Source organism: Coptis chinensis, chromosome 3, assembly GCF_015680905.1.
Source record: "Coptis chinensis isolate HL-2020 chromosome 3, ASM1568090v1, whole genome shotgun sequence".
NCBI lineage: Eukaryota > Viridiplantae > Streptophyta > Magnoliopsida > Ranunculales > Ranunculaceae > Coptis > Coptis chinensis.
The window spans coordinates 92401277-92512284 of record NC_141458.1 but is presented as its reverse complement, the minus strand read 5'-3'; the positions used below and the strand labels follow the sequence as shown (position 1 = coordinate 92512284).

General features: G+C 35.6%; 6 protein-coding genes across 36 annotated transcripts; 2 read left to right on the top strand and 4 right to left on the bottom strand.

Moving 5' to 3' along the window:
• The first annotated feature begins 8068 nt into the window (after positions 1–8068).
• LOC147511674 (uncharacterized) lies at positions 8069–8563 on the top strand. Its single transcript, XM_086598538.1, has one exon. The coding sequence runs from the start codon at positions 8069–8071 to the stop codon at positions 8561–8563; it is 495 nt and encodes a 164-aa protein (XP_086454664.1).
• A 14766-nt stretch (positions 8564–23329) lies between these two features.
• On the bottom strand, positions 23330–23710 carry LOC147511673 (putative ribose-5-phosphate isomerase 3, chloroplastic). Its single transcript, XM_086598537.1, has one exon. It carries the CDS (start codon positions 23708–23710, stop codon positions 23330–23332), a length of 381 nt encoding a protein of 126 aa, XP_086454663.1.
• Positions 23711–57831: 34121 nt separating this feature from the next.
• LOC147511672 (uncharacterized) lies at positions 57832–63581 on the bottom strand. The gene is made up of 4 exons (XM_086598536.1): positions 62171–63581; positions 60220–62063; positions 58176–58263; positions 57832–58064 (listed from the first exon to the last, which is right to left on the bottom strand). The coding sequence occupies exons 1-2, from the start codon at positions 63579–63581 to the stop codon at positions 60226–60228; spliced, it is 3249 nt and encodes a 1082-aa protein (XP_086454662.1). The 3' UTR covers positions 57832–58064; positions 58176–58263; positions 60220–60225.
• Positions 63582–74822: 11241 nt separating this feature from the next.
• LOC147511671 (small RNA-binding protein 11, chloroplastic-like) lies at positions 74823–84744 on the bottom strand. Of its 29 annotated transcripts, none has more exons than XM_086603336.1 (22): positions 84240–84649; positions 84086–84140; positions 83012–83166; positions 81907–82024; positions 81389–81550; positions 80037–80114; positions 79867–79925; positions 78962–79067; positions 78819–78877; positions 78683–78739; positions 77794–77909; positions 77663–77719; positions 77516–77583; positions 77250–77335; positions 77057–77155; positions 76472–76585; positions 76299–76362; positions 75989–76072; positions 75846–75874; positions 75674–75750; positions 75284–75303; positions 74823–75191 (listed from the first exon to the last, which is right to left on the bottom strand). In XM_086603336.1, the coding sequence occupies exons 4-8, from the start codon at positions 82015–82017 to the stop codon at positions 78992–78994; spliced, it is 486 nt and encodes a 161-aa protein (XP_086459462.1). In that variant the 5' UTR covers positions 82018–82024; positions 83012–83166; positions 84086–84140; positions 84240–84649; the 3' UTR covers positions 74823–75191; positions 75284–75303; positions 75674–75750; positions 75846–75874; positions 75989–76072; positions 76299–76362; positions 76472–76585; positions 77057–77155; positions 77250–77335; positions 77516–77583; positions 77663–77719; positions 77794–77909; positions 78683–78739; positions 78819–78877; positions 78962–78991. The 29 variants fall into 29 exon arrangements, with proteins under 29 accessions (XP_086459462.1, XP_086459486.1, XP_086459475.1 ...); XM_086603360.1 differs by having other exon boundaries at positions 75284–75548; positions 75680–75750; positions 76020–76072; positions 77516–77587; positions 77667–77719; XM_086603349.1 differs by lacking the exon at positions 78819–78877 and having other exon boundaries at positions 84240–84744.
• Positions 84745–84755: 11 nt separating this feature from the next.
• Positions 84756–91868, bottom strand: LOC147511670 (cyclin-T1-4-like). 2 transcript variants are annotated; one of them, XM_086603366.1, is made up of 9 exons: positions 91639–91868; positions 91016–91112; positions 90857–90942; positions 89685–89794; positions 89529–89611; positions 88715–88802; positions 88513–88620; positions 85296–85395; positions 84756–85071 (listed from the first exon to the last, which is right to left on the bottom strand). In XM_086603366.1, exons 1-7 carry the CDS (start codon positions 91639–91641, stop codon positions 88617–88619), a joined length of 471 nt encoding a protein of 156 aa, XP_086459492.1. In that variant the 5' UTR covers positions 91642–91868; the 3' UTR covers positions 84756–85071; positions 85296–85395; positions 88513–88616. The 2 variants fall into 2 exon arrangements, with proteins under 2 accessions (XP_086459492.1, XP_086459493.1); XM_086603367.1 differs by having other exon boundaries at positions 84756–85062.
• Positions 91869–98237: 6369 nt separating this feature from the next.
• On the top strand, positions 98238–102218 carry LOC147511669 (initiator tRNA phosphoribosyl transferase family protein). 2 transcript variants are annotated; one of them, XM_086603333.1, is made up of 7 exons: positions 98238–98574; positions 98667–98827; positions 99760–100429; positions 100974–101077; positions 101190–101298; positions 101428–101487; positions 101911–102218. In XM_086603333.1, exons 1-7 carry the CDS (start codon positions 98292–98294, stop codon positions 102078–102080), a joined length of 1557 nt encoding a protein of 518 aa, XP_086459459.1. In that variant the 5' UTR covers positions 98238–98291; the 3' UTR covers positions 102081–102218. The 2 variants fall into 2 exon arrangements, with proteins under 2 accessions (XP_086459459.1, XP_086459460.1); XM_086603334.1 differs by having other exon boundaries at positions 98369–98574; positions 98672–98827.
• The last annotated feature ends 8790 nt before the right edge of the window (positions 102219–111008 follow it).

The following is a 111008-nucleotide window of genomic DNA, read 5'->3' as shown; positions in this document are numbered from 1 at the left end:
CATTCTAATAAACCAACATTTTTTTTACTTTTCTTTGTCCTTACAAAATTATTATTTATCATTTATTTTGAGTCCAAAACCATTAAAAATGGACAAATGTGTCTTTGAATGTTTGGTGGGTTAATGAGACTAAAACAAATAGCCAAAGGACAAAAGCCCAATCAGTCAGTTTGTATAATTCTAATCACCCCTCCTTTATTTCACTCTTAATTCTTAAACAAGCGTCAGAACTCAACCCAAAAAAACAAAAAACAAATTCAGAAAGGAGTTTTCGCGAGATCGCACAATCCATGACATCGGGTTGCCGCGAGATCCCATTTCCCACTGAAGGTGGTTACTGTGGGTCCTTTTTTTTTTTATTTTTTTTTTAATAGCCACCATAAAAAAAGTTAGTTGTTGCGAGATAGTTGTGTTTACTAAAATAGAGTCTTTGCTTGTGTTAATTATCAAAATTCTTCTTCATTAAAATTTGATCACAAGTTTTTCTTATAGCATTTGAAAATATTTACCGCGATATAACAAAATTACGCTTCGATTGTACATTTTCTTTGTCATGGTTTTAGTGTTGTTCTTAGAGTGTATAAAGAAGCTTTAAAAAAGAAAATGAGGTATCCATATGTTGTATGTATCAATACGCAAAATTTGAAGTGAAAAAAAAACACAAAAAAAATATTCCGCGGCAATTGCTTGCCGTGGGATATGGGATCTCGCGACAACTGCCTGCCGTGGGATATGGGATCTCGCGGCAACTCCATGTCGAAGAACTATCAAGCATGTGGAATGTAAAAGAACATATAAAGAATAACCATTATTGTTTTACTTTTTGTCAAAAGGATGCCAATCGTATCAAGTAGGGTGCCAATACCGCGCCTCCTAATATTTGGTTGAAAGTGTTAAGTTTCCTTCTAAGTAGCGCAGCCACATTGGACTGACCTGGGCCACGTGCCACAGATGAAATGTGGACTTGGTCTCTTCTCTTCTATTCTAATACAAACGCAGATTCTAGTCCAACGCTCAAAATTATCTCTCATTCGTGGACAATCTTTCACTCTCCACAAAATTCCACATGAGATTATTAGAAAATAAAAACAAAATCCATGAAAAAGACTTGCGTATATCACATCTCTTTGATCCTGAAGCCTGAGCCTATTATTTTGGGAAATTCAAATTTATCAAATCATAGTCTTCGATGAAGTTCACCGAAAATAAGGCTGTGTTTGATAGCCCCATTTGCCATGGCAACTGCAAATAAATGGAATTATTTACTTGTTTGCTACTGTTTGATGTGTTTTTTTTGAGTCATACCAAATTTTTTTTGGATTTGCCACAAGTTGTTATTTGCCATGATTTTGGTGCCAAAATTTAGGTGAGTAAATTTTTCCATGACAATTTTGTACCCAAATTTGCCGTGATTTGCCACCAATCAAAAAAAAAAAAAGAAGCTCGATAACATTTCTCTCTCCCCCCCTTTCTGTTCGCAGTCTCTCTCTCTCCTTCCTCTCCCTTTAATCGATAATCTCTCATCCTCCCCCAACAAGAATAGTGTTGGGAAACATATTCGTTATTTGATTCATGATTTGAATGATTTCTAATTACGATTCACTCATTCACAACTTTTTTCAGGTATAACTTTCATTATTTCTAGGAAAAAATGGCCGTTTTGTACCATGAATTTTGCTAGTTTTATCAATTTGGGCCATGAACTTTTTTTTTGAGCAAATTGGGCCATGACCTTTATTTTTTGTATCAGTTTGGGCCATCGTTACCATTCCGTTACTTCACATGCTTATGTGGCGTGCCGGATGTATATGTGTCCGACCAAATGCTTATGTGTCACCGTGGAAGTGCACACCTAATCACCGGTGACGTGGCATCGAAATTTCAAAGTGTTTCGAATCCGAAATTTCAAAGCCCACATATTGATTTTGGCCCAAGCCCAACAAAACCAAAAAAACTTCATTGTTCATCTTCCTCACCAACGCTTCCACAACCACCACCAGATCAGCTCTCGTCCGGCCACCACTTCTCCCTTTCTCATCACGTCTATCTTTGTTTCTTTTGTTCACCTCATTTTGAATCTCGTAATCAAACATATTGTCAAATAGGCCGTCTGAACCAACAACTATTATATCTCCATTTTCAATTGGATCAACCTTTATTACCTGTTATAATGAACATTACAAAAGATTAATGGAAGTGTTGATTGTAGAAACATAATGAGGCATTTATGTTATAATGTTTGTTTGCTCAGGTTTATCATGGTTAAAATATCACCCATTTGTTGGGATGGATCATGCATGGGTTAGTAACTGATACACACAAACATTTATACGTCTAGTTTTTTCTTTTTCAATTTAAGCTCACTGGTGTTATCTTAATGCCGAAATAATCTGATTAGTCTAGCAATATAAATGATCAAAATTCCATATCTAGAGTTTGTCGTATAAACGTTCAAAATGGAGAGTGATTTGGACCCCTGGCACTACCAAAACAACCCGTTTATGGTGTTGTCCATTAAAGAGGACGTGCACACGGCATGTTGCACTTATACTATTGGAATATAGTAGAGCTAGTCTTGCTACGTACCTTGGTCTCAGCAGCAACATTATTAGTGAGAACGGACATGCACACAAAACAACCATTACTATTTCCACTAGCCTTACTATGGTGAAGTTGACTCAAGTTCAGCAACTTCTTCCCCATAAGTTCTCCATTAGAAAACTTCCCAAGCCTTCCATTTCTTCCAGCCAACCCAGTAGTGGTAGATAACGATATGCCACCGTCCATCGGTAATGCCATTTTAGCATTGTAAGAGTATAACATGGCCACCTGATTTCTTTCAAGGAGCTGTTTCGTCCTAGTATCGCTACTTATTAACTAAGAATGTAGAAATTAGAGTTATGTTTGATCTGTGCGTGCTCATATGAAGAAGATGAGATGATGCATGGTGACATCATCACTATTTAGTTTGGGCATGATGCATGATTTTTATGTAGCGGATTTGGGCTCATTGGGTCCATGGGTAAGTCCAGCACACATAACAGACGTTTGTACACATAGGCAGCCGTTTGTACACATAAGCAAATTTTCTAACGGAAATACACCGGTGGCCCAAACTGATACAAAAAAGAAAGGTCATGGCCCAATTTGCTAAAAAAAAAAGTTCATGGCCCAAATTGATAAAACCAGCAAAGTTCATGGTATAAAACGGCAATTTTATGTATTTCTAGTAAAAGCCCTACTATTTTTTTTTATCTTTTTTCTTACTAAGTAGTTTAGTTTTAGAAATCTAAACTGTATTTAAGTTTACGTTATTGTTTGTAGAAAGATTACATTTTTTTATTAGCTAGTTAGTTGATGTGATTGATGTCATCTTTACAAGTGAATGTTGCTGTTTTTGAGATAACGGGCTACCACTTATAAGTAGTTGAGGGAAATGTTTTAGATTATTGCTTTACGCTGTACTTTATTTTTTCATTTAATGTAGGTTACAAAATAAAAGAAATCACAGTTTATAGGTAAACTGATCTGTTAGGTTTGGTGTAACTTGGTTTCAATCGTGGATTATGGCTATAGATAACTACATGTGTCATTAGGAAAAAAGGAGGAGGGCATTGGTATGGTCTTGATATTTTGGAACTTTAATTGCACGAATTGTTGTTTAGACAAATGAGATATCAAGAGTTTATATTATGGTAACTGTATACACATTCTTTTAAATTCCAAGCTCTGATTTAGCTATTTCCTTATTCTCAGATTGCCGATTATGGAAGAAAATGAAGCATATTGCTGCTCCAGACCTTCTTGGATCATTTGTGGTGCTATTGTTTCTTTGGGTGGAGTGTCTTTGGGTGCTCTCAAGGGCTCGCTGCTTGTTTGTTGTTATTGCCTTCTTTATTCTTTGTTTAGGTGGAGTGTGTCTTTGGAGTCTTTGCTTCTTTATTCTTTGTCGAGAGTGTTGTCTTATTTCTTTGGTGGAGTGTGTGCTGGGTGTTGCAGCAGTTGCAACTAGTAGATAAGCAAACTAGTAGATTACCACATAACGGATCTTTAGCTCAAATGGTAGAGCACTTGGGAGATTGCATCTTCATGTATCCCAAGGTGGTGGTGGTTCAAATCCACCAAGATCCTTCATTCATTGGTCTTTTATTATGTAACATTGGTGTTAATGGATAAAACTATATGGTTGAATATGTTTTTAGTACTATTCTGCACAATAGTACATAAAAATTATTTAGTATTGTGTATGTTATCGTTGGTAGATTGTTGAGAAGTTCGCCGAGACTGATCTTGTTTATAATTTTTTTTTTGCTTTTTCTTATATTTCATTGAGTTTGAAAACAAAAAAAAAAAAAACTAAAAGTTGAAATACTACTTGCCGTGGGAAAAAACTACACAAATAAAACCATATACAAATAAAATAAATTTACAAATAAGAGTAGCTATCATTTTTAAATCTTAAATATTTTAAAAACACGAAAAAAAAATGAAATATTTGCCGTAGCAAATTTGGACAATCAAACAGCAGCAAATGGTTACAAATCAGGGCAAATGATATTTACCACAGTATCATCAAACAGTGGTAATTTAAATTTGCCATAAATTATTTGCAATTGTCACATTACAAATTTGCCAGTGGCAAATGGTGACAAAATTTGCCTTTGCCACACCTCCAATCAAACATAGCCAAATTTCCATTAGCACATAAACACAATTCTCAAATGCACGAAACCTACGTAAACTCCAAGTCTCCAAGTACTAGCTAGTAGATATAGTCATATAGTCACCTCAAAGCATTCTCAACCTTATGCGAGTTAGTATATTTCGTATTTTTTTTTGTTACAAAGTTTTTAAGGTTCTACTAACATGACATGAAAATTAGGAAAATTAAAATTTGAACAACCAATCATTATTTGAAAAATGCAAACTCAAAATTGAAGTCTACTGTTCCGTATGTGCCAAAAAGTTTTGATATGCTTCAAATCCCAATTGCTCAAGCCTCAATTTTCTGCACTTCACATACGGCCATTCCGTAGAAAACAACACTATGGAGAAATTTCTGAAAGAAAAACTTTAAGAAGCCATTTTAAATGGAATCTTTTTGGAGAGTCGTCGAGCAACCTCCATAGGAGAGTTGAAAGCAACAGACTGAAGAGGAGCTGTTCTTTAAGGTTTTAGAGATTTTGGTTTAATAGCCAGAAACCTGGTTCATTCTCTAGAGGAAACCCGCGATGGTCTGGGTTTCCAACTGGTAGAGTACAATTCATATTGTTGTGTGCATTTGGTTTGGTAATTTTTAGAAGCTTAAAATTTCAAAATAGTCCTTGCAAGTAGTATTTTAATTCAAGGGTATTATCGGAAGCAAAAACTTATTAGAGATGAAATAACTAAGTTAGGGTCGTTTTCCATTTCAAACGAGTAATAAGGTAGTCTGATTTAAACTTTGATTCAACTCATTCAAGTGAATTTTCTAGAAGGACAAAAGGCGGATGAATTGAAGAGTCCAGCCGTCCAGGTTAGACTTTAGATCATCATGTATGTGGGATCTACATCCACTACACATGTCAATTCGCGGATGATACAAATTTTTTCACAAGTGTCACTATGGGAAATGCTAATGCACTCAAAATTTTTGGTTTGTTTGGATTGGCATCTGGCCTTAGAATTAACTTGTTAAATCAAAGATCAAGAAAGTGGGAATAGTGGAAAGGTTAATTGGGTGACATTGCTAGAGTATTGGGTTGTGACTTGTGAGGTGAAAATAGGGCTGGGAATGGTACATGTTTCAATCCGAATCCGACTAAATCCAAATCTATTTTACCGAATTTGGATATAAAAAATAGATCCAATTTACAAATTGGGTTGAATATGGTTTTTATGTCTGTGACTAGAATCCGACCTGGTTATGTTTTACTAATAATTTTCATTGTTTACTTAAAAGTAACTTTTATATAGACGTTGGTTTTAACTTTTATAATCTAATTAATCTAATTGTAGCATTTATTTAACAATATTCATATTTTGAACTCCACAAATAAATTTATATCTCACATTTATATATGAAAATTACTAAAATATTGTATTGTTTTAGTGTGCCTTCCTGGCGGTGGCGGAGCCAGAAGGGCCAGGGTACGCCCTGGCTCACCCGCAACTTTCGGCAAACAAAATTTTTTTTTTTTTTTACTGTTTGAGTGTTTGGCAGAAACTAAAAAGCAGTAACCAAAAAGGGACTCAACAGTATAAAAGACTAAAGAGTAAAGTCTATCATACTTCTCACTTTCTCATGAGTCAGGACAAATTTAAGAATACCACCCTCAACATTATTTGCCTCAACTAAAAACCCAAACCCATAACCCACAAAAGACAAAAAAACAAGCAAAGCCCACACACACCGAAACAAAAAACCCCAATACCCCAAGACAAACAACGAAACAAAAACCCTGGGACCGTACTCGACTTTGACTCTTTGCCTCTTTATTCTAAAGTTTTCTAGGTAAGCCTAATATTATTAAATTTCTTGTCTTATTTTTTATCTTTTCATGTTGATTCCTAAACCATATTTTTTAATTTTTTTGTATTCTTTTTGTGAATTCATTAAACCACATATTTTTATTTAATTTAATTTTGTAAATATCATAATAACATTGGTGGTTTATTTTAATTAGTGCAATTTCAATTCAGTTGATTAATGGCTTATTTTAATTATTTAAACAGATATGTTAAAGAATTTGATCAAAGGAAAGTCGTTGCCCGCTTAACCTACTCAGCCACCTAATAACACAAATAATGTTGCTAGTGTTGAAGTAGGATCCTCCTAAAAGCGAAGTCACCAAGAAACTGAGGATGGTGGTGTTGAACAACCCACGTCAAAGAGGGTTCAACGTGAAGAACTTGACTTGTCTAGTCTTCAGGGAGACCCTGCACCGAGGAAAAATATTTCCGATTATCATCCTAATAATCAAGACTCGGTGAGAAGAGCATATTTGCTTAGGGGTCCTTGCCAGCCTAATCATACTTTTCCTCCAAGAACAAGAGGCAAGAGAATCCGACACTTTCAGAAAGAGTGGTATGAGGAGTTTAGTTGGTTGGAATATAGTATTCACGAGGATGCCGCGTTTTGTCTATATTGTTATCTCTTTAAACCTAATAAGGGGGCACAAGGAGGTGGGGATGTTTTTTCTCACAGGGGGTTTACTAATTGGGAAAGGAAAACCAAATTAAAAGAACACATTGGAGGACCAAATAGTGCTCATAATATTGCTTATAGGGCAGCACAGGCTTTGTTAAATCAAGAGCAACATATCGAGACATTTCTTCACAGACAATCTGACCAAGTTCGAAGGGATTATCAAATACACCTAACTGCAATAACTGATTGCATTAGGTTTCTTTTGAGACAAGGTTTAGCTTTCCATGGCCATGATGAATCAGATGAGTCGATCAATAAAGGTAATTTTCTTGAACTTATACGGTTTCTGAAAGATCATAACAAAGTCATTAAGAAAGTTCTTAATAATGCTTCTAAAAATCGGAAATTGACCTCACTTGATATCTAAAAAGATATTGTGAATTCGGCTACTGTGGAAACTACAAATGCTATTCTAAAATATTATGGAAATTCATTGTTTGCTATTTTAGTTGATGAAGCACGTGATATATCAATTAAGGGGCAAATGACAGTTGTTTTGCGTTATGTCGACAAGAAAGGTTGCGTGATTGAGAGATTTTTTGGAGTTGTGCATGTTAAGGAAACTAGTGCAGTAACACTTAAAAAGGCAATCGATGAGTTGTTCTCCAAGTATAGGTTGAGCATATCTAGACTGCGTGGACAAGGGTATGATGGGGCCAGCAATATGCAAGGTGATTTGAATGACCTAAAAACACTTGTAATGAAGGAGAATGAGTCTGCATTTTATGTTCATTATTTTTCTCATCAGCTTCAGTTAGCCCTTGTATCAGTTGCAATTCAAAGAACCATGAGTCAATTGCTAACCTTTTTAGTATTCTCTCTAATGTGGTAAATACTGTTGGAGCATCATGTGAGCGACGAGATATGTTGCGCGATGCAATGAAGGCTAGAGTTCTTGCAGCGTTACAAAGCGGAGAAATTTCAAGTGGCAAAGGGTTGAATCAAGAGACTAGTCTTAAACGATATGGTGACACTCGATGGGGCTCACACTATTATACACTTCTTGGCATGATAACCACTTATGGTTCAGTAGTTGATGTACTTGATAATGTAGCGGAAAATGGTTTAAGCTCGGAACAAAGAGGTGAGGCTTACAGATTATTAGATTTAGTACAGTCTTTTGAATTTATCTTCAATTTGCATTTGATGAAAGCGATACTAGGAATTAGCAATGATTTGTCAAAGGCTTTGCAACGTGAAGACCAAGACATTATCAATGTCATGGCTCTTGTTAAAATAACAAAGGTATGCTTACAGGCGATGAGAGATAATGGATGGGATAGTCTCCTGACTGAAGTTTCTTCACTATGTGCCAAACATGATGCGGTTGTTCCAAATATGGAAAAGAGGTATATGGCTCGAGGGAGGTCTTGACGAAAAGCAGAAGGAAACACCAATTTACATTACTATCGTGTTGGATTATTCTATCACTGTATTGATTTGCAACTTCAAGAGTTAAACGACCGGTTTAATGAAGCAAATACAGAATTACTTCTTTGTATGGCATGTCTTGATCCTAGTGAATCGTTTGTTTCTTTCGATAAGCAATAGTTGATCCATTTTGCTCGACTTTATTCCGATGATTTTTCAGAGATAGATCAGATGGAATTAGCGGATCAACTTGAGAATTATACCATTGATGTGCGTTTCGATACTAAGTTTGGTGCAGTAAATGGAATTAGCGGCCTAACCAAAAAAATGGTTGAGACGAAGAAAGACATTGTGTACCCACTTGTTTATTTGTTGATTGAGTTGGTGCTGATTTTACCTGTTGCTACTGCCACTGTGGAGAGGGCATTTTCTGCTATGAATTGAATATCATAAAGAATTGTCTGTGCAATCGGATGACAGATGAATGGTTGAATAATTATTTAATAACATACATTGAAAAATAAGTTTTTGATAGCATTGATACCGAGTTGATCTTACAACGCTTCCAGAAGATGAAGAAAGATGACGAAAAAGAGGGCTCCCTAGGACAACTATGAACAAGTACTTGTTTAGATTTAATTTTTTTTCTAATACATTAATATATATATATATATATATATATATATATATATATATATATATATATGGGATAGAAGCACGATCCAACTTTGAACCACATTCTAGGCACAGTGACTCCCATCCACCGATTTGTTTCAATCCTACGGATATGGGTAGTTCAATCAGCCAAATACGAAATGCGAAATTATTTCGAGAAAACAAAGTTTTCGAAACAAAAAACACAGAAAATCTCCAAAACAAAAAAAACAAAAGATCGATCTATTTCTCTTTTCTCTCTTAAACCTTCTTCTTCAAAATTAGATCAATCTCCAAAATTAAACCTCATCGAAAGCACATGCTTCCACAAATGGGTGTTACCAAATATTTGAAGCTCACTGTCACCGGCTTTCCGATCTGAGAAGGTAAGCTTTTTGTTTGTTTTTTTTTAGCTGCTATTTATTTCCATTTAGTGGTTGAGCTAGATTTAGTGTATGCCACAAAAATCTGTTTTACTCGGATAAACGGAGACAGAGAAATCTTGAAGGGGGATTTGGGGAAGAAGGATTTAAGTTTTGAAACAATCTGGAGGTTTTGGTGTAGCATTGAAGTTTGGGACTGTTTTGAACTTGTCTTTGGAGTTGGTACTTGTGGGGCTGTTGTTTTTGACATTGTAAATTTGGGCTGGAAATATCTTGAGAAGATTGAAATCTTGGGGTTGATGGATTGCTACCACCGAAAGAAAAACTAAACTTGAGTCTACTACTACTTCTAGGAGTACTAGGTGTACTTGGATTTGGGCTTTGTTTATCCGAAAATGAAGTTTGATGATCCGAATATGAATCTCTTGGAATAGATGTCGTAAAAGCTCTTCTCCACCCAGTTCCACCCATATCACTCTGATAGAAGATGATAGACACAAGAATTAAAACGAAAGAAAAGGGAGTTTGTTATTTGATGTATTCCTAGCTAGCTAAACAAGACAAAATGATCAAAAGACCGAACAAGTAGTGAAGGTTCCCGAAGTCTCTTCCATTGAAGGCGATGGCATCTGTAGACCAGTATCTAAAGTTGCGAATTATCTTCCTCTCCAGTTCAGTCTAGTCCCACTATGTCGTCAAAGGGGGCTCCATTTGACATGAACCAAATTCCTCAGCCTTCACATCAGGCTTTGCGGCAAGCGGTGAGTAGAATTGTACGCTCTCCTCACATACACCCTGGAGAACAGGCAAAAATGAGGTCAGTCGGTGATTCAACTTCTTTCTCAGTCATTAGATGCATTGTCAAAAGACTCGCATACACCCCTCAAAGGAGGACATGATAACCTCAACCAAGTCAATTGTTGCGGGGTAGCGGAATATCATGTTTAAAAGGAGCAGCCAATGGAGATGAAACTAAAGATTTGAAGCTAGAACTCACTTTGACATCCATTGAGATTTTTCCGGACAATGGGACCATTGCTACTGATCTCGAGGCTCCACCCCAGTTCTTGCGGGGATAGAACAGAGAACAGATGGGACATTGAATGGCCAACCTGTTGACCTCAACGGCAGCCATGTAGATGCTGAATACATTTTGTGGCAGCTGAAATTAAGGACAAAGGTGTTGAAGATAAGCAGAGCTCTGTTGCCACTGGATCCCAACACGTGACCACTCAACTGATTGCTGAACTTAGCAAGATGTGGGAAGAAAATCATGTCCGGTCAGACTCGGAGATTCCAAGGAAAGATGAGACTTCTCCTTCAAATGAAGGATACATCCACAAGACCACAAGTGAACTTCTTCCTTAGTTTGATCTATTAGTGTCAGGTAGGAATCAACATCAAAGTTTGTGTACTAAAGTCCGTGTAAAATTTACATGGTCGGATCTATTTAGAAAACTCTTTGAGGGTTGGACATACTTGATGAATATTGTGTATGTGCAACCAATTGTAGTTTCATGATTTACTTTTTATTTTTATTTTTTTATTCACATTTGATGCTTCTCTCTATCTCTCTCTGACCTGCACAAGCCACACATCACAACATGCATAAACATTTGCTTGTCACTGCATGCATAATAATCGCAAATTGTTTTTGTGTTGATAATTTATACACTTACGGTGCTTATTTCCTCAGCAATATTGATTGGCGTATTTCGTGGTTCGTGTGGGAAAACTTGTGTAGGCAAAAAGAAATATTTAAAATGTGTGCCTGTCACCACTATGCCGTGAAATTTTGCATTTCTAATTGATTAGTATTCCAGTTGGTGCTATCTTGTCTGGAGCATAATGCTAATGTCATCGACAGGCTTTCCCTTTGTTTTAGACTATCAATACTTTTGAAGTTCTGATCCCGTTGTTGGTTATATCGGTCCATTAGTCAGTTAGATCTCTGTCCTTACAAACTTTAATATCGAAACCTCCCACCTGTTTTCTACGTGAATTCTTCTCTCCTCTCTTTTACAGAGTCCGAGCTTCATTTTTTATGTATTTCTTCACATTCAATAAGTTTGGTACAAATTGGTACGTAACATAAAAAAAATGGTATGTAGCTGATATGTTCAGTATAGCGATTGGCCACGGCTTAAAACACTTAAAAGATATCTAGTTAGAGGGTCTTCTAAACAACATGGAAGTAACGTTTGGCGAGGTTGATCTTGAGACCATAAAAACTAACATACCAATAGAAACTGAAAACTTTAGAAATGAACAGGTTTTTCTGGTAAGGTTAACAAATAACAATTCTGAATAGAAGTAATCTTTTGTATGATGATTTCCATTATGTTTAAAACTCAAGATCGCCCTCACAAACAATCATGATCGAAATCCAAAATAAGCACTACGTCAACAGACCAATAAAGACTGGTGTCTGTCACTCCAAACCATGACACCACATGCAATCCAAATGAAACATCCAATTTTCCTGACAACAATGAGATCAACAACTATAGAGTGGACGCAGATAAATAACGGTGTTAAATCTGATAGCTCAAAGTGCCAAGAACACAATAATTGTATCGTAAAAGTGAAACTTGATAATTGCTCAATGAACGAGATGCATATAATGCTCGATTAAATGTGGGCCATCGATTCACAATAACCAACATACAACAAGCGGTATTTTTAGAATCTATTGCAAATATTTATTCTCGCGTATATGATGACAAAACTTCATTTTTCGCCGTGAGAAAACTTAAAAAGAACGAACTCACTGTATAAATACCGACACAAACTCTTCACATGACTAGTCGTATAGAACGAAAAGGAAGTAACCCCGGTTGTTCCAACTCTCGTTTTCCTTTTTTCTTTTGTCTTTTTCCTTCTTCCAAAGTACAACATAAACTTGAATGTTGACTTATGAGGACAGATTAGCCGCCTTCAACTTTTTGGTGGTGGGAAACATAATATTGCAAAGACGCCATTCATTGGAAAGTGAGTTCATATATATGAGCAGATGTTTTAACTTCGAGCAATTTTGGTGAACAAAAACATTACAAAAGAATATAGGCGCACCTTATTACAAAGATAAAACCCTCGATGGAAAGACTTTCTTTTGTCCGCAACCACGATCGATATCGGGCAACATTCAAAGCAAAGAAAATCGCTTATTGTCGAGTAAAAAATAATTTATAACAGTGATCACTTACCAAAGAGTAATTTTGAAGATGTTTCGGAAAAATGCTTGCAGAGTAATCGCAAAGTCAAGAAAAAGAGATGAGTTCTATTGCTGTATATAGAATAACATCATCCCATCTTATCATTTTGTCTTGTTTAGCTAGCTAGGAATACAACAAATAACAAACTCCCTTTTCTTTCGTTTTAATTCTTGTGTCTATCATCTTTTATACAGAGTGATATGGGTGGAACTGGGTGGAGAAGAGCTTTCTGCACATCTATTCCAAGAGATTCATCTTCAGATCATCAAACTTCATTTTCAGATAAACAAATCCCAAATCCAAGTACACCTAGTACTCCTAAGAAGTAGTAGTAGACTCAAGTTTAGGTTTCTTTCTGGTGGTAACAATCCATCAACCCCAAGATTTCAATCTTCTCAAGATATTTCCAGCCCAAATTTACAATGTCGAACAACAGCCCCACAAGTACCAACTCCAGCACAAGTTCAAAACAGTCCCAAACTTCAATGCTACACCAAAACCTCCAGATTGTTTCAAAACTTAAATCCTTCTTCCCCCAAATCCCCTTCAAGATTCTCTCTGTCTCCGTTTATCCAGAGTAAAAGCAGATTTTTGTGGCATACACTAAATCTAGCTCAACCACTAAATGGAAATAAATAGCAGCTAAAAAAACAAACAAAAAGCTTACCTTATGTATCAGAAAGCCAGCGACAGCAGGCTTCAATTATTTGGTAACACCCTTTGTGGAAGCATGTGCTCAGCTGAGGTTTAATTTTGGAGATTGATCTAATTTTGAAGAAGAAGGTTTAAGAGAGAAAAGAGAAATAGATCGATCTTTTGTTTTTTTGTTTTGGAGATTTTTGTTTTTTGTTTCAAAAATTTTGTTTTCCCGAAATAATTTCACATTTCGTATTTGGCTGATTGAACTACCCATATCCGTAGGATTGAAACAGATCGGTGGATGGGAGTCACTGTGCCTAGAATGTGGCTACAATGACTGTGCCTCTATCCCACCCCATATATATATATATATATATATATATATATATATATATATATATATATATATATATATATATATATATTATTATTATTATTATTATTTTGTATGCTTGGTTTTTGTCTGGCTGGCTCACCCTCACTTACTTTCCTGGCTCTGCCACTGCTTCCTGGCAACCCACTCCGACAACTCTTTAGCCAAATTGCTATTTAGAGGCAAGTTTGATTCCGTTACTTTGCAGTGACAAATCTGTTGCTGCATGCTTGTTGCTCAAGTTTAATGTTGTGGCTGCCAACCTTAGGGTGGAGACAGGACTTCCAAATGTGATTGTGCCATCCAACTTTTGGATTCCTACTCCTTGTCTCCTCGTACACAAATTTCGCTGAGAACTGTCCTCTCAGATCAAGTCTCCAAACTCCATTGAGAAGTGTTGCTCAGTCTGTACTGGAATGCTAGATAGAGAATAAGTAAAATCGACTAGCTTTCCCGGCCGGCCTATTGATTAAGACAGACTTGCTTGCTGTTATTAAGATAGATGGTGTATTCTCAATTAGCAACCCCCCACTTGCCGGGGCAAAGACACAATTACATAAAAAAGAAAATAAAATGAGAAATGAGGATGTCCCATTTTTAGATTAGTAATCCACAATGAAACTTGAATTTTACCAAGAAAAAAGAAGAAAAAGGGGCTGAATGAGCGCATGTCGGTGGCAGATAGATGATAAAGTTTGTGGGAGTTGTTACCACAAACCTGGATTCAAAATGTAGTAGTACTACTATCATACCTATTGAAAGCACACACATAGGCACCCTGCAACCTTGTTAGCAATTCGCCGAATTATTCGCGAATCGAATTTTTGAAGGGCAATACGTATAATACTTCCGAATGTTTCAAAGATTCGGAATAATTTGTGATTTTTTGCTTTTAAACGAATAATTCGGTTTTTGGCGAATTTTTCAAAAATTCGGCTAAAAAAAATAATGAAAATTCAGTTGTGCTTTTGTTATTTTTTATGTATTTTATATCCTCACTCTTACTTTAAGTGCCCCACTCTTACATTCTTAGTAATAAATTAATCCAAAAGCTTTCATTTTATACTTTTTGGGCAATATTTAAATTGTCATGTCATGGTATGTGTATTTTGAAGTTTGAACTGTAATTTCAATCCAAGAACAAATAAATGAAGGTACTTATGTAGACCGTTCAATTGGTTTCAATGTTTTCGTAGCTAAATTGCTTGGATATGTTTGTTATGTTGTAAAGAATGACAACTATTATTAATACTAGCAAGATACACGTGATGTCAAACAAAACTTACCGAAGAGTGTAAAATTCCAATGTTTTAAATAGATTTAAGAGGCAACCTAAACCCTAATGTTTTATGTTATAGAATTCTCAAGAATTCAAAGTATGTTTGCTCAATGAATGAATGATTACTACCTACAAAACAATTTGGCGCAAAAAAATAGATGAGAAACAACTTTAAATTCAAGAAATATGCAATTATGCACTACACCACCATCTAATATGGCAGTGGAATAAATGTCTTCATACTAGCAAGATGCACATGCTATGCACGTGATGTCAAACAAAACTTACCGAAGAGTGTAAAATTCCAATGTTTTAAATAGATTTAAGAGGCAACCTAAACCCTAATGTTTTATGTTATAGAATTCTCAAGAATTCAAAGTATGTTTGCTCAATGAATGAATGATTACTACCTACAAAACAATTTGGCGCAAAAAAATAGATGAGAAACAACTTTAAATTCAAGAAATATGCAATTATACACTACACCACCATCTAATATGGCAGTGGAATAAATGTCTTCATACTGGGAAGTTGTTTGGTTGCAATATTTTGAAAATGTGCATAACACATTCAGATTTCTAAGCTCTTAAATAGTATGCATGCCTTCAAGTGTTATATTGCTACACACACAGACAAAATATACAGCTTGATTGAAGCAAATATCATATTCTACTCACTCAATTGATTGTGCATCATCAGGTCATGTGCATAAAGTAAATGACTAAATTTATGGGTTATCTCAATAGCTTCAACCAAAGTATGTAAGGCTTCATCATCGGTTTCCAAGGAGAGATGAGCTGTAAGACGGGTTGATGTTAGCAGAATTGGCCATGTTATTATGTACTATGTGACTATTTACCCAAAGCATGAATCATCTTGGTACGGTAAACAAAGAAAATGCCAAACTCCGACAACATTAACATTAAGTGCAAATTATTAATATTCCATTGCAATTTTTTGGGTGCGCCCATTAAATTGATATACCCAATTGTCATACTACAACACCAATGCAAATGGCCAACAGACCAAGTACTCAATTACTATGAAACTTAAGGTTCTCTCAATGGGCTTCCCACATTATTCTTGCCATGCCACCAAGGATTGATTAACACAATTTAAAGTTGTGAAGTAACAGTGAGACACTAAACCATTGTACTAAGCATTCAATTAAGCCCAAAAAATAAATAAATAAAGCTTACTCTCTGATAAATGAATCGTTATTCTCGCACAAATCCACTCGCTCCAGGTTTGCATTATGATATAACCAATTGCAACGCTGCTACAAATATCAAAAACCCATCTTAATAAAACCATATATCCAATATAATAATAACACAAAAAAAAAAGGGGAAGTAAATCAAGAATGGTAACTACATGCCTTCAAGTGTTATATTGCTACTTGCAGGTCATTTTTTCATGATTGAGGAGTACGTTGTACGCCAACTTATGCAACGGCACAACGCCATAGCACAAGCCCTTATAGAGTTATAGGTATTTCATGGCTAGTGATACTATCATTTCCCCCTAGTCCATTCTTGTAAAATGCATAGTATGAATGTGTCAGGGCAGCAGAGGTAGCAATTATTCTTTGTTCTATATATTCGTCATTAACAATGCAACCTATGGTAATTCAATTGAGTCCCTCGTGCCATCGCAGATCTAGGGGCTGCTGGAACTCTGCGTACTGGAGATTCAAGAGGGGTTCATGGAGTACAATCTATTAGTTCACATGGTTATGAAACGCTCAATGCTCCATAACCTATTTAGACTCCCATTAAGAAATAGAGGTTAGGTTTTATAGTCTAACCTATGTAGATATCAAACCTATTTAGACTCCCATTTAGATTGTACGCAAGAGCAAGCATAAGATATTAAATGTATTTCAAAAATAGGTTGTAAAGGTTCTTATGAGAGCAGTTTCAATTACAGATTGCAAGCATAGATCAATATGGGATAGGATGCTATAAAGTTGAACATTGTATATAAAAGAAAAAGAAAACAATAGTGAAGCTTAGAAAAAGAGTACCTATAATAGCGCAAAATTTGTTGCCCCCAAATGGAAGGAAACCTGCAAGGCCGCAATAAAAGTACATTGAATCAAGTAAAGAATCAACATGATCACCACCAAAAGGGTAGTGTTTATTGCAAGCTCAAAAGAGAACTCTGTGAAATTTGAAGAAAAAATGAATGAAACGTTCCAACCATATTCCAACAATATTAGAAACTTAATAACATTTGTCGGTAAGTAAATATTGATTTTTTTAGTTACTGGTTTACAACACAAACAACAACAATCATATTCCATGGCCAAGAAAAATAATTCCTAATCAAGAAATGAGAAGCGAATGGCCATATCAGATAGAAAACATGAAAAAATATTTCATAATATAATTCAAAAACATAAAGTCTGGGAAAAAAAAACTGAAAGCCACTTTAGTTCCTACTTCTTAATTCAATCCCAAAACCCAATTTCAAAAACTACATGTTGTAAGCAATACCCAAAACTCAATTTTATAAACTAAACGTATAAATCAAATCCCAATTTCAAAAAGGATCTCATCAAATCCCCAAATCGACTTCTTTAAAATGGATACCAACACTAAGTTAACTGAAACATCTAAAATTCAAGTCAAAGGGATTACAATTACGCACTCTTACCTAATTCTTAAGTTGGTGGATTACCTGATTACAATCTATGACCAACCCTGTTTCACATTTCAAATAACTTTTGAGCAGTGAATTAATCCAAGCAAAGATGAATTCATATTAATTTTTTTTTTATCAATTCATCAAATAATTAGTACTTAAATGAAACAATCAACCAATCAAGATCTCAAAAAAATAAAAATTTGAAGAATTGATGAATAAAAGGAAATTTGCATGATTTAGAGAATTGAAAGTAACAATCAAACCTGATTTAGAGAAATAGACTGATGGTTTTCTTATCCAGGTCTTTTAATTTTTTTAATTATGAGAGAGAGAGAGAGAGAGAGAGAGAGAGAGAGATGTAAACTTAAACTTAAAAGAGAGATCGAAATAGGCTCATACCCATAGAACATATCTGCAATTCTCCGTCAGTTGCTTTGCACTTACATTTGTACAAATTCCAAATGATTTATTTTAAGTTCAGAATTTAAAAACATCAAATCAAGTGGGTGAAAGTGATAACAATTTGGAATAGCATAATGGTTACCCAAACACACAAAAATCACCCAATAGTCTGAAGATGTCTCTTGACTGTAAGTGTTCTTCTCTACATGGAGTCTTATTAACAGTAGACTGAAGTTATAAGCAAAACATAAACGGTTTGGCTAGGATGACATTCTTACCGTGACATACTTAGAGTGACATCCTACTGTTCACGTCCTTAAAGCCCGGCCCACGAACCAACAAAACACAAAACAGAATTTTGTTTACAAACCTTCGTCAAACAGTCCAAACTCCAAACTCCAAATTCAAACCGAAACCAAACTCCAAAAACTCCACACTCCAAACTCCAAATTGATCACCCCACTCCGGCATCCCACTCCGACATCTCCCGTCATCGCAAGCTTGAAGAGGACAGGTTAGTTACTTCCCTTGTTTTGGTACTTTTTGAGTTTTGATATAGTAATGGCTATTGTATCAATGTTCACAACATTTGATGCTGTAGAGTGTGGACTGTAGTTGAACAATACCGTATATCAGTGTATGGACTAAAGCTGCTAGAATTTTTCATGCAAAGGTGAAAATTTGCATGAGTTTGGAGTTTGGACAATACCGTATAGCAGTATATGAACAATACCGTATATTAGTGTAAGAGCCATAGATTTATCAATGTATGCTTAAAAATGTAATGTATCCTTACAACTAATATTGGCGTCTAAAAAATGCTTGATTCATGCTTGTTTATTTGTATGGGTAAATTGAGTTTCCTGATATTCTTTGTTTATTTGTATGGGTAAATTGAGTTTTGAGAGCTCATGCTTGATTCATGCTTGTTTTGAGAGCTCATGCTTGATTCATGCTTCTTTACCTTACCAATAAACTAATATTCTTCCTCTCTTTCATTCGTCTGTTTCATTGGTTTATTTATTGTTTTAGTCTCCCTTGTCATGCTAGTCTGATGTTGAATTTACCATGCAGGTATTATATAGTCTTGATATAATGGTCGGTGTTCATTCTTGACGCCGATATGAATCGATAGAAATCGAAGAAGATGTAGTTGGTTCTTTGTCTACTAAATCTCCCCGCTCAAAGCACGATATTAGTTGCTCCGTTATGTAGGTATGACTTTTAGAAGTATTGACGAGGCAAAGACTTACTACAGAGAGTATGGTCAACAAGAGGGATTTGAGACTTCGTGTTCGGATGACGGAGAAGAAGAGGAACCCGATGTGAATGTGGTTACTAATTGTTTATTTGTTTGCGCACGGAAGGTGCCCCTAACAAGAGAGATTCAGTGAGATTAAGAAATACATCGACTATCCGGTGCGGTTGCGAAGCTAAAATGCGTGTTAAGAAAATACTACATGAAGAGATATACGATGTCAACATTGCTCATAATGAACATAGCCACGGTTGCGTGACTCCAGCGAAGAGAATTTGTATGAAAATTAACAAAACTATGCCTGAAGCAGCAAAGAGCTTGATTGAGATTTTCAGTGATAACAATTTACCTGTTGGGAAAGTGGCATCTGTTTTTCATGGGGAGGAAGTTGGGTTTACAAAGAAGGATTGTTGGAACCATCATTATGGTTTGTCTAGAAAGATGCCTAAAGAAGGTGATGTAACAACCGTGCTAAACTATTTTATGCAGAGGAGTGTGGAGGATCCCCAATTCTACTCCGCCATTGATCTAGATCAAAATGGGACTGCACTAAACTTTTTCTGGGTTGATGGGAGGTCTCGAGTCCAGTATGAATACTTTGGGGATGTTGTCTCTTTTGATACCACATATCGTACCAATGCATACTCTATGCCTTTTGCCCCCTTTACTGGAGTCAACCATCATTTGCAGTCGGTTCAGTTTGGTTGCGCGCTATTGCTTGATGAGACAGGACATACATTCATATGGCTGTTTAAGGCGTGGCTTGCAACCATGAGTGGTCGTGCGCCAACTACAATTATCACTGACCAGGATAGAGTGATGACTGCAGCCATTGCTAAAGTGTTTCCTGATACTCGTCATCATTACTGTCTTTGGCATGTTATGCAGAAATTCCAAGAGAAGCTGTCCTTTACTAAAATTGAGACATTGGTAACTGACCTGAAGAACACTATTTCTTTCTCGTATATGATTGCTGATTTTGAAAGAGATGGTGTACAATCATAGAGAAGAACGAGTTGTCTGAAAATCGTTGGTTGACAGAAATATATAATATTCAGGAGAAATGGGTTCCGTGTTATCTCAGTGACACCTTTTTTGCTGGTATGCATACGACTGGGAGAAGTGAATCGATGAATTCTCATTATGACCAATTTGTCAATTCGAGAACTACACTGATGCAGTTTGTACATGGTAATGAGAAGTCTCTGGCCTCGATTGCTAGGAATGAAAGAGATTCTGATTACCGCACCGAGCATAGTTCATGAATTGTGGCTGAAGATGCTTTCCTCCTTATGCATGCTGCGAAGGTCTATACGATTAAAGTATTCAATAAATTTAAGGAGCAATACCAGAAGGCAAAGATGGAGTACAAAATTGATGGGGAACAGATTGATAGGTATGGAACTGGAAGCTACATGGTGAAATGGAGAGACCCGCTGAAGAAGTCTGTTTGGAGAGTGAGTTTCGATAGAGGAACTTTAGAGGGAGACTACGAATGCAAGTACTTTCAATTTATGGGGTTGCTTTGTGGTCATATGTTAAAGTTTTTTATGCGTTATGAGATTGAAGAGATTCCAAGGCATTTTCTTTTGAAGCGGTGGATGCAAAAGACAAACACGTATAGAGCGGAGTTTGATACTGGATTAGTGGTCGGCCATGAAAACCATGAACCTTTGAGAGTGGCTCATTATATCAAGGTTGCTTCTCAACTGGCTTACATTGCATCGCATACTGTTGAGGGTTATTCATATTTTATAGAAAAGATTGGAGAAATGGCTATTGGAGTTTCAAAGTTTAATGAAACTTCTTGCGAAGGAGATGCATATAATGAAGAGCCTCCGTTTGCAGAGCCTTCAATTCCTCCAGTTGCAGAGCCTTCAATTCCTTCGGTTAATACCTCATAGGTTATTTGATTTTAATGTTTAATGTTATTTGATTTTAATGTTTAATTTAATATAAATAGTTTTTTTTATTTTGATTTTCAAATCTTTATTTCAGATATTGATTTTGAATCCCAACATTTCTCAAACAAAAGGGAGGGGGAAGAAGAACGAGGAGAGATTTCAATCTCCTGGGAGATAGCTCTAAACAATCCAGAAGAATGTGTAAATCCCAGTAGAAAGATTGCTAAGCATGACTCGAGAAATTGTCCGAGAGAAAAATAACAAGTAATCTGTGAAATGTAAGTATTTTTGTGTTGTCAATACTTTCCACTATTGTATGACTTTCTTGATGTAATCTTAGAAGTATGGAAGTATTAGAGGCATGTTTTTTTTTCATTTTGTTGTATAAATATCCATAACGGGATGGCCTTCGGACATATGAGATCCTGAGGCTTATGCATTTTATATTTTCCTTGATGCATTTTATATTTTCCTTCGGACGTGGTTCTTAGAACAAATAGAAATAGCGTGAACTATGATGTTTTTAATATGCAATTTTGAATTTTGATACTTCGCTGTATTGATTTGTCTTTAATCAGGCGATCTGACAAAGGTTATGTACTTGCAGTGTAAGGTCTATAGTGGCTTTAAATGTGAATGCCATGTGTTGTATTTTCCATAGTGTGATTGAAGTTAGTCGAAGTTAGTTAGAGACAATGTTTTAGGTGTGGACTGTATGAAGTTGTTGTTTAATGTACTAAAGAGATGGTTCCTTTTTTTTTTTGGTTAATAGGAATTAGTCTTTATCAAGGCATATATGTCGGTGGAGATTGAAGACATGGTTATGTTGCTTAATGCATGTTGAGGGTCAAGAAGTAGGAAAACACTAAGCTGTCAGAAGGTCCTGACATAAGGTCTTGGCAGAAGGTCTTAAAGCTCTTGGCAGAAGGCCTACAGACTTTCAGCAGTTCTGTTAGAAATTTTGATGATATGTCAGAATTTTGTAAAGTTGATTTGTAATAATCTGTCTGGCAGTTTTGGGCCGACAGTTTTTCGTATTTGCAGAATTAAGTTTCATTCATCAAGTTTGCTTCTTTTTGTTTCATTCATCGTGTGATGCTTCTTTTTGTTTCATTCATCAAGTTTCATTTCATGTTAAAAGTTTCTTTTAGTTAAAAACTCTTTTGTTTAGAAAGTTTCTGTTAAAAGCTCTTTTTGTAATTTTCGAAACTTTTACATAAAGCTGGAAAATAATCTTCGAGACTTATACATTTAGAAACATCTTTGAAAGTAGAAAAAACAGATTTGTTATTTGGCTCTCAGAAGCTAGGGCACCCATGAACAAAAGGGTATTTTGGTTTTGCCAACCATTCCCAAAGACGTTACATGAGAGGGTTTGGTTTATTTTTTAATGACTTGGGATGAATTATTATTAGCCGCACGAAGGTCTTTTGCAAGGTATTGAAAGAGATAAACCATAGATGGAAAGAAGATACTAAGTGATCAAGTTATTGTTCAACATTTGTTTCTAGATTACAACGAATAGGTTCTGAGCTTGGTTTCAAGGTATCTGCAATCTTTCTTTCGATGTTCTAAAACGGAAGTAGAATTGAAGAAGCATATTGAATCTCCAACAAGAACTCTATCACTGTTTTCTTATTAAAAGGTTACGGAATGAAATCATCCAATATGTCTACTATGTTTTGCCCAAGGAAAAAAGGAAAATGAAATATAGCATTAAAAGCTAAAACACCACTATCCATTATCTATCTTATTTCATATACATTTCCAGCACTATATAATCTACATGTCTAATCATTCAAATGGAATATCTCCATTTCCTTAGATTTCCTTATTATTCGATTCCAATAACATCAATGAAGTTCAACTTCTAAATTAACAAAAAGCACAACAAAAATATAGACTTCTCAATAAGTTTCATATAATTAAACAACAAACTACACTATAACAGCTCAAAAAAAATAAAAATTCAGGAAGCATAGAATGTCTTACTTCAACAGTTCAACTCCAACTTCATTTAGTTTGCACAGTCACTCCTTCCTTTCCAGCAACAATAACATCAGTCGCCATATCGAGAAACAACCCATGTTCCACTACTCCTTCCAAGGACGAAATCTCCTTCCCAGCTGACCCCGCATCCTTAATCGGCGTCTTGAAATACAAATCAACAATGTAGTTTGAATTATCCGTAACATAAGGCTTCCCATCACCATCAACTCTAAGTTTAGCTTCACAACCTTCACCCTTAAAAATCTCTTGCAATCTAACCAAATTATATTTCCAACAAAACTGCACAACCTCAACTGGCATTGCAAGTCCACTACCACCCAAACCACTAACCAACTTAGTATCATCAACAACCACGACAAACTTCGCCGACGCGGCCTCAACCATTTTTGTTCATATACAATGGAAAGCAAGGCAGCAACAAGGCAACAAGTTTTGGGGTATACAATCAGCTCTGAACCATTTGCTTTCTAGCAGTAGGCGGCAGCAGCAGCACTTGCTTTCCAGCAGTAGCAGGCAGGCAACAAGGCAGCAGTACCAGTCACTACAACACTTGCTCCCAATCAGAATCAGTGTGCCCCCTAGAATGATCAAAACGAAATGGGTATTCTCCCATTGTCGTGAAAGGCATCAGGCCAAAAGCTCGAGCAGTCTTGATCTCCTTCGCAACCTTTCTCTAGGCTTTCGCAGGGATACGAGTCTGCACAACAGAGAATAAGCAACAGTTCAGGTGAAGATAACTCATGAAAGAAAAACTAGATGTCAATATTTGAAACAAAAAAATACTTGATATATGTACACCAAAAACATGACATTCACCTGGCTCCTTTTGATGATAATTCCAGCTTCAGTGATTGTACTACTCTCTTCAGCAACAAGATCAACAACACTTTTCAAGCCAACCTCGGACGAAAACGTTGACGACGATGATGCGAGATTCTCGAGCCTACTATAAACTTTCTCTCTAAGACACTTCAAATCCACGTCGAGTTTCATAACACACATTCAATACACACTCAACAGATTCATAACAGATAACCAAAAAATTCAACAGATTCAACAGATTCATAACAGATTCTTAACAGATAACTGAAAAAATTCAACAGATAACAGATTCAACAGATTCATAACATATTCTTAACAGATAACCGAAAAAATTCAATAGATAACAGATTCAACAGATTCTTAACAGATAACCGAAAAAATTCAACAGGTAACAGATTCATAACATATTCTTAACAGATAACCGAGCAGTTATACCATCCTCTTCAAAACCATCAAAAGCACCATATCACCTTAATTTGGTATTTGATAATACAGATAACCACTAAAAGCATACACACCAACAACAACCTCAAAATGAGCATGCCAATCCAGTGAATAAATGAATCAGTCTTTATCTTCCTTGCGCAAATGGAAACTTCACTTTCAGTTCGAGCTGCCGCAAAAGAATTTGTGGATGGAGTTAGTGCTGGGGCAAACGAACAACTTCCATAATTTATCTCATCCTCCCATATAAAATATCTACATCTATGTTCTATTGGTAAATGATATGTATTTCTTGTGCAAATGAAGAAACGCCGTTCAGGATTCAACTCGGTTCTTGAAGTTCTATGGAATACGGTGCTTCCACAGAATGGACACTTGCTCTTATTCATGGATGTAGAAATACTACAGAAAGTTTAAAAGACAATTACTGTAAAATTCAACATCAGACTAGCATGACAAGGGAGACTACACATATTGACTGAAAGTAATAAAATTTATTTCGATAAATTTGCCAATACAAATTTGCTTCTAGAATTAATATGCCTTAAAATTTCATAAATATATAGCATTTGGAGTTAAATAATTTGGTACATAAGCACGCAATATAATAATTTCACTTAAAGTTTTATTTCATGATTAGCGTGAAAATTGATCAAATATTATTCTAGCAAGCATTTAGAAAACTGCAAACTCCAAATTTTTACCCCATTGAAAGCTGCTTCATATACGATGACGTGGGATTGTACCCCATTGAAAACTCAATCATCAAATTTTTTACCCCATTGAAAGCATTCTAGCAGCTGATTTTCAATTTGGATACAAGTCTAAAAATTCACAAACTCATGCAAATTTTCACCTTTGCATGAAAAATTCTAGCATCTTTAGTCCATACACTGATATACGGTATTGTTCAACTACAGTCCACACTCTACAGCATCAAATGTCATGAACATTGATACAATAGCCATTACTATATCAAAACTCGAAAAGTACCAAAACAAGGGAAGTAACTATCCTGTCCTCTTCAAGCTTGCGATGACGGGAGATGTCGGAGTGGGATGCCGGAGTGGGGTGATCAATTTGGAGTTTGGAGTGTGGAGTTTTTGGAGTTTGGTTTCGGTTTGAATTTGGAGTTTGGAGTTTGGACTGTTTGACGAAGGTTTGTAAACAAAATTCTGTTTTGTGTTTTGTTGGTTCGTGGGCCGGGCTTTAAGGACGTGAACAGTAGGATGTCACTCTAAGTATGTCACGGTAAGAATGTCATCCTAGCCAAACCGAAACATAAATCTAATAAGTATTTAAAGAGACTTACCCCATTTGGCTTTGAGCAACCTACACCAGCCACCAGATGACAATTCCATAACCATGAGGTTATGACTCCCATCTTTGATGCACCTCCCACCTCAACTTCACGTTCAGGAGAACTTTCACTGTCTGCATAATCTATCATTTCGTTCTATAGAACAACAGAAAATAATATAAAAGGATTGTTGTACAGAAAGACTTGGGCAATTGCATGGTATCACTGAGATTTAATATCTGAATGTTGGATATAAATAGGTGGTGACTCTATTTAGTTGGATCATACCTTGAAGACAGATAAACTTTGAGGCTTACACATTTACACCTCAATTACCTTTGACACTCTCCCTAAGCTCTAAAAGGCTTGGCGCCTCCGGGTTCTTAAGCATGTATATATATATATATATATATATGTTACTGTAGCAGTGGTATTGAGAAGTGTTGTAGTAGTGATATATCGAGGAGGATGATCCTAACCTTAATGATTTTAGTAGCTCGTCAAACTCCAAGGGAGTAGTTAGAGGGGCTACAGAAAGCAACACACGACAACCATCAAGCATTTCACTAAGACAAATCAGAAGAAATTGTGAGCATGCATGGCAATTAATAAATAGTACAAAGACTGACAACTCAAATTGACCCCAACATAGAACTTTTCAGTTTTTCCATCTTCAATAGTGGCTGAAATCTAATGAGGTGGGTCAATTCATTGTATGATTCTAGATAACATTTGCAACAAATGTTCTTCTTGATGAATTTGCCCATCATCTACATTTATACATTTCAGTTAGAAACAGTAAGAACAAATCATTCCCTGGAAGGACAGCTCATAACTCGACACCAATAAATAAAAAATTATAACATAAGAATCTGTACAACTTAATAAGAAAGCACTTTTATATATAAACACATGGAACCAACAAAATTGAACTTCTGAAAAATAAACATACACACACGCGCACACACAAATAAGATTAAGATTATGTACCTGCACTAGTTCATTACGATACCAGTATCAGATAAAAAGATGTGCATGGACTGGCAGCCAATAAGTATGTACTTGTAATCCACATGGATTACCTTTCCTTATCCTTTTGTGGAGTCATTACAGAAGAAGCAAGTCTTGTTGTTCGCTCTGCAGAGAGCTGTAAAAGGAACAACCTTTTATCACCCATTTTCTTATTGCCATGGATAAATCTAGCAAATATACAACTACACATGATCAATATTTAAATGAAAATGAAAATTTGATTAAGACAAACCTGCGGAGAAGCAGAGGACTTTTATTCAATAGAAGGTTTAGATAAGCTGAAATTATTTAGAAATCCCCTGAAAGCTCATTTTACAATATCCTTATCTCCCATTTTCTCCACAATAAAAGATCTTCTTGTTGAGGCAGGAAGAGCGAAATCAGATTTTGTGGGTTCCAAACAAAGTGACATGCACATATGCAGTGAGTTAGGCGAGGGTGTCTTCTTTTTAACAGCCAGCATAGTGTTCTTCTTTATTACAGATGGACCAATTTCCTTCCTGGTTTAAAGCTTGGATGCTGATATACTGGGGGACGCTGGTGCAGGCTTTGATGCTCTTGGGAGAGAAGTATGTGTTATTTTCTTTGTAGGATTCGCTGGTTTCTTCTTTGTGTTTTCCGTACTCTTGTCCTTAGAACGTAGAATTTTCTGATGAGTTCATTTTCAAAGAAAATTTTAGTTAATTTCTCACTATGTATGTATTGACAGATTATGTCACAACCCGAATTTCTAAACAATTACAAAGTGAATATTTGAAATATAAATACCTCAAACATCGCTATGTTCAATTGTCTAAAAACCCATGCTATGACGGGGTGGATACAACACATGCCAAAATCTAAAACCCACATCATAAAAGAATCAACTTAAATTAAAATAATCCCAAGAATTTTCCACCATCACTTTATTAAGCTATCATCCGTCCAAAACAAAACATCAACCAAACTCTAAGAATAAAATTCCTCCCTACCATGTTCTCATGTCATGCTAAAAATAAACTACGTTATTACATCCTTCCAAAAGAATCAGACCTAATAAAAGAACTAACGGACTGCTCCAGGCAAGAATCCAAATCACACGCCATGTTCCATTTCGCTTCCACCTATGTTCCCAAGAACACACCCACATTACCAAAACAAAGAAACGGGATTGAAAAATGGAATTTCTTTGGTATGAAATAGACTAACAACATAAATCATTTTCCAGACTTTAATCATTCAACAAACACTTTATATGTACCCATCTCTTAATCATTCTCAGCTTGGAAAACAGATAGTTCCGTCATTTCAACCGGCATAGTTTCTTCCCAAGCAAGAGTTCCATTCTATTAACTCATTATAATAACTCGTTTTAATAACTAAGTAATTAAATTAAAACTTACCGATATCCACTGCTGTATAAGGGTAAGACCGCGTCCCTGCACAAATTATTATTAAGTCCTACCCTCCTGCAAAAAAGTTAGAAATTTTATATAACATATGTAGATATCCTATAATTATTCAAATGTAAGCCCAAACACACTCACATAATCAAATCAATTTCTCTTATCAATTAATCAATTATTTTTCTTATACACTCATCCTTTAGTACCTACTCCACACATTTGCCAAACACACATTCCTGTGTGCCTCTTTCCCACCGAATACCACAACATCATAGCCATCTCTGGGCTTTCATACACATATTTCACAGCCTCTTCGGGCACCATTCATGGCATATTCAATGAATACTTTAGGTCATTTTCACCACATTCAAGGAATACCTATCATATCACTAACGGGCCATTCATGGCACATTCAATGAATGCCCTGGGTCATTCCCGCCACATTCAAGGAATACCCAACCCTACATTCTCGTACACTCAAGGAATACAACTAACCCTCAAGGGGAATACCTTAGTTCCTCTCTAGGGCAGTCCAAACAATTTGGTCATTCATGGCACATTCAATGAATACCCGGGTCATTCATGACACAGTCAATGAATACCCATGTATAACGCTAACGGGCCATTTATGGCACATTCAATAAATGCCCACCTAGCATATGACATCATCACTCATAAAAACTCATTTCCAAAACTTGAGGCTTGGAGAGTTCTAAAATGGTGCGGTAAATTTGTTTACGCATTATTGAACTTTATTGCATATATTATTGTCACACCCCGAATTTCGACAGAATTCGGAAAAATAATATTTGTTCCCGACTTCTTCGATCTTCGAGGTTCGAACTCCCAAAACCCATTCGGGATGTTAAAAACCAATAAAAATTTTAATCGGAAAAATAATATTTGTTCCCCAACTCTTCCTTGAAAACCCCCAAAACCCATAAACGGTTTAAATATCACGGATAATTAAAACCAATAAAAATTTTAACTTAAAAAAAAAGTCATCTTCATTACAAAAATTTACTGAATGAAAATGCCAATAACCTTATCTCAACCGAAAATCTATATCACCTCAAAGGAAAACAAAGCCTATCTTGAAATGCGACGCTAACGCAAACCACAAGCAGCAACCAATCTTCTTCAACACTAAACCTGTCAAGACTTATCAACTATGTTCATTTAATAAACATACCCGATAAGCAAACATGCAAATTAGATTGACATTATAAAATGCTTGGTGTGAGTAGCTCTAAAATACAACATATAATTATACATATACATACACAATCCATAAGGCAGTTAATTCCTCCACCGAGGCGCCTTAACTTCTAACAACTAATACGACATCCTTATGTACAATAATTATGGCAGGTAGTTCCTCCACTGAGGTGCCTTAACTTCCCACTAACCACACCACAAACTATACGCATAATAAATAAGGCATGTAGTTCCTCCATCGAGGCGCCTTAGGTTCTAACTAAACAAATAACCAACCAAGCATATTATATCCGTACCGCATTTCATGCTCAATTACAGAATGGGTCGTCTCTGCCCAAGTAATTAGTTTGACCCACCTTTCTGCAAAGCCATATACAATTATATATTTAAAGATATATAGTTAACCAACATATTACCATAATTATATTATTTAAGGCTTTCTTTGCGTGTCCCTAAAATCACGTCGTATCTATGTCTTACCTAGTTTCCCTGGCTACCACAATCGCTTCCCAACGCCGAACATGTACATCAACATGCCTCCCTTTACATAATGAACCACTCCGTGCGTAACTACCCTGAGCGGGATGCCGCACACCAGGTAACCCTCACACAAAATCCATTATGTAAGTACTGCTATTATTCGACATAAAATATCGCGTGTCTCGTTCTAATTTTGCGAACGGAATAATCAACGCCATTCTATTCAATACACCCGGAAAAGGCCATTCAAATTCTTACGCCGAAGCGCCGGAAGGGCCAATCAATCATATCACATGAGTTGTGGTAGCTAGATTCTAGGATTTTCGTTCGTAATTTATTCAAGTGTCATACATTTATGACTCATAATAATTCCATCTATATCGCGGGGTCAAATACCTTATTGCACTAAGCCACAATATTTAGAAATATCTCAATTATATCTCGTAACCACTTTCATTCTTTCACGTGCTAATGTATTATTGCACTACGCCACACTCCCGTGGGAAATATCCACAAATACTCTACTAGCATCTCACTGATAAAATAATTGGAAGGTTTATACATTTATTTCTCCATAACTATTGCATTTAATATATATATCCCAACCTATTATATAATGTCACAATATCAACGTCAAATCTTAATTAGATAATAACAACCAAATTTATACAAGCTTCCACAGCATTTTAGCATTTGATTTGTCTATACAATTTATAACATAAAACGTAGCACAATTAAACAGTCCACAGTCCACAATCAAATCCCAAAAATCTAAAGTCCATGAATCTAAGTCCGTATGTAGTTTAATACTCATAAAAACATATATATCAAATTCTTATTATCAGAATTTCCCTCTAGTTATGTACCATTATTTATATGTTTTACACACTACTTACGTCAAATCTTAATTAGACAAACAAAGTTATACAATGTTCGACAATATTTTATTACTACATTTGTCTGTATTCTTAAACATGTGAAAAAAATTGGAAAAAGTCAACGGTCAAAGTCAAAGTCAACACGTCATGGTCAAAGTCAATGATCAATGGTCAAAGTCAAAGTCAAAGTCAAAGTCAAACTGTCATTTCCATGTTCAACAGGTTCAGAGTCATAGCCATGGTTCATGGCTAAGGGCAAAGGTGCATGGCTCAAGGGCTCATGACTAAGGAAATGGTTCGGACCCAACTGGCCAAGCCCAAACCTTAAAACCTGGCCCCAAAAGTTTAAACATTTAAAGACCCAATTAGATATATTTTAAGTTATATGACCAGCCCAAAAACCAAAATTAGAAACTAGCTCAAAACACCAATGGGTTCGGCCCAGAGAATTTAACTGAAACCGGCCCAACACTTAAACTAAAACTGGTCCACAACTTAAACTAAGCTGGTCCTAAACAAATGATTAATCCGGCCCAATAACTAACTAGTGTTTAGGCCCAAAAACTTCAACTGAACTGGCCCGAAACACAAATGGGTTTGGCCTAAAAATTGAACTGAAACCGGCCCAAAGAAAACTAACCAAGGCCCAAGGCCCAACCGAATTAGAGTTAGGATAGGTGCGATTGGGAGCACCGGATCTAAACCTCGGTCATCCCCTCCACCAAACCAGCCACCACCGGGTTCTCCTCCTCCTCCCACTTCATCACATCGGTTTGACTCCCCCTCCTAAACCAACCAACTTTAACAAAGGTAACAACCTCAAAATGCTTAAATCTTGATTTCACCAAAACTAGATGTGGAAAGAATTTCAGACCGCCATTAATGGCTTGCTTCAAGCTTTCAACAGCCCCCACCAAATCCAACCTTTAATCCGACATCACTACCCAACCTCAAACCAACAAAGAACAACAACACAACCACAAGGGTTCAAAATTAAAACGCGCTGGCGACGCCATTGATGCACCGTCAGAGCTTGAACAGCTCCTCACAACCGATTCTAAACTCACCTCATCAAATCAACCCATCTACAATCAAATACCATATGCCCAACACTTCATAACAATAGGAGTTTAAAAACCACAACCAAACAAAATGCTAAAACTATGCAACACGATTTCTGCGGGACTGACACCATTAACGACTTCCGCGAGGCTTCCAACAGCCACCCTATCCCACCGACTAACATCCCATATCAAACACTTAACCCCCCAACCTCAACCAACAAATAACTCAAATAACAGTTCCAAAACAATATAGCCACCACCACACAGTATCACAGTTCGACGGTTCAAACACAATTTTCGATATTTAACGAAGTTTAATAATACGACATGCACGACGTAGAATAAAACAAGATAATAAGCAATATCACTAGGCAGAAATCTTAGACAGTATATACCGATACACGAAAAACCATAAATTAGGTGAGATAGCAAAAATAGCTACTCACCTGTATTAACAGCTCGACGAATTCCTCCTACTCCGAATCGTCGCGCTCCAACGCTCAAGCAAACAAGTTTCTATCTCTGCCTCCATTTTTATTATTTTTTTATTCTCCAAGAACCCTATTCTCTAGAACAATGTGATTATATACTTGGGTTTGAAACCCAAGCCCAACACAGACTCGGGCCCAGAAACCAGGCCCACATATCCAAATCCAATCCAGCGAATTTTTAAATAAATAATTTAAATAATAAATTAATAACTAAATACGTATTTTAAATACGGGCGTTACAATTATTTTAGAGAACGAAGGAGTATCTTGTTTCATGTATTTTTTGTTTATGCGTTATTAATTATATGAATATCTAAGTGTCATAACGTTGTATATCATAAAAGACTGAAATTTCACATAGTAGTTAATACACGTACACACGTATATATAGAAAGGTCTTAGCCTAAAGCCAAGCATGCTAATAGCCCTAGACCTATCCTAATAGACCAAATCATCATCCGAGTCAAAGTCAACTCTGGTCAACAGTCAAAGGCAACCAGTCCTAAAGTCAATCTAACTAAAATCCCAAAGACTAAGGCCCGCCTTTCCCAAGCCCAATCTACTTAAGCCCATGGGTGAATATCCAAAAAAAAAACACTCAAGCCCACTTACCTGTTTCGGCCCAATCCCAAGCAAAACTCACTGTTCACCTTCTCCTTCCTCACAGCACCTCTTCTCCACCTCCAGCCACCACCGGCCATTTAACAAGACTAGTTGGTTCTACCCAAACCACAATAGGAATGGTTCGGCCAAATCTCAAACCCAACCAAGGGTCGTCTCCCTCACCAGTGCCATCAGCTCTCTCCCCCGATCAGCCACCATCAATTTCCAACCACCAACACTTCTAACCTAACCGAAAATAACCTAAACCAAAACCCCTACTACTTTAGTTAATACAAAAAACCCAAATCATTGATTCACCAATTCCTCCATCAAAACTGGATCGATATTTCGACCTCCATTAACGCCTGTTCCAAAGCTTCCCCTCACACTCTCCAACACCCAATCAATCCTCAATAATCAACATCAAACCCACAGTATCACATCACAACAAAATTCAACCAAAACAATTCATTCAAACAAAACAAAACAGTGCGATTTGGTTCTTTTGGCGAAAACGCGAAAGCGCGTAGCCAATACATAAGTCGACCACTTTGTTTACAGCCACCATAATAGATTTATTACCCTTATTTTATCACTGGATATGGACAAGTTTTCCGGAGACAGACGTTCTTCAAACGATAGTCATGTACATGCAATTAACACTAAATGACATACAATACTGAATAAAGCAGCATGTGAGCAGTATGAACAGTAAAAATCATATATTTCCTTTTCCTCGTATCATAAAGTCTACAGTAAATGAGAAATAAAAAAACATAAAATATCTACTCACCCGTAGTACGCTCCGACTATCAGCTAGCTATCAGAAAAATCTTCCTTTTCTTCTTTCAGTAAAACTCTTTTTTTTTTCTCTGTATAAAACTCTCTGTGTTTTTTTTTCCCCCCAAAAACTCTACGTGAGAATCTCCTTTTTATTTTTAAAAACCCCGCACCGAAAAACAAGGATGAAAGTTATCTCTTTACCTACGGGGACTTTATCCTTAACTAATAGTATCATATATCTTGTTTTACCTATTATTATTATTATTATTATTATTATTATTATTATACCAGGAAAAATAAAAGAAAAAGACGGGGTGTTATAGATAAGCTGGAAAACATATTGTGAAGAAGAGTTTTGGCATTTCACCTTTTGGGCTTCCCTCTGTGGCTTTGATTTAGAATCCTCTGACTTATTCTTTTGGACATTGCCTGTCTCATTATCCAGCTGGTGCGACTGTTGGATCTAGTGATCCAATCACATGCTTTTGTGCTTCAGTATGGCTTGTCTCATTGTACAGATGTGGATGTTCTAATGAATGTTGTGATCCAATCAGCTGCCTCTTCTTGAGCTATGTCCAACTGTTGTGACTGCTGTAATAGATCTAGTGATCCAATAACATGCTTCTGTTCAGTGTGGCTTGTCTCATTGCACAGCTGTGAATGTTCTAAAGGATCTTGTGCTCTGATCAGGTGCTTTTCTTCTTGAGTGCAGCTTGTCTCTATGTCTAACTGATGTGGCTATTGTAATGGATCTAAATATCTAATTAGATGGTTCTCTTGTACTAAAACATCCATATGTTCTGATTGTACTGGAAAACCTACATAACTCTGCAGTCTTCATTTGTTGAATTGAACTCTACTTCCAGTTGAGCCTGTGGTTCAACATACTGATTTTCATCTGAAACCAAGACTGCTCCCTCAAATTCACTTGACTTTGGACTATCTGGTAAGTCATCCCCTTCTTCTTCAACCCCCTCCACAAATGAGCCTTGACGATTGACACCACTCCTATCATGGTTTAGCTCCTCATTTAAAGTGCAATAGGTCGTTGCCAACGAGTTTTTATTTGGCTCCATTGAGCAAGTAATTCCATTGACGCCCAATGTACCGAATTCAACTTTCGTGCCATAATCATTGTTAATGGAATTTTCCTTACATGGAGTATCCAATCTGAATAAATCTTCTCCCATCTTCTGCTCTTCTTCCATGATCTCCACCTTTCGAGCAGCAATCTTCTTGTAATGGGCTTCTGTCACACCCCAAATTTCCAGACAATATTTAAAACAATGATATTCAATCATCTGGAAACCCAGGGTGAAACAAAACCCAATACCCTGTTATCAAACATGATAAAAAAAACTGAAATCAAAAGAAAATTTAAATGATCAACTCTTCATCACATTATTAAACTACAAAGAAACTAACCAACTCTATTACATCTGTCTCAAAACAAAACCGTACACTTCAAAAAAACTTAAACCAGAAGACTCCAAGAACAACTCCAAATCACGTGTCCTCATCCACTGCACTCCACCATCTATGTTTCCAAGAACACACCCACGTTGCAAAACAAAGCAAACATGGGTCAGCAAATTGAATTTGCTGGTATGAGTAAGACTAAATATAAAATAGCAATACGTTCATCTATTTCAAATAAAGCAATATACTATTCAATTATTTCAACTTGGAAGACAAGTTAGTTCCGTTTTCTCAACATGGCATGTAGTTTCTTCCCAAGTTATATTTCAACCCCCAATATACATTTCCAAAAAAACCTCATATAACAATATTCATTATTCTCACTTTCTAAAATAACTCACAATATAATTTCCACTTATTACATACACATATGATAACTTATTTAAATATGAGTTTGATATATTTTACCTTTAAGCCAGCACGTCGTCTTAGGGTAGGACAACGTCTCTGCATAAAAAGTTAATAAGTCCTACCCTCCTGCAAAACAAAGTTAGATTTCCCAAATGTAATCATTTATAGTATACATCTATTTCACTCTCACTACAACCATCATAGGTATATATAATTTGGCATAATATATCACCAATATTAATTAACATTCATATCACACCACCATATCTATCATATCACGCTAACCATATTCACATTCCTTCATAAGAAATTATATGCATTATATCATAATATATCACCAATCATATCCAACCACTCGTTCATACTTAAACCCAATATTTTTCTTAAAAACCACTCGTCTACTTATGAGAACGAGAAAATATATCACAACTAGGGAGTACATTCATCCCTCGTGAGTATCAACTCACACAAACCAAACATACATTTCCTTGTAAGAAAATCATGTACATCATAATGCATAAATATTCATATGCAATAACTCTGTCACACATAAAATCAATATTTTACTTTAATATCACTTGTTTACTTATGAGAACGAGGAAAAAATCACAACCAGGGAGTACATTCATCCATCGTGAGTATCAACTCACACAAACCACATAAACATTTATCATAAGAAATCATATACATCATATGCAATAATTCCATCACACGAAAAATCAATATTTTACTTTGCTTATTAATTATCTCGTTGACTCATTTATTAACCCAACCTTTAGTCCTTACTCCACGATTTGTACTAAACACATTTGCCAAATCACACATATCCGTGTGCCTCACCCACACCGAGTACCACTACAAGACATATGTCCCAAGCGGGAATATCGCCTCCAGGAAACATATTTTCATCTTGTAAACTCGTAACTTGTGAGTCATAGCCATCTCTGGGCTTTCCATATACATACACAAAGCCTCTTTTAGGCATAACAAAATATCAGGTCATTCATGACACATTCAATGAATACCTTGGGTCATTCCCACCACATTCAAGGAATACCCATCATAACACTAACAGGTCATTCATGGCACATTCAATGAATACATTAGGTCATTCCCGCCATATTCAAGGAATACCCACCAACATTCCCGTACATTCAAGAAATACAGCCAACCCGCAAGGCGAATGCCTTAGTTCCTCTTTAAGGCGGCTTTTCACATGACATCATTAGTTATAAATTTTTTTCATCAAAGAGGCGTGGAGAGATCTAAAGATATGGGTGACACATTAAATTTTCACCGGACACTTTTACACCAGATTTTAACACTCAAGAGTTCTCATTTATTATAATATTTTCATTACAAAACAAACATAATCTCAAACAATAATTCATTATTAAAGATTCCAAACACAATAACTAATCAACTAACCTCATTATCAATTATATAAATCTTATTAGATATCAAAAAATTTAATCAAGAATAACGCATTAGTTAAATATCTCGTGAATACATTTTAAACAACCACAATCACGTACACAATTAAGTACTAACATTGTACACATATAGTTATCACAAAAACTAATATAATATATATATATATATATATATATATATATATATATATATATATATATATATATATATATTGGCTGCACTTTTGCTCAAAACTGCCTACGTATCCAAATCTTTCAAGATTAGAATCAAGTCTTCGTAGTTCTTATCAGCCACAATGTCAAAGTCAAAGAACAATAAGAATTCATGCTTTAAGGTTGCACACTTCATTTCCCTTTCACTCCTCAATTGTATATATATTAAACACAAACTTTAATGTAATATGTCACGTGAGATAACATAAATCTATATTAACATTTAGTGTATATGCAATAATTGTACTTGGAATATAATACAAATGTGAAATTAAGCAATCAAGATTCAAGACACTCGTATGTCTAAGTAAAATCATTTATCTCATTACAATAAGAACAATTAACTAGAGTTCCCCTAAAAAGAAAACATGGTAGGTTATCTAAGTAACTTGCCAAAACAATAACATTTTCTATAGCCATCCAAATGATACCCCACTTGATTATTTGAAAACTAGGATAGGTATACTTACTTTTTCATGTCGAACTCAAAGTCCCAATGTCATTCTATCTCGGAGTAAAAATAGTTCAAAGTTGGTAAAAATCCTAATTTTTAGCAAACTAGGTTTTTGACGGACTATCTTCTGAATGACACAACATTTTCCACAGGTGTCTAAATGCATCGAGTCTTTTTGCGTTGAAAAGCTAACATACAGAACTTACTTTCTTATGTTTTACAAAAAACACTCAATCTCATTCTAAATGTTCAAAAACTAAGCTCGAACATAGTGCACAGAAACTGATTTCTAATGCACTGTTTTCTGCCAGTCAAAATTCCAAACACCATAATTAACTCCACAGGCCTTGGAATACGATGAGGCTAATTGGAATAGAAAGCAGACTTCCAGATCTTACTTTTCATGTTTTCATAAAAATCTAGTTCAAACTCTAACTAAATTAAAACTGGACTTGAACACAATGCACAAAAACTGATTTCTGACGCACTGTTTTCTGTCAACCAAACTTCTATACATTATATCTATCTCTACAGACCTTGGAATGCTACGAGGCCAATTGGATTGGAAATAAGACTCAGAAAACTCACTTTTTCATGTTTTGGTGAGATTTTGAAACTGAACCTAACTATGTGAAAACTCAATTCCAAACCAGACACAGACCGGATTTCTGCAGTCAGAAAATTCTGACATGCTAACTTCCGAACACCGTAACCATATCCACAAACCTCAGAATGCAACGAGGTCAATTGGGTTGGAAAGCAGACTTTCAGACCTTACTTTTACGTGTTTAGAGGAAAATCTAACTTAAACTCAAGGTATAAAAAAAAAACAGCTCCAAAACAGGACATAAGTATAAGTGTTCCAGTTTTTAGTTTCATGAAATCAATATATGTATGAACTCAAACAATTAAACCAACTAAGCAATATTCATTGATTCAAATACCATCTCCACCTCAGTCCACGTTTCAGTATGACAGTAACCATATATAGGTAAAGGCAAATGATATATGTAAACCCAAAATTTCAAATTTCAAAATCCACAAGAAATTGGTAGAATTATTACTCACAACTTCACTAGCACCATTCTACCATATGGTGTGTCAAAACAAAAGAGACAACATTGAATAAATTCATGGAACGGGATAAAATGCATGTACATCAGTAAATCATTTATACTCATGATCACATATCATTAATTGAAATAGTATTCGGTAAGGTTTGCACCTGTAGCCATCTCATGCATAACATTCATATCAATCATTACCACTTATACAATTCATTAATAGTTCCAACAGTAGCTATAGTCGAAGCATGACAAAAGAAATCTAAACATCTCACATATATAATGAAATACTTCAAAGCAACCAATAGCCTACAGAACACCCATGGCTACAACAACATACCCACGAATATCTAGATATAGCAGACGTAAACCTTGAGTCAGTAACTCAGTACGCCATTTATCTCTTTTGATCAAATTAATAATTTTTCATCCCAAAATTCCAATTAATAAATTAAGTAAATAACTAAAAGAAGTTATATGATCATCAATCAAATAAAGTTGTAAAGAAAAGATTTAGACTACTCACTCGTGATATGCTCCGGCAGCTATCTATCAGTAGATTTCCAGCAAGAATCCTCCCTTCTCCTTTATGTGAAAAACTCATTTTTTATTTTATTTTCTGTGTGTAAATTAAACTCTACGTGTGAACTCCTGTGTAAAACCTTTTTTTTTTTAAAAAAAACCTTAAAAATAGGGAATGGGGTTTATCCTCTTTACCTTATCTCTTTCTAATGTTTATCCTTTTTTTTTTCATCTATTATTATTATTATTATTACTATTTAACTTTATATATATTTAATTAAAAAGGAGAGTAAAAATAGGGGTGTTATAGCTTCAAAGTAAGCTTTTTTCATAGCTACTGATCCAGGGGTTGAACACTTCTCAACTTCTTCCAAGTTCTTGTTCTGCGAAAACGACGACCATCTTTCCCAAGATAATAAATCGTTCTCAAATCTTCCTATGAAACCCGATTTGCTTGAATCTAGGATGAGATGCAATTGGTTTTTCTATCTGTTTATATCATTTTCAGTGCAAACCCCATCAACAATTTTCAAAAACAATGAACATCATCTAAAAATTCAATTGAGAATCACAATATAAGAATTCAACAATCATGAATCAAAATTCATGTAGGTAGTATGAAAAATAAAGAAAGTTCATAAAATAATACTGAGATCAAATTAAACAAAGGGTATTGCAAATATCATACAAAGGAGATATGGGTTTACCTCAAATTCATTTATGAGAGTCTCTACCATCATTTCACCCATAACTCTTCTAGATCAAGTTTCAAGAGCTATTACTCTGATGCAGAAAAGAGAGTGAAGACTTTGTGCTCAACATGGGCTACCAGTCCACTTGCTAGTCCAAGTGAAGAAGATTAGAATGCAGACAAAACAAAGAGATATAACCAATTAAGAAGCAGATGAATAAGGAAGGAGAGCATGTGCTTTGGTCTGAATTAATATAAATTCCATAAAACAGCAGAATTTTTTATAAAACAAAAAAATAAACGAAGTTGGCAGTAAATGTCACCTAAATCTGTGTTTATGTCTCTAGCAATTCGCAATGAGGATGTTAGTCATTGACGCTAAAGAAATGTAAAGAAAATGCATAAAAAGTATTTTCAACTGAAAGGAAAAATCTTTTTATTAAAATGTTCGAATTTAGCAGTTTTAGCAAACGACGTAGAAAAACTAAAAGCATCTATCTTAACGTGTCAAAACAAAAATAACAAAACCAAAAAATAGACGAAGAGTGCAGTAAATGTCACCTACATATGCGTTTATGTCTCTAGCAATTCGCAATGAGGATGTTAGTCGTTGGCGTTAAAGAAAATGCATAAATAGATATCTGCAGGCTGGTTCATATCTAACCAATCACTTATATCCAAGTCATCTACTGGTAATTTTCCTCCAACATTCCATGTCCCAACACAAATTCTTGAATAAAAATACACACCAACGATTAGAAATATAGGACCACCTTAGGTCCTAACTCCATGATCTTCTTATATAATTTCGATGATGTTGATTCAGGGGAAAACACATTAACAGCAAAGATTTCAATATAGTGTAAAAAGGCACAGTTTTACAACAAAGGATGAAGAAGCCTACCTAAGTTCTTTGCTATTGATATATTGAGCTCGAAGGGTCTCTGAATTTTGCCGTCTTAACTTGGGAATAGTCTCGAGAGAATATCCCCGCAGAGTAATGCCCAGAAGTTAATCAATAGAATAACACATCTAACTGGAACTTTTAGCAGCAACAATAAATAATATGAAAGATGAATAAAAAAAGATATTGATCACTTCAAACTACACAACTAAATTGGTGTTTTCAATTAAAAACCACCAAATGAAGCAAAAAAGAAACATAATAAAGGAGCAACACCAAGATAGCTGCTCAAACTGGTAATAGTTAACAACGGTGAAATAATGATAACTAATCATTTTACGTAAGCCATATGTGACTAACAGAATATTTCAAAATTCTCCATATAAGGTTTTGATAACTTCATTCATAACTCATAAGTAGTTCCATTTTACTAAAATTGTACCACAAGACTCTTGAATATAATAACTTCTTCAATCAAAAACTACAAGGAATACAAAAACGTGTCATTGCACATATATAATGACACTTCAAAAGGAAAATTAAAGAAGAAAGAAAATAAATTCCCAAGAGACATATAATGGAAAAGGCGAAAAATCCATGTGACTTCCAAAGCTGATATCCTTTTATCATTCTCAAATCTCAATCACTTTAATGAGGTGGAAGCTTTAATGGAAAAGGAAATCCATCAAAGTATCTACACTTTTTAAGAGTATAGCTGTAAAGGTGAACCTCCAGGAACATAAGGCCTCGTTTTTTTATGAATAAGTTTATTTTTCAAGATAGAATAACATTGCCAATAAATGAGACTAAAAATGAATCAACTTTGAGTTATAAAACAAATTACCATTAGATTCAAAGCCAACTTCACCTTCCTAGTTGTAATTCAAGCCTGACTTCCCAGTAATGAACTTCTCACTACACCCACCAATTTCTGCCAAAAGAAAAACACATAACTGGGACTAAAATTTCAGCTAAAGTTAAGAAATTGTTACTGATAACACTATGGGTATTGTTGAATGAGTTAAAGTAGTCCATTCTCACCTTCATCATCATAATTGGAGTCACTTTCACCTTCATCTGAGTAAGCCAAGAAATCAGAATCCTTAGTGCTAATATTAAGCAATTTCTTCAGAACAATTTTTGGCTAGAGGATCTGATAATTAAAAAACATAACACATCAACCAAGTGAGGATACCCATTAACATAGTAAAAAGAGTACACCAAGTACATACCTCAGCTTGTTTCCTTGAGTTTGATTTCATTGATGGGAAAAAGTACACTCAAGTAGAACACAACTTATTGCTACTATTGGCTCTGTTTTTTTTTTACTATTGAGTAGACGATCTATAGCTCAAAAAAGAAAACTGTAGTTCAAATTTGAGAGCATGTGATTTGCGTGTCACTAACCTTCATATTGTATAGTGTATATGATGCATGAGCAGGAGAAAATATGAATTTTTTTATTTGGTTATCTTTTATTGTTGGCAAAAGAAAGTGGGAGAGACGTAAAGTGGAGATTGAGAGCAAGACGGAAAGTGAAAGGGCTATGTGTATTTATAGTAATTAATGACATCGTAATTAATATTAAGTGGATATTTATTGTGTGCGTATAATTCAAAATGGCGTGGATTTGGTTTTTTAATTAACCACCTCATGAAATGACCGATTACAAACAGTGTTAAACAACACTTTAATTGAAGGACAATATCGGTACTAAGAATTGACATGGGTGTAAAAAGACCAAATAGTCATTCTTAATAGTATTTAGGTGTTTGATTTAATTATTCATTTGGGGGTATTATGCGTAAGAAAAATACCCGGATGAATTTAAGAGGTCAGGATCATTATAGGATATGCTACTAGTAGAGATTTATTAACATAATATCATGAATTTTTTACTTCCGAATTTTTGCAACAAAACGTTTAAAACACGTATTAATTAAACACTGTATAATTGCCGTATTGCGAATTTTTGACTGAATATTTGACCGTACCATTTTTTTGAGTCGCTGAATAATTCTTGAATTATTCCCATACCAAATTTTTGCCGTATCCCGAATTTTTGCAGTGCAGTGCTTTCAGACTGCATTTTTGTTTACCACTGATTGTTATGTCTGTCCACCCATACTTTATTATCTACATGTGCACCTCTGAAGTTTGCACACAATTCGATATGCTCGTTCTTTCGCTACAGAATTGGAATGGCTGGATATCAATTCTTTTATATAGGACATATGAATGCTTACTAGTAGACATACTCTCTCTCCCTGCCTATTAAAGCACACATACTTATATTTTCTGAGCTATGTTATGGATAGATTATGACCTAAGTATTGGAATTTTTAAACAAGTTTCAGGACTTCGCTGGATATGGAGTAGCCACGGCAGTGGGTAAAGAGTTTATGTTGGTTATTTTAAATTAGGCTTGGTCTTGGGCTTGAGCTCTTGATACATTCTTCTCGCATAACCAATTGGTTAAATGGAGAAGACGTTTTGCTTTGGTAGGAACGTTACCAATCTTCCGCTCATATCCCCTTTTTGTGTTTTCACTTACCTATAAAAACCAGGCTACACAGCAGTCCAAAACACACCAGTTTTTCACATCTTCTCTCTCTTTAAGAAAAACTTCTCTCACTTATAATGGCAGTAGACTATTAGTTCTTGCTCTCTTTTCTGGTTTTGGTTTTTGCTCTGCAGTGATCATCAAGACGTTTATAGAGGCTGTTGTATCCTAGAGGTTCCGTGTCTGTCTGCACCAAAAGGAACAAACCCGCAATACCTTAAAGAGAGCTGACCTAGTCCGTGCCTCAGCTTCCAATTTCCATTGTTAATCCTATTTGTTAAAGATTGTTTTCCAACAATTTTAAGGTATTTTGTCTATTTAACAATGGACCATGAGGAAGGAAATAAACCAGTTCAGAAACGACGACAACAATAATCGCCCTTTCAAGTTTGCTAGTCAAAACTTCAAACGGTGGAAAGCAAAGATGACATTTTATCTAACTTTGGTGAAGGTTGATAATGTTCTGACAGATAAACGACCTACGGCGGAAGATATGTTAGAACCTGCTCTTACTGTTGTTGTCAACAAATGGAATACTGCGGATTTCAAGTGCAAGAACTATATCCTGAATGCACTTACTAACGACCTGTATTGCTATCTTCTAACTGCTTCTAATGTGTGGGACGATGCCCTACAGAAGAAGTATGATACTAAGGAGGATGGCTCGAAAAAGTACGATGTAAGTCGTTACCTTAAATTCCAGATGGTAGATGATAAGTCGGTTGTGACTCAGTGTCACGACCTACAAATAATTGTTCATGAAATACTTTCTGAGGGAATGAAGATTGACAAGCAATTTCAAGTTGCATTCATCATTGATAAGCTTCCTCCCTCATGGAAGGATTTCATAAACATTCTTAGACATAAATCCAAGGAGTTTTCGATGGTAAGTCTCACTATGAGACTCTGGATTGAAGAAGAATCCCGAAAAAATGACCACAATGAGGAAGTGGCTATGTCATCTACCAAGGCTAAAGTTAATATCATAAATCAGCATGCTAATAAAACCAACTCTAATCTGAAACCTAATAAAAAGGCAATGAAGAACAAACCTAATAACAAAAAGAAAGCTCCACATAAGAACCAAAACCAGGTTAATATGAACCAAAGGCCACCAGTAGACATGACATAAGTTGTTTGTTATACATGCAAAAAGAAGGGACATTATTCTTGTAACTACAAGAACTGGAATGAGGCTAATGTGACCGAGGACACTTTTGTGGCAATGATAACTGAAGTCAATTCTGCCAATGTCTCTGAGGGATGGTAAGCTGATACTGGTGCTTCTAGGCATGTCTGTTTTGATAGAAACTGGTTCAAGAGTTATACCACAATTGTGAACCAGGAAGTTCTATTAGGCGACAACCATACTATCAAGGTTGTAGGTTCTGGTGGTGTGGAGTTGGTGTTTACTTCTGGGAAGAAACTGGTTTTGAAAGATGTTCTTCATACACCTGATATTAGGAAGAATTTAGTTTCTGGTTTTATTTTGAACAATGATGGTTTTCAGCAAGTGATAGGTAGTGATCAGTATGTGACCACTAAGTCTGGAATTTTTGTTAGCAAGGAATATGTATGTAATGGGATGTTTAAGTTGAATGTTGTTGATATAAATAAAACTTCTACTTCTACTTACATGATTGCTTATTCTGTTAATGTTTAGCATGGTAGATTATGTCATATTAATAGGATGTATGTTAAGAACATGAGCATACTAAGTTTAATTCCTATCTTGAAGAATGATGGTTTTGTGCACTGTGAATCATGCATGCACTACAACCAAAATCACTAAGAAACCTCACAAATCAGTTGAGAGAAGTACGTAGAAATCTGCTGGCATTAGTACATTCTTATATTTGTGAACTTGAAGGTGTTCTAACTAGAGGTGGTAAAAGATATTTTATTATCTTCATTGATGATTTCTCAAAATTTACCTATGTTTATTTGTTGAAGAATAAGAGTGATGTTTTAAGTGCTTTTAAAACTTATGTTATTGAGGTTCAAAATCAGCATGATAGAAACATTAAAGTAATTTGAAGTGATAGAAGTACTGAGTATGATTCTACTGATTTTAATCTTTTCTTACAATCACATGGTATAATTCACAAGATGACAGCTCCTTATTCACCTGAAATGAATGGAGTAGCTGAACGTAAAAACAGAATACTTAAGGAATTAACTGTTGCTATGTTGCTTAGTTCTGGAGCATCCTCAAGTTTATGGAGTGAAGCTATTTTAACTGTATACTATGTTTTGAATATGATTGCTAGTTCTAAGACTAAGGTTACACCTTATGAGCTATGGAAAAACAAAAAACCCAACCTGAGTTATTTCAGGACATGGGGTTGTCTGGCCTTTATAAGGAAGCGTGACCCCAAAATCTCTAAGCTTGAGAGTAAGGCCTATGAGTGTGTCTTTTTACGCTATGCTATGAATAGTAAGGCCTATAGATTTCTAGATATAAAGAGTAATGTTATTATTGAATCATCTGATGCTCAGTTTTTAGAAGATAGTTTTCCCTATTTATCTACAAATAGTGGGGGTGCATCTTCCTCTAAGACCTCTACCAAAGATGTTTCTGCTACTTATGTATCTAGATTGCATGATAGGGACACAGACACTGTAACTGAACTAAGAAGAAGTAAAAGAGCTAGGGTCACTAAAGATCTAGGATCTGATTTTGTGACGTTTTCTTTGGAAGGAGATCCCTCCTCCATAGAAGAAGCTCTTGCCTCTTCTGACTCTAAGTTTTGGAGATAAGCCATTCAGAGTGAGATAGATTCTCTCATGGAAAACAAGACTTGGGAGTTAGTGGATTTGCCTCCTGGTTGTAAGACTATAGGAAGCAAATGAGTTTTAAAAAGAAAGTTTAAAACCGATGGTTTAGTAGAAAAGTTCAAGGCCAGACTAGTTGTCAAAGGTTTTCGACAAAAAGGAGAACTTTAACTTTTTTTGATACATATTCACCAGTTACTAGGATAACTTCAATCAGAGTATTATTATCTATTGCTGCTGTTCATAATCTAGTTGTTCATCAGATGAATGTTAAGACAACCTTTTTAAATGAGGATTTAGGAGAGGAGATTTACATTGAACAACTAGCAGGTTATGTTGAACAAGGTAATAGTAAAAAGGTATGCAAGTTAGCGAAGTCACTTTATGGTTTAAAACAGGCACCGAAACAATGGCATGAAAATTTTGATAACTTTATGATTGCTAATGGTTTTTACATAAACGAAAGTGACAAATGCATATACTATAAGTACTCTAATGGAATATGTGTTATAATATGCTTATATCTTAATGATCTACTTATTTTTTGGTCTAATTTGCATGCGGTAAAAAGAGACCAAAGACTTGTTGTCTTCTAACTTTGATATGAAAGACTTAGGAGAAGCAGAAGTAATTTTAGGGATTAAAATTACAAGATCATCAGATAGCATATGGTTAGATCAGTAACACTACGTTGAGAAAGTGTTAAAGAAGTATAACTACTTCGATTGTAAGCCTATTTGCTCACCTTTTGATTCAAGTGTTAAATTGTTTATTAATAATGATGAACCTGTGAATCAGAAGGAATATGCTAGTATCATTGGTAGTTTAAGATATGTTATAGATTGTACAAGACCTGACATTGCCTATGCAGTAGGTGTTTTGTGCAGGTACACTAGTAACCCTAGTGTTGAACATTGGCAAGCAATAGGCAGGTTAATGAGATACCTAAAGAGAACAATCAATTTAGGTATTCATTATCAGAGATTTCCTGCTATTCTTGAAGGGTACACTGATGGTGATTGGAATACTCTTTTAGAATACTCTAAGGCTACTAGTGGATATGTGTTATGCATTGGTGGAGGTGTTGTATCTTGGAAGTCCAAGAAATAGACCATTATAGCACAATCTACTATAGAGTCTGAGCTGATTGCTTTGGCTAATGTAAGTGAGGAGGCTGGTTGGTTACGGGACCTACTCACTCACATACCGGTTTGGCATAGACCGGGTACCAGCTACCTTGATACATTGTGATAGCACTGCGACTACTGGGAGAGCCCACAACAAGTTTTATAATGGTAAATCATGACAGATACGTCGTAAACATAGTACTGTATGGGATTACATATCCAAGGGTGCAGTGACTATTGATTTTGTGAGATCCGGTGATAATCTTGTAGATCTATTTACTAAAGCTCTGGCTAGAGAAAAAGTGTGGACTACTGCCAGAAGTATGGAACTGAAGCCTATTGAAAGATAAATGTATATGATGGTAACCCAACCTAGGGACTGGAGATCCTAAGAACTAGGTTCAAAGGGAAAAACAAGTCATAGAATGTTTGAGTATAAGACATGCATGCAATGATACTTATCTATCCTGAATTTTAGATAAGTAAAGTAGTAAACTGTATGCATGTGATCTTGAAGCGATTAGAGGTTGTAGTTTTCTGGGAAAACTCTTAATGAAGTTCTATGGTCCTTATGGACGAAATGCCTAAGCTACAAGAGCACTCTTGATAGAACTCACCTAGTGAATGTGAAAGTATAGGCTGCTTTCTATAAGAATGAGGGTTGATTCTCTAGATCATTCACGAATCCAAGATGGAAGCACATGGCCTTTAATGTGTGAGTTTGGAAAGAGAACAATGAGTATGTTATGCGTGATGATAACTCATTGTATACACAAGACCTAAGTTCAAGACTTCGTCACTTATGGATCTTATACTCTGAGTAGTCTTCACTACATAAATGTTTTAGTCTTGGACATCTTTATTTATGCTTGATATATTGGAACTAATAGTGACTGCCATAATTTTTATTTTGATTTATGTTATTAAAATAAGTGGGGGGATTGTTTGTTATTTTAAATTAGGCTTGGGCTTGAGCTCTTGATACCTTCTCCTCACATAACCAATTGGTTAAAACAGAAAAGACGTTTTGCTTTGGCAGGAACGTTACCAATTTTCAGCTCATATCCCTTTTTTGTGTTTTCACTTACCTATAAAAACCAGGCTAAGCAACAGTTCAAAACGCATCAGTTTTTCGCATCTTCCCTCTCTTTAAGAAAAACTTCTCTCACTTATAATGGCAGTAGACTATTAGTTCTTGTTATCTTTTCTGGTTTTGGTTTTTGTTGTGCAGTGATCATCAAGGCGTTTACAGAGGCTATTGTATCCTGGAGGTTCCGTGTCTGTCTGCACCAAGAGGAACAGACCTGCAATATCTTAAAGAGAGCGACCTAGTCCGCGCCTCAGCTTCCAATTTCCATTGTTAATCCTGTTTGTTGCAGATTATTTTCCAACAGTTTACCTCGTCTGCCTTTGGTGACTGTACCTTCCCGAGTCCATGTGGAGACGATAAAGTGCCTTAAAATCTTGGTGCTTTATCATAGCCAATATTTGTAGTGACCAAGAAATTTCATAATTTTCGGGGCATTTGATTCTTAAGGAGTTGTCGTTCGAGAGTCAGATCTAGATATTGCAATGGGAATGAGTTTCCCCAACTTCCATACCATTACCATTTTCTGATGTTTTTTTAACAAGCCCCATTTGAGAAACTCCTCATTTGAACTCGATCCATTTAAACTTTCCGAGGGTTTTAGAAAACCATTTCCAGAAATACTGTCAAGATCAGAAAAATGAAACTACTACTGAGTTTTGTATGAAGAAGTGCTAAGTTGTTGGGCAAGTCGATAATTTCTGACTTTCTCAAGAATGGAACTGCTAGACTAGATTTTCATGGTTTATTTGAAGTTGCACGCATGTTTACATATCAGTACATCAATAGAACCTGTTGTTGAAGCCAATTATACCAAGCTACTTTAAGTATTCTCTTCATTCGGTAGTTAAACATTTCCACATAGCTCAGTTGGTTTATCAATTTCCTCTCTACTTAAAAGTAGTAAACAGTAGAGGAGGTAAGGAGCACTAATTAGCCAATTCAGATTTTCACAAAGAGGCCAGATCTTCTCCGCCCGGGTGGAAAAGTTAAGGTTTTACACCTTACAAAAATATATCAACACCTCTCCACTCATTTAACCCCAAAGTTAATGCAACAAACAGTGTTAGATAAAACAAAATAAAAAAATTGCTACAAATTAGGAAGATTCCGTGTCTGGGTTGATTGAAAAAAAAAAAAAAAAAAAAAAAAAAAAAAAGAAGAAAAGAAAGGAAACTTAAATGCATTACTCAGACTACTTAGGGAATAGTTTTCAATTTGTAGCGACTGTCAATGAATACCATCATAACCATGCTATCATGGAAGTGCTAGAGGCTCTTGTTCTTTGAATTGTCATTGTCTTGCTGTAAACTTATCGTTTTGATGGGCTCTACTTGTGTTTTCCATTTTTCTTTTATCTTAAAATTTGATCTAGTTTAACACTTCTAAGAAGCTATGATCTTTAAATCCTGGCCTCTCCCTCTTGTACTAAAAATTTGGAATTGCTTTTCTGCTAACCCCAAAACTCTTTTCACATTTCCTTCTATCTTATATCTTTCATCTACTTGCTGGAAACCTGTACTGTGAAACCTCAAATCCGTATCCAACCTAAGTCAGTAATAAGTTGGGAGAGTTGTAAATTGGCAAATTTGTATGTTGCTACATATTGCACTTCAAAATATTATAAAAATTCAGGTTATTCAGCACACACTCGCGTCAGTTCGTTCTAACTTCTGATAAGAATGTCAGGGTATAAAGTATGTGGTTTCTTTTTTACCTGTGCACTATATGCGCGGTTGCATGGATTGTTTTTTCCTTTGTCTCAGTCTTTCAGACACATGATACACATACACTTACAGTACCCATTGTTTCTCTACCAAGCTCCCTATCAGTACATTAATTAGTACTAGTACGTGGTTATATATCACAGGTAATTCCTACAAATCGATAGATACAAGTGACAACAGGATATTACATTATTATTATTCTCTGGATAGCTCTGTTGAAGAGTTTTCTATGTTTAGTTATTTATGCTGATCCTGGAATGAAGTACTAATGTTCTAAAGGGCAGTTAGAGCTGATCTTGAATTGGCAAGCTCTTGATTGTGGTCAGTGTAGACATCCTGCTTGTATCTACTATTCCACTAGTGCATCAGTTTGGTGCAGTTGGAACTTTCAAGGCCAGGGATTCCATTGAGATGGGTCTGAAGTTTCCTGTCGGGAGTATCTTATACTTACGGAATCTTCCTAATTTGTAGCGATTTTTTTTTTTTTTTTTGGTTTAACACCGTTTATTGCATTAACTTTGGGGTTAAATGAGTTGACAGGTGTCGATATATTTTGGTAAAGAGTAAAACCTTTACTTTTCCACCCGGGCGGAGAAGATCTGGCCTCTTTCACAAATATATATGAGTAAAATATATCTATTCTAATAAAAAAGGAAATTCTCCAAAATAACCGTTACGTTTTTTGTTCAACAAGCTAGGATAAAAAATTATTCTCGTTATATTTTGCCCAAACTTATTCCCCAAATATATTGTTGAAAAGGCATATCCCAAAGACAAACTACCTCTTCCTCAATTGACGCCGTTTTCAACCATACTTTCCCAAATTGACCCTAATAATAATAGTGCAATTTGACCGTAAATACAAAAAGTGCCCCCCTCCCCCTCAAAAAAAAAAAAAAAAAAAAATTGAGTTGAACGATCTGCACAGGTCGTTTAGGTCTATAGGAAAACATCAAATTCAAATAGGTCATTAAATTAAAATTTGTCTATGAACGATATTTGGATATCGTTTTGATGCTTTGTGCCACCATGCCAATACATAATTTAAGGGTAATTTTTTATTTGATTTTCCAAATTTTAAAATTAAATATTTCCATTCAAAATTTAATTTGATTTTGAATGAGGTATTCCCTTCATATCCAATTATCATATAAAATGTTTTTTACAAATTAAAATAATAAATGTTCAAACTCCAAAAAACCAAATTCAACAAATAATATATTAAAGTTCAAATTCAAATTCATATAATAAATACAATTTTAATAACAAATATAAACAATCATATTCAAATTTAAATTCAACATTGCAAATTAAAACCTCTTCAAACGCCCAATGTTTACAATGTTTCAAACGCCACTATTTAAAGTTTTTGTTTCTTCCTCCTTTAATTACACACCTAATTCAAAACAAAAAATAATTTTCAAAGTTTAAAACCATCAAGTAAATTCAAGTAAAACACTTCAAACCAAATTCAAAATAATCAAAATGAATAAGTTGGAAAAACTTCATATAAAATACAATTTTAGAATCAAATATGAAAAGAGGAATGAATTTGATGAACTTACCAAAATATTTAGGCTTGAGATGTTCACGTTGTTTGGCTAAATATATTCACTCTGAACACTCAGTACACAAAAAACTAAAGAAAAAAACAATTGAAGTAAAATTGAAATAAAGATGAAATAATTGAGACCGAAATGAAAGTTAAAAAAAAAACTTATAGAGTATGCCTTCACTTCAAAAACTTTTTGTTAAAAAAAATTTAACAAAATACGGATCCCCTACAACCAAGACTGCTGCATTCGTTTGCCACAATTGTACTGTTGATTACTTGAATGAAAGTTATTTGATGTCCTCTTATGAATAAACATCAAACGCTTTTGCCACTATGTACAATTGATCCGATTCATCAAGGCTCAAACACCACTAGCTCCCACTGCTCACTCAAATAACAAGCTTGCTTTGGACAAGTTTACGCCCCAAGTACCGCACGGCACGCACTACATCCATGTGTGTCTGTGACAGTTTGTTAAAAATAAAGATGAAATGAGAAGATGAGGTTTTTTAAGAAGGAGAATATGAGTACCTACGATAAAACTTTTTGGCTTTGTTTTGAGATGAAATGAAGGAAAAAAATTTGATAGGTCAGTGGTGTAAATGTGGTGGTGGGGTGATTGGAGGTGGTGGCAGTTTGGAGGTGGTAGTGGGCGATTGGAGGTGGTGGAAAGAGGGTTTAGATTAGATGGTGGCATGTGTTTTCTCTTTGGTTCTTAATTTGAAAAGAGGGAAAATGAGGAAAAAGGTGAAGCGCTGAAAATTAAAATTTGGGTTATATTGACATACCCCACCAGTAAAATTAGGATTACCCTCCCATAATAATTGAAATTAGATTTCCAACTTTGACTCAATAGGAGTCAACCAACAGTTTCCGTCAGTTGACTGGTCAAGGATCATGAATTGTCCTAAATACCCTTTTTTCTATGGAAATTACGAAATTAATAATTGACACTGTTTATTGGACTTGGCCCACGGGTCGTGGGTTTAAGCACAGCCCAATTATAATAAGCCCACTGAAGTTCTGAAACCAAATCGAGGGAGAAGGATCCGCTGTTTATCTTCTTCTCTAACGCCGGATAAGGTACATTATTGCAAAAATAACAACCAAGAACGAGGACCATACTGAGAGGCATGATGTTTCTACGGCTTACCCTTTTGTACAAATGTACATTTGTACTTGAACATTATTTTCGTTAAAATACTTGGTAGTTTGGAAAGTTGTTTTGCGCTACTACCAAAAGGGATTACTGTTTTAAAATGACGCCCACACAAAATGCAATGAGAGGTCGACAATGATTTTATCACTTCCAGTAGGTCCAGTGAATTAAATATATGTTTTGCTTATTGCTATATGTTCTCAGCATTGTAGTCTAGGTATGTGTACTTCTTTGTTTTGTATCTCAACTACTTTGTTATTGTTTGAGGTTCCATGCCATCCAGATCCAGGTTTGTGACTGGAATTACAGGACATGAACAAACTACCTCAATACCCAGTTACCCAATATCCGCCCTTCACAGAACAATTTCGTGATGTTTGGCCGATTGAAATATTTAGATTTTCATGGTCCTGTTCCTATGCAATTTATATTCTGCGAGGTCTAGGTGAAGTGTATTTAAAATGATACTTTAACAAGTCAATGGTCCCCTTATCATGAGGTCGGAGTAATATGAGTCCATGGAAGGAAGGCTTATAGAAAAGCATAGACCAAAGAAAGCATAGTCGTTGGAGGACAAAACCCCATTTAAAGTAAACTCCCTTTTGTTCACTTTATCTTTTCAAGTGATTCTTCATCAATTCAAACTCCAAAGTCAAAACAAGAGTGAAAAACATCAATCACTAAAAAAAATGTTTGTCCCCTTCGAGGCTGCTGCAACCATTCCATTGTTCCCTCTTGTCCATTCATTTTCTTTCGCACTTCTAGTTTTTCTTATTTCTCAGCAGACTCTCCACAAAATAGTGGAGTCTAAGAATATGAACATCAAAAGAAAATGTTTGGAAGTTGGTGGTCTACTTCGAACTTTCCCCTGCCCGCCCTGTTAAGAGGGAGTGATAGTTGTATGGGTAATCTGAAGCGGACTACTCACTTCAAAGCGATAAAAGGCAAGATAGAGTTTAGACAATTACGTCGATGACTAAACAGTGTCAATGGCTTTGACTCGTGGGTTTTAAACAGTATCAATGACTAATTTCGTAATTTCCACAGAAAAAGAGTATTTAGGACAATTCATGACGGTGACCAGTCAACTGACGGAAACTGTTGGTTGACTCTTATTGACTTCTTAATTTGGGGGGAAAGAATTTCAAAATGAGGGTAAAAAGGTAATTGCAACTACTGGTGGGGGTATGTCAATATAACCCTTAAAATTTTCGTTTTGAGTGGGTTTAGAATTGGGCCTACCTTGGAATAAAAGATAGCAGTTGGTCCAAAACGCAATCTATTATTCTGTTTGTCCAAACGCAATTGATGTTGGTCATGTTGAAAAAATACATAGCACTAAATCACAGTAGCCGAGTTGCCGTGTTGCTGATGTCAGAAATGTGGATACAAAAATCATGCTAAGTTTGTTAAAGGTGCTGACACTAGGGAATTTCTGCTCGGAAAAATCACACATTTAGCTAATTAACTAACTGCAGCATATCTCGAGAATGATGAAAATCCTTTGATGCAGGACACCAATTCTGCTACTCAATTCTACAGCTCCTCAAGCTGAGATTATATTTTATCCTGGATATTGATAGTGACACGGAACGCTTCAGCAGCAGCAGTGCGTATTGGGACTGATGGTGCTGTTATCGATTTATCGTAGCTGCCTATATAAGATTATATTTTGATCCCCCAGGAGGCAGAACTGATAGGTGCCGTGGTGACAATGGTGCCTGGCTACAAAACTTCAACTCCAATCAGTTCATATTTTAGGAGATAACAAGTCAGTCACTAATGGTGCAGAATTTACAGAAGGGCAGACACTTCAAATGTGTAATCATAATTATAAGCAGAATATTCAACTGAGTCTTGATCAAGTATATTCATGGAGCATGCGATCTCTTTCTTCTCTCGGAAAACAAATAATTGTTGCGTCCATGCATACTTCCTTTAGCTGAACCATCGAACTACAATGAATGAAACCATTTGGCACACAAGAACTTGAACACACTGCTTATGCCTGTGTAGCCAGATCCAGAATTCAACCCGGTCCGTCCTCAAAAAGGCCCACCAGTAGACTTCGAAAAGAAGAACAGAGTTGATTTGGTACACCACCAACTCCACTACCAACTCCACTATCAATAAATACACCTGCGGATATGAAAATGAAGCTAATTATTGCCTTGTAACAGCCATTCCAATGATTCACAAACCAATGATTAACATGGAAACTTGAAATATTTGTTAAATAACTAATAGCATTTCACTCCTTGCATTGTATGTGGAACTTTTCTAGGTCTCCAAATCAAGAACTCCTAGTCCTCCCTATGTTCTTGATCGGAAAATGGATTCCAAGCTACAGAGCACCTTTTCATCTCCACAGCTAAACCTGCTTCAGAATCTGCTGCAGACCTTATTAGTTTCTCTGACAACAGCCTAACGCATGATTACTAAACCCTGTTTAATAAATGCCTTAGCTGGTTAGAACTGAATCTATAAGCTGCACTCCTGCAGCATAAAAGAGATATCAAGATGCCCACGGGAGAGCTTAGAAGCAAGTTTGTCCCAGAGAGGCTGAAGATATGTAGCAATGAGTTCAGAGGCAATAAGGTAGCCCCAAATAGGTATTATCACTATTATGAGGTCAAATGAAACTGCCTACGCAGCTTTTCAATGGAGACATGCAAGACCAAGTGGAGCAAACCAATATGTCATAGCATCACACCAAGACACCATAACCTAATCAAGCATGATAGAATTGTCAAAAGCGGCTCTTTACCTCAAACAAATTGTGTACTATGCACTCATCACAAACGATTAGGCACCAATAATAGTATGTAGCCAGTAGCAGCAGCTTCTAATTCAACTGCTAGTCTTGGTCCTTGGGCAGTAGAATGATTTGTTAAACCCTAAAGGACCTTGCTTACTAAGACTTTCAACAACTCAATGTAAGGGGAATTTACCTACTCAACCAACAGGGAGACGCGCAAATAGCAATTCTAGGCCAAGTATAATAACAGATACGAGGCTTTTCCACATGGCTAATTCAACTAGGAAAATTAGAAATAAGGTTGACATTATGTGTAGTCTTTTAGCAAAGGACAAAACAGGATTCAGATGAGAATCTCCCATTCTGGTCAAATAGACTAGACTCAACACTCTCTGCTCAGTCTCACAGCAGGTGTAGGCGTATAGCATCCAACCTCCCCATGAGGATATGACAAATTGAATTGCCAAATCCCAAGCAATATGCACATTATCTAACGACAAGAAATTAAAAAAAAAAACATGGCAATTCTTAGTGGCGGAACTGAAATAGTCTAGAAAAGTAGAAAACAGTACGAACAAAGGTCCCTGCTCCAACCATTTCCCCTCCCAAAACCTTATCCTAGCCTTCGCACTCTGATTGGAATTCCCCAAACCTATTCTACCACTCTGCTACCTAACCTGGATGTTGGTTATCATTCAAGTTAAAAAATACTAGAAGAAGGGAGCAATTGCACAACAAATGAACCACAAGAAGCGGAGTGCACAAAGACATTATTTAGGCTACTTAGAGGAGCAGGCACTTGGTGGCTGCCACCCGAGACAATGTCACAACATTCCAGGCATTTGACATCATCAATCACATCAGGGGGCGCAAGCATGGCGACTACTTGGGTATCAAAAACTTGCTCTAGACTCTTGTATTCTGTTTTGTATCCTGTGCCAAGAAACTTGCCTTGACTTTGGTTAAAGAGAATCTATACCAGAAATAAATTCTTTTCATCTATAAAAAAACCTGCCTTATCCGACGGTTGCTTCTTGCAAAAAAGACTACCAAGTATCAACTGATACATGTGCAATTTACTTGCTTAAACCAGCATGTAGCTCCAGAATAAGAACTCATAAATAGTTACAAGCACTTCAATAATTCATTGTTATTATGTCTAGTTGTCAAGAAACTCTGCAAGATGGTCTCACCTGGAGTGATTTTTTGCTCCCAGCAATATTCCCTCCAAGGGCTCCAAACCCAATCAAGAAACAACACGTCTATAATATTTTGAAATGCAACTACCAATAACCGCTCTTTTTTTAGACTTACCAATTTGCCCTCACCAAAATTTAAAGAGAAATTTAAAATATTTGCTGAAAAAAATAGGAAATAATATTTCAAATGTGTTTTTTTCATCTTCTACGTCGACTTATGAATAGAGTGATTCTTCCCAAACCTCTTTTTTATTGGGGCTCAAATGATAATCATTGAATTTTTTGATTAAATAAAAGAACTAAAGAAGGAATTGTTGACCAATATTCTAAGGGCAAAATGGGAAGTGTAAATCTAAAGAAATATGTTGCCAGCTGGATCTGCAATATGGTTGACAAGTGTTGCTTCTTAATTGGGCTTGGAGCCCTTGGAAAGACTATCGCTGGGAGCAAAAAATCACTCTCACCTGTCCTTTTGCAGAGTTGGAATAGAACTGGAAGGAACAACATGCAGGTTAACCGAGCTAGGTCTTTTTTCGGAAATTGATAGTGTCTTCACTATTAAGATTTGGGGATATCATTGATTAGCTTAAGAAGCTGCAAAAATTCTACAAGGAGAGTAACAACTTTGGAATGAGTAGAAGATTATTAATGAATAGTTTCCTCAGCTGGAGTTGTTGCCTGAAGAAATCTTTTCTACAGTCTGCTGTTTATTCTATGCAACAGAATCTCCGATGAGAGAGAAGCCTACAAGCAGCTCTACCTAATACCAAAGTTTATTGTGGGTCCAAGTAAGGCATGGGATTTAAGGACATAATGTCATGTGAGAAAGTACCATGTTGGCAGAGAATGCACAATCAGAAAGTTGTCATTTGTAGAAGTAAGAAGGAAATATTAGCAGTTCTCTTTAAACTAAGTTATATTGACACGTATCTCACACAGATACGAAGTGTCTAACACGGTGAAATATCAATAATTGAGCTATATCACATACAAATATGTGTCTGCGTCGTGTCTGACACACACACGTGGATACGTATCTGATACAGAATAGTTTCAAAATATGGCAAGTCCATGTAACATAGCTTTTTCATAAACTTTCAGGGAGGCAGTATATCCACCGTCCACAACTGACCAAAAGCACTTTTCAGTGACTTGCAAACTTTTCTTTCTGTAAACACTGAAAAGCCATAACAATCATAAAAATTGCAAAATCATAAAGCATTTTTTATCAATAATCATAAGGAGGAACCAATTTTAGCAAAAAAACAAGAAGGAATTAAGCTTTTACCTAGTAGGTGTACAATCGCTATTGTTCCATTTTAAGAAATTTCATCAACATCAATATCTTCCTCCACTGGTATAAGGTGCTCCACAACCTGACGAGGAACAAATTAGTACACAACTTTTTTTATCAATAAAATATAATTTCATTCCAAAAACTTGTTACAAGGTAGCTAAACCTTAGCGAGTTGCTAATTGTAGCTAATTACAATTCCAAAATATAACCCAATTCCAAGAAGTGACTTACAAAACTATCCCATTTACACATGAAAACTTGAAATCTAAGTTCCCTGAAAAGGTTGACACTCCTTGACCAATCATATATAAGCGCCTTGATGTCCACCAAAAATCTTGTAATTTTCCTTGTTTGAAACGCTCTCCAGTTGCGCTCATTCCATATCCCCCCTCTGCAATCCATTTAACTTTGGAGCAAGGTCCTTAATGACGATGTCCACACCAGTACACCATCTTTACATTCCCCGAAAAAATCCAAAATTCATTCAACGAAAAGATAAAAACCATTCCCACAATCACTTTGCTACCAGACAAAGAACAAGATGATGATCCACTTCCTTGCAAAGAGAGCAAAATTAACCAACTCCATACCTCTCTCATTAATACTGTCTATTTGGATGCACCCAAGATATACCAGCCATGAGAAGAAAGCCAGTTGGTACAAGATTGAAGACACACATGATTGTGTAAGAAAATAAGCAATGAGCACATGCTCCTTTAGCTCCTATAGCACATGTTTGGTCTCCACACACTTTCTCCTCCATACTTTCCCACAGTGACCTTTCTATATAATTTTCTTTATCCTCCCCATACCCCCACACCCATTTGGACAATAAAGATTTGTTCATTAAAGAGATGTATTTGGAATCAACACCTCCTCCCCCCTCCCCCCCAACCCCCTCCTCCCCGCTTCTCAAGATAAACCTCACCCAAACGGATGTATTACTAAAAAGATGTAAAAAAAAAAAACACTGTCCCTATTCTGCTACGACTAGATCTGAGAAGATAGAAAAATAATCTTTGTAATAAAACCAACAAAGTTTACTCACAAGGGCCATTGACATATTGCGGATAGAACATCTTCTATGCAATAATGACATGAGGATTTAGATGAACGGAGCTTCGAAACAGTCTTCATTTGTGGCCAAATAAATTGTCAAGAAAAAATACCACTGCAATGTTCAGGTGCATTTATATGCACAATCTGATATGTTACGAAAGGTTTATGTTAATTGAGGTAAACGGTCGAACAGTTTTAACCGAAAAAATACTTGTCAAATTAAAACAGCCTACATAGAGCCTCGATACATCTCACAGAAGGTTTTAAACAGTTAAACCTGTATCACGGTCGAACAAGATTACCTGTAAATCAATGTAACACAAGTCCTTACTTGATACACCTAAATATTTGCAAGAACTGATATGTGTCTGGTGTCTACCCCTACATTGGTTATCAAAATTGGTTTTGAAATTAATAGTGGCATTTTCACAGAAAGCATACTACATAAAACTAAAATAAAAATAGACATAAATACTGGAAAAATAGACAGAAGCCATTTGCAAATTTGTCCTAATATAGTAAAATAGATTTTAAGAGGTCAAAATTAATCCCCAACTGTGAGTTCCGCCAAGCAGATTTGCTAGGAAGACAATTGACCAAACAAATTGCAATTACCCATTTGAATAGCCTTTACATTTAAAGATAATGCTAAACCCAAAACACATCATGGATAAGGATGGTTTTTTAAATCAAACAACAGAAAGAGCAGCCCGAATAGAAGGAGATGGCACAAAAAAAGTACCAAGGATCAAAAGAAGAAGGGAAGTTGAAGGAGTCCTTTTGCTTCCTAAAACCAGCAATGTCTACGGTTGATGACATTGAGCACATGCCAGGTTCCCGAGAGGATTCACAGACCAAATCTCACAATTAGTGTCAATGTATATGACAATTAGTTATTACAATTGGCTCAAGGTATAGATTTATAGTAATCCAAGCACGCATTTAACAACATAGAGTAAGATAAAAGGAATTTTACCTGCCCTCAATACATTCTGCCTGTGCATTCATCAGATCCACAATAACAGTCCTTCTTCTTGATGTTTCCATCAGAATCACGAACTTGATCCAACTCATAATTATAATGGTATGTTAGTTCCTGTAAAGGAGGGATGTTCTCTGCCGCAAAAAGCATTACGTGGGGCATTCTCTTATCATCGTGATCATAAAGAACATCTTGCGCATAAAGGTTAGGAGTACAACTATGGTTTATGAATCTCGCAATGCTCCCACACTCTGCTGCATCAATAGTGAAGGCCACATCCCCCACAGTAACACAGGATGAACTAGATTTCAAGTCCGGAGGTATCAAGTTTGAGGGTCCCATAGACACTGCATGATCTTCACGGCCTTGCCCAATATCAAACAAATACTCATCATTACCAGTTCTTTGTTCAGCTTCCCTCTCTTGGAGCAGCTCCCCAGTATACTCGCATATAAAACTTCCTGAGGGAATGGAACTCAAGGATCTAACACCCCAACCCCTTGATTCAGTCTTAAAAATCTCAAGTTGAAACTTAATGCCATGTTGACTGACTCTGTTATAGCATGACGGGGGACATTTGCAAGAAGGACCACACTCGTAAATGAGGGGTTTTGCTTCCACAATAGCCCCATCATGGTTGAATGGAATTTCTCCACCATTCCTAGCAACACATAAGCATTTCACTGAATCAGAGCAACCATCAGTGCATCCACATCCCATTGGAGGGGAAAGGTTATAGCGCAAAGGATATGTCATACTGGTTATATATTCAAAAGGATGGGGTTTTTCATTGTCCACTATGTTCACAGCACCAATGGGAATCTTCTCTTTCCCTTGAGAAATATCATCTATGCAGCGACCTTCACGTACTCTTGTATTCATTGACTTCTTCAATTCTTTTATGGCAAGCTCTGGTTGCCCAGGAATTCTTCTCAGTTGAAACTTAAAGACCATAGTCCCATGGTTCCCCTTTTCTTTCCAATACCTTTCAACCATGTATAATCCATCATAAGTGTATGTCGATACCCTTTTACCCCTTGTATGCAGCATATCACTTCCTTTCTTTTCTTTAAAATCACGGAGAACTTTAATACCTTTCGTCTCCTTAAATCCACGGATAACTCTGACAGGAGTTTTTTCGTCAATGCTATTCTTCAGATAGAGGTTTCCTTGCTCAAGCCTTTGATCTTCAGCTTTCTTAGTACCTACTGGATTTCCTCCTTGACCAGTATACACCAAAACATCGGGGTTGTCCACGTCATCTGCATAAACCTCAGAAGCCACAATACTTGTGGCCAAGATCTTACCATTTCTCCTTAAGTAATCAATACCACCTTGAAACTGCCGATGAAGACCAATAATAGAAAGCTCCGCCCTGTAATGAAACTCATCGCCAACCTCAACCCCGGGAACAGCCCCCAAGATTTTCTTGCCAGTGTTTACGCATTTGTTCCTCTCTTTCAAAATCTTTGCAGCTAATAGATCAAACCGTCTGTAATCAGCTTGAATCCCCACAGACTTTGACTCTTCATCCTGCAAGAGCTTCCTAACGATTGTTTGGAACAAACGCAAGGTTTCCCTAACTTTGCTACGAGTAACACCAGCTTCGTTGCCGTTTTCTACGTTGATTGAAGTGTTAAGACCAAATGGAATCAAGCTCAGATCCATTTTCTTTAATGTTTGAACTAAAGGAGTATCGTCTTCTTTATCATGTACAGAACAATCATCTTCATCTGTGAGATCATGCTGACAAGTACCTTGAGAAGGATATCCAGTACGAGACGTTTCTTTCTCAGTGCAATTTAATACTGATTTATCTACCACATCCGGTGTTTCCCCTGAAACAAATTTAGAGTTACCATGCACCGCAAATTCATGCTTCTTACCTCTTTTGGTTGTTGCATTGGCAAGACCACTTCGAGACCCAAAAGTCGATTTTCCCTGCCTCGGGTAGATATTGGAGCAGGTGATAAAGCTTGAACAACCACCTTCCCATTAGACGGTACCAACCCAACGTACTCTTGCGTTTCAGAGTGATTTATTCTATAATATTTGTCCACAGACTTCCCAGGAAATTCCGTTTCTAAACCAGTGTTTTTGCTGAGTTCAGCAGAATCCAGAGCCTGTTTTTCTTCCGAACTTTCACACCGCGTGTCAACCTTTTCACTAAGAACTAGGGACTTGCCATCTTTGTCAGTTTGTAAACCCCAAGGACAGTTTGGTGCAGCCATTAAAGCCTGAACAACCACCCTCTCCTTAAAGAGCTTCCGCGCAACAGACTGTTGCAATTGAGATTGACCTACATTAAGATTTTCATCCACAGACTTTCTACGCAAGTTTCTTCTCAGACTACCAGTTTTGCTATCTTTCGTAGAACCCATATCCAATTCCTTTTCAGGACTTCCACTCCCTCTGTCAACCTTTTCATTACATGACAAGGCCTTACTACCTGACTGAGATTGTAAGACTGGCGGGCATTTATTTAGAGTCCTTAAACCCAGAACAATCACCCTCTTGAAAGAAGGTTCCAACTCAACAGACTCTTGTCCCTGAGACTCATTAACAGTATGAAATTCATCAACATATTTCCTCTTCCGACTTATGACTTCACCAACTTTCTTCACTTCCAGAAACTCTACTTCACTTTCTTTCATTACATTCGCCTGCTCTTTGCTCTCAACAACAGTAGCATCATCTTCAAGAATTTTCTCCGTTTTCTGTTCTTCAGCATCTTCCCTGTTTTCCTTCAAAGAATCAACTGACTTTCGACATTCTTTACTTGGAGCAACTCGGACACAATTTGAAGAGTTACTACCTGACTGAGATTGTAACTCTGGCGGGAATTTACGTACAGCCCTTACACCCTTAACAACCACCCTTTTCAAAGAAGGTTTCACCTCAACATCCTCTTGCCTTTGACATTCATCAACAACTTTCCTCTTTAGACTTACGTCCGTACCCACATTCTCTCTAATCTTTTCCCTCCCTCTCACAGCCTCCGACCCTGATACATTCGCCTGTACTTGTTTCGCACCATGCCCGTTTTCTCTTATTAGGCAATCCGATACTCTTCCTCCTCGACTACGACTTCTCTTATTAGGCAATACTACACCGTGTTCATCAGGAACCAATACTTGGGGCTGATAAAAAACCGGTAATTCAATCTCACCATTAGGTTTCACCGGTTGATCAAAAAGCCAATCTTTAGGAAAATTAGGAGGTACAATTGGAGATTTACTAGTGGCGCATGTCTCAGGACAAAAAAAATTGAGTGGAACGACATTCAAGGGTAGTGGTGTGTCATTATTATCTGGCAAAAAAGAATTCAGTGGTCGGACATTGTAAGATTCTGCCATTCTTGACTTTGCATACCTAAAAAAAACAATAAGGATGTGTTAAAGAATGTAACTTTTCATGATTGAAACAAAATTGAAGAGCAGTTAAAAGTGATGGTCATTCCATTTTGAAAATATTGAAATGTTTTTGTCTCACCTTGTTTCAAGCAGTGTTTGTTGTTGAGGTTTTTTTTGGAGTTTTTAAGGTTTTTATATTTAATTACGGAAGAGGATAGTTCCCAAGTTTCCTATACTTTGCAAACTTTTTTTTTAAATTTCGTTGCATTTTCGGGTCGATAACTCTTACCAAAACAATTTTATTTTTCTTTTATTTTATTAGATTGTTGTGTTATTTTGAATAAAATTTAGGCTGTGACTTGGGCTTGGGCTCTTTGATCCCCTTATTTTCTTTTTGGTAAACATGTTTCCTTAATAGGTTTGGAAATTGGATATGGATTGGAAAACAGAAACGTTGTGGACTAGTGGTCAGACTCCAATCCTTATCGGGAAACTGAAACAGTTTCCTACAATTTCGGATCTACACGTTTTCCCTCTACTCCTCTACCAGCAGTCTATACAATATATGCAAAACTTTACTTTATAAACTACGTTTTTGGGCAATCATAAGATCAGTCTCGTTGTTCGTCATTTTCATTTTTGGTTTGTGTGTAGTAAACAGAGAAGAGTAATAACTGGATGTTGTATTCTAAAGGTTGACGTGGTCTGTCTACAAAGAGAAGAACATACGCAAAACAATCTTAAAGAGAGTGTACCAATCCGCGCCTCAGCCTTCTTATATTCACTGTTTGTTTTTGTTGCAGAAATTATATTCCAATAATTTTAAGGTTGTTTGACAATGAATACGAAGAAAGGTTAATGTTTGTTTATCATTTTCGTTTATGGATTAAGCGATTACGAGAGTTGGTTCTGTCAGCTCCTGAGAACAAAACCACGTCCCATTACAAGTCGTTCTATTTGCAGATAATTTACGCAAGAGTTTCAACCCATCACTCTTGAACGTCCTAAGGTACTTGTCCCATGTGAGGGACTAATATACACAACCAATGTATATTATTCACGTGTCCAGCATAGCGAAAATACCACACTTTCCCCGAAGCCATCCATCCAAAGCTTACCTACATCATCACCATACCCCAAGCAACGAGATCGCCTCCGTAATAGATCACTCAAGATCATCCTCACGAGCATTATTCGATCCGCGGACTCATCCTGCCTTCTAGAAGCAATCATTACTAAAGCTGCACTTACACCAATCACTACCGCAAGCTACTAACCATTGCTACTACTCCCCATCAGTGGGATTCTTACCAACACCGAAATTTTGCAGACGATATACGGATCTCAACCACACATCTCAGACTATCAAGACACGCGTGTTGTCGCGGATCTTCATGCTCAACAACTATAAATACCACATGTATGAACTACGTCAAACCTGATTCTTCTCTCCCCCCAGAATCAAGAGAAGATACGTAGGCAGTTCGCTCATCAACGAACTCAGTCTCATCCATATTCTAATCCATTCTCCCTTTCCCTCCTTGTATGTAAAGAAAAGACCAAAATGCACCTTTACATTGGCGCTGTCTGTGGTCTCGATTTCTTGAGAAACCACTTAACAACCCCAAAAACCAAAAAGCAAAATTCTCAAGTCCATGAAGCATGGCAAGCCTCGAAGCTCAAATCCACGTTTTGCAATGTACGATGGCAACACATGTCCCGGTCAACACGTAGTTTGATACATACAGAGCCTTGCACTTTACAATGCAGTTATTATACTCTATGCATTTCCAGAATTACTACCGCATCTATGGTGTTAGTTCACGTTTTTTTACAGGTCGATCAAGCTCCAAACTAGAAGCTGGGAGCTAGCCACAGCTATCTCCGGACTGGGGGCTCATTATTGCCGTATAAACATGTTCAATTATGTTATTATGCTCCATGCATCTCCAAAATTGCTACTGTTAGTTCGTACTAACTCTTTGGTGCTAGCTCGCATCTTTTACAGTTCAATCTAGCTCCAAAGCGGCTAACTATAGTCACGTCAATTCAAGGCTAGCTATCAACTGCATTCCCAGAGGTCGCCTTAGCTCCTGTTATCAAGACCCCAAAGGTCGCACCAGCTCCTATTATCAAGACCCCGAAGGTCACCCCAACTCCTATTATCAAGACCCACCCCAAAGGTCTCCCCAGCTCCTGTTGACAAGACCCCAGAGGTCGCCCCAGCTCCTGTTATCAAGACCCCAGAGGTCGCCCCCGCTCCCGTTATCAAGACCCCAGAGGTCGCCCTAGCTCCTGTTGACAAGACCCCAGAGGTTGCCCCAGCTCCTGTTGACAAGACCACAGAGGTCGCCTCCACTCCTGTTATCAAGACCCCAGAGGTCACCTCAGCTCCTGTTGTCTAGGCTAGCTATCAACTGCGATCTCCAAAGTAGCACACTCTTTTGAGCTTATAGGCTCCATAACCTCTCCAAGTCTTGCTAGTTGAGGACCTATACTTCTAGGATCAACTTAGTGAGAACGCTCTCAGTGAGCAGTACGCTTTCATAAGCTAACACGCTCTCAGGGAGCAGCACGCTCTCTTGAGCTTACAGGCTCCATAGCCTCTTCAAGTCTTGCTAGTTGAGGACCTATACTTCTAGGATCAACTCAGTGAGAACGCTCTTAGTGAGCAGTATGCTTTCATAAGCTAACACGCTCTCCGCGAGCAGCATGCTCTCTTGAGCTTACAGGCTCTATAGCCTCTCCAAGTCTCGCTAGTTGAGGACCTATACTTCTAGGATCAACTCAGTGAGAATGCTCTCAGTGAGCAATACGCTTTCATAAGCTAACATGCTCTCCGTGAGCAGCACGCTCTCTTGAGCTTACAGGCTCCATAGCCTCTCCGATTCCCACTAGTTGAGGACCTACAACGCTAGGCTCAACTCAGCGAGAATGGTCTCTACGAGCAGCATGCTTTCTTAAGCTAGCATGCTCACTCGAACTACCAGGCTCCATAGCCTCTACAGTTCTTACTAGTTGACGACCTACAACTCTAGGCTCAACTTAGCGAGAACGCTCTCTAAGAGCCGAACAATCACAAGTGCAAGCAGTACCTCCAGAACCTCATTGAGTCGGGACATATCAAGCATTATACCAACATTGATGATGGCGACCTGCGCCATAAATTCATGGCCCGTAGATAGCGTAGTAGATCTCCAGCTCGCCATAATCGCCATGATGTCCAAGCTCGCTCTCCTAGCAGAGGGCGTCTCAGTGATCGATCCCGTCATGACCGCCGTCAGCACTCATCAGACAGAAATAACAACAGAACGATCCACATGATCACCTTCTAGGATGATTATGTTACATCTAACAGAGAACAACGGAGACGCATAGGCGCTCTCCAGGAAGTCTACCAGTTCTCCTCTCAGGTAGCACCTGCCCCACGCAGTTCAAGTCGCAGTACAGGCGACATAACTTTCATGGAGGTTGACCTCAACAAGGTTTGCCTCCTTCATAATGATGCCCTAGTTATCCACGTCAAAATCAACGACTGGATAGTCAAACATGTCTTGATAGACCCTGGTAGTTCATGTGGCATCTTGTTCTATCATACCATCAAAAAGATGAACATTCCCAGATCGGTCTTTATAGATCCAATAGCCCCTCTCTATGGATTCAAGGGCTCTCGAGCCAACCCAATTTGTGACATCATACTCTCAGTCTCCGTTGGATCCAGAGAGGACAAAGTCAGCATCAACACACGTTTAAGCGTTCTAGATATTCACTCGTCCTACAATGCCATCCTAGGACACCGCTGGATCCATCAAATGCAAGCAATACCCTCAACACTCCACCAAGTACTCCGCTTTCCCGGCCCCAGAGGTATAATGGAGCTTCGTAGCAACTAGCTTGAGGCCTACAACTGCAATCAGATCCTTTCAGTTAAAAAGCCCGCTGGGGCTTCAGTCGAAACTAAGGGAGAGCTCGCCAGCACCAAGATGGCAAAAGACTTCATCACTGAGGTCAAAACCAAAATGCCAAAGGAGAACGCTTAGGGCTTTGGCAAAAACTTCACTCCACAAGTCAACTCCTGTTGCCAAGCTCTTCATTCCTCAAGTCAAGAAAATATCACCCGAGACCAACTCCGCTGAGGTCGCTTCATCTTCTAAAGTCGCAGTTCAGAATGAGGAAAAGGAGAAAGTGAACCTAGGAACGAAGGACACACGCACAGCTCGCTCTCTACATAGCAAAACACTCTCAGGAGTTTAAATGTTCCCAAGCACAAAACGCTCACTCGAGCTCAAGGGCTACATAGCCCACCACTTCTCACTAGTTGAGGACCTATGCTTCTAGGATCAACTTAGTGCAGAACGATCACTAAAGCATCCGGCTCACTCGAGCTCCAAGGCTCTCTCGAGCTACAACTTTCTTACTAATTAAGAACCAACACTTCTAGGATCAATTCAGTACTTGTCAAACTAGCACCTCTTGCATCTTCAGTTACTACTCCGCGTGCTTCCCACGTGTGGAATTACTCTCTCATCCCCCCCGAATTGTAACGACCTAATTAGAGGGGGTTGTGTGAGGGACTAATATACACAACCAATGTATATTATACACGTGTCCAGCATAACGAAAATACCACACTTCCCCGAGCTGCATTCAAAGTGACCTACATCATCAGCTCATACACCCAAGCTACGAGATCGCTCCAAAATAGATCAGCTCGCGTATCCTCACGCGGAGCGTTCTGATCCGTGACTCAGCCTGCCTTCTAGAAGCAATCATTACTAAAGCTACACTTACACCAATCACTGCCGTAAGCTACTAACCACTGCTATTACTCCCCATCATTGTGGGATTCCTACCAACACCAGCCTTGCACGCATACCAGATCTCAACCACACATCTGTACTCCTCAGTACACGTGTTGCGCAGATCTTCATGCTCAACATCTATAAATACCACATGCATGAACTACGTCAGACCTGATTCTTCTCTCCCCCCAGAATCAAGAGAAGATACATAAGCAGTTCGCTCATCAACGAACTCGGTCTCATCCATATTCTAATCCATTCTCCCTCTCCTTCCTTGTATGTAAAGGAAAGACCAAAACTCACCTTTACATCCCACTTGTTAATATTCCCTTGATTGATCACTCCTTATACTTGCTTCAATCTGCTGGTGTAAAAGAAGTTTACGTGTTATGTTGCTCTCACTCCGAACAAGTTATTGCCTACTTGGAGAATTCTGAGTGGTCTCACATCCCCAAGTTTAATATGAAGACTATTGTATCACGTGTTTGTAAGAGTGTTGGTGATGCGCTTCGCGTGGTATATGAGCGTACATGATATATCTCTTACACGAGCACGTGAAGAACATGTAGAGAGAAGGAAAAAGGATATCAATGCTATAATGACTGGTTATTAAAGGGTTGAATCGTGATATAATTAATATGGTAATTAAAGGGTTATTAAATGGTTATTAAAGGGTTTAAAGTGATGATGAGCTGTTCATGGCTATTAATCCTGATACATAGAGGTTGTTGTCGGATATGACTTACCACTTGAGAGAAGTTATCTCTATGGACATGCCATCGGTGTCTCAGGATCAGGACGTCTCCTTTCACGTGGATTGATGCATGATGATGTCATGAATTACAAAAACTTTACGCATAAAATCCACCCATGTCGTTATGTGGCTCGAGTAGATGATTTTGAAAGCCATGACAGAATCATTCGAGATTTGGAGATTATCGGGAAAAATAAATAGTTTGAAATTCGGAATGATAAGACAGTTCTGACGAAAATGGCTATAACATTTTGCTCGATGATCGGATTCACAATCCACTTTTTGCGTTAGAAAGCTAACACAGAGATATTTCCAACAGTGTATGACTTGAAGTCTAATTCGTCCAGAGCTAATTCATTTTTATAGTTCTTTATGGGCCAATTTCCCGTCGAATAGCGAAACGTACCTTAGATGAGGTCCAACTGAGGTTTGGACTAAGTGATGGCTAAGGTTGGGGACAATATCAATCTTGGGTGAGAGATCTGTGAGGGTACCATAAATGGTCCCTAGGCTTGGCCCTGGTCATGCTTGACTAGTGAGACAAAGCCAATGGTTTGGTTAGACCTATTTCGGTCCAAGGTGGAGATTGTTAGGTGTATGGACCGAATTGGATGTTATTGATCTTAATAATCTTATACGTCTACTTACATAATTTTTTGTTCTATTAATGGTTGGCATGGTAGATTATGTCATATTAGTAGGAAATATATTAAGAATATGAGCATATTTGGTTTAATTCCTAATTTTAATTATGATGATTTTGTACACGGTGAATATTGCACTAAGGCCAAAATCACAAAGAATCCTCACAAGTCCGTTGAAAGAAGTACAAATCTGCTAGACTTGGTATACACTGATATTTGTGAGCTTGAAGGTGTTTTGATTAGAGGTGGTAAAAGATAGTTTATTACCTTCTTTGATGATTGCTCGGAATTTACATATGTTTATTTGTTGGAGAATAAAAGTGGTGTTTTTTGTGCTTTTAAAGCTTATGTACTTGAGGTTCAAAATCAGTATGATAAAAATATTAAAGTAATTCAAAGTGATTGAGGTATTGAATATAGTTATATTGATTTTAATATTTTTCTTGCAATCACATGATATTATTCATGAGATGATAGCTCCTTATTCACCTAAAATGAATGGAGTAGATGAACGTAAGAACATAACACTTAAGGGGTTAATTGTTGCTATGTTGCTTAGTTCTAGAGCACCCTCAAATTTGTGGGTGAAATTGTTTTTGTTGTATGTTATATATGTGTTGGATAGAATTGATAATTCTAATACAAATGTTACACTTTATGAGCTATGGAAGAACAGGAAACCTAATTTGAGTTACTCCAGAACATGTACTACACCGAAAAAGGCGTTTACCAACAGCTATATCCATTACTTATATTTTTACTAACGGTTATATCCATTAGTTATGGGGTGTCACTATCACTTAGGCCAAATTTAGTAACGGATACAGCCGTTACCGAAATTATTTTTAGTAACAGTTATATCCGTTAGTATAATTCTTTGTATCGGATAGCCAACTGTTGATAGCCCATTTAAATTTGTAATTTCTAACGGATGTAAGTGTTAGTAATGTTTGGCGCGCTTCAGTTACTTGCTATCTCACAGATATATCCGTTAGTAATATATGTGTCACTTTATTAGTAACTGTTTTTGCAACGGAAATATCCGTTAGTAAAGTATAGCCAACTAAAAAAATGTTTTTTTTTCCTAGATCAAATTGTTTCATCCCTGCACATCTAGGTCTAGCACTAGCACATATGATTATTCACTTATAAAGATTACATTGCACAAACTTGATCAACAAATGAATAACAAGAAACAAAATCATCAATCAATTAAACATTATTATAAAAATATAGCCACCACTCTAAATCCCAATTTACAAATCAAACTTATATAGAATTGAATTCGCCTAACCTAATATTTGGACGGTGTCCTTAGTAAGAGACTAAATTATATTACAATTGGTAATATGACCAAGCTTGGAACAAATATCTAACCTGAACACATTCACAATATTTTTTAAGACACGTGGACTTCTTGCAAATGCATCCCCCTTTTCAAGACGCTAGAAAGAGAGTCCTTACTCAACTGTTTGCTGGGGTGTAGTCACACGATGTACAATTTCTGGGGCAAACGCATGTGGATTGCGTGTTTCAATTTGTTGTCAGGTTCCAATAACCATATATTCATATTTAGGTTTGTTAAAGCACCCTTGGCATGCACAAGGTTCAGCACAGTATATTCTAGCAGCAAAGCACAAATCACAATACTTCTAGCAAGAAAGCATGTACACAACCAAAGACTAGGTTACTCAACCATCACAACCATAAATAAATCGAAGTCCTATAAACAATATGAAAACAGTTAGGAATGCTAGATATGTAAAAGATTATAAACAGTGGGACTCGTAATATTGCAGTCCCATAGGGGGTAAATAATTAGAAATTATTCTGAATAACAACCTCTCACTTGGCGAGAAGGGTGCATAACTTTCTAATTTAACCAGCTGTATTTGGCAATAAACAGGTATCACAAAGTCCATCATCCTAATGTAGGCATAAGGCAATAAATCACAAAGTTCATCATCCTAAGGTAGGCATAAGGCAATAAACAGGTATCACAAAGCCTATCATCCTAATATAGGCATAAGGTGATAAGAGCCCAAAACTGTAGTTTTAACAATAATACTTTTAGACTAATTATGCGAGTAATAAATAAGAGTTAATGCTGATTACGTGTTTTTATGTATTTCAGACATTGGAGTCGAATATGTGCAGAAATGCGCCCCTTTTGTGAGATAAAGGAGTAAGGGTTGGTTGCTAAGAAGTTCTATGATAAAAGGCCAAGATTCAAGGAGAAAAAACTTTTTTAAATCCCGGTCAAAGCTGAAAAGTCAAAGTCAACGCAGGCAGAAACAGCGCACAAAAGTCAGCAGAACTTCCGAATGCCATATCTTTGGACTCAGACCTCGGAATTGGGCCTACCTTATGTCAGAACGACCGGCTCGAAAAATCTTTCCAATGGTCCAAGCCTTGACTCAATCAGAGGAGTAAAAGTGGGCGAAAAGTCCATAGAAGTCAAATCTAGCTGAAAAAGCCTCTGTGAACTGAAGAAATTGGGTTTTGGGCTCGATTTTCCGGCCCAAAACATGGCTCCTCAGCCCATGCACGAAAAAGTGGATCTGATTTCCTCCATTTGTATGGAAAAGACTTGACTCTGAAGACTACCTAGATCTAGATTAGAAAATTAGGTTAGACTCCATTAATTAGTTAGAATAGCTTGTTTTAGATCTAGTTTTTACCTTCAATTAATTAGTGTTAGAACAAAGTAGATTATTATTTAGAATCACAATTAGTTTTAGAATTCAACTAATTAGTTTTGTTACCTTGTTTTAATTTAGATTTAGCTTTGTAGCCTCCATTAGAACCATTTAATAAAAGCTTAATTATTATTCAATTCAATTGCTTCTCTTTCTATTATGTATTATTTTCATTATTTTGTTCATGATAGTCCCATGAATCAAAGCTAAAGTTCCATTAGAGGGAGTTGAATGAAGCTTTTAGAGGACTTGATTTGTTAGTATAGATTTGTTGTTTAGGATTTTAAGTTTATGTTTTTCTTGACTTAGAGACAAGAAGAGTTTAACCTAAACTAGAGAATAGTGAGTTTGCCATGAGAATGGGAACAAGCTTTCTCTCATGCTAAATATTTTATGACTAGAGATAGTATAAAGTAATTAGGGATCATTAAAAGTCTAGTCTTTATATTTTAATTTTGTGTGAGAATATCTAGACTAGGGTTTTCTATACAAATCTATGTTAGCATGTTAAGAACTTAAAAAGTAGATTTCAATCTCTCTCTAGCTTTCTCCATATTTGATCATCTATATTTTTATTAGTTTAGTTAATTTAGAGTTATTTGAATCCATAGTATAATCGTAGAATAAAAATTTCACATCACACATTACTCTCATCATTGTTCTTTATATTTGATTAGTTGAATTCGTTTAAGTCTAGAGAGTTAAGAGTGGAACGATTCCGTACTCTATATATTGCATGAATATATATGTGAGAGTAGGAAAAATATAATTGATACCGTAAAAATAAGGTTAGAGTAATCTAGTTGAGTTTTTATGGGTTATCATAATGCAATTTCTATTTACAAGCGCATAACTAAAAATCTCTTTTATTTAACACTACAAACTGTAGGAACCGTTATGGTTGCACCGAATGACTATGAACCACGAAACACCATGCGCAGCGGAATAAAGGTGTTCACGGTTTGATTTAGAAATTCATACCTTTAGATCGGCTGTGATATCTCTGAGAATTCAAGATCTATGAAATCAGCAACCTCTTGATCTTTTGTTGTATTCATATTCTTAGAATGGACGTTGTGTGGGCAACGATCTTCCAACCTCTTCTTTCTCTCTTGGCCTCTCTCACTCACAAAATTAGAACCGATTTTGGATCTATCTTTCCTTGAGCAAAACCTGAGTTTTTCTTGTATAAAAAACGGCCAGAGAAAGAGGTTTCTATTTATAAGTTTCTATTTATAGGCTACAACATGGACCATGAGAAGAAATTAGGGTTAGGCCTCCTGACGGCCTTGGGCTTCCCATATTCGCCCAGAACACACGGCCCAAGTCCGTCAACAAATGGCTTATTCCACTAAAGGTCATTGTTGCACTACCGCCCTAATCCTAAATTATGTGTTACGTTTATGGGCTCCATATTATATGCTTGTTGATCTCCCCGTGTTTAAGATATCGAATGCCCATTGATTAAGTCAAGTTACTGACAACTACATTAATCAACTTCTTATGTCCTTGAGTAGCACTACTCAACCTCATTGTCATGTCGGATTAAATCCACCTGCAGGGTTTATATGACAATCCTTATGAGTTCCTCAAGGAGACATCATTAACCCGACTTCCTGCGGGTCACGGATTCCTTCTATAATCAACAGCATACCTTACATACAATGTCATTACCCAATCCATCGAGTTTATTGATTCACAAATGAATCTCACTCATTGATGATTTAAAGCAATGTACAATACACGTAAGTGCCCGTTATTATATCTTGATTAAGAGGACAAACATCCATAATAACAGAGGTGTTTGTTCTCTTATATAGTCAATATAAAGAGAAACAATCTTACTTGGTCATGTTCAATACACACAAAGTGTACTAGTGTAATCTTGTAGTCAAGATAGACTAATACAGATAATACTATAACCGTCACTACACCAGAAAAGACATTTACTAACGGTTAAATCCATTACTTATATTTTTACTAACGGTTATATCCGTTAGTTCTGGAACGTCACTCTCACTTAGGCCAAATTTAGTAATGGATATATCCGTTACTAAAATTCTTTGTAACAAATAGCCAACTGTTGAGGGTCCGATTAAATTTGTCATTTCTAACAGATATATCAGTTAGTAATGGATGTGTTATTTACTAATTATTATTTGTAACGGATATATCCATTAGTAATGGATGTGTTATTTACTAACTATTGTTTGTAACGGAAATATCCGTTAGTAAACTATAGCTACTAAAAAAAAAATCTAGGTCAAATAATGTTCACCATGCACATCTAGTTCTAGCAAATATAATAGTAAAATCACATTTCACAAACTTAATCAACAAATGAATAACAAAAAACAAAACCACCAATCAATTAAACATTATTATAAAAATATAGCCATCAATCTAAATCCCAGTTTACAAATCAAACTTACATAGAACTGAATTCACCTAACCTAATCTTGAGATGTCATTCATAGAAGATCGCATTTATGACCCAGCTCATTTATGTGCATGCTCACATCAAAGTTGGTTAGATACCAGACAATGCTCCTTACAGTCAATCTTCAGTATCCATTTTCCTTCCAAGATACCACACAAAAACTTAAGGGTTCTCCTACATATATGCTCCATTCTCATATGTTAATGCAATAATATGAGTGACAAGTCTTCAGTAATGAAATTACAGCCATCTTCGTGAACTTGGTAACACTTTCCTGCAGTTGGATTTGTAAGTTTGTCACTATAAGAACATTTATATCAGTTCCAGCATCTAATCAATTACCAACAACAAAGCATTTCTGTTTACCTTCTCTCCTATAGTAAGACCTGAGCAACAAAGAACCCATTTGTTAGATAATCCTTTCCACAACGGATTTGTATTGACACCATGGTGAATCACTACTTCTGCTTGGTGAGCTTGTCGACTCTAAGTATGTTTTCTTACTCTTTTTCCTTTTATGTTTTATTTAGATTCATTTATGTGTTTTGCACTAACTCACACTGTCACACACTCACACATCAGTAAACAAAGATGCAAATGGTAATCTTTAACTTGAAATGAAAGGACTCCCCTGACAATCAAAACATTTGCAAAAAAAATAGTAATTTTTTGTTGAAATGCCATAGAAAACAAAAACAATACTAGTAGAGCATCAATGATTTCAATAAAGAGGTCCTTTTAAGAGATAACACTTACACGTACAATGTAACTTTCCAACTGTATACTGTTCGGTTTATATGCAGAATCCTCACTGTTGGGTAACCACAAGTTATCTGCAAACAGAAACAACTTGACCAAATTGAGTTTACATAATAAACGAAAAAAAAAAACACAAAAAACAGGGGTAAAGTTCCACTGCAATATATACCAGCAGAGACGCCTCCCGGTTTAAGTACCCTACACTCAACAAAAAAAAAAAAAAGTTTAGTGAAACAAATTGCAACCACGAAAAAGAAAGGAATAATCTAACATAAAAGAGATAATCAACATCCTATAATATGTCAGTATTACAATTAAGTCCCTGAGATGGTGAAGCCTAAACCTGCTCACTTCCCCTAGCATTTGCGCAGCACTAAGTGGAGCATTGGTACCGCACTAGAATTGAAAAAAACTAAAATGTTAGAACATGCCTAGTGATATGTAGGAGGAATCGTGACAAGATCTGAAGCATAAGTCATGCCAACAAAGAGTCCAGAGTGCCTGGATTCTAGATTATCATCAGCATAATAGAAAAACAAGACAAATCAATTTGGTACCAAATCTACAGAGTAATTCCTAAACTTTAATTTGAAGACAAGAGATTTAGGTCACAAAGTCTTACCTTTATCGATGACACTATCAAACATCTGGAAATAAGCTCATATCTCTAACATCCATTTACATGTCTATTGTGTTGATGAAGGAGGTTTATGCAAAAAAAAAAAAAAAAAATTACACACGAAATAATAAATGTATGCAAGAAAAACAATAAAGCTCCTTATGAGATTCGGATACATTTCAGGTGAGGGATATCCTCATACTTCTTCCTCATCATTGCAATGGCAACTGAAGAAATGTCAATGTTTGTAATGTCTTCGTACCCATCCTTTACCATGTCTTCTGACATAACTACACATAATAGCATAACTTAGCCCTCTATAAAGACTCAATCATTCATATTAATATGATAATAAAGAACAGGTATTTACATAGGAGAATAAAAAACAGGCATTTACATATAATAATCAATCCATTTAGCATAAGAAAGAAAGTTCACTCTCAATATAGTTCCATAATACAAAGTTTCAAACAACAGAGAGAGAGAGAGAGAGAGTTAAAAAGAAAGTTGGAATTACCAGCATTACCACAACCAACCATGAGAACTCTAGAAGAAAAAGGGACAAACTTGTGAACTAAAGGTTGGAGATTACAGTAACGTTGATACCAATCAAATGAACCCACTTCAAATACCAATCAAATGTGACTCTCTGACATCATTTAAAGAACCAGAGGAAAGAAAAAGAATAGAGAGCTAGACAATATCAGTTTTTATTCGTTATAGCTCATAATAAGTTGAAGAACAAATCAAAGCTTTAAAACCTTTTTGAAATAGATTGCTTGTCTTTTCCTTTGAGATTCAGGCAATTCTTTTGGCAATTTTGTGGATGGATGAAGAGGACATAGCATCACAAACGTTTCCTGCATTGTATGAAAAACAGTATAGAAGAAAAAGGGCAAAAACACTTGATTCAAATTCAGATTAAGAAATAAAAACCTAGGATGAATCACTTACATCAGTATCCCATCTACACTGGGGTACCAACTTTGCACAAGGAACATGAAAGCTTTTGCGGCAGTTTGTGTCATAACACCCAAGAGCTGAAAATAAGTCAGTCAGTCAGCCAGCGAACCAGCTATATATTCTTAGGCACAAAGTAAACTGCTTGCAAAAGAATCCATCTCTGTGATCTCATTACCTTGTTTGTGATTTATACTTTTTGTGTCGGCTTACTATTGAAGGCTTACTATTATTCAATAGTTACTATCACCCTGACTTACAGTTTCAAGCATTTTGACCTTATTCAATAGCAACGTTAGCAACCTTCATCCTCAATGGTGTATGTCCTCTTCCTGGATATTGCAAATCATTAATCAGACCCAAAAGGAAAAATAAAGTGTAAGATAATGAAATAAACAGAAAATGACTTGCCTCTTCATTGTGGGGCTTATTTAATTAAAATATTTGAATTCCATCAGTATCATCTGTAGAAAACAACTTTCTCACTACAAAGACTTATAAAAAATTGATATAAAAGTATCAAATTGTTCACTCATACCGTAAGGAACCGGAGAAGTGGGGGAGTTCTTATGGAAGACTTTCCACCATTTCAAACAGGTCTATCAATAGGAGTCTCTAGTCTTTCAGTTGAGCAGAAAGACAATTTTGAGGGCACTAGATGAGAAGAATTTTCAAGAACAGTCACAACATACACAACATTAAAAGAAAAAATTATAAATGCAATAGATTTTGATAGTTTAATCCAATTGTATGCCAAGTTCTGTCAAATTGAAAAACGACAAATGGAATTTCCAGGGTAGCAACCGAATGATAAATAGGAAGATGGTGAGTCAGGAGGGTCCACACCAAATATTGGGATTGGGGCATGGATATAGATATTGAGATCAGTAGATCACAATAGGCTAACAATGCAAACTACTGAAAATGAACTATGCAATCACCACGTGATATTGTACAAATCATTTACGTCACCAAGAAATAAAATACAGTAGGAAAGATTCAATCCCCAAGATGCAGAATCAGAGAACATCATGCATTAACCCAAAATGACTAAAAAAAAACTATCACAGTAAACATTAAAAATTTATAACACATATTTTCATCTGTCAAAGCAGAAATGGCAGAACTATGTAAATCTTAATCAATTTAAAAAGTAAATCAACAATTCTGTCAGAAAGACAATATTAAAAAAGGTCTCTTCGGAATAATGTCAACAGACTACCTATTGTACATAACCTCGTAACATATATACATATTATTATCTTGGTCATGATTATCAAGTTCTAATAGTTCTCTTCACTATTTTTCCCTAACCCGAATATCACAGAAAAGCCTCATTCATTTTGTTAAGGAAACAAAGTCATTAAAGTATAATATACACATATAATACATCAAAACAACACAAAAATAAAGATTTAACCTTTTACCTCAAAGTTAGACTTAGCCGCAACAGGGAAACTATGGCAAACCAGTAGACATACACCCTTCAATAAGTAAACACTACAAATATGAGATAAAGGAAAAAGGAAAGGAATTTATAATCGAAAACACATGATAGCTTACTGAAAGTCTTCTCTCAATAATTTAAAAATCACTTGGAGAAAAATCACTCTTTAAAAAACCTTGGAACAAAAAATAAGAAATTAAACCACTGTATTACCAAATATGAATAACACAGATAGAAAAGAGAACGAGAGTGAGCTTACCTAATCTACTGCTGCAATTGGGATTAGCCTTTAAGAATGCTTCTCCATGCCTAACAAGATGCGCCAACCTCCTGCTGGAACTAGTTGCTCGATCGAGATCCAGATTCTAATTACAGCGAAAACCGAGATGGATTTCCGTCAATTGAGAGAGAGAGAGAGAGAGAGTTTACCGAGGAGCGATGAAATTCATTATTCTAACTATTAGCTAGGGTTTGCAATGAGAAAGAGAGAGTTTACCAGGGAGTGATGAAATTCCTTTTCGTTTATTTTATTTTATTTTCGCTATTTCTTTAATTGGTTTATTACTTTACTCACAGATACAAACGTTATACAATACCACACTAACCGTGACCAAGTTATTCAAAATTATTAAAATTATTATTTACGATATTTTCTAACGATTGCTTCATCTACTAACGGATATTTCTGTGATAAAGCTGGTAACAGATATAACTGTTACTGATCTAAAATTAGCACTGTTAGAAAATTGCAGTTCTGGTATAGTGCGTACCAATGGTTTGTCCAAATCCATCTAGGTTGTGAACGTTTACTTATACTTTATAAAGTCGATGATATAATCTTCTGTGTGTCACCACACACCATATCATATACAACATAAAGTATTATACGCATGCATATAACTAATAACATATATAATATGCATAACATTTGCCCATATGATTCTCATTCAAAATATAAATAATTAAAATTAATACAAAAGTAATGCTTTTAGTATATAACCCTATCACAAACAAAATAATGGAGTTAAAGAGAACAATTGTAACGGAGCAGTATGCTTATTCTTACAGGGGGACAATAACCCACACTTTTACTCACAATAATGAATAACATTATTAACAATAAAAATAACTGCTATTGTGCTTTAAGTATATATGCATAATAACCTTGCAATCTGAATTTGTAGCAACAAATTGCCTCCCTTTGGCTCTTCGAATAGCATGAACTGTAACAAAACACATCCAAGAAGATCTGAATAAAAACTTGGCATTCTACTAAACTAATATAAGAACATATAATAAGAATGTCAAGGCCTGCAATCAAGTAATCCAATTACAGGTTGTGAAGCTCCAACTACTAGAACCTCTTTCTTTATGTTTGGGGATGAGTGGACCAAATTTCCAATCGCACCAGCCTGACATGAACAAAAGCCTTCTCATGATACAAATGATAAAGTATAAAAATTCAAATTTTCATTCCACAAGTTAGGAATTAAAAACCATTGTTTTGAAGTTTATAAATCCCAGCCTGACAAGCTTACCACCTCATAATGTATAGCAGTATCCTCAGATCGAAGCATTAAAATTAGTGTACGAAGAGCATTGCATTCCACAATTGATTATTATATATTTATATCAACACCCAAAAAAGGAAGTTCAACTAGAGGACATTCAAGCAAAGGATAGCCACCAACCTATTTTTTGTTTTCATCATTTTTAAAGGCCAAGGTTCTCAGGGACTAGTAGCAGCTGCTCTTTGAACCTTCGTATTAGCAAACTCAAGTAATTCAACAAGGAGCGGTATTCCCCCTTCAACTATCACTACACCATAACAGGCTATTTGTAATGGCAAAAAACTGTTACTAATCATTTTCACAACGCTTTTTAAGCATTGCAAATATGGCGTGGGTAAAGTGTTGGAAATTTTTGCAACGGTTAATAAGTGTTGCAAACTGAAATTTCCAACGCTTATTAACCGTTACAAACAGAAATTTCCAACACTTATTAACCGTTGCAAAAAAAACTTTCCAACGGTTTTTAAATGTTGCAAATATTATTTGTAATGCTTGTTTATGCCTGTTTCATACAAAACTTTAGCAACGTTTTTAAATTTGTAATGGTTATAAACCGTTGCTGATGGGTTGCAAATAAAAAAAAAATTAATTTCTCATATTTTGTAGCAACCAGCTAAACCTGCCCCATTTTATTAGGACACACTTAACCTGCAAAAATAACACTACTTGTTCTAATATTGAAACAAATATCTCAATTCCATGATAAAATATCCATTGCCTTTTCATACCATTTGACAAGTAAATAATAGCAAACACAAACAAAAGATTAAAAAAAAAAATAAGATATTTGTTAAACCATGTATGCAATATAACTTCAAAATATTTTCTAAGAGTTACAAATTCATATTTACAAATAAGGGTAACATATTCAATACGATTTTCCAAACAAATCTCGAATCATTGCAATACCAAGTATTGGTGATGGTTTCACTCACTATTAATCCTAGTCCACAAAGTCCATCTAATTCCTAAAAATTCACAAAACAAATAATGAACTTAGAACTACAATAATACTAATTAAACTCATACAATTAATTAAATATTTGAAAATCCACCTAAAGGAAGTAAGAAGTTGAACAAATGAGAAAATGGATGGTGGAATTTTAAGCTTTTACCTTGACGAGGAACTTAAGGTGAGCATGATCATTTGATTGGGGAGCAATTATTTTGGTCTGCTTATTGCTTTTCCCTCCATCGAATTTCATGAATAGCTTCTTCTCATCAAAAGTGACAAATCCAAAACCTCGAGAGCGACCGGAGAACCGATCAACAACGACCTGCAATCAGGACAAAACAAAAAGTCTTTCAGGAGATTTCCATAATTAAACTTAACAACCTAAGAGGCTAAAGATCAAAGTCATTACATTTTAACTGACAGTAAGTCAAAAACACGGTATCAACATACGACCACCACCCGACTAAAGCACAAAAGCACAACTTGTCAAGATATAGCAGTGAAACAACGAAAAGAAAGAAGTATACACCTTATAATGTTTTCTTTTTCACGGAACTGTAGGTATAGCTAATGCATTATACTGTTTAAGAACCTTAACAGAAATGACACCCAAAACACATGCTCAATTTACACAAGCAAAATAGATCAACAGGTGCAAATTTTAGCTAAAATGAATACCTTTGCCTCAACAAGATGGCCGAACTTTTCAAAAGCATGCTTCAGACCTCTATCAGAAGTAGACCATGAAAGTCCCCCAATAAAACAGCGGTACTCCACTAGTTCTGACATGTCTCAACTAATCAAAACAAACATAAAAGATAAGTATAAATATTCACTTCGTAAAGATCAACAATATTGAAGGAAACAAAAGTAAGATCCTCTAAACCAAACACCTCATGAGTCATGAACAAACAAAGTTTTCATCTTTTTTAATCAAGGCCATACACATAATGACAAGACAAATGAATCAGATCCCTACATGACCATATAATTTGGAGAGCTTCTATCAATAATGCCCAAAGAGCTTGTTACATTGTACTCCATTATAACAAATATATGTTTCTATGCCATTAAAATTACCTTCACACTCACTCCCATTCACTTTTTCTCCACAGGTTTTATTTCCAATTCTAAACTAATTGCTTAACCTACAATCCTAATATTGCATCAGGCTTCTATAGTCAATATATGTCAACAATCTTGAATGTCTTTGGTCACTTCCACAAGTCCTTAATCTCTATCTACTACCTACTACTCCTTAAAGAACATTAACAACCTCTAAAGATAAATTAAACGACTACAAATCAAGACTTACTCGATAAAACTCTCACCACTATAAAGAAAACATTTCGAGTTATTCTATACAAACTCATATCATCGATAAAAAATGTAAACAAACTAAGCACATGGGGAAAACAAATGAAACAGGTAATAAGCAAGATATACATATGCAGACAATAATCTAGAAATAAAGATGTGCAAATTTCTACAAACTAATTAGTAAGAGGCTAATGAAACACCAGTTACCTCTAAATAGATCATGTGCTAAGGCAAAACTAAGTGCAGTCAGATAATGAGATTGACATTGAACTTTATTCAAAAAGTTTTTATTCAATAAACAACAATATTAAAAAGTAAGGAAATTGTTTCTAATATTACTCCCCAAATTCTGTAAACAAAAGTAAAGCTTCTTTTCCCATTCCCAATATGAGTAACCCCATCAAGCATCATTTAAGAATAGAGTGTGATACCATTTCCAACATATGTACATGTCTAGTGATACCTTTTTAAGAACGGCAGCAATCTTCTCATCATAATCTATTCTGCATGCTAAGTGAAGATCCTTGGCAGCCTCTTCCCACTGGCCAAGCATCGATCGAGCTATGCCACGAGACTTGTATCCTTTTGCTGAATCAAGGTTAATCTAGAACAAAAGAACTGAAATATAAATCAAAGGTGAGCATTTAACCACTGGCCAAGCATAAATCAATGTTGCTAGAATTATTTGATCTTCTATTCAAGTGTACTGTGTACTCAGGGACGGTTTTTGAATATGAAGAGAGAATGCAGTTTTCTAACAACATTTAATTTGAAATATGCTAACAGGAATCCATTATAGATGCAACAATTAATGTCAACCACATAGAGGGTATGTATACCAGACATTTTGGACCATATGCAACAAATTCAGAGTCATTGGATGCATAATGAAGACCGCTAGCTAACGAAAATATTATAGCAGATCTTGTCTGTAATGATATTTGATGTCTTCAGTTTTATTGATGTATGATATAGTGATTTTGAAATAATTGCTATAACAAAACAATTTAACCAGTGTGCCACATGTGCAGCTCCTTAAAAGGGTTGCTTATTAAGATTATTATTCTAAAATAAATTTATGAAAAGCAATGGGAAACTAAGTGAGATAGAAAAGTGATCAGTCTTAAAATGTGTCACAAATAAATATATATTTCGAAATCAACGGGAAAGTTTGTCAAATCATCAACAAGAAAGTTGTTTAAATATCAAATATGGATTGAACGTCAAAAATATCATTGGATACTGGACTACAACATACACTTATAAAAAGGACCCTTTCTTTCCCTTCCTACAAGAACACTAGAAGGACAACTATTCCAAAAAAAAAACTAATCAAACAAAACTGAAAATAAATGGACAAAGAATAAACTCATGCCAGAAAACTAAGTCATAGAAATTAAGAGTCGAGCAAAATATAGAAATCCTAGATTGTATCTACAATTCAAACCCGGCCCAATTTCACCAAAAAAGAAAAGTCACAACCAAAGTCCATAAGTGGGTGTGAAAAAATAATCAAGATATTCTGGCAGAACAATACCTTAGTAGAGGAGAAGTAATGACTAAATCGAGCTTCTTTACAAGTCCAGATTGACCTGTAACAGTACCACAAATCTTGTTGAATCTCCATTCATGACAAAAGCAATATAAAGATAAACCTACAGAAGATAAATGTCGGGGATAGAGTCTCTTACTTAAACAATGGAGCAATTGTACTTGGCAAAAAGCTGGATCAACGCCGCTTGATTAGTCGGGTCAAGATACTCTTGGATGATTGCTGGATACCTCCCAGGAGATGTGCATGCAAGTCTTGCCAGTGATTTCACCAAGAACTCTTTTGGATCTTTAATTTCCTTAACAGGATCCTCATCTTTTTTTTCCAGCATTGTGAAGCAGGACAAAAGTGGCAGTATACCCCACAGCCTCCCCTATATCCGGCATTTCTGGCTCCTCAACAACTCTTTCTTGTTCTCGTCTGGAAAGAAGAGTGACAATACTATCCAGCATTCGGCCACAAATAGTTGCAGCTGAAGCATCCAAGAGAAGTGGGACTCACAAATAAGTTTGGTTGAAGCAACCGAAGTCAACTTCAACTCAGTGGATCCTGTGATCAGCCTAAGAGTAGGTATCCAGAAAGTCTCAAGAATGGTAACAAACAAATTACCATTTGGCTTAACTGAATTAATGGAATCCACAAGCCTAGTTGGCCCGTGCTTGATGAGAAAAAGTGACATAAATATCACAAAAGAGTTCTGAAACTTCACTGTGCGGTGATTTTGTAGTCGTGTAAAGAGTGCATGTAGTTCGGATGTAAAGAGTGCATGTAGTCGTGCAAATAGTGCATGTAGTTCGGATGAATGGGTGGTCTACTGAGCTCAACAAGCTGGGCTAGGAGCTGGAATGCATATGGCCAAAACTCGGTTACCTCTGCCAAGATATCCTGGATGAGGGGGAAAAGGCTTGCCTCAAAAGCCAATATCAGAGAGATGTCCTTCTCACATGCCCGCCTGACGAGGCCTGCCATTGCTTCAAACAGATAATGGTTGAAGACGGATCAAAGTAATGTCAAAATGTTTAGGTATCTGATTCCGGAACATTGTGAAGAATTTAAGAGCCCCAGCCTTGAGCATGGGGAAACCATTCACATCTTGACTTTGCAATATCTCTTTGTCAATCAAGCAAACCCAAAAGAGAACAACTAAAGATGTCATACTAAATGTTTCTTTCCCATGTATCTAAATAATAGTTACCTTCAGCAGAAGAGGTAAGAGGCTCAACTGTTGTTGCTATTGATTCCAATTCTTCAGCTTGATTGATACATGTGTCCATATCTTCCTTGAGTTTTGTGACCTGAAAATTTCCATAAATCCCAATATATAACTAAAAGTTATACGAACCTCAAAAATAATATGTATACATAATTGTTTCCATAGTTTGAAAAGGTAATGAACAATACTATGAGCTTTATATACTTCAGATTTCATCTCCACTAAAAAAAAAAAAAAAAAAAAAAAAAAAAAGAGAGAGAAAACGTTGATGTCCAAACATAACCAAGTTATCCTTTTGATTTCCTTAATGAGCATTTAGACTCTAAGAGCTCTGATGTAGGACACGAGAACGTAATGCATGCAACAATTGTTGCATCAATAAGACTTCAACACTACTATACCTGAGATGTACAAAACATGATAAACCATTGGTGATCTATCTCAAGCACTTGTTTTACCCAAATAATCTGAAAAATTCCTAAAATGTCCAACATTTCGATAAGAGACAATCTAATTTAATAAAAGAGCTTCTTAAATGCAGATTGATAACAATACATGCATTAAAAGAATCAAAGAACAGATTTTCAAATGTTGAAGCTTAAATCAAGCTCATACATGCATCAGAACTTGAAATTAGGAAACAATTTAAAAAATTGGAATTTAAAGACGGAATCGAAGCAGCATAACACTTGATAGAAACAGTAATATGCGACAAGCATTGATCGGCTCATACCTCTGAGAATAAGAAATGGAGATTATCGTGCTTCGATTGGGGTTTAAACCTTCCTCCAAAATTTTATCGGCTACAACACTCACGTTTAAGCTTATACTTACTTGAACATGGAAAACAAAAGTTGCAAGATAATTCAACTTGTATTAAGCTGGGGTTGATTCCTTCTAACCGCCCCCCTCATTTTTTTTTTTTCTATTCACATCCTAAAACAAACTCAACAACTAACCACGTGTGGGGTGTAAGCTGTTGTTCACTATTCCAAACTTACCAAAATATTTGAACAGGTCAACTGTATGGGGCACTTGAGAAATAAAGCTTTAGTCCAAGGACACCTAGCATCTTCATTATCTAATATGTACACGCATGGAAAACAAATCCTACCATCTTATATCATAAATAGGAACAATCTAAGTGATTCATCTTTCTCTTAATCCATGTCTAATCTTCAACTTCAAATGCACCGATTCACTTACCAATGATAAAAATATGCTAGCAGTAAATAACCTTCTCCAGTTTACAATATAAATGGTTTGACAAATCTTTATAAGTTAGCCTCTGTGCGAAACACAGTCAGTAAGTGGGGCTGGTGGCCTCATCTGACACTATATTTGGTAGTGCAACCATATGCTAATACTTAATAATAGCTCCCAAAATAATCAATAAACGTCTTTATAATTTAACCTCTGTAAGAAACACATTAAGTATCAGTTCGTTATGTTGAACTGACCCATAGAATCAAACTTCAAAGCAATCCATTTCGAAGGGTTGCCTTGTAAGTTGACATGTACGTCTTAATGAACTTATCACTTGGAAGCTTGCACGCAAGTCAAATATCATATCCAAAACCAGCATCCATTTCGTTAAAACAAGGACCATTCTAATATGAAATTATTTCGAATTTACAGACACTACTCATGAATTAGGCTACATGTTTGTCCATTACCTTACACAGTATTGATGCTACATGGAACATCGACTTAGCTAGGCTCATCTCTTAGAGAGAGCATGAGTTAAACTGTTAAACTTAGACATCTCTGTGGTGGCCTTAATGAATTATTTCAAGGTGTCAACACATGATTTCTAATATAGGTAGTCCGTAGTCCTTCCCATCTATGAGGCAGACATAATAGGTAAATATAATGCCTAGGGCGTGTCGTCAGACTTAGATATTATGCATAACATCACGTTAAGAAATTAATTTGTTTAGCTTGAAAAGAAAGGCTAACATTCCTTACAAGTTCTATATCAATATTAATCACTTCATACAATCACCTTATCATCATCAAATCAAATTTAGTATAACGTAAAGTTTCACCTAGAAGAAATCTACTCCATTATTTTTTATTATTTTTTGTTTGTGAGCAATTGTTTGTATGTTTAACACAAGCACAAATCTCTTGAGAGAATCAGAAAATATCTCAAAAGAGAGTACAAAATCTTCAATATTATTGAATGAATCTCAATTTATTTACACTACATATGGAAACAGAGATCCACCCAAATCCAGAAAAGTCACCTACCACACAACCGACAAGGTTACAACAACAGATAACAGAAAACTAGCTAACAACAGTTAACCAATACGTACCCAAAGTCGTCAAAATGCATCTAAAGAACAACTTAAGCAATAATGAACAAAACCCAGATCACAAATCAATCCAAAACAGTATATTTTGATAAAATGAGTATATTTTTTATCTTGTTTCATTGATTCACACAAGCCAAAGATCATGAAACAATAAAAAAAAGTTGATATTTGAAGTAAAAGTGAAGACCTTATCTGTTAGCACACTAATTCGAAGTTAATATAATCTTAAAATTATAATAAATAACCGAAATTAAGGCCGGTTAAACAAGCACAACAAACAACAATTGAATGAACAGAACACACACTTTTGTGCTTAGCCAAAAAATCGAAACCCGGATTATTTGTTACCTTGGTTAAAGCAAGTTTTTCTTCCATAGATCGAGCAGTAATTGATAAAGGTTTGTCCTTTCGGGTACAAAACCAACTAACTTCAAAACACCCAGCAGATCGACCAAAAAAGAAACAATTCTATTTCATAACTGATGAGAGGAAAAGAGAAAAGAAAAGAAAGAAGAAAGACCTCATCTGGCAGTGGCAGTGGCAGCGGCAACGGCAGCGAGAACCAGCGCCAACACTTCACCCTTTTTTCTCGTTTTAATTTGTTTACTCTTTCCTTACACAGAAGGGTAGTATACTCTTTTGTTTTGTGTTTTTCTTAATTGATCTCAATTTTTCAGTTTACTTTTTAATGTTGGTCACACCCATGCATCCGTTAGTTAATATCTCGATAAACATCACAAAATAATTCGGATAATTTACTAACGATTAAGTAACTTTGCAACGAAACTCTAACTGTTATTAATTTACTAACGGATGAGTATGTGTTACAAACGAGAAATTGCATTTGTTAGAAATTCCTTGTTATGGTGTAGTGTTACCTGCTGCCAACCCAAAGGAGTAAGGTGTGCATCAAAGAGTTCTTCAGACATGTAAACTTCATGGTTCTTCTCTCCTTCTACATTGTGGATCCCCTGTGCATGCCTCACCTATATATTTAATTTCGTCAGACAGGGAGAAATAATGTGGAAGCAATATAAGGTTAGGATCATATGGAAAGAAAGGGTAGTGTTAGAAACAAACCAAGTGCAAAGTTTTGGTTCGGTGCAATGGAAACAGTGTATTTCATTGCCTAATATTCCACTTGTCATAGCATTCCAGCACACCACATCTTCAACACAACACATATCAAAAACTCATTTAGCAGAAACGAGATCTTTCCCATTAGCATACATATGAATCAAAGAACTCTGTATATAATAATCACATTCCAAACCAAGTTTCATAACATGTGTATGAACCGAAACACAATGATGACTCATTACAAGCTTTAATAACAAAAGGGTACATAAAATTATTTGGTTTCAAACCTTTCCTCAAAATACCAACATACAATGTAATAGCTTCAAGTGGTTTGTTATATAAAACAAGACCTCTAATAAGTGTATTACATGTAAAAATATCTGGGTTTTGAACTTGGTTAAAAATAGTCTTAGCATAGTCTAAGTTTCCATGACCTGATATTGCTAAAAATGATATTAGTTTTGTTGTTGCTGAACGTGATTCATAAGGTGAGAAAAAACTTTCTTGGGTGATGATTTGTGCATGGATTTGTTTCAACTGTTTCATGTTCTTGCATGTGTCTAAAATATTTCAATTTAAATGAATATTTCAAAATATGTGTTTTATAAGTAAAATCCATATTCTCGGAGCAAGCTAATTTACAATGTAAAATGTTATAAAAGACAATGAGTACAATCAAAGAGTTAACTATGTTTACAGATATAACTTAGCTTCAGATCGCAATAGAACAGTCGCACAAATGGGAAACAAATTCTCAAAGTAATGCAATAATGTTAAAAAGAAAGCACAAGTCTAGAAGGTGCAAGATGTATACCCTGCCAATCACTTTTAGCATGAGACTGGCGCAAGTAAAACCGATGGCATAACACCATTGCAGTCGCTATTGTCAACTGAGGTCTGCAACATAAAGCATCGCTTAAACTCACTGAGAATTAAACTTGGTATATATATTTGAAGCGAAAAGGCTTACACTTGCAGCTTCTTTCCCAAGTCCTGGACAAAACAACAGTATAAACTCCGCACATGTGTTTCTTTGTTTAATTCAATATCATCCTTTCTTGATAGAGACTGAATCCGTGCCTACTATTTTGAAATACTCAAAATTCAAAATAGATATGCTGTGTATTTCTGAAAATTGTTTCATCTTGACAAGTTCTCCTAGTAATTGGTTAAAAGGGAAAATGGAAGGGGAGTGTTTCATCTGAATCAACTTATTAAACAGATCCAAAGCCTCATCAAGTCCAAGGGTTCCTGATTTACATCTGTCTCGTACAAAACACAAGAAAGAGGAAGTAGTAGCAGTGTTGGAATGGAAAAGAAAAGGAAAAATTGTTACCAGCTTATTATTTTGGCAACCCAACAATCCAACAACACATGCTGCTCTTCTCCACATCACCATTTCAGTTAGCAACAAACCCACTTACTCACTTGAGCAAAGGCTATTTTCACCACTTTGTTTTTGTTTTTGTTTTTCCATTTATTTGACGAGATCCGATCATTAACTAATCCAACAAATCATAGCAAATCGAGAAATCAGAGAACTAATTAACTTTTTCGATCAATTTAACAAATCTATTATAACAACAAACATGAAGGAAATGAAAGACGAAAGAGAGATTGGATAATAAACCTGCAGCATCACTACTCACCATTGTTTTGAGTAGTGCGAGTGTGTGTGGGTAGAGAGAGAGGGAGGAGACTGGAGAGTGCAGCGGCGGTGAGAGAGAGGAGAGAGAAAGTAAAGTTATGTTTTTATATTCCCAAGTTTTTAATTTGCAACACTTCTCACACGATTCTTAAGGGTTAGCAATTAATTCCTGAAATTCAATTTATAACATTACTAACGCTTATATAACGTTGGTAACTTGCTAACGCTAAATAACCGTTGCAAAGCAAAAAAGGTCCGTGTTACAAATATTCTATTATGGTGTAGTGTATGAGAAACCAGCCAAATTACAACAAGAAGAAATGATGCTAGATATGTAACTACTAAAGAGGTATGCAAACTAGCAAACCGGACACGGGTTTTAATACTGCTATTCTCATGTGCAAGGTTTGTGATTGAACCAATCATTACTTTTTACTTCACAAAAAGAGAGAATGAACATCATCAAACAAAAAAACAATAAGCCAATATCTTACCTCCAAGCACAACATAATAGCACAGCGTAATTGCTTTTCCCACCACATATAGTTGTTCCTTGAGTAGTCAAATACTCTTAAGTAACCTGCAATATGTAACACTTGATCTCAGTAAGGTAACAGAATCAATAAAATTTAAGGTATCAGATGGTGCAGTACCATCTCTTCCAACAGTCGCCAAATAGGTTCCATCTGTTGAGAAAGATATGCTATTAATTGAACCATGACAAATATGCCATCTGGCAATTGGGTTACTCTGCAAGTTAAGGGAGAAAAAACTCAACATCCAGGACAAGATTAGTCACTACTATGCTTAGAGGAGTTCAATGCAAAGATGATTCTAATGGGGTGCCAAATAAGTTAATAGCACTTAGTATTTAGGAAGGTGTAAGAGACATAACCTTAAGGCGAGGTATACCATATACAAGTTAAACCTGACATGCTTAGGTATAGGAAAGGCTTATGCCTAGAACAACTAGGCTAAAGCCTCAAGGCTCTATGATTATTTGGAGCCCCAAAATAAGATACACAAAAATAAGGACAATGATTATTTCAATAAGAACACATAAAACACCTTAACTAGTTGACCAAATTTTAATCAAACAATATAAATTTCCCCCATCACAACTACTGGTTTCCAATCAAACCCATAAACTACATTCAACAAGAAATGAATCTGAACGTATCAAACCTAATAGCAGAACTCATAAACAACTAAAACCAATTGATAAAACAAAACAAATGGAAACTGAAGTTTAGCACTGAAACTATTTAATTAATACCATTTTTTTTTAGCCAACCGAACCCCAAACCAACGAAATATCCCAATGTTACAGTTCCCAAACAAAACTTAATTCCCCCAAATGTATTAGCAAGAGAACGAAATAAACCTAACTTGAACAGTTCAAGGAGCACAATTAAAACAATAACTTGGAAATTGGTGGAAGGATAGAGAAAACAGATCAAGAGAGTGAGAGAGATGAGAACTTGTTTTATTTACTTCTATTCTTTTCCGTTAGTTCCACATATACCCTTTTGATCTTTGCGTTATATGTTTTTTCTCCTTTTTTTTATTTGTTTACTAACGGATCTAATTGTTACTGGAAAAATAAAATTAAATATATTAACGGATACGAAATAACCTAACAGTTATGTCCGTTAGACAGGTAGTAACAGATATATGTGTTACAAATGAAAATTTTGCTGCGTTACAAAATGACCGTTATGGTGTAGTGATGGGGATGTTTGGCTTTTGTAAAAAGCATGATCCTAAAATCTCAAAGCTCAAGAGTAGGGTTTTTGAGTTTGTCTTTTTAGGCAATGCCTACGTTTTTCTAGATATGAAGAGTAATATTTTTGTTGATCATCTTATGCTGAGTTTCTTGAAGATAGATTTTCATATTTATCTATAAATAGTAGGGGTTCTAGTGGGGGTATTATCCTCCAAGTCCCCTAATATTGATGTTTCTGACAATGACATATCTAGAATTGCATGATAGATACATGGACACAAAAGATGAACCTAGAGGATATAAAAGAGTTTAGGGTCACTAAGGTTTTGGGACCCGACTTTGTCACTGTACTTTGGAAGGGGATCCCTCCTCCATTGAAGAAGCTCTCACATCTTTTGATTTCAAGTTTTGGAGAGAAGTCATTCAAGTGAGATTGATTCTCTCATAAAAAACAAAACTTGGAAACTTGTTAATTTGCCTATTGGTTGTAAAACTATAGGAATCAAATAGGTTTTAAAAAGAAAGTTTAAAATCGATGGTTCAGTTAACAAGTTTAAAACAAGGCTTGTTATCAAGAGCTTTAGACAGATAGAGAACTTTGATTTTTTTGACACATATTCACTTGTTACACAGGTAACATCCATTAGAGTATTATTTTCTATTGCTGCTATTCATAATCGTGTTATTCATCATATGGATGTTAAGATAGCCTTTCTAAATGGGGACTTAGAAGAGGAGATTTACATGGATCAGCCAACAGATTTCGTGGAACTAGGTAGTGGTAAAAAGGTATGTATATTACTTAAGTCACTTTATGGGTTGAAATAGGCACCTAAACAGTGGCATGAGAAGTTTGATAACTTTATCATTACCAGTGAGTTCAAGATAAATGAAAGTGACAAGTTCATTTATTATAAGTATTCTGATGGAATATATGTGTTATCATATGTGTATATGTTGATGATCTGCTAATCTTTGGTTCTAATTTATATATTGTGAAAGAGACCAAAAACATATTGTCTTCTAACTTTGATATGAAGGACTTAGGTGAGGCTGATGTAATATTGGGAATCACAATTACAAGATCATTTGATGGCATATGGTTGGATCAGTCACACTACATTGAAAAAATGTTGAAGAAGTATAACTATTTCGATTGCGTGATTGTGAGTACTCTTTTTGATCCATGTGTTAAATTATTTGCGAATAGTGGTCAACCTGTGAATAAGAATGAACATGCAAGTATCATTGGTAGTTTGAGATATGCTACAAATTGTATAAGACCTGACATTGCCTATACAGTATGTGTTATTTGCAGGTACACTAACAGGCAATAGATTCGGATTGGAACATCCTTTCAGAAGACTCCGAGATTACTAGTGGCTATGTGTTTAGCATTGGTGGAGGTATTGTATCTTGGAAGTCCAAGAAACATACCATTATAGCATAGTGTGCTATGGATCGAGTATGAAATTATTGCTTTGGCTAGTACGAGTGAATAAGCTGGTTGAGTACAAGGCCATCTTACTCATATACTAGTCTAAGATAGACGGTATTAATTACAATGATACTTTGTTGATAGCATCACAGCTATTGATAAGTGCCTAAAATTGTATATTTTATATATAGTTTTATAGGCACTTTATAATATCATTTATGCTTAATGGCGTATTTTTAACATAAAACCATACATTTGCTTTATTCCATGACATTATGCACATTTTTTGGTCATAAAGGTCTATTTGCATATATGTGCATGTCTTTGGAAAAGTCTCATGCAAAATATGTTTTATTAATTTGATTTAATATTTTTTTTAGGAAATAAATATGTTGGTCAAAGCCCAAATCAAAGCCCGAGCCCATGAGCCAAAAAAGATCATTTAAATAATCAATAAGTGCGAGCTCATGGAATAAATTCTTCTATTAAGAATGGAAGAAAATGTTAGAGAATTGATAATTATGTAAGGAAATAAAGAAAGGATAATCACAACTACCACTATATATCCTTACCATTTTTACCATTAAATATCCCCATTTCCATTAATCATTTATTCCCTTGATTTTATCATATCAAATCATTCCTTAACACCTTATATTTTTGTCACCATATATATTCCCCCATATTCTTTATATTATTGCCAATCACTCCATTCCTAATTCAAAACCATATCATTCCATTTTATCATTTATTTGATTATCAATTCATATTTCCTTCCATCATCATGCCTTGAGAATATCTCTTCTATATTCCATTTCCAATTTTTTTTTTTTTTATCTTATATTCTTTTCCCATATCACAAAGATTGTTTCCATTCCATGTGAAGATATTATGTACCAAGATATTTTTTGTAGAAGCTATAAATAGATAAAAGAATTGGCATTGAAGACATTCAAACTTGAGAGAAAAATACAGCAAGCTAGTTCTTTAGTTAGTTCATTTTTGTTTTAAAGGAGAGAGTTTTGAGGGTGTATTAGTTTCTCTTGTTCTCGATCAACAATCAATACAATAATTCAAGTTTCAAGTGAAATAGTGGTATCTACTTATTATCTTTTTATGTGTTCTAAACTCATGATGGGGTAAAATCTTTATCCTAATGGTGGAAGATGAATCCCTTATCATGAAGATATAGGCTTATTTTTTTTGTATTTCCAATTTTTATTCTCCAGTATAATCTTTAACGTATCCAATGATTTCCTTCATATGATTTAATAATATTGAAACGAAATGTGTACGAGTTCTATCACCATAATAATTGGGGTATTTCTCATTGTTAGATTCTTTCACCATTATTATTTTTATTAAAGCTTGTTCAATAACGTTTTAGTTGCCTATCCTTGATGACTTATACTACTTTAATTTTTTTGAGTTGATTTGTCATGCTTAGATAACTTCCTATAATGCTTGAAGAATTTGAGGATTTATTCTTTTAAAAAAATGTGACTAACGTCCATAAAATACATTTATTGAAAATCATCCATTAAACTTGCAATTAGTGTTGGAGTTTATTTGATGAAATTTATAAAATAGAAAGGAGAATAAATGTTTGGAAATATATGAAATAGTCTATTATTTGAAAATAGGATGAAGTCATTCGTCATTAAGATTTCTCATTAATTGAATTCTTGAAAACCAGAAAATTTTAGTTTAATTAGTTGATAAAATAGAAGCAAATTTTCATTCTTATATTAAATTAGGTTGATAAAACCAAAATCCAAAAATTATTTTAAATCTCACGTACCTAGTTAGTTATTGGTTTATTAATTCTCTTCGCTCTAATTTCTCCATTTCAAGGTGTGGTTCGACTCTAACTTGTCACTATTCTTTTTAATTGTTGCAGGTTTGAAAAATTTATTTATTGATTTGTAGGTTCTAAACAACAGAATTTGTGTAAATCAGCTATTACTGGGAGAGTCCATATTATTTTGATTTTGAAAGATATGAAGATAACTTTGCAGATTCACAAACCAAAGCTCTGGCCAGAGATACAATGTGGATTGCTCTACTAGCATGGGACTGAAGCCAATTGAAAGATGAACATCTATGATGGTAACCCAACCTAAGGACTGGAGATCTTAAAAACTAAGTTCAAAGGGAAAAACAAGTCATAGAATATTGGTTGTGAGACATACATTGTTACTTATCTGTCCCGTAGTTGGATAGTAAAATGTATAAGATCCTGAAGCGGTAATAAAGGTTGAGGTTTTATGGGAAAAACTCTTAATGAAGTTCTATGGTCCTTATGGGCGGAGTGCATAGCTACAGGAGCACTCTTGATAGACTCACCTAGTGAATATGAAAGTACAGGCCGCTTTCTATAAGAATGAGGGCTGATTCTCTAGATCATTCACGGATCCAGGAAGAGAGCACAGGGCATTTAATGTGCAGGACATGAAAGGAGAACACTGAATGTGTTATGCGTGATTCTAACTTATTGTATACTCAAGACCTAAATTTAAGACTTAGTCACTTATGACTCTTATACTTTGAGTAATTTTCACTATGTAAAGGTTTAAGTCTTAGACACCTTCATTTATGCATAACATGTTGAAACTGATATTGATTGGCCTTAAATATGTTTTATATTTTGTTTTTATAAAAAATAAGTGGGGGATTGTTGTGTTATTTTGAATAAAACAAGAGGTGAACTTGGGTTTGGGCTTGGCCTCTTTGATCCCTTATCTTCTTTTTGGGGTAAACCTATTTCCTAATAGATTTGGAAACATAATTGGATATAGATTGGGAAACACAAACGTAGTGGACTAGTGGACTCCAAACCTTATTGGGAAACTGAAGCAGTTCCATACAATTTCGGATCTACTAGTGCTCCACGTTTTTCCCCTCTATATATACTCCTCTACCAGCAACTTATACAGTATCTGCAAAACTTTACTTTCTAAACTACGTTTTTGGGCAATCATAAGATCAGTCTCATTGTTCGTCATTTTCTTCTTTGGTTTGTGTGTAGTAAACTGAGAGAAGAGTAATAACTGGCTGTTGTATCCTAGAGGTTGACGTGGTCTGTCTGCATAGAGAAGAACCGACACAAAACAACCTTAAAGAGAGCGTACCGATCCGTGCCTCAGCCTTCTTATATTCACTGTTTGTTCTTGTTGCAAAAATTATATTCCAATAGAATTGCATATTTCACCTTAAAGATTTATAACTCTTAACCATACACTTCAATACCGTCAAATCTATATCGGTTACAAGCATTCCAAACCAAATTGTGAAGTTGTTTTTTACTTCTCTCTCTCTCTCAGTCAAGTAGACTTACCCACGTCAAAATCTTTTCCCATTTCACTTTCTATCCCTCAAAATCCAAAAATGGAGAATAGAGAAATTGAGTTTGGACCTACAAAAACCCTAGATCCTGAATATTCAAATCAGTAGTTTGGATTGATAATTAGGAATAACAATGATTTTTCAAGAAAATGCAACAGAGAAGCGGCGAATAAAAAACTACAAGATGACTTTAAATAATTAGTTTGTGATATGGAGCTAAGGAGATCGGGGGGTTGATGTTGTTAAATGTCCCTAAAATCCTAGGCGGTGAATCTTCCAATCAACAGTTTGGATATATTATAAGGAACAACGATGATTTTTCAAGAAATTGCAAGAGAGAAGCCACGAAAATAGAAACTACAAGATGAATTTATAGATTTGGTTAATGATATGGGGACCGAAATTGAGGGGGTAAGCTAGATAATTACGCAGATTATGATTATTGGCATATGTATAAACACCTAACTTATTTTTCTATTGGAGCTAAAGAAATTGGAAGGTTGATGCTGATGAATGTCCCCCAAAACCCTAGATATATATCTTCAATTGTTATTTTCTTAATGTTCATTTATAGTTGAGCAACTCTTTGATTTGTTACATGTTAGGAAGAATTTATTTCATTATGGTTTTTAGGTGTTTTTGCTATAGTTAGTTTTTCTATTTTTAGCATTCTTAAGTTTTAAAAAATTGATAAATGTTGTTGACGTACTTGGTTGTGCTTTCTTTTGATATGTCTAAACTACTATGTCGCTTCGACTAAAACTCTACACCACAGTGGATCGAAAGTGATAATTTGATGTTACAAAAACTCTACAAATTCAACTTTATCTAGAAAAAGTATGTTGTTCTGTTACAAATTGTTACAACTCTTGAATATTAATTTTGTTATAATTTGATGCATTCTCTTACAATAAATAATATGAAAGACGTTCATTATTTTTACTTGGCTACAATTTCAAAATAATTAAATAGAAATATATTTTGTATATTACTAGTATATAGCCCGTGCCCAAGGCTTACAAATTAAACCCAACCCTAACCAATCGAATGATAAAAGTCTAGCCCACAAAGTATTCATTGTTGACCAAATCAATAATGATCCAGTACTCTTTCAAATTAACATTGTAGACTGTACATACTCTATAAAACTTTGGATCTGCCATGTCATAACTTGTGAAATACAATAGTAGCTGCCGGATAGGGCCCTATGGCCCCCACACCAAGCCTTTTTATTAGATAGATCTGAGACTAATTTTATGAATTAGTATTTGGTGTTTAGTAATTAGTAGAAAGACATATTGTTGACGGGACTAAAAGTTTAGCAATCATCCGATATTGTGTGAAATATCAGAAACATTTCATAATCGAAATATCGTTCATCTTCTTTCTCCGTTCTGTAAAAAAGAAAAGCTTAGCAAAAATGGAGGAAGAGAGACTAAGAAGCATATACAAAGCTTCTAGAAGCATTAAAAAAAATGACAATTCATTATACAACGCACTACGTTCAATATACGAAGACTCAATATTCATTGGTGAAATATCACAAGTATGGCCTCAACTCCCTCTTCTTGCCAACTTAAGATGTGGTCTTTGGTACTCTCCTCATTTCGTATCCACTTGTTACTTCAAATCAACTGATGGTCATTGTAATAATTGGTCTTTTAATACTTCTCGTCTCAATCTCCACGTTGCCCATCTCGCTGGTAACTCTCATAATCCTTTTTTTTTTCTCTACTTTTATGAAGTTTAGTTATTTGGGGATGGTTCTAAGTTTTGTTGGGTTTTGATGGGGTAGGACAGAAAGGAGGATGTATGATTGTGGATTCGACGAGGAGGGGGAAGAGGTTTCCGGATAGTATGTCCAAGACTATACCTATGTGGACTTGTGTTTTGAATCGGGCGGTTGCGAGTTATAGAAGGAGAATGCAGGTTGATGGACTTGCAGTGGAGTGTGAGGTGAGTTTTGATTGTTATTCATGTTTAGTTTGATTGAGTAGTATAATGTGGTCATGAACTCATAGTGTTTATACTAGTAGAGTTTTGATATGAACTTTGATCCAGTGCCTTACTAATTGTTATGTAACTTGGGATTGGAAGTTTAATTTAAAAAATAAGGATATGTCCTTCGTTATCCTCGATCGTCAACATACCTTAGCAGTTGTTTACCTAGAGGAGGTATAAAGAAATTACAGGACTCATCACAAGTAGGCAGAGATGCTAAATGATCTGCACACCTATTCGACTACCTAAAAACATGCTTAAAACTTATACTGGTAAAGCTCATTGCCAAATGCCTGAAGTTAGCTACTACATTGACACAATACCAGGCAGGTTTTTCTGTGTCCTTGATTGCCATGATCGACTTCATAGAGTCAGACTCTACTTCGACATGCGTAGACTTCAAAATAATGCAACGTAACAAGCCTGTTTGTATCCCTTTGAGTTCCTGAACCATGAATGATCAGTCCCCGTATCCCCACTTACCTTCTTGTACAGAACCATCTGCATTAAGTTTAACACTTCCAATGACTGGTAGTTGCCAACTGCATTCAGTAGCTTTTGTGTGAACAAGTGTGTTCTCTATTCCTATCTGTCCAGCAGTATACTTGCATTATTTGAGTCCTTGATTATATTTAGATTCTTATGATTAAGAACCAACAAAGTCATTTCTAGAAGTTGACTTTATTTTGACCATCGTGCGTCATATATTCTCTAGTAATCTGAATGGGCCAACTCAGGAGAGCAGAAGTGTGTAAAGAGTCACTAAGGTTAATTAATTTCAAACTCTACTCCTTTGTCCTTGTGATATCATATCTATGTGGACACATTCTTACAGTATTCTAATTAAGTTTTTGCTAGACATTTTAAGCAATCTGTATTTTCAACAGGAGTCAATTATTGTGAATCATGATTCTGCAAACACTCTAAATGCGTCTCTTGATTGGGACTGCTCCTTGCACCTTCCTCTATGGGTGTCTAAAATCGAGATGCAATCTATAGAGGATCGCTTAGAAGAATGGACTAGACAACTTGTAGCCAGTGGTGCTGATATTGCTTCTGTTGCGTCCTCCTTGCAAAAGCCCCTACGCCCACTGTGGATCTCCCAAAAAAGTCTCATCTGGTTAAATGAGGTACCTGACTATGATTCTTGGGATTTCACCCCGATCATCCTTGTCACTGCATCCACTTCAGTAGGTGTTGTTCAACAGGGGACTAGCTCGGAGTTCAGCTGGCATTATATCTCGGGTGCAGGGGATGACGAAGAAAGCTGGGCTAGGGGGTTAACCCCTGATCTTTTTTGGAAACACTCCTATGATCTTATAAGTTCTGGCCCTTATCTATGTAATCAGAAAGTAGCTGATATTGTTGAGAAAGACAGAGTTTATCATGCTCAAAGGGGGCAGAGTGCTCCTCAAGGCAGCATCAAACCGTTAGGGTTATTGAGCAGCAATCACTTATCTACTGAAGACAAAGTGTTGGTTGTGAAGTCTATGGAGGGAAATAGTACGATTTCTTGGCTGGGTTCTACAAACCTTGCAGTGGGCTCAATTCAGAATGGTATGATTTTGTGGACTTCTGAAACTTTTAGCCGAGCCAATGAAGTTATGTTTTCTACTGAACTTTTTGATTCCTGTACCTACCTTTTCATAAGTGTTCATAGACAGGATTCAAATGTTTGGTCTAGCTAGTTAAATGTGACTAATGTATTGACAGGTTTCTGATAAGAGTCAAACTACGTGCTTCCTTTTATTATACTGTATTGGTGATCAATATCATATTTCTCCTCTAACAATTGAGAATATGTGGAAACGCCTACCTTCGATGTAAGTTTGGGAACCAAGGATCATGTAGACTGCCTAATTGTGGGAACCAAAGAAGAGGACTTATGAAGAGAACTTCTAATTTGATTAAACATTGGCCGCAGGGAAGAATCTGAGATAAATAATATTACAGAATGAATTTACATCTTCTCACGACTTTCATATGTAAATGCATGTTATGGCCCTCATTTGTTCAAACTTCGCACTATGACTTGATTATCTTTTATTTGCACATTAAGCTATCTCTCTCTCTCTCTAAATATATCAATTTTCTGATGCAGGTGGAAACTTCCATAATGAAATCGATTGTGTGTTGAATTGTGATAGTGAGGCGGTTTCTATGTGTCTTCCTGAAGCTGATGCCTATTTGCATCTACCCATTGTGGTGTGTATTTACTTCTTCTTTTTCTTTCCTTATTGATTTATTATTATTTTTTTGCGATTTGTTCTTATTCTCATTTGAACATATTGTTACTTATTTTAATTTTCATGGACAGACCTCAAAGTTTGATCGGTATTCCTTGCTGAACAATCTACAATCAGCATTCAATTTTGCAAAGTTGAACTTGAGAAAAGGGAAGAATTTATTAGTTTGTTGTCGTACTGGTGAGTTAGCAATTTGTGCATGTCCTGCGTTGCTGCGCCTAATAACAATTGACCGTCGTTTAGTTGTACTGTGCTGGTGTTTATGTAGTTTTAATATCTCACTAACATTTATCCTGCTTTGGTTTGTAGGGGAAGATATTAGTATATGCATTTGTCTTGCTATCTTAACATCCTTATTCGACGATAAAGGTATATATATAGAGAGCCAATATTTTTCTATTTTCAGAATCATTTGCAAGTTGTAACTTGTAACCTAAAGAAAAGAGAAAGAGGATACTAACTGGTTATAGACAGCTCTAAACTTGGCCATTGCTCATTATTGAATATACAGTTTTCACTTTGAGTTCTACAAGAAGACAATACTAGTATTCCCAAGTTTTTTTAAATGATTCTTTTTTCAGATTTCAGTCAAGTTAAGTTCCTTATTTGTGAAGGTAAATGAAACTTGCACGACGATTCCAGTAGAATTAAGTAATTAAATAATGTAATTTCAGTATTCAGAACATATGACAAATACATGTTGTGGCAAAAAACAAATGATTTTTTTTTCAAAAACACAGACACACGTGTCTATCTATCCTTTATGCATTTTCTAACCTTGAATCTGTCTAGGTACTTATGATGATGGGAAGTGTTTTGAGGAGACATGTATTAGTAAATTGGAGATGCGAAGAAGACTTGTATTTATCTGCAAATTCGCTACAAACGCGCGACCATCCAGAGGAAATCTGAAGCAGGTTTTTTGTTTTCTTAATCGAGACAGGATTGATTCGTTTTCATAGCAGTTGTTTAGTTGTTTATATATCTTTCTACACACAAGTAACACATTAATGCTGAGAAGATTTCACGAAAGGTATTGGCAGGAAATTTTGCACGATCTTATAGTATACATATTATCTTATTGTTTAGTTGTTTATATTGTATCCTATTTTTTGCAAGCTGAACGGTGGTTCAGCAAAAGTCTTTCCCGATTCAAGATTCCGTGTAGTGCATCCCTTTCTACAATATGTAGTTGTGTCAGACATTTGTAGAAAGTACTTTCATTATAGTTTCTCCACAATAAGCTTTGCTTAGCACTAAATGAGGTATTGGTTTGTCTAGACGTTGTTGGGTCCTTGGATTGGCTACATCACAATTTTGAATCACCGAGGTCCCACCGTGAAGGCATAGAATGATAGAATGACTGATACTTCGGTTTACATAGAGATAATACCTACCTAGGAACGGAGCACTCCTAGCTAGAATTCTGTGAGGATAGCTTGTAAACTGTACAAACATCACCGCGGTATCGACTCTGTAATCCAAATTTATCAGAATTGTGTTGTTGGTGTGATACGTGAGAATCAAGAAAAGACACGTAAGCTGCCTTTGATTCTTTAATTTGTCTTGCAGTTTTTTGTGTGGTACGTGTTTCGTACATAGTACACAGTACACAGTACACAGTACACACTCACCAGTTGTACCAAAACTCTGGTCTGGATTGATGAACTATACCAGATCTAGTTAAATTCATCTTTTAAACATTTCAGAGATAATATAATTTATCAGATTTCTACTGAAGTAAGCCAACCAAACCCCAGTGCCCATCTATTTCCATATATTTCTTTGGTAAAATCTCCATTTTTTAAAACAAGCGAAATGGGTTTTTCCAGTTGGTCTACTTGAACAAATCCAGGGTCTATTCCAGGTGAGTGATTAGTGGCACTGAAGCTCTTGAGGTTAATTACCGATCGACAAGTGATAAATTGATGATACAAAATAAGAATCCAACCAAAGCAGTGTATTTTTCAATCTATATGCACTGGACACTTTTTAAACTACTGATCGATCCGACTATGGACAAAGAAGTACATGGTACCGCCACAAAAGGTTCTGATTACCTACATGGCAGAGTATCTTTCCAAATCCAGAATCCGGTTATGACTTTGACTACTATCCGAGAACACACTCTATTTCTTGGCTTTTAAGTCTTCACGCGCTAAGACACCGAATTAGGAAAGTATTCGTGCACTTCTGTTTTAGAAACTACCAAAGCCTATATAATAAATTTTGGGCTGAACGATCACATCACATTATTCATTCCCTGCTCACAACAAAAACGTGAGTTGCGTACACACACACTATTCAGCAATGAGTACTCAGACACTAGCTATTCGTAGTATGACGGGGAGAGAGTATCGTCGGAGTTTGCAACAATTCACACCCAATGTTTCTGCACTATCGGTCTATGAACAACAACTGATGGTAAGAAAAGTACTTCAAGGTTTAACAAAGGTGCACATACTTAGTGGGGAAGCTTGTCCAATTTGTTTAGATAGGCTTGAAGACGGTAAGGAAGCAAGCAAGACAGGGTGCCGTCACGCTTTCCATAGCAGTTGTATCGAAATATGGGTGAAAGGACAAACTTTGAAGAATCGAAAAACTACTTGTCCTCTTTGTAGAAAGTTATTATGACGCTTTTAATTTTTTTTGTAATATTCGGTGTGCTTATTGTATATATATTTCTATTTGATATGGCTAATTCTCAGACTATTAGTCTTCCATCTTTTTAGTGGGATCCTGACTGAAGTAAACTAGATGTGGGTTTGGTGATGGCATTCACGAGTTCTTTGTATTAACTCTTTTTCCTGAATGGGGTTGTTCGTTACTAATTAATGGTCGTTAAAATTGTCCTTTCTGTGTTAACTTTTTTCATCAAAATTGCAAAATCTAATGTTGTTTCCAGGATTAGTTATCATATATGGGATAAAAAAAAAAAATTGATAAAACCATGGATTATCTAATTGATAATTCTGCTTTAATTATTGAATATGGATATGTATTTCCAGTTAATAGATATGGATATGGATTAGTTAATGGATCATGATATGTATTACTTATTGGATTTGATCTCAGTTTAATAGTTTATTTCACCCTTTTACTTTGTGGGGGCATTTCGTGATTCCAAATTTCCAATAATAGTGATTGATACCAACCATGAAGATCGAGATAGATAATTATTTAAGAAGTGTGCGTGAAAAAAGAGAGCAAAAGATAAACCCAATTTAACCTTCATTGGAAACAACATGTGTATTCTGATCAACTAACACTGGGCTTGTATTAAGTCCATGCAGCATAGGTTTGCAAATTGCACCGTAATTCCGTAAATAATCACAAAGTTGAGGTTGCGCGCACTTGACAATTGAAGCCACATCTTCTAGGAGTTATTATGAAGCATGAAGGTTAAATTGGGTTTATCTTTTTGCTCTCTTTTTTATTCTTAAACCCATTATCTATCTCCTATCTTTTTAGTGGTATTTAAGAAGTTTAAAAAATCCATATCCAATAAGATAAACCCAATTTAACCTTCATTAACTAATCCACATCATGTATCTATTAACTAACACATATCCATATCCATATCCATATCAATACATTTGCAAATTGCAACTAATTCATAAATAATCACAAAGTTGAGGTTATATCCCATTTGACAATTGAAGCCACATCTTCTAATTATTATGTAGCACTAATGCAAATTTTGAAATAATGTAATCTTTGTTTTGTTTTAAGATAACACCCAAGGACAATTTTAATTTATATTAAATTAGAAAGACTTGGAAAATTTAACATTTCCATATCCAATAAGTAATTATTTTTTCCATTAACTAATTTTATAACTCTATTAACTAATACATATCCATATCTATTAACTAATACATATCCATATCCATATCCATATCCAATTAACTAATCCATTGTTTTTAGATTAACTAATTTTATTTGTTTTTAGAATTTGTTTTTTTTTAAATAATGCGTAGCTTTGTTTTTGTTTTAAAGATAACACATGAAAGGACAATTTTAATTTATATTAAATTAGAGAGTAGGCCAAATTCAGGATTAGTTTGGTAAGAAGGCAAGTAATTATTTTTCAAATAGGGACTATTTTAAAAACTTTGCTGATGTGGCTCATCTTGAGAGAAACGGATATTAATATAGGTAGGATGGTATCTCCATGACGATTAAGCCGCATGAACATGGATCTTCATCCCAAAATTAACAAGCCACTCAAATTTAGCCCTCACCACTGCCATTATTTTCAAAATCCATCTCAGTATTCCCTAGTCCAATCAGCGTCTGAAACATTCATCCATGCACAAAAGCCCTTGCTGCATCATGCACTTACCCTTGCCCTGTGTGTATAAGAGCATGTTAGAAGGACGAATATTACTATATTTAACATTGATGGACGAATCAAAATTTTAATGAAATTGTCGTAGTATTTTTATTGATTTGTTGCATTTTATCTTAGTAATGAAACAAGTTTAACTTCCTGTCGTTAGTTATCTTTGTACCATATTTCCTTGAAAATCGGTTATGCTGTTACACTAAAAGCTAATTTTCCTTTTACTAGCAAAGTAGTAATTAATAGTGGTGTTGAGAAGAAGAGGACCAAATTCATTCTCAAATCTCACTCTAAACTTTCTTTTCTTGATAGACCTGAGTCAATCCCATAAGGATTTGCAATGCATCCTTCATGGAAGGCCTACTACTTGAAGGTAGTTTCCCTGTACACATGAGACTCAACTTGAAAACCATTCTTCATTTCATCCAATAAACAGTAGTCCTTCATATCCGCATCAAAGGATACTATGAATTGTGTTTCTTTCTTGAAACCGAAGTCACGCCGTTAAGTGAGGGATGTATGTTCTTCTCCTTCAGTTCTTTGGTTTTCCTTCCAGTCACTAGCCCAAGATCGAGTACTACTCGAAAGCAATCATCCATCTTCTCATTTGTTTTGGTTCAGAAATCCAAACGACCAAAATGAGCTTCCCCATGCTTTTCCAACTTCTTGGCAAGTGGCAAGGCCAAAATCTGGAATTTTTGCATTAAAATCAGAGTTCAACAACACATTGCTCGACTTTACATTGCAGTGAATGTTGGAACTAGAGCAACTATGGGGGGCACATAGCAGAGCCCTTGAGCACCTCCTAGTGCGATGTGTCTCCTTCATGTGGCCAGTCCAGCACAGAATAGTGAATTGAATTGGTTAATTAATACCCTTCTCTTCCCGTGGAGTCATGCATCGATCCAAGCTGTGGTTTAATTTTCCAATTCCCATGTGTATACATATACTAGAGTAGAAGCTTGAGTTTTCCAACTTCCAAGTCACATGTATATGGGTAGAGGGGAAAGAGGTGTCAAAAGTCAAGAGACGCAGGAATGAAATACATTTCCTTCCAGCTGAGCCAGGATATATTATCTATGCAATAAATCCTAAAGATCCACACAGGGATAAACCAACCGATCGCTTGGTATGCTAGAAGGCATTTAGGAGTTGGGAAAATTAATTCAGTTGTTCACTTCCTTTGGTTTCTGACTGCAGATTCGATTGCAATTGGCAGCCACCTTACTTATGTTTCTTTATAGGAGCCCAGTCTTAGGTTTCTTTATTTCTTAGTACGTTCACACTGGAGACTGTATATTGGACTGGCCAAACTTGTCATATGGTTTTACCGAAACTATCTGAATTTGAGTTATAGTCATAGTTCGTGATTCCGAAACTGCCTTTGATTCGTTATTCCGAATATAGAGTCGAAATATCAAATTTTTTGAAATCATTTGAAATTCCAAATGTAATAAGAGTTGAAATTTAATGAATTTCGGTTTTTGGATTTATCGGAATTCTGAGAATTTTGAAATTCCGAACTATGGTTATAGTAGGAAGTAAAAGTTACATGTAGAAATAGAAACCGAGTCAAGTACTTGTTTGCTTCTATTTTAGAAACCACTAGATTTTGGACCCGGGTATACGCCCGGGATCTATTAAATATTTTGTGTGCTGAAAAGGTTTTACAAAATGTCTCACACAAAATTTCAAATCAGAATATGTTTTTATTGAAAATAAACCGAAATACGTTAATGAGCAGCGATTATGGTACATAAGTACTTGAAAACTAAAGAATCAAATTGAGATAGCCTATTCACTTTGTGGTTTAGGATATTAAACCATAATTTTCAAATAAAATTATCTTAAACTCGATCTAGCTTGTATAATAGTTTTATTATATTTATGGTGATTTAGCGGCAATTTTTTGAATCAGAATATATTTTTATTGAAAATAAACTGAAATACGTTAATGAGCAACAATTATGGTGTATAAGTACTTGGAAACTAAGAGATATGATCAAATTGAGATAACATCTTCATTTTGTGGTTTAGGATATTAATCTGTAATTTTCAAGTAGAATTATCTTAAACTCGATCTAGCTTGTATAATAATTTTCTTATATTTATGGCGATTTAGCGACAAATTTTCGAATCAGAATATATTTTTATTGAAAATAAACCGAAATACGTTAATGAGCAGCGATTATGGTGCATAAGTATTTGGAAACTAAGGGATCAAATTGAGATAACCTCTTCACTTTGTTGTTTATGATATTAATCCGTAATTTTCAAATGGAATTATCTTAAACTCAATCTAGCTTGTATAATAGTTTTATTAGATTTATAGTGATTTAGTGGTAAATCATCACTGCTCGGCTTATGTACTAATATGTACAAATTACTAAAACAGATTGATTGTTTCCATATCCTTAAAGAATACACTACTCCCACTTGAAAAATTTTATCACATGAACGTGTCCTATGAACGAGTGCCATTATATTAAATTATTCTAAAAAATATTAGCAACTATGCATAGCTATGAGACATGAAAATTATATTAATTACTTATTTAAATTTCTTACACCACTCTTTATAAAAAGGAAGCATTAAACCTTGATAAAACTCATTGACTTTTTTTTATTGTTAGGTTTAACAATAGAAGTTTGATTGAAGCTTTGTGAGAATGCCCAATGTGAAGAAGATAATATTGAAGTTACTTGAATAGCAAGACATTCCTAATCGTAATAAAAGAATTATGATAAACACTACTTAAAATGCAAAACTATATGTGTCGAGACATTTATTCCCCCTACTTATAATACAAATATGTTTTAGGGTTATTAGTTCAACGCATTTGTATCAAGTTTTGATTTTTCATTAATTATTCTTTGAGGTTAGTTTAATGTAGTACGTTGCATCCAATTTCTAATTTATCATTAATTATTCTTTGAGGTTGTTCAATGCAGTTGCATCAAGTTTATGATTTCCCGTTAATTATTATTTGAGGTTAGTTCAGTGCAATTGCATCCACTTTATGATTTCTCGTTAATTATTCATTAAGGTTAGTTCAGTACAGTTGCATCCAGTTTTCGATGTTTTGTCAATTAGTATTTGAGATTAGTTCATTGTATTTTCATCCAGGTTCCAATCTCCCGTTAATTACTCTTTGAGGTTAGTTCAATACATCTGCATCCAGTTTCTGATTTCCCGTTAATTGTTTTTCTAGGTTAGTTCGATAGTTTACAATTGTTATACAGTTTGCATACATGTAAAAGTCTGTTTTTATAAACTCACTTTCGTTTTGGGTTCCTAATTACTCGTAATTACTCATACGAGAAGGTTAAAAAAGCGGACATTTATGCTTTGAGGTCAGTGTGATGCAGTTACATCCGACTTCCGATTTCCAGTTAACTATTTTTTGAGGTTATTTCAATGCATTTGCATCCAATTTCAGATTTCCCGTTAGTTAATATCTGATTTTAGTTTAATGCAGTTGCATCCAGTTTTTGGTTTTCTATTAATTATTCTTTAAAGTTAGTTCAATGCAGTTGCAACCAATTTCTGATTTTATGTTAATTGTTTTTTTATGTTAGTTCAATGTATTTGCAATCAAGTTTCTGATTTTCCGTTAATTATTTTTTGAGGTTAGTTCAATGCAGTTACATCAAATTTATAATTTCTCGTTAATTATTAATTTAGGTTAGTTCAGTGCAGTTTCATCTATTTTTCAATGTTTCGTTAATCAACTTTGAGATTAGTTCATTGCATTGGGATCCAGTTTCCGAATTCCCGTTAATAACTCTTTAAGGTTAGTTCAATACATCTACATCTAGTTTCTGATTATTTATGCTTTGAGATTAGTTCGATGCAATTATATCCGGTTTCTGATTTTCAGTTAATTATTCTTTGAGATTATTTCAATGCATTTGCATTTAGTTTCGGTTTCCTACAAATTATTCTATGAGGTTAGTTCAATGCAGTTGCATTCGGTTTTTGATTTTATGTTAATTATTTTTTGAGTTTAGTTCAATGCATTTGCATCCAGTTTTCGGTTTCCCATTAATTATTATATGAGGTTTGTTTGATATATTTGCATACCATTTCCGATTTTTCGTTAAATATTTTTCAAGGATTTGCATCCAATTTCTAATTTTCCGTTAGTTATTATCTGACGTTAGTTTAATGTAATTGCATCCAGTTTTCGATTTCTAGTTAATTACTTTTTAAGTTTAGTTTATTGCATTTGCATAAAAGTTTGCGATTTTCCGTTAGTTAATTATTCAATGTGGTGTGTAATTACTCTTTGAACTCAGTTATGTATTTGAATCCAGTTTATGATTTTCTTTTAATTATCCAATGTGGTGTGTAATACCAACTTCTATTGATCCATCTGTAGTATCCTTGCAAACATGATATAAAAAATAAATTATGCTTGATTTACTATGTGGGATCATCGAAGATTATTTAGTTTTCGATTTTCCATTAATTATTCTTTAAATTATGCATGACTCACTATGTGGAATCTTCAAAGATTATCTACAAACGGATGTTGTTATATTAATTATTCTGAAAAATATTTGCAAATATACAGAACTATTATATATTAATATTATATTGATCACTCAACCAAATTTCTTATAATGTGAAAACCTCACTCTCCATTAATAAATAAAAAAACTCACCTTTGATAAAACCCTTCAACTTCATTTTGTTGTTTAATAATAGAAGTTTGATTAAAGTTTTGTGAGATTGCCTAATAAGGTAAAGTTCATATATATTGAAGTTACTTGAATAGCAAAGAGTTCTCAATCATACGGAAAGAGATAAGATAAACACCATTTTAAATGCAAAACTATACTTATCGAGATATTCCCACAACATATAATCCAACTATGTTTTGAGATTAGTTCAATACATTTGCATCCAGTTTTTTATTTTCCGTTATTTATATTTTGAGATTAGTTCAATGTAATGTAGTTGCATCCAATTTCTAATTCCCGTTATTTATTTTTTGAGATCAGTTCAATGCAGTTGCATCCAGTTTCTGATTTCTCGTTAATTATTCTTTTCAGTTAGTTCAATACATTTGCATCTAATTTCCAATTTTATGTTAATTGTTCTTTGAGGTCAGTTCAATGCATTTACATCCAGTTTCCGATTTCCGATTTCTCGTTTATTATTTGATAAAATTGCATTTGCATCTAGTTTTCGATTTCCCGTTAATTATTGTTTGAGGTTAGTTCAATGAATTTGCATCCAGTTTCTGATTTCCCGTTAATTATTTCTTGAGGTTAGTTCAATGCATTTGCATCCAGTTTATTTTTTGAGATTAGTTCAGTACAGTTGCATCCGGTTTCCGATTTCCCGTTAATTATTTTTTAAGATTAGTTCAACGCATTTGCATCATGTTTCCAATTTATAATTAATTTTTCTTTGAGGTTAGTTCAATGTAGTTGTATCCAGTTTCCGATTTCCCGTTAATTTAATCTTTGAAGGTTAGCTCAATGCATTTACATCCAGTTTCCGAATTTTCGACAATTATTATTTGATGTTAGTTTG

Bases quoted from the DNA above. Each gene is read 5' to 3' on its own strand.
- LOC147511674 (XM_086598538.1), top strand. From the start codon at position 8,069: ATGAAGGCTAGAGTTCTTGCAGCGTTACAAAGCGGAGAAATTTCAAGT.
- LOC147511673 (XM_086598537.1), bottom strand. From the start codon at position 23,710: ATGGTTGAGGCCGCGTCGGCGAAGTTTGTCGTGGTTGTTGATGATACT.
- LOC147511672 (XM_086598536.1), bottom strand. From the start codon at position 63,581: ATGGCAGAATCTTACAATGTCCGACCACTGAATTCTTTTTTGCCAGAT. The intron at 62,064-62,170 runs GCAGGGAAAATC...AATTTGTTTCAG, and splicing joins TGCTCCAATATCTACCCGAG to GGGAAACACCGGATGTGGTA.
- LOC147511671 (XM_086603349.1), bottom strand. From the start codon at position 82,017: ATGTCAGAACTAGTGGAGTACCGCTGTTTTATTGGGGGACTTTCATGG. The intron at 79,926-80,036 runs GTAATTGGATTA...GTTTTGTTACAG, and splicing joins TAGTTGGAGCTTCACAACCT to TTCATGCTATTCGAAGAGCC. The intron at 79,068-79,866 runs GTTATTATGCAT...CGCTGTAATTAG, and splicing joins CTACAAATTCAGATTGCAAG to AATCTGGATCTCGATCGAGC.
- LOC147511670 (XM_086603366.1), bottom strand. The intron at 89,795-90,856 runs GTAAGATATTGG...TCAAAATAGTAG, and splicing joins CTATTATGTTGTGCTTGGAG to GCACGGATTCAGTCTCTATC. The intron at 88,803-89,528 runs GTATACATCTTG...GTTGTGTTGAAG, and splicing joins TGCTAAAAGTGATTGGCAGG to ATGTGGTGTGCTGGAATGCT.
- LOC147511669 (XM_086603333.1), top strand. From the start codon at position 98,292: ATGGAGGAAGAGAGACTAAGAAGCATATACAAAGCTTCTAGAAGCATT. The intron at 98,575-98,666 runs GTAACTCTCATA...TTGATGGGGTAG, and splicing joins CCACGTTGCCCATCTCGCTG to GACAGAAAGGAGGATGTATG. The intron at 98,828-99,759 runs GTGAGTTTTGAT...TATTTTCAACAG, and splicing joins GACTTGCAGTGGAGTGTGAG to GAGTCAATTATTGTGAATCA.